Here is a 140,511-nt window from a genome sequence, read left to right as displayed (position 1 = left end):
AGCAGTTACGGGAATCTATGTAATTGTCTTAGTCTTCGCAAGAAAAGTGAACAACCACATTCCCTAAAGTGTGAAATGATTTTCCTAATTTTTAAAAATATCTTTAAAAGTCATAAATTGATCACAAATTAGTTTTGAAAAAGCTTTGCAAAGTCTGGTACCTCCATCATTTGATGGTGTGCTGAAAAGTTTGGTGTGCAGGATTAATGGGGATCAATTGAAAGAAATGAAATATAATCTTCATATCTTAATTAGTGTATTATCACCTGAAACTAATGATTGCGTTTTTTTTTTTAAATCTTAGAATAAGCCCTTCATATCTGCATATGATACTTCCTCCGAGTCGCCATGTTGCCTCCGTTATGTTTCTACAGTAGCCCAGAAGGGACAAACCAAGCACTGGCTCTAGAGAGGACCTGTCACAGGTTTTATTTTAGTTCTTTGTCCACCGTATATTCTCTCACATGTTTGGAAGAGGAGGGTAAGGTGTTCAGTTGGTTGCAGTCTATAAACCCACCATTAAATGCCACTAAATCCTGCACACTGATCCTTTAAAGTCAAGTTCGTCGAGCACATGAATTGGTGGTTGGTGGACGTCAATCACTAACAGAGCTGTTGGCTGATATGAAGCCAAGAGGAAGGGTGCTTTCTCGAGATTCATTACAGTACAGTGCAGAGGAAATGATAAATCTGAACAAATGTACAGTACACAGTACGTTGGTGTGATTAAAAACTCAGAAGTGAAAGATGGAATTCAACATGTTGGCAGAGACACATTATGGTAATACGATCCCCTAGTATAACAGACTGCAATCCATTATTACATTAGTTACTAAACCCAGTAAGGCTCTATTAGGTTAACAATAAAGCTACTTGAGGAGTCAACGTCTGCTCTGTCTGATGAGCAGTTTGATGGAGGGTTAATAATAGTTGTTTCTGTCTGTGTTCAGTGGAGAAAGGGACATAATGTGGGACATGTTAGACTGGAGCAGCAGCTTGAGTTGTGGAACGGCGGTTAACATCCAAATTTGTTGGAGTTGGAGGTTTGTGTGAATTAAGGCTGTTACAATATCAGATTTTCACTACATAATTAGCATGACCAAAAAAAACCTATTGCAGTTATAGATGACACCACTGATGCAGCTTGGCTCTACAGCAAGATCGAAGTAACAACTTACTTTTGCTAACAAGTGAAGTAATGTTATTACTTCTTCTCTGAGTACTGTGCAACTGTAACAGATTTCACCTTTATGAGGGTTTTTATGAGGAGTGTTATAGAGCCGGAGACAACAGGAGTCTTCTGTGGCTCGAAGGAACTTCGCAAAGTGTAAAAAATAGTCTTCATGGTGTTTAATGAAAGTTGCTACCAAACATCATTGTGGGAAATGAAGGATCCATCCACTCCTTTTTGGAGTTTGGTCCATACAAGATATCAAAAACATTTAAACATTCCTTTTTTTAAATCTATCTCTTGAATCCTCAAACTTAACAGAAGTACAAGACTAAGATACTACAGTGCCTCGAATAATGGCAGTGAATGAAAAATAATTCAGATGGGTGCTTTACCAAATCTTCACTGCTCACAAAAGCAGCAGTTTGTTCAAGTACAAAACATTGTGAAATATAAATCTAAACAAACTATAGATGAAGAGAAACAGGAAAAGTAGCTCATCCCTATTTCCTGTATAAGCGTGAAGCTGCACAAACCACAGACATAAAGCCAAAGCTGGCAGATATCTCATAATCATGTTTGCATTACATTCATATACAGAAAACTAACACCTCTAAACGCTGCGTGTGGTGCAGACTGCACACTGTATTTAATGTGTAATACTTCCTGAGCAAATGAGCTACAATATCAAAATGTTTTATAGTTTTTATACTGTTAAATATGAAACATTAGAGCAGAGAATCCTTACTTCCCTTCTGTATTTTCTCCTTTTGTCCCTCTCTTTGTCCTTCATGACAGGAACAGTGTGTGGGCTGACACGCACACACACGCACGCACGCACGCACGCACGCACACACACACACACACACACACACACACGCACGCACGCACGCACGCACGCGCACACAGTAAATGAGTGAGTGAGCGAGAGAGCAAATGTTTAAGAGGACAATGCAAAAGCTCACTACCCAGAGTTAGAAAACCACTCATCTAAATCAGGGAAATTATGATAATGGGGGATCTCATTATTCTCCAACTCTCTCCGAATCAGTCACTGACATCACATCATTATAGACGTATTCATATAAACAGATTGGATGGCATAAATAGGAAGCTGGCACCTTCAAAACTTTCTCATCTGCTTTGTCTAATGTCTCTCCGTGTGTTGATGTGTGAGGCAGGAAGCACAGGTCTCAGGAAGGGGTTGTGGGGGGACGTAGGGGTCACCATTCGGGACAGGGGCGCCATGTGACCAAACGCAGAACTCCCCGATTCTTCGATTGCCCTGTGAGAATTAATTAATCATGAATTAGTCATTAATTTACACATCATTTTAGATTTAAGAACCAAACTCTAATCTTCATAGTGAAACACCAAATAACTAAGACTGCTACAGACTGACACATAAAAAAATACCCATAGCCACTTGTGTAATGACTGAGCTCTGGCAAGAAAAAAAATCCCGGCGACGTCTGACCGTTGCACCAGACAGTTAATCAATCCAAGTGCTTGTCTTTTTTCTGGTTTGGGGAAAAAAATATGGGAGGCCAGCCTAATCAGCAGAGGAAACAGATCTCAGGGGGCGTCGGGCACCAGGAAAATGGATCTGGGTTGTGAAAAACCACCATTACCACGAGCTGCTCTGGATTCAGCCATCTGGAGATGCTTGCTCCAAAAGCCGGTAAAGTTTGCTAAACTGGGGCCCAACTAGGAAACAGGTTTACGCCTCCCTAACAGACAGCCAACACTCCCAGAGGGCAGCCATGTTTGCTCTACACAGTGAGATATGTGAAAGAACTTGTCATTGTTGTACTGACTGTTGAAACACTTTTAGACTTGTTTTTCGGAAAGGAATCATTTTTCGTTGCTTTTCAGTAGCAGTTCCTCAGAAACAATATTCAGTCCCTTCAGCAGATTTTTTTTGTGATTGTTGAAATAAAAAATGCTGGATTTTGCATCGCCTTTCTTCAAAAATAGTGATGCAGTCTGTGGCGTTTTATGTGCCTTTTTTTTTTCTCTCTTTTTTTTTTTTTAAGCAAAATGGCAGGAATTGGTGAAAATTGAAAGCGGAAGAAAGGAAATTATGATTTTTTTTTTTATACACCTAATAAAGACAGTCACATGTAACCACTTTCAGTAATAATAAGAATACCACACATGACAAATAGGTGGAAACATTTTAATTCAAATTTTTTTATTTTATTTTTTTAATTCAAAGATAGATGGGCTTAAACTTAATACAAAATTTTAAATGAAAAAAAAGAGTCTTAAAACTGACATAGCTTTACAAACTGTGGCAGTGATATAAAACATATAGGTCACACCCGCTAAGAAATAGTGTTTTAAATGCTTTTATAATAATTTGTGTGGATGAGTGGATGACCACATGTAAATTTGGTAGCCTAATTCCCACACTAAGATCACATTCCCCATAAACCCTTTCACTTCAAGTTTTGTCCTTTTTCCAGTCAGCCACTATGTGGTTTATTTTGATGGGGAGAGGAAAGGAGGAAGAGCTGACTGTAAATGAGGAGTTATTTGTGTTGGCAGAAAAAAGTTGTATTTAGAAAGGCTCACTTTGTTTCGTAATGCCTTCAGCATAGCTTCTATAAAGTATATTTATTGCAGAAAAACTGCAGTAATTTAAAAAAAATTGTAAGCTCCTGCAAATGTCGTGGAGGTTGGACGAATCTGTATGAATCATTGTTTGAGAAACTCAGTGTTTTAGGAGGAGGGGAAATAATTTTGGCCTCAAATGAACCTTCTTGACATTTTCTTATCAATTTTTTAAGTCTTTGTATTTCCTGTCTGTCTCTCTTCAGGAATGTCATCCATTGTTTTGTTTTTTAATCTCTTTTTGAACATTTCCAATTACTGCAGCCTTTTCCAACTGACCATTGACTTGTATCTCACCAGCCAACTCATGCAAAAAGGAGGTATAGTTAGCTGATGCAAATACCTACAAAGCTTTAAAGCAATGCCACTTAAATACGTAATAGCACAACGAAGAAAAGATCAAATAAAGAACATTAAAAAACAATAATTATTCATTATGTCTAATCATGCTTTGACACTGTATTTCTCTTATTTGCCCATTTACCAATGACAATGAACACTGCAAATTTTTCTAATTTTCAGTATAATTCCCAGATAGACCACATTTTTTTTCTATGACAGAATTCCTTATTTATTTATGCCTGCGGTGTACCCAGATCCTTATTTATGTGACTTGTATCAACATCATTTGTCTGAAATGTCTTTCTTGTCAAGGAAAAACTGTATAGGGCTGATCTCATTGTAAATCTTTGTGAGGAATTGTCTTTGCATTGTTCAGTCAAGAGTCAAAGAAGTAGGATTCACAGCCTTCATGTCTGATATCAGACACCTTCCCCATGTTGAGCAGAGAATGTAAAGCAGGTTGTACTCTTAGAAAAAGGACTACTTAGCTTCTTTTCTTTAAAAAGTCAAATAGAGTAAATATGATTGATATTCTTGTTAAAATAACTAGTCAACATTTAAATTATTGGTTTGCTCAGACAGGTTTACCGTTATTTCTGAGTTCATTTTTCTAATCTGAGAACATCTGTTTGGTGAAGTCAGATGTAACCTGATGTCAATGGAGTGCATTAGATTGCCCTCCAGTGGACATTTGTTACAATTGTTCTATGTCTAAAACTCATTTTAATATTTTTTTTATTTTGGATATAGGAGGCCTGGTGGGAGAAAGAAAGCTCAGTGTGTTACAGTTGATAAAAGAAAATACTTTTCAAAACATAAAATAAAAAAAAGTAAGTTTGAGGACAATTCCATTTTCTGTGTAGGTTGACAGATTTTTCTAGATGATGAGATAAAAACATATATTCTGTTCTATAAAATAAAATTGCAAAAATAAGATTATTTTGTTCTGACTCTTTGAATGTCAAAATAATGATTGAGCAAACACTTTAAAATGGCTTCATACAAACTGAAGCCGAGTTAAGACTCACCCAGAGGAGCCTGCAGGACGGGACCCCGCGACACAGACTGCAGCAGCAGCAACAGAGTTATAGGCTGCCTTGCCAGTGTAGCCGGGGATGGTGCTTCGGCTGGCACAGAAAAATAAGTTTACAAAATATATATATCAGAATCTGTTACAGGAGGCTGACTATCCCACCGTGAGAGGAATTTCAAAGATACCCACTCTTTCAGAATCTGTGACTGAGTGTATTAAAAAAATAGCTTACGGGTAAAATAAATTTCTTGCTGAAGAAAGAAAGCCCCGGAGGAACCGCAGTGAATGCACAGTGTGTGTGTGTGTGTGTGTGTGTGTGTGTGTGTGTGTGTGTGTGTGTGTGTGTGTGTGTGTGTGTGTGTGTGTGTGTGTGTGTGTGTGTGTGTGTGTGTGTGTGTGTGTGTGATAGAGGTGTATGTCACCGTGCTGTTGGTGTGTATGAAGGCACGATGCTCCTCTTCAGGGTCAGAGGGTCAAAGTCTTCATCCCGGTTGTCAATGTTATCCATGTTTTCTGAGCCAATCGTCCCGCTGCAAATACACGAGAAGCCACACACGCAGCGGGTCAAAGGTCAGCTCTCAGAGAACAGGCTTGGGAACTGGTTTCATGAAGTCATGCTGATACACACAGTACTGGTCAAAAGGTTTAGGCGCTGAAGAACGCATTCAAAAATAAGAATAATTTGTCAATTATCTTCGTACAACGCTCAGCAAACAGAACTTTCCACAGTTCCTCTGTGGATTTAAGATGTCTCACTGTCTTCTGTGTCTTCACGATGTCCCACACTGACTCCATGATGTTGAGATTAACGCTCTGTGGGGGCCGTACTACAGTATGTGTTGCTAGACTCTTTCATCCTATCTTTGAAGATGGTTCTTTATGACTCTGGTTGAATGTCTGAGATCATCGTCATGCAGCAAAATAAACATGGGACTGACTAAACATCCAAAGTGCCTGAAACATTTGCACAGAACTACATGCAAGACATCTGTACTCACGTGTACAAAGGGATTTGACCGGATCTCGGACATCCACTGCAGCTGAAAAAAACAACCAAGTTGCTTTAAACTCCAGGACAAGTCGAGTTTTCACTGATTGCTTAAAACTTACAATGATATGGGCTTCTTGGCATCGTTCCTTGATCGAAGCTGTCGTCTGTTCCACTCAACTCCCACAGACTTGGAGAGGACAGTAACAACAGGTCTTTAAGCAGAATTTATCACCTACAACATAAACACAGTCTTTGGTGGATGTGTGACAATGTTAATGTTGGAAAACTATAAACTCAAAAACCTCAATCACTGATGAGAGTGGCATTCAGTGTTTCATCATCTGAAATCTTAACCCCGTTGTTTGAAGACATCAAAGGACAAGTGTTGTAACAGTCTTCCTGTTTGTAACTAATCCCATTAACAGACAAAAAACAACAAAGTGTACCTGTTGGGACATCCAGCTGTGGATTAATACACGTTTTGTGAGTAACAGCATCAGGTTGGTGCATGTGGGATTGACTCATAATAAACTAAAGTGCACATGTTCATTGTACTGAAGGAACATGTCACCCAGTACAAAAGGCTAACTGGTGAATTTCTGACAGGACAAGGGAGGCAAGCGTGACGTTTCCAGGTGGAGAGCTTCTCAAACTGGATCAATACGGTGAAAAAAAACACAGAGAGAGAAAGAGAGAGAGTGTGAGGGATTTGTGCAGTGTCACGGCTGAGTGGGCAGATTAGCCCAGTGTGGTTCTGTGAGGTGCCGGCTGAGTTCTGAAGCTCCACTTGCTGATTTACTGTTTCTGTGGATGCATCTTCAAACATCATTTTAACGTTGAGTCACTGACGACGGTTGCTGACTGACTGAAAAACATAAAAATGACAAGAACAGGAGCTGAAATCCCCAAAATTGAGGCTTCAAAATAATCATAAATTGTAACTAGTGCTGGTCGTGACTGCAAAAGCAGCAACAGTGACAGTCCCAGAGGAGGACCACAGTGGATTCAGGACCACAGCTGATCATCAGCAGTCCATGTGATGGCTAAAGACAACAGGGACAAGATAACCGAGGTTTGGTCAGCAGGATGAGGCCGTCTGGCTCAGCTGGTGTTTTTTAACAGAAATCATCTGAAATCAGAACCAACACTAATTTCCTTCAGTCAGTTGTGGGAACAGGTATAAACCTCCTGGAGCCGACAGCTGGTGAAATGACAACAACTGAGCTCCAGCCTTGGCAGTGTTTAGTCATTGTTTGCCTGCTATGGCTCACCTGCCACAGCTGAGCTCGGCTGTCGTAGCGCCTCGGTGAGGGACGTTCACGAACTGGGTCCGCTGATCTCTCCAGAGTCGTTTCTGGTGCCTTCAAGCGCCGGGGTAACTTCATATCCCAACCAACTTCCTCATAACTCCTGCAAACAAATGGGAAAATTCTGGCCATGAAACCGTGAGCCGAGGGCCTTCAGTGCAATTGATTAACTTGATTCCCGAAGATCATTTGCTCCCATTTGAAATCTTTAAAAGCCTCCTTCATTGTGCAAAGTATATTCTACAGCTTATTAACAGGGGAGCTGAATCTTACACGAGGCTTGAAGCAAAGTTGCACTTCATCAGCATGATTTCATTGAGCAGCAGTTAACACAACAAGAGGTTATATTGGTCCCTGATGACATCACTGGAGCGCAAAATCCAACCTATTCACTCCCAATAACCCTCAACTCAAAAATACGCTGCGTGTGGACTTTATATAACAGATCATGAGGGAGGTGAGCTTTGGTTAGCTTTAATACACTGAAAGGAAACAATTAAAGGTCACTGTGTACTGACCTCTGTGTTGCAGAAGTGTATCTGAAGCGGCGAACTGCTGGTGGGTCGTCTGTCCACAGCCTCAAATGAGAAGCGAAGGCATCCTTAAAAAAGAAAAAAGAAAAAATCATACTATGGAGGTATTATTTAGACAATGGTTTTATCTTTTGCCCACCTTATAAAAAAAAAAAAAGCAGATCAATATGTTTAAATCATTTGTTTTGATTTCCTTCTTACTTTATGTGTACTTTTTCAAGAAGAAGCTTATGCATGTTTACTCCATGAGTATGATTTTTGTAAGCAGCAAATTATTAAAAATCCATGTGCAAATGAAGCATCACTTAAAATCCCACATGGTTAAGTACCCCATTAACTTATAATATAAACAGCCTAATGCCTCTAACACCAGCCCAATGAGCTTTACAAATTACCTCTGGTACTTGCAGATCTGTAATGACTCCATATTTGATACAATCTGCACAAAATTATCTTAGCTCAAATTCATGCAGTGAATGTAAATGCATAGTGAGGTAGACTTATGCCATGCCAGCAGCTTTACAAGGCTGCAGGTTGGCAAACAGCCATGTTTTGAACTCAGTGGCTAACATGCTAAAAAGCCAAATAGCGTGTACGGTATATGTCCCCTTTGTTTACCACTAAATGCATTAACATGTTCGCATTTGCTACTAACAATTGTTGGCATGTTATCACTAAACACAGCACAGCTGAAGCTGATGGGAAGGCCATTTGTTTTGTAGGTATTTGGTTAAATAAAAAGTATCACATAATACTGCCGCGAGATAAAAACACAGGTTATCACAGAATTATTATTACAGTTCATCCTGTAGGGAACAATAATGTTTGAAATAAAATTTTATGGGAATCCATTCAACAGTTAGAGATCTTTTGGCCTGCAACCAACAGACTGAAATTACCATCTTTAAAGCCAATGCTGCTCGTGTGTCTAAAAGCACAAAACATCAGGATGTTGTCGAAATGACTAAAGAGAAACAAATCCAGATATACACTCTTAAGTCAAAACCTGAATGAATCAATCAGACAATTTGATGTTTTTATACATCAGCAAGCAGCAGCATGTTCACCACTCTCCTCCCACACTTCACACTGCTTAAATACAGGCATCAATCAAGCCTGCATCCACTAGACAACACTTAACTGAGTGCTGCAAAGCTTCTCCTTTTCCTCATTAATATATGTCAACGTAAGTATGATTACTTCAAGTAGCAGATTCTCAAACAAAAATAATAAAGCAAGATTATGTTCTCAAAGTGAACACCTGCCCACATAATAGTAGACTAATGAGAGGCTTTAAACACGTGTGCTGAAACCCAAAGGGAGATATGCTTCTATGAATTACTGTTGCATATTTAACATGTGCTCGTGCTATGATAGGGAAGTGATGAATTCGCCAGTGATGTGAGGAAGTGTAACAATAACTACTTTGTCTGGAAACCAAGCCAGCAGTATTGGTTCAACCAAAATATTTGCAGTGTTGATTTATAGACCTAATCTGCTTGAACTGAAGCAGATTAGGTCTATAAATCAATGAGTGTTTATGAACTCACATAGTTAAACAAGAAAAATGAATGAAATATTTAATGTGTGTTCAATTTCTCATTCCCTCAAAACAAGCAAACTGAGGACACCACAGTGCACTTCGGTAGGAAAACGGCTTAGTTGTCACCCACCTGTGGTCCAGCATGTTTATCAGGAAGACTGCCGGACGTCGTCCCTCCAGTTGGTGTCTTCACTGAGTCTGATTGAATCTTAACAGGATTAGTTGACCCTTAGGATGACACAACAACAATTTCATCTCTGAGACACCAGAAAACTGAACTATCCACAGCAGTAACTGCTCTGAAAGTCAAATTAGACTGGGAGGAGGCCCCGGGGCAGAAATCAGCCAAGGGTCCCTGCTGAAACAGTGGTACTGAGAGGAGACCTCTCATCTGACGTCACACTGAGCGTATTGCGTCACTTCCTGTCTACAAACATTGTGTTACTTCTCTCTGCTTTTTCAGCTTCTCTTCCTGAATTATACGTATCTTAACTCTCTCCACACTTCTTCTAATCTCAAGTTGAAACTCACGCTTGCTCTTCTTGAGCAATTCTACTGTTAAAACTTTGACCAACGTTCACTTAACTTGGTGTTTTGGTACTGCTAGCTCAGCAGTTAGCAATGGCGTCCCTCTCTCCCTCCACCTCTTCTTGTTTTTCCTGCTCGGTGTGTGACATGTTTAGTTACGACCCTGCCTCCCTTAATGATAATGCTACCTGTAATAAATGTAGTGTAGTTAGGGCTCTGGAGGCCAGGGTCACCGAATTAGAATCGCGGCTGTGCACCATGCTAAATAACCAGCCCAGGGCTGCAGGCTTAGTCAGCTGGTCCCCTGCAGCACCCGGACAGCCGGGCGGCCGGGTGGCAGTACGAAGGAGGCCTCGTCCCAAGAAGAAGCCCACGGTTCACCACCGACCCCTTCACGTCTCCAAACGATTTTCCCCACTCGGCAAAACACCCACTGAAAAACCAACCCTGGTTATCGGAGACTCTATTTAACGTGAAGTTAGTGAAACCAGCGGCCAGAGTCAGATGTCTTCCCGGGGACAGAGTCAGATGTCTTCCCGGGACCAGAGTCAGATGTCTTCCCGGGACCAGAGTCGGATGTCTTCCCGGGACCAGAGTCGGATGTCTTCCCGGGACCAGAGTCAGATGTCTTCCCGGGGACAGAGTCGGATGTCTTCCCGGGACCAGAGTCGGATGTCTTCCCGTGGACAGAGTCAGATGTCTTCCCGGGGACAGAGTCAGATGTCTTCCCGGGGACAGAGTCAGATGTCTTCCCGGGGACAGAGTCAGATGTCTTCCCGGGGCCAGAGTGGGCGAAATTGAATCAAACCTAAAACTGCTGGCTAAGACTAATCGTAAATACAGTCAGATTGTTATTAACGTCGGCAGTAACGACACCCGGTTACGCCAGTCGGAGGTCACTAAAGTTAATGTGGAATCGGTGTGCAACTTTAAAAAAACAATGTCGGTCTCCGTAGTTTTCTCTGGACCCCTTCCAAACCGGACCAGTGATGATATGTTTAGCCGTACGTCTTCACTTCACTGCTGGTTGTCAAGGTGGTGTCCCGCTAACAATGTGGGCTTCATTGACAATTGGAATAGTTTCTGGGGAAAACCTGGTCTGATCCGGAGAGACGGCATCCATCCTACTTTGGATGGTGCAGCTCTTCTTTCTAGAAATATGGCCATGTCTCTTAACAGCCCTAAAACCTGACATCCAGGGTTGAGGCCAGGACGCAGAGTTGCAGTCTTACATGCTCCTCTGCAGCTTCTTTACAGCTATCATTTACCCAAAACATTCAACATCCTATAGAGGTTGCGTCTGTACCCAGACCACCTATATTTAAAAAACTCAAGAAGAGATGTATCAATAAAAATGTAATAAAAATGTATCCTACCAAATTAATGGATCAAAAAAATCTGACAATTAAAAGCAGACTATTAAATATCAGATCTCTCTGGTCTAAATCTCTGTTAGTAAATGACTTGATAACTGATCATCAGATTGATTTACTCTGTCTCACAGAGACTTGGCTGAAGCAGGAAGAATATGTTAGTATTAATGAAGCAACTCCTCCCAGTCATGTTAATGATCATATTCCTAGAGACTCAGGCCGAGGAGGAGGAGTGGCAGCAATCTTCCACTCAAGTTTATCAATTAATCCGAGACCTAAACTCAGTTATAAATCATTTGAGAGTCTGACTCTTTATCTCTCACACCCAAACTGGAAAGCACAGAAACCGATTCTATTTGTTGTTGTTTATCGCCCACCTGGTCCTTATTCAGAGTTTCTAACTGAATTCTGACTTTTTATCAGATTTAGTGCTGAGTTCAAATAAAGTGATGATAGTGGGAGACTTTAACATTCATGTTGACGTGGACAACGACAGTCTCAGTTCTACTTTTAGCTCATTATTAGATTCAATAGGCTTTTCTTAGAATGTAAATCAACCCACTCACTGCGGTAACCACACCCTCCATCTGGTTCTGTCGTATGGCATGGAAACTGAAAATTTAATTGTATTTCCTCAAAACCCTGTTTTGTCGGACCACTTCTTATTAACATCTGAAGTTACAATAATGGACTACACAGCATGTGGGAATAAATCCCACTACAGTAGATGTCTGTCAGATGATGCCGTGGCCAAGTTTAAGGAAGCAGTTACATGCTTATCCTCTTCGATGCCGTGTGTTAAAGCAGTGAAAGGCATCTACGTTGATCTTAGTCCCACACAAGTGGATCATCTGGTAGAAAACACTGCAGTATCTCTGCTACAACTCTAGATGATGTCGCCCCTCTGAAGAAGAGAGTAATGAACCAGAGGAAGTTGTCTCCGTGGTACAACTCAGAATTATGCTCTGCTAGGCAGGCGACTAGAAAGCTGGAAAGGAAGTGGAGTTCCACTAATTTAGAAGAATTTCACCTGGCCTGGAAGGATAGTTTAATAATATATAAGAAAGCTCTTCGTAAGGCCAGGACTTTATATTATTCATCATTAATAGAGGACAACAAGAACAACCCCAGGTTTCTTTTCAGCACTGTAGCCAGGCTGATAAAGAGTCACAGTTCTGTTGAGCCCTCTATTCCTTCAGCTCTCAGCAGTAATGACTTCATTAACTTCTTTACTAATAAAATTCTTACTATCAGGGAGAGAATCGGGCCGACCCTTCCTGACACCATCACTGATGTGATGTTAAGTACAGCAGCCCTGGAAGCAACTGTAGGACCAGATGTATACTTGGAACATTTCTCTCCTGTTGAGCTCTCTGAGTTAAATAGAATTATTTCTTCATCTGGATCCTCTAGCTGTCTGTTAGATCTCATCCCAACTAAACTTTTTAAGGAAATCTTCCCTTTAACTAATACTTCCATATTAGATCAGATCAATCTATCTATTGTAACTGGCTATGTACGGCTTTTAAAGTGGCTGTAATTAAACCTTTACTTAAAAAGCCGACTCTAGATCCAGCTGTTTTAGGAAACTACAGATCAATTTCCAACCTGATGTTTATTTCTAAAATCTTTGAAAAAGTTGTTGCAAATCAACTTTGTGATCATTTACAAAGGAATGATCTGTTTGAAGATTTTCAGTCAGGCTTTAGAGTTCATCATAGCACGGAAACAGTTCTGGTGAAAGTTACTAACGACCTTTTATTAGCCTCAGATAATGGACTTGTCTCTGTACTTGTTCTTCTGGACCTCAGTGCTGCTTTTGATACGATTGATCATACGATCTTATTACAGAGATTAGAAGACGTTACAAGGATTAAAGGAACTGCATTAGACTGGTTCAAATCCTACTTATCAGATAGATTCCAGTTTGTCCATGTCAACAATGAATCTTCCAGACAAACAAGAGTTACTTATGGAGTTCCACAAGGCTCAGTGTTAGGCCCAATACTTTTTACTTTGTACATGCTTCCATTAGGAGATGTCATCAGGAAGCACTGCATTTACTTCCATTGTTATGCAGATGGCACTCAGCTATATCTTTCTATAAAACCAGATGAAACAGTTAGTAAAACTTGAAGAATGTCTAAAAGACATAAAGGCCTGGATGACCAAAAACTTCCTGCTTCTAAATTCAGACAAAACGGAAGTTATTGTACTTGGTCCTAAACACCTCAGAAACTCTTTCTGTAATCACTTAGTTACTCTAGATGACATTGTCTTGGCCTCCAGCAAAACTGTGAGGAACCTTGGAGTCATATTTGATGAGGATTTGTCCTTTAGCCACCATATAAAGCAAATCTCCAGAACTGCCTTCTTTCATCTACGTAATATTAATAAAATCAGGAAAATCCTTCCTCAGCGTGACGCAGAAAAACTCATTCATGCGTTTGTTACTTCCAGACTAGATTATTGTAATTCCTTGCTGTTAGGATGTCCAAATTACTCATTAAAAACCCTGCAGCTGATCCAAAATGCTGCAGCAAGAGTACTGACAGGATTTAGCGAGAGATCACATTTCTCCAGTTTTAGCTTCTCTTCACTGGCTTCCTGTTAAATCAAGAATAGAATTGAAAATTCTCTTGATGACTTACAAAGCCCTACATGACCAGGCTCCATCATATCTTAGAGATCTTATAGAACCATATAATCCTAGCAGAGCACTTCGCTCTCAGTACGCTGGTCTACTTGTGGTTCCTAGAGTTTACAGAAGTAGAATGGGAGGCAGAGCCTTTAGTTTTCAGGCTCCTCTCCTGTGGAACCAACCAGCTCCCAGTTTGTGTTCGAGGGGCAGAAACCCTCTCTAGCTTTAAGATTAGACTCAAAACGTTCCTTTTTGATAAAGCCTATAGTTAGGGCTGGCTCGGGTAGACCTGAACCAACCCTTAGTTATGCTGTTATAGGCCGAGGCTGCTGGGGGACCTCGTTACATGCTGAGCTTCTTTTCTTTCCTCCTACTCTTTAACTGACTCATACCTCACCATCTTTTTCTCTCCCATAGCTTTTGCTTATTGTCTGTTGTCACCATTCAGTTCCCTCGCTCGCGTAGTTTCTCTTCTTTCTTTTCCAGATGTCCCGTCATGGAGCTGCATGTCTCTGCCCTGCGCTTGTCGTCTCCACCAACAGTTTTTCTCTTCTATCTCTATGCTGTCCTTTTCTCTCTCTGCTCTCCTCTCACCCCAACTGGTCGAGGCAGATGGCCGCCCACCCCTGAGCCTTGTTCTGTCGGAGGTTTCTTCCTGTTAAGAGGGAGTTTTTCTTCTCTCTGTTGGAGCTTTTTCTCCCTTAAAGAGGAGTTTTTTTCCCCCTCCTAGCTTATGTGGGAATTATTGAATTGTTGGTTTCTCTGTATAATGTTGTATAAAGTCTTGCTGTAAGGACTTTAATGTGTTAAGTGCCATGAAATAACCTATGTTGTGATTTGGTGCTATATAAATAAAGTTGAATTGAATTGGAACTTTCCCAGTGTCTGTGAATTGTGTATAAATCCTGTTGCCTTTAAGTACTCAACAGAGCACAAGACCACGAGTATGAATTATTCAGTATTTTGACCAAAGAAGACACCAATTAGCAAGCACTCCTACTTGTGATTACAAGATGCCCCAGGTTTGTTATGTGACAGATTGTTTGTGATAATTTCTTAAAAGAGAAATTAATGCAACATGAAAATGTACAACCAAATTAACTTTTAATAAATACCATCCGTGCAACAGTTGTCCTTCTTAAAGCTAACTAAGACAGCAGGCATAGCGAACAGCAAAGTCCTCAAATAAACATGGCTCCAATTAAATTTCTTGGACATTTTATAAGGATTCAATTGCAATAAAGCCTGAATGGCAAACAGAAATGAAAATGAAATCACTATACCTTATACCGACACCATGGGAAGCTCCAACTGAGTCAAACAGCTAGCAGTGCTATCTAATTACCAGCTAACAGTAATGCCAGCTGATTCTGGGCTCAAAACAAAATACAGCAACTACATCTTACAGTCATCTCACAGTAGCTTCTATTTCATCAAAGAAAATACTCACAAACCAAGAGTGTCCAAGGAACATTTTTAAGACATGTTTGTAGCAACATAAACATTCAAACCAAGTGTCAACCATTAGCCGCAGGTAGGTGGGTTTGGAAACGACCCTTTTAAAGCCTCCAGGATTTTGTCCAGAGCCATCTTGGGGATTTTTTTTGGAGGAGGAAATGACCATATTTGGACGAGCGCAGGCGGGGCGACCACTACACCCGCCCACCAATGCAGAAGCGTGAATACAATGTCAAGGCCGCTGCAGCATTTGCTGTTTTCTGTTTGCTGTTTAGTACGACCTGTCGGCCTTGGACATCGGATGCCTTTGTGAGTGTGCAGAACACTCTTTCAGAACTGGACAACTGGACTTCAGCAAAGTACCACAGACACGTGACAGTGATACCCAGAGTACTGACTGCTTTATAACATGCATCCACGTTTTGGCCCATCCACAACAATCCACTCAGTAGGGCATTTGTGATTTAAGTCCCTCTCAAAGCTGAACCAACTGGACCTTTTAGTAGTGGTACAAACTACGTTTCTCTGATGGGGGACAACATTCACTGGCGGTTCAGTAAAAACACTAGAAGCCTGCAGCTCTTCTAAAGGTAAGCCATGATTCTTTATTTACTGTAAGATAACAGTCTTGGCTGCAAAATGTGAAATTACTTTTCGGTCTGTCTCAGTTTATTTTGGAAGGACTAGAGTTGCCCATGTAGTCTATTTCAAATAGTGTCCCAATGACTCATGTGCAGTGCGTGCATGTGTGTGGTGAAAGTGAAAGAAACACTTGCAGCATGGTTTGGAGTTGGACTGTTGGTTGTGGATACAAACTCATGTTGTCAAGCATTTGCATGATGGATTGAGCTGTTGAGCAGCAGTTTGTGCCTCCTCGCTGTAACCTTATGCCCCACAAATACAGTTGTACTGGTGCCGAGTCTGACAGCATTGACTACTCTACAGTAGATTGACTATCCATCTTCATTGCTCTGACCTAAAGAACAAGAGATTGTAGTGTTTTACCGTTGAGTCTCGCTCTGACGGCTGCATCTGGGATCCTCCTGGAGTTCCAGGCCTTGTCCTCCCTCAAGTCGACACAGATACCGGTGGGGTTTGGGGCTGTTTGAGGTCTGTCTCTGAAACCTGGAGGGACCCACAGAGCAGACGCCACATGATGGAAATCTATGAATTTCTGTCGACCTTTGACCCCCAAGTCCACCTGGGCTCCAGCACTGAGCTGACCACAGCAAGGGTCCAACAGGGGGACGTCATCTCGTAACGGAGCCAGGGCGACATGCCCAGCAGGGGGGTGAAGTCTCGTAGAACCTGCACGTCCAGTTTGTAGTCCATCTCTACCACCATCACGGTGCAGACTGGAGCTCAGCCGCCTGATGACATGCAGCTCTGCGGAGAACGGCTTGTTGGGATCCAAAATTGCAGTCATCGCTGCCTTTGGAGAAGCTCGCAGAACGACTGTGTGTCTATGCAGTGAGCGCTCGTTGCTCAGAAACCGTCTGTGTTTGCTGCTGAGATCAAATTACTGACATGCAGAGAGGTCACATGACCTGCTGGCTGTGTAGGCGCAGCTCCGCGTACCTGAACACAACATTTATTCTGGATTCGTTACAGTCCTGGAGAACAAAGTTCCCGTAAACATACCCTGGTTTCTATTCTGCACACCACACAGTGCTGATTCACCTCAGGGGAGCATTCACAATTAATCATGTTTCCTCTAAGCTGCTATATTTTTTGTCATCCTACAACAATCAATTTATCACACTGGCCAAATAAAAATATTTTATCTGTCGTCAGGGGCGACTGTTGTCCTCGGAAAATTACTCCACACAAATGTGTTTTGGTGATTCTCCTGAGAGAATACTACATTCCTTCTTGTGATGGGTTGGGAGTTATTTTCTATTTTTAATAGCGTTTCCTAAATGTGACCGCTAGATGGCGGAATAGAGCCTGTATTGTCGGATGGAACCATTAGAAACAGGCCTGTGCATGCAGCCCTGTACCTCATAAATTCAAATGACAGACCAAAAATATCACGGCATAAAAATACAAATCTCAGTTGTAATATTATGATGATATATTATGAGTTTAAAAATACTATTATGGTACAACAAGGTGACCATAACCATAAAACTGAGTTGGCCTGAGGTCCCTGCAGGACTAATAGAATAATTTTACTGTGTGTGCGTGCAGACTAAACAAGCTGCTTTCTCAGCCCCCAAGTGCTGTTAGTTGACTGAGGAACTTCAAATGTAAGCTATGTTTTTAAAGTTGACAGTAAACTAAATGAAAATTATGTAAATCACATGGAGGCATAAAGTGTTTTTACAAAGGGTTTAATCTGGTGAATGTGCCAGCTTGAAAGAGCTGTCTTATATTCAGTGGAGCAAAAAAACAACAAAAAAACAGAAATACCAAGTGCCTTCCTGCCTTTTAATTAGTCTGCTGAGGTTGTTTGAAATATATTATGAAAATATAAATATGCCACATAAATACATAGGTGCGCATCCTGCAGCTACATGTGCATGCTTTATATTTAAATAGGGAAAGCAGCCTTGCTGGGTAGCATTTTTCTTGAGAGAGAATTCATGTAAATGTGTCAGTGGCGATGATGGTGATGCTTACTGATAGATGATTTTTACTCAGGCTGTCATTAGCAAATGTAAACACCCAAGAGCTGTTGAAAAGGATGTGTTAAAAATAGCCTAATTAGAGTAATTCTGATAACTGAGTGGTGAATATGCCCGACTCCCACACAATGTTCCTCTACAAAAGGAGAGCACAAATGACACTTGTGAGATCTAATGTGGGCTCCTTCTTTTGAAATCACTCTCCAGACTGAAAAGAAAAGTAGCATGTGTTGCATCAGACTCACATCTCACGAGCTTGTGCTCGGTATTTCCACACATTTCTAATGAATGGGGTTACATAGGTCCACAAGATTTATTGCATTTGGAGTCCATTAATTATTCCCATACCTATAAATCCTCATATATCATATTGTGTTCCCGCAGTTCTCTGTATCCCAATTATTCCAGGTATTTTTTTTCCGTTATTGCGGGATTTTAAATACCAACCTTAGTCTGAGATGACTGTACTTTTCGCAGGGAATCAGATATTTCTGGAGTGAGGAGTCATTACCATCGGAGCAGCCCTTGTTACTGAATCCTGTGTTATTAGTCAGCTTGTCTGCCATTCTCTAGACTCCTCCACAGACTTAGAAATTATTTAAATCTCCCCTCTTTGCCCATGGTGCCAGACCCAGTGCTATAGTGCTGCAGCCACTAATTTGTGTCGGCTGCATTCATCTGAGAGAAACTGTTGCTTTGGATTAAGAGGCGTTGTTGTTGGTGCTGCTGCTGCTTTTGCTGCAGAGGGTCATCAAAGCAAAGTCACAATTGTCGTGTTGGTTGTCTGAAGACAATATGGGCTGATGCTGCTGTGGGCAGGGCATCATTTTTGTTAATCAGACAGCAGGGCTGAGGGTGACCCAGTCTGACACCTCGGGATCAGACAGCCAGGGCTGGGAGGTGATGCGGCTCAGGGAATAGATCATCCCAGAGTGGAGAGGATGCTCCAAAATATTAAGGGACAGCATCTTTCATCGCTGCAAGAACAGAGCTGCAACACAATTAAACAGAAAAATGGGACCAGATGACTGACAGATATTAATGATTGCATATTATTTCTGTGTAAAGCTTTGATGCATTAGGTGCCTGTGGATGCCGGTAGGGCCATTTCTCATGAAAGTCATACCTATAGCCAGCCACCTCTTTGTATGCATGCTATGCAATAGTGTTCATACAATGAGCCTCATCAACATTTGATGCTTAAAGCATCCAGTGCTGGGATTATGTCTGTATGTTTTGTAAACTGATGAAAATGCATGACCATATTTATAGCATTCTATAGCTAAGTCATAGCTCATTGACCATTTTCATCACACTGTAAAGGCAGTGAATTGATTACTGCGCGTTCACCATGCATGCATTGGATTAGAGGGCAAACCGGCTGAAGTGAACTCTGTCTCATGCTCTGTGCGGCAGGCGCCCTCAACCACTTGGAAAAATCCACACAGAGTGCAGAGATGAAGCTCCCACAAGCGGCGGGGGTAGCCATGTCCTCAGAGAGTGGCCTAAGGCTTTATTGTAGCGCTGCTTCCCTGCCTTCGGTTGTTGCAGCTCTCCGCTTGTCACACTCAGTTAGCTCAATGAAGTAATGAATATGCCGCTGTACATTTTTCATGAGGGAGGTGGGAGTGAAAAATCTGCTCCTTATAATGCTTTTAATATGGAAGTTTTCACACACACTCCTCCCCCGCAGAGAACTCTCCGGGCTATCTTGATGCTGCATGAGCATGATGTTTAATGTTAACATTCCCCAGGGGAGAGTCAGCATAGTGCAATGTCACTTTCAGTGATGAATACGTTGACTACAGCAGATATACAAGCAGCTGTAAATCATGAGTAAGTTGGGATAACACGGCCGACCCTGTTTTGAAAGAAGGCTGGGGCTGCACAGGAAATAACTGGTGGGAAAAAAAAAAAACAGAACTATTCAGTCACTGACATAGGTGACTCAGTCACATCATTACAGTAACAAATTAGTTTACCAGGAAGCACACCCATGAGCTTCCTAAAATGGAGGACTATTAAGTGTGAAAGGGAGACATAATGATGCAAAGATGAATGTTTTTGAACAACAAAAGTAATCAACAAAAAAATAATTAGGCAAATGACTCCGGTTAGACATATTTGTAACTATTATAAATGAACTATTTTGAACTGTTTAATATGCATGGAAACAAATATCCAGTAAATAGAAAAACACTCAGATGATTACCAACCAGCTAACGATAAAGGTGTTTGTGCCCCATGTGGGCATCTGTCGTGATTGTGGGGTAGCTCAACTAGATAGAAAATATATAATGAATGTGATAGTAAAAACATATCCACATATTTGTGTTCAAAATGTCGTGATGCTGCTCTTTACTAGGTTTATTGCCGCAAGAACCAATAAGCTTCCAATTACAATAGGCAGCAACCTCAGAACATCATAGCAGAGTACAACCGGATATCACGCCAAAGTGTGGATTACACACTAGACACTTTAGTCCACCAGAGGATCCTGCGTCAGTGTTATGGTTTTGCCGAGGGCCTGACCTCATGATTAGGGTTAGGTAAAGATCATGGGTTGGGGTAAAATAAATGATTTTATGTACTGTAAGTACAGTAAGATGGTCATGCAAGTTACTACTCAAGTTAAATCTATGGCACTTTCTTACGGACTCAAACACCGGTCGTCTCGAAAGTCTAGTTTGTTCCATCAGATTAAGGCCACACACTTCTAGATAAAATGAGAATCTTTTTTTTTTTGCATAGAATTGGGATCACGATTATCCCTCTCCAATTATTTTTCAATATTTTACAATGAGTTTAGTTCACTCATTGACATAAATCAGAAGCAAAAAAACAAACAACTAATGGTGACTGCATTACATTTTGTAATGACCTAAGTTGAAATAACAGGGGATGCACTGCCGCCAGCTACAATCTGTCCTGCTCAAAAATGCATGCACCCCTTAACTCTCAGTATGACTCTTCAACTCCAAGTTTGATAGGAGACAAAAAAATGTAACAGCACAATTTAACATTACGTAAAGAACCTGACAAAGAAGATACTTCATTTTTAAACAGTAGGCCTACTACTTTGCCAAATCCTTACAATGCCTGATAGTGTTCCTTGTCGCTGTTGTGGTCTCTGAGGTGCATGCAGTTCTCAGCAGGCTGGCAGAACTCGGCACGACAGGAATATGAACTTTGGACGACAGAAAGGGAACGCCTTTGTTTTTAGCTAAAGTGCAGCAGCTTCATGAATGTGATACTGAACATAAAAACATTCACTTCCACTGGGTTTATTTTCCTTACTGCCAGTTCCAGTTTCTGCAGCTCTGCGACATGTGGTGTGAGTAAACAAGTAAAATAACTTAAAGCCATGAATGAAAACTTGAACTGACTTGCTAAGTAATTGCTAAGTTGGCTAAAACTGATAAACAGTTTACTTTGCAAGCTAGAGGCAAATTTAAGGCTAGTTCTGCTGTGCAACGCAAAGTAAGAGTGGTCGAAATGCTAAGTTAATAAACAAAAGATAATTGTATGAAAAGGGCATGTTGTCAATATCCACTTCTTGCACTATTACTTAACCTCAGCTTTAAAATGAAATGAACACATGACAGGTAGTGATGATGAAGGTAGTGATGATGATGATGATGAGGTACTTTAGTGCTTCTTTTAGGGACATGGATGTACGTCATACAGAAGGCTGTTTCATACCTATGACAGGGATATTTTTGCTCTTCTTTAAGGTGTTTAAATGTGACGCACAGGTCACCACTCCACCTCTGCTTTTGATCCGTGCCTAGTGACACATCTCTGATTTTCAATTTCAAATAAGACGTTGCATTAGACAAATACACACTGAAGGTAATGGACTTCCTCTGTTGTTCAGAAAGATGGACTTGTCCCTCGAGACTACAGTTTCCATTATTAAACCTACAACACATTACCCACCTAGGCTGTTTCCATTCCCCCTGACCAAGGTGAAATTACCTGCTTTAGAAACTTAAACAGGGTAAAGAAGCCACTGAGTGGTCGCCCACAGTCTGAATCTCCATTTCCACTCTGTCAGGTTGAAATTTTAATGTTCTTTTTTGAAAGGCAGAAAAGCAAAAGACAAATTCTGCAGGGTTGTTTGCATTGAGGTCAGACATCCTTATAGTTTTCATACTGTATATACAACAAAATATCCTAAGGGAACCTACAGCAGCATGTGAGCCAGTGGTAATACATTCACCGGGCACACTGGCAGCATGTATCAAGACCTGGATGATGAATTACCATACAAGGGCCGAGGAAAATAAAAGAACACCTCTGGATGAATGCTGCGTTGCAAATGCAAACACTTAGTATTCCACGGGGCCGAGACAAAAGCTGCTTCCTTTATGGTAACCCAACAATCCACAATACTATCTCCAGTCTGACAGCAACTTATGCAGATGTGCGTGGCTCAGCGGTGCGCTCCTCAATTGAACCCACCCTTCAAAAGTGTTCAGCAAGCAGGTCACATTGACGAAGGCTGCCTGTTGTGGATGAAATGCTGAAACGGTGTCCTCCAAGATGCTCTAAAGGCCTATCACTCAGCTCCCTGGCCTATAACAGCTCGTGATGGATAGGGCCAGATTGAACCCGCAGCCGCCTGTCCACTCCCTGTCATAACGTGAAAGTAGGAGATTTGCTTGTCCCCAGGCTTAGATTGCTTCTTAACTCTAAGACAAAGCCAAGGTTTGTGTTTGTTCCCGCATGATGTCTTTGTAAGACCTGGTAGTAGTTAATTGAAACATATCTGTCACCATGCGAGATGTGTGGCGCAGATGTATGAATGGGAAGGCAATTGAACATGGCGATGGCGATTGTCACCCTCATCTGGAGGCAAGACCAGGCAGAAAGGTGAAATTGAAAATGTGAATATCCAGCTAATGGCAGAGGAGGAGAGCTGGAGATATAATGCTGAATCTATAAAGGACAATTTCAGGCCCTAGACTCTGGAGACTCAGGCGCTCAATCATGAAGTGATTCACTGAGATTGATCAAGGGGCGTTGTAATCACAGGGGAATGTTACATGTGGCTCCAAGGATGACTCGCAGAAGTGTCAAGAGATTTAAAGCTGGATTTAATGGATTTGAGGTGATGTGCTTAGAAATCATTTCAGAAGGTGCAAATAGAATCCTCAAAGCATTTTACCAGCATTTAGCAGCTGTCCAGTGAAATTAATGTTCAGGACAGAGAAATCTGGAGGAATAAATTCGCTATCCGAGAAACAGAAGGCTTGAATTTACTCTGTATTCTCACAGCAGACATTCAAACGTCCTGGCTCTCTGAAAGAAGAATCAGAAATCTACTAATGAACCACGCTGTTGATAACAGTCCCATATTAAGCAGAAAGCCTAAATGCACTTACAGATAATAAGCCTTCTTTTATTTAAAGTGATTCTGGTTAAAAGCTCAGTGCTCCCTCTGAAATTGAAATAAACGCAAATGTGACATTAAATATTCATAACTTTCAGCTATCATCTAGATCCTCCTGTTGCAAGGATAAATGTGCAACAAGAAAACACAGTCCTACGTAATTATTCACTTCTAATGAGTGACGAGTCCATGAGGGTAGATTACTGCATCATTATGGGAAAGTGACTTTCTCTGTGTTACATGAGATAGCATGAGCTGAATGAGCTGCTTTCTGGAGATATCAGTTATCAAAGTTCACAACACCGGCTGGCAGAGATGCAGGCAGGAAACCTGCACTCTGAACAATTGTTTTATGGGCTCCTGGAACATTTTCACCTTGTGGTCAAATCGTGGTCTCAAAGAGCTTTTAATGCATTTGATGAGATTGCAGACAGAAAGGGCCACTGACTTGTGCTCAAGCTCGTGTCACAGAAATCATGAAAGTAAACTGGTGCTTTCAAAACTTTTGATTGAATTTGTCACTGAAGTGGTTTGTTCTAAAGCTTCAATCAAACTGCATCTTTATTCGGAGCTTTAAAGAGGAGCCGGTGCTGGCATGTTGATGAAATCACTGTTTTCCTATTTTGCATTGCATTGTGACGTAATAATTAAATAAAACAACAAAAGGAGGCTTATTATCAGTTAAAAAAAAACCTGAAGGAGGCTTTACAAATTCAACTCGTGCATTAGAGGACTTTATTAAGCAGCTTTTGGAGAAATTGGAAATATTCACAGCATTTCCCACAAGTGAGTGTAGTAAATTCATTACATGTTTTTCTTGAAAGACTTGGCTGACAAAGATATCCAGAAGGGACGACTGGGTTTGAAATGCAAAAGGCTATACTGATAAAACACGTGACTCATGGAAAAATAAAGTCAGTTTGTCTTAGTTATTAGGCTTTTAGTTTTTTTCTGACTATGACTCAACATATGGTGAGTCTCTAAGTCGTGACCTCTAAAATGCATTGGTGTTTGACAAATATAGACCCATTTATACAGCTATACAGGCTGAGATTCAAATTAAAATAAGATAACATTAATTGTAATTTTTTTTTTACAACATAGTATCGATACGAAGAGATGACCACATTTTTTTTTTTTTTTGCTTTTGCTCAATAGTTCGAACATACCAAAGATAGATTATTCAGCACAGTAAGAAATACCCAAATACAAATAGTAAACAAATGACATTTGGTTGTTCCAACATTTCTGAGCGCAGGTTTTTGCTGGCAGGTTCATGCACCCCAGCACGGTCATCGTCATGCTTCAATCCTGCTTCTGAATGATCTCTTGATCACTTAGCACAAAACATACACATATAAATCTACATTTTCAAGGTTACTGTCATCAAAATTCTGCAAAATCAAGGATAGCATGCTAACATCTACTTATTTATCCTTTTATCTGTGTGATTTGTAATGTCATCGACTCAAAATAATGGTAAAGACTTACATACCATAAAACAAAATTAAGGCTTTCATAAAGATTTTGGATCTGAAAGTTGGACACCAGTTAAACAAGACAACTACCTGTTGAACATTATTTTGAATCCCATTTGAGCATATTGTATGAATAATTTTTTAACCTCCCCAATAATAATTAAAGTGGTAAAGTGCTATTTTTTTTGGAGCAATGCTCCTGTTGATTTCGGTCCAGGGCGACTTTCTTGGAGAGGATTTCTGTGTTATTTCCAGTGGAGACAGACCACAATTTATTTATTGAGCGCAGTGTGAAATTTGATTTTAGTGTGCAACTGGCGAAAGTGGAAAATGCATTTGCCAATGTTGGGCAAATACCACCGCAACAACAACAATGGCAACAATAACAAAAACAAAAATTAAAGTCATCAGTCGAGCAAGAGCTCATCAAATGGACTGTTGCTGTAATGTGAGGTTGGAGGTGGGCCCTGTCCGGGCTTTCTCTTCAGGCCTGACCTGCTCAATGTATGAACATAGTGTGTTTGGAGCAACTGTAGCTCAGGTGGTAGAGCGGTGGAGAGCTGCAGGGTTGGGGTTTGGTCCACATGCAGACATGTCCTTGGGAAAGACATTGAACCCGGAGTTTCTCCTCTGGCTGCTCTGGTGTATGAATGGCTCAATAAGAGGGAAACATTTTAATTGTTAAGTACAAAAAAAGTGTCGTACAAAAGCAGTTCATTTACCATTTCTGTCGACTTCAAGATGATAAAAGTCTCCCTCCTGGCTTTGATTAAACCTTGAAAAATCATCAATGGTGATCAAAATTACATATTTTTAAGTTTTCTACAAGGAAAAAAACCAAACAGGATGGTATTTATCTCATCTCATAATATCACCCCGCGCCTCAACTGGCCATGGTGAGTCATCGAAATGTCCACTCTGCCCTCAGTCCAACATGAGAGGAAGAGGGAAGTAGCGCATTCTGACTTCTTGTTATGATGAATGGAACTGTAAAAGCAGTGATGGACAAACCTCTTTGCAAAATAGAAGCAAAACAAGAATTAACAATGGTGTTGTGTTCCACTAATGGAGACAGTTGTTGGTGAGTGAAGGAATGAAGTTTGATTCCAAACTCACATTTCTTCTTTACTGATGGGTGAACAGCTGTTAAATATAACAGTGGCTAAGCAGGTATAGCATATAAACTCAGCTAGTTGTATAACGTCAGTGATGTACTGGTGATCAGGCATATTAGGGCCAAATCATCCATGATGTTTATTTCAGGCCTCTGTGTGCCTGTCAGTCACGGTGCACATGACAGCGTACATCGGGCGGTCCGGTCCCAGAGGATAAGATCAAGTATTTCTGTACGCAGTACACCTCTGTATGATGTCACTGACAGTGTTAACTTGTTTATTTTGCTGTTTTTTTAGTTACCAAGCAGCAACCAACAGTGACCAAAATAACTCGTGGTAAAAATGTATTGACTTCAAATTTTGTGAGACTAATTTAATGGGAGTCTATGGAGCCGGAGGCTTTTTGGACCCAACCTCGAGCACCGCTCGGTGGTATTGCAGCTTTCGGCACTTGGGCATCGGCCTAATTTTTTTGACCCGGAAGCTACATAGACTTTTTATGGTTGTTACATGGCTCACACTTAGAATGCCTTAATGTGCTTTGCGTCATTTAGCCATCCACCAAAGTAAGGCAACTTTATAGCAAACAAACTAGGCGTAGTGACCTTGTTTGGAAAATTAAAAATTAAAAATAGATCCCTAGTGCAGCTCATGACAAAATAAAACGTTCTGAAAGACACTTCAAATGGCTTCAATATATGTTTTTTTTCTGTCTGATCTCTTGTTACTGTGGTCTGGCTAAAAACAAGAAAGACAAGAAAGCAATATTGTAGTCTTAACTGACTGCCACGTTGTTTAGTCTATCTAATTCTGGTTCCATACAATCTCACTTTAGGTTAGCAGATATAAAAAAAAAAATGAAGTGAGATAGTAACTAAATCAGTGCAAGAATATGCAAAATTCGACCAAATTGCCAAACCTCTGAGAGCCAGACTGAAGACAGACTGCCTGGATACTAACTATGCAAGCCTTACAAGATGGGACTTAATTCTTACATATTGGACCTTTGTAAGAATTAGAGGAGACTATAAGGTTTAACTGATAAGATAAAGGAATTAGACGTATGTGTTTAAGGATTAATGGAATTTCACAAAGGTTCAACAATGATAGGAACTTAATTATAAAGATACTAGTACTACACTTAAAACACAAACACTTAAAATGATGTACCAGCAACATGTAGAATATGTTGCAACTCAGTGCTTGTGTCTTTTATCATTTAGGTTACAGCACTGAAAGTCAATATCTTTGAAGGACATTCGATTTTCTGCCTTACTTCTGTGCTTTACTAAGTCCTGTCGTGAAACTGCACACTGCTCCCAACTTCTTTTTGGTGACCAGAGTTTTGGTTTCTCAAAACGTAAGATGCTTTAATTTCAAAGGACAGAGCTGGCTGATTGCAATAAATGAATAATGAATTTCATCACCTCCTGTAATATGAACCTATTTCATCTCAGTGAAGCAGTGTGCATTGTCCAGAACAGGGCAGAAGCCTAATTACATAGTTTTACAGCATTGGGGAGACGAGACTAATCTCTTATGGGCTTCTTCAACAGATGTGTCCAATTAATAGCCTGTCTTTGAAGGAGTTTAGATGCGTTCTTCTCTGGGAATTTTATTACAAAGTAAAAGACGCAGCCTCATTTCTGGTGAGTAGATTTTACATTAAGGCACCGCCTCCTTCTGCACAATCACACATAGAACCGATCTTGAATAAGTGCTGGAATATGAACTGATCTCAATTCAATTGTGAATGTTAATGACCAGGGCAGAGCAGATAGCAGTGACAGATAGGCCCCTGGCTGGTCAGAGTCATTACTTCATAGGCTGATACTCAGCAGGTAAGCTGCTTGGGAAATGAGTATTATCTTTTGAAATGAAAGAATATAGAGAGGACACGGCAGCAATTCCTCTTAATGGAGGATGTGTGTGAGGATTAGTTGGTAGGAAAGAAAAATCCCACAATTATTTACTAATTGTATGCACAAGCGGAGGTCCTGCTTTCCTTGAATCGATGAGTTTAGATTGAGAGGAGCCTTACAGTCATAGGAACAGTGGAGTTAAGGCCAGCGAGGAAACCGTAATAGATCAGAGTCACGGCTCCTCTGTGGCTCTGAGAGAAGCCTGTCACGTAGCATGTACATGCATTTAGGCTTATTTACCCCAGATCCTGCCGGCTGTCTGACAGGCACGTCTCACTGCTGGAGATGCAACATCGTTGTCTGGCAACCTCTTGATCAAAGAGTTTTGCGGCGTGACCTGCACATCGCGAAGGGTGACACAGAGTGGGTTGCGCTGCTAATGCAAAAGAAAACAGGAAAAATCAGAAACACAACATTTGCATCTGTTAGTCGCGGCCCACTGATGAGTGTTCATGACCTGGACTTAAATTATTAATCGTCATTTTGGTCTTCTGGCCGATGGGCCCCGTAGCACAACATTCAGTACCTATCATCCGCAAACTGAAAATGAAGATAAGAAAAGATATGCAGAGAGTCAGATGACCTTTTAGTTTCTAAACTTTAGAAGCAGATTAGAATCAATAATACTGTATTGTCCACTCTGGCCTTTATTAATGGAGTTGAATGTCCAGAGGCAACTATGGAGATTCAGTAGTCTCACTTCCACCATCTCTTGTTTATATTGTGATGCCTGTGGCTCCTGGAAATGAAACCACAGCATCACTAAGTAACATAATATCTTCTTGACAACTTATGAAATATTTACCTGTGGCTTTCACACAAACGGATGTCACCCAAGAATTTTGAAAGCGAGAGATGTTTATATCTAAAGTTTGGATTTGTTTAAGTTTGTCACGTTCAAAGGTTACCTGTGATATCAAAAATGCCAAAAAATTAATTTAATGAATAAATCTAGGTCGATCATTCCATCTAAGGATAGTTTGATGATTCAGGAGAAAAAGTGAACACTGTTATTAAATTGTAAGTCTGTAAATGCAAAACAACATCAATATGAAGACCCACAGCGTTTATAGAGCACAGGTTGGCATTTATTTGAAACATGAACACACGGTACCAAGAGAAATACAAAAAAGCACTTTTAAATCAAAGCACATTTGAACATCCAAAATAAAAGAGAAAAGAAATCAGGAAACAGTCAAGTCCTCTTGAATTTCCATCTGCTTTCCCATCAACATTTTAAACCTTGCACCTGATCAACCTACACAGCAAATCTTTACCCATCAATGGATCGCACATAGTCTAGTCTGCACTTTGGTGGTAGAGGAACGGGTGTGATTCGTCGAATGACACCACATGTCGAGACGTTGAGGTTTTCACCTCCAAAGACAGCTGTGTGTGTTCTATACATTCTGTTGTTTTATTGACCTCTGGTCCAATACATTGCTTATTAAAATACAGACGCTATAAAAAATATTTTTTCACTAGTTCAGCATTAATGACCCCTATATTTGTATATATTCATAAATAATTTAATACATAGATAAATAGATATTCTGTGTGTGGATTATAAACTTTCATAAAAGCATTTTTTCAGTAATACAGGAGAGACTACAGTATAAATGCTGAAATGCTTCGAGGGCTGCTGTCCGACCCTGATGTCCGGTAGACTGGGTGAAAGGCCGAGAGTTGACATGTGGATTGGGGCTGGTGTTGCGTGCCAATGTCCCCCTTCACTGTGCCAGTCTCTAGCTCCGCTGGCACTCGTTCTTGCTGCAGGTGGCCTGACGCTCAATCTGCCACGTGCCCTCCTCGTATGTGCAGTAGCAGATTGTACACTCATCAATCTTCACCTCTCGGCCGGCAGGTATCACCGCTGTGTCCGCGTAGCAATTTGGTCCTGTAGGTGATACGAGAAAAACATAAACTAGTGCAAAACTGAAAACGGGACTTGTAATAGGCTTCAAAATGAAATTTCAAATTGACTTTATGTATATTTAATACCTTTTTTCTGTGTTGTCGGCACCATGTCAAACTATTGAGATAAGACTCTCACTCATAACAATACTATGCTTTGCGCCTGTGATTTAATATGCTGTGGGAAGTGTGCTCTGGTCAAACTAGATGAACAAAAATGTGATGTCGGGTCATTTCATGTTTTATCTGTGCACATAATAGAGAGCAGAATCCTTCTTATGTTGCTGCTGCAGTCACTTTAAAGAACAAAGTCATTGTGTTTCTAAGGTTGCAGTCATCTGTGATTTCTGTTCCCAGACCCACCAAGGCCACCGTTCCACCGTGTTAAGTCATAACAAACTAAGTTCCCTTACTGTGTGACTTGTTCAGTCTAGAATTACCATATCTACGTAAGCTAGTTAGCCTAGAGCAGAGGTCTTCAACAGGGGTCTGCGACCCCTAGGGGGTCCACAGAGGAACTGCAAGGGGTCCGTAAAATGTTTGGTTGATTAGACAGTTTTTATTTAAGGAGCTCTCAAGCTGGGCACCGGTTCATTCACAGCGCGAGACTAGCCTGGACCTGTCCCTCCAAGCCTCCTGCACTCCTCTAGTTTAATATAAAACACAATTTTATACAATATATATAGTAGGGGGTCCCTGCTCCATCTCTCTATCAGTTTGGGGGTCCTTGGCCTGAAAAACGTTGAAGACCCCTGGCCTAAAGACTTACCCCTTAGGCCATATGCTAGTTAGCTGCATCCACCACCATGAGTGCCTTCGTTCGTCCTGTGTATTTTAAGGGTGCCAGATGTGCATGCTTAACAACTGTGGTCATTTGTCCTTGACGATTTAACATAACATAAAGTTCCATTCAGGACAGAGTTGTAGCCTTGGTTGGCTGCTGCTCCTTTTACAGTTTTTTCCAAAAAGCTGATCTATGTTACTAGTGCTATTCTCTACTACTCTTGTTAGGTTAGGTTAAGTAGTTACTTTATTAATCCCCGAGGGGAATTTTTTTTTTTTTTTTCTAAATAATAAAAAAATAAAGTTAATAAAAGCTGAGTACTTCAAATGTATTTTATACAGCCCAGTGTCACACAGAAGTGTGTAATACACCTGTCACTCCATGAGGATACCGTGTCAGTGCCACATTTCGCCTCTCCTTGGTGTGAAAAGTATACGCTTGTATGATCCTTGTATTACACGCATAAACATAATGTGTAATAAAGTCCACATATGGAGGGGGCTGGAAGTGGTTGAATACAGCAAACACCGGACTTTCCCCTGGGAGACCATCGTTCGAGAAAGCAAGCCTAAAGCACCGTACGTTGCACCCTGAGGCGAGACAAAGCATGACACTGACACAGTATAGTTCTGTGAATTATTACACGCTGTATATCGGGTTGTATGGCACAAGGTTCTGGTAATGTTACACACAATGGTCAACACTATAAAGTGCTCAAATTGTATCAGTGCATACATATTCATTGGCTATATGAGCATACACAGGATTAGATATAAGAGAACATGGGCAGAATTACCCAGAAAAGCCTCTATGCAAAACTACTGCATTGTGGAACGCAGGCCAATGGGACAGATGCTAGTTTAAAAGTAGGACAGGACTTCAGTTATTGTTTTACTGCAACTTTTAGATGCCATATCTGTTGCATTGACCAAATTTCCATATGGGGTTCAGCACAGTTAGTTGTCTTATCTTGTTCCTTTAAGATAGTTCCATGGCATCCCAGTGAACTTGAATATAGTCAGTCAAAGAAGAGAATGAACACAAGAGACTGAATGTGCTGCCCTTCATTTCATTTCTCAGTGGAAAATGGGCTCACACATCTGGGCTTCCACTGATTTGTTTCTCAAAATAGTGTTCTGGTTTTGGGACTATAAGTAGCACAGAAAAAATAATGGATACACAGGCATCAACATTTTTTACACGCTTGCTGGTGTCATCGGCCATTTCTGTTGTGAATTACTTTGCAATGAACCAATGCTGATCACATTTAACATTAAGAATTTGAGGTTTCACTCTGGTTCCCCTTGTAAAGGTGGAATTTCTTATTGTTTCTTACACCTGCCTCCCAATCTGCCGTGAATCATCAATTGGCTTTGTATCTGTGTAAAATAGATTTTCCATTGGCCATCAGCATGCTCTACAGACCACTGAGTGACCACTCATTATGCAGAGGAGCATTTTCATGCTGAAAGTCCACGCTGCCATCAGGAAAGAGATGCTTCCTGGGATTACAGTGATTACATTGAATTTTCAAGGACCCAAATCACACAATTATCTCTTCCACTGACCTATTTTGGGATTCAAAACATTTAACACATGCTTATTTCTGATTCAGACTGGTGTGCACATGCAAGGTTTTGAATTTTGTATCGTACTCCTTGGACCAGCTGCACGACAAGTAAAGCATTGCTGAAGGCAACTTCTCTCCTTACGTAATTTCAAGGTTGGAGTGCACAGTGTGTGAATCGTGCATAAAAACATATTAAGCACTGTTTTGCGGTGCTTTAATGTAGTTTTGAAGTGCACCCTAAGGGACTGTTTATTTTACTATTTAGCAGGAAATTGGCTCCTACAAATGGAAATTTTAATGTTAGGTAGTAGTTGTTTAGAACTGAGCCTTGTAAGTGGCGAAGAGATGGGCAAAGAAAAAAGAAAGAAATAAAGCTTATTTTGGTGCGTCTTCTATCTGCTAACATTGTGTGTACAAAGAAATTGAGTTGCCAAGACTACAATACCAAAAGCTTTACACCGTCAGCATTAACGTCTTTGGTCCTGAGTTTTTGTCTGGTGAATGTGCCTCTGTCCTCGGCCAGTGGCTGGAATAAAAGTGCTCATAAATCATCCATTATCTCTCAACCCGCACGGCAAACTATAAACACTGCGGGAATTGCTTCCACAACATCAGGTACAGCATAACAATGGCCATTTTCCTTAGACTAACAAGGTCTTGAGCCACTCTGTTGTATAATTAAGATGCTGATAAATGGGGAGGCTTTCAGCTGCAGCCGCCGCATTTCATTGGACGGCAGCGCCCAGAAGGAGCGTGCTGGCACATCAATCAATGTGAACAGTTTGCCGAGGCCTGTCAAAATGTCAGCCCGAACACATTTATAAGTCTTCAGATGAACACGCACACACCCTATCTGAATAACAACTCATCCTGTGGCCCAGGCTACTGTCGCTATTGATTCATCATCATTAGCAGCATTTAAAACACAGAATCTCAAATAAAAGACACGCACGTCAAAGATATGCTGGATGCGAAAAATGCTCATTATATATTCACAACATGAATCAAAAGCACTTCCTTCTGGAGCTGGGATGAAACCACAGCCTGTCACTCAGTAGCATGACACTCATTTGTGTTAATTAATACATGCATTCGGCGCCACTGTGCTTACTCACTGCTGTCACCCGATTATTCTGCCATTCATATTATACCCAGCTTTTTGTCATTGCCTCATTAATATAATATATCCCCGTCTCTCCATCACTCTGTCTTCCTGCCTCTCTGTGGCAGAAAAATATTTTTATAGGCACGTCAGGCTTCACAAAAGCTTTTCAACGACACCCGAAGAGGCAGAGACAAATGGACTGTGCATGTGCATGAACAGTTGGACTCAAACTGTCACTACAGCATGTTAGAAGTTGGCATGGGTGGCGTGTGAAAGGGATAGCCATTAGCACCTGTGGCTTTTGGCTCTGTAGCAGCACCAGATAATAGACAGGGAAACGAGGACACATCCCTGTCATCACACCCCTTAATTCTGAAATGTTAAAAACCTGCAGAGCCGTATTATGAGGTAATGGGAAGGGAAGAATATCAGAAATCACTCTTCTTAATGCATTTCTTGAGTACACTTGCATTATAAATGCAGAATAAAAATGACCTTGCCTCTTAAAAACAGGAAGTGGGAGAAATTTGCGGGGAGATACTGTGATTTAACAACATTATGAATAATTTCTTTCTGAGATGCTGCGTGAGATAGGTTGCGACTTAAATATAAACCGCCTCCTGTCAAAGCAGTAACATTTTATGGAAGTGCCACCTTATGTGAATGTTTGCTTGCATATGTTGTCTCTAGCGACTGCGCCCACTAATAATCTTTATGGTTGAACTACACAGCTGAGCACAAGTAGCGTGACTGTCATAACCAATGTCCCTCACGGGGACGGAGCCACCAACCCTCGGCAGCCATCACAGCAGTGTCCAGGTGACTGACTTCACTGGAACACCTTCGTTTAAGAGTATATTTAAAGCTCTGACATCAAACCTAAAATAACTTTTTGTGCTTTTTTTTTTAATAAAAAGAAAATTTATTCTTAACTTGCATTAATATTGACTTTTATTCGGACGACAAATAAGAAAATAACACAGAACAAACAGACAAAACACATTCAGTGACCCAGCAGTGCTGTAATTGCTAAGACATAATGTGACTAACTATTATTTTCATTATTGTAACCTTTCTCTATTGTAATCACCATAACTCCAAAGTCTGGTAATGGAAAGGAACATGGCCTTAAGATAAGAAAAGGTGGTGTTGTGAAAGGACTCAACAAAAAGGTGAAAAAAAAACCTTATTGAATTTACCAGGTGATGCACAGTGCCCTACTTTCCCCTTCCAGTTTATGTACAAGATTAAATCAGTGCACACTTCAATTAATGTTCCTAATTACTTCATGACTTACAGGCATTATGCAGCATATAGCAACAGACACCACAAACTGAATTTATTACTAGACTTCATTATGTCTTTTATGCTGAAGAAACTCAATATTTTAAAAGGAAGCAATAATTGTACTGTAATTAACCTTTGGCAAAATGAACCCCCAAAACAGCAACTGTCCAATCACAGCTTAGTACAGTGTACCTATCAAGCTTTAGATTTCTGCCCATGTAAAAACTGTGAACAATGACCATCTTTATGTGTGACCAGTGCAGTGCAAAGTAACCAGAAGAAATGCTAACTGTAATAGTTATATACTGCCTTTCCACCTTGTGAAGCGCTTAGTTTTGAGTCATAGCCTGTCCCATGTATCCCTCTTTGTCTTCATTGAAATATTCTACAACTACATGTTTGATTAAAAATAAATGGGCTATTATTTCTACCCATCACTTATTTCATTTGATTGCTTTATTCTCAAAAGTTACCAAGGAAGAAGGCAGGAAAAGTTGATTTCTTCCTCAAACGACTTTGCTCCCTGTCATTTGCGATAATTGCCTGTGACTTCATAGCAACCTTTTAGCAAGAATCTCTTGTTAAAGACAAGAAAATGGACAAGATGTTGTCTACATTCACTTTTACAGTGTATGGCTCAAATATGAACTGTAAGCTTGTAACAGTAACACAGTCACTGATGACCTCCAATAGTAATCTGAGTTACTTTCAAATGTGAGGGGGATGTCAGTAGCTTTATTATGCGGGGTTGCGAGCTACATTCGGAAGTTATCTGGAGCAGCCACAGCGTGGGAGCCATCGTGGGAAATTAGACTAATATCAGCAGTTCTGTCCTTTTCTCCACTCTGGAAACTGCAATCAGATTTGTGTTAGATAGAGTTATATCAGGTATTCCTCATCCTCACATTCCTTTCTCTTGCAACAACAAAGAAACATCTTGGAACAAATTATATTTTCTGACATTCTGATTTAAAACTACAACACCGGGGCTAACTTTATGCTTTTTTTTTTAGCATTATATCATTCATGTAACCATCGTGCATATTGAAGACACTTCCACATGCTTTTTGTTTTAAATTGAATCAGCCGGAAAGACGATTTCAGTACTTATTCTGGCTCGTTCAATCTGATGAAATCTGCCGGCAACAGTTTTCATTTCACCCGACACAATCTGTGGACATCAGGTAAAAACATGGAGCCGGCTTTTGCCAACTTTGGTGTGACATTGAATATTAAATGAAACATTTCTGGGATTTTTAGGGAAATTCAATTCCTAGTAGCAGTGTGTGTGCACAGTCTGAGCTGCTTGACAGGTGTAGCTACAGTCATTAAGGGGTATGAGGTTTGGCGACAAGCAAGCAATAAAGGAGTTTCATTTGTGCGTTCATTGACTGAGATTAGCTCTGTTTGCTGCACTATTCCTTATCTGCACTGTCAGGGTGAGATGCGGGATGCTTTAAATGGACAAACCACATCCAAATAAACACTTTCCCTTTGACTAAAGTGTTTTTGATGTTTTCCATCAAAAAGAAAAAACCTGCCACATCTTAAAACGCCCTTTATGAATCATGCCTCTTAATTTAAATGAGTTTCTATCCCTCTTGGCAACCAGGCTACCATGTCTCGTGCTGCTCTATTTGAAGTGATTTTGGCTCCGGTTCAGACTGTTTATCACATCCCCCCCAGATTAGTGTTGACCCTAATGTCTGAGTCTTGAAGAGCACCACTTGTTTCCTCATGCGTTGCCAAGGCGATACTCTGCTAGAGCAAAGGACAAGAGGGAGGGAGCCGCGGCCGAGGTGCAGACAAGAGAGAGACTTCTCCTGCATTGATTTTCTCTTTTTTTCCCTAACCATTCTTCAAAAGCAGATGCAGCGAGAAAAAACTTGGCTACAAGCACTTCCATGTCTTTACCCACATGTCAAAAAGAAGGAAAACAACACAACAAATATATCGGCAGCACGAAAGGAAAAAAACAATCCTCCGGTCGTGAATGTGTTTTTTCCTCTTTGACTTGTATTGACTGGGTGTTCTTTGCATGAATCGATATTGTTTAATTAAACTTCATGAGCGAAAGACAGTCGCAAACTTTAGAGGGTATGCGACCATTTAATTGCAATGTGTTCCACTGCTTTAAGATAATGAGAAAAAAATGATGAGAACCTGCCTCCATTCACAGCTGTTCTTTGATATTCATGAACAACTGTCTGGGGTGGATGTTAGCGATACCTCTTACTTTCATCTTCCTCCCCTGGCTCTTCCCCAAGTGTCTCCTTGCATACAGGCTGAATAACACATCTGAGGCAGGGTGCTCTGCCATAAGCATTGATTCTGCATGCCTGAAAAGGCCACGATAATGCCTGTGCATAATTGATGAACTTATCAAACATTGAAATACTTCAATGTGATTTATATCAATAGTGAGGAAAAATGGGAAAGAGGAGTCCGGCTATTTGCTGGGAAATGAGAGTAAAATACAGAAGGGATGACTTGTTGAATGAATCTGAGCTTTTATCTTAATCTTTCCCCTCGTTTGTTACGTTTTATCTCCTTTTTTGTGCTTTTTTTTCTATTTTCCTGTTCACACTCTTTAACTCTATGACACAGTTTCCTCTCCTTTTTGGCAGTATTACACATCTGGATGAGTATTTAATTCTATCCCATTAATGAGCTTAGCTTTGATGTGACACTTCGGATGCGGCGGAGATCCTGGGAGGTCTTAACATCTGCCTCCACTCCAAGCAACAGCTGTAGACAAGGCAAACAACAGAACAAGAGGAGGGAACTCTCCGACGACCTCCAATAACCTTATTTTACATCATCAGTATTTCATCACGGAGCTACTACTTCAGCGCTATCTCATATTGAGCACTGCATGATCAACGGCAGTGAGATGGGACTTGACAATCAATGATCCTCAGCATTTAAATCGTGGTGTCTGCAATACCTGGCAAAGAAGCATCATGAATAAAAGACAAAGTGAAATCTGATGTGTAATTGTTTTGATATTGATAGGAGCTGAAGGAAGCTGAAGGAAGATCAGTGGTGCCATTTCGAATTGTGTCTCATTTACTTCTGTTTACATCCAATTAATATATTCTCCAATTATTTAATAAGGTATCCCCTGTGTAGTTAATTTCTTAACATGTTTATTATGTTTACTTTATGGTGTCAAGCCCTGTGTGAAATGAGCAGCGAATGCAAATGCAATCATGTGGCAATTAAGTCTTCAAAGACACATGGCTTTGATTATTCCCTGACAGAGACCTCCATTTTCTCCAATAGGTGAAAGGTGACTGGCGTCAAACTCTCATAAACATGTCTGGTGATTGCCAAAGGTGTACCTCCAATTTACACGGCGACAACCCCGCCTGCCGTAATCATGAAATCACAGCCAGAAATCCTCCCCGTCCAACACCGATACAAAGATACAAACTGTGCCTCATTAACAGTTTGAGCTCGAATATTCACAGCTATCATGAGAATGTGAAAACACCAGCAGGAGGCACAGAAATGAGTCAGTAGGTCTAAATGATAGGCAAGATTCTAAAAATACGCTTAAATCTCACCTGCTGCAGCTTTAAAACCACTGTAGCCTGACTGCTCCACAAATGAGGCGAAAATGCTGCCAAAGGCTCTTTCTGCATCTTCATAAATACCATAGTGCTCCTGTAGATTACGCTAAAAGAGCGTGAGACGGAGCTGACGGAGGCTGCATGGCGATGTAGGAACATGCTTCTAATTTTAGCTGAGTGTCATACAGGTCTGTGTGTAAAAAGGAAAAAATACAATCAGGTTAAAGGGGGCACTGTAGTCATGTCGTACTTCACTTTGATATATTTTGTGGACCCAGAAAAGACAGAATTGCACAGAATTGCAACAAAGCCTCCCAGATACCCATAATGCAACTCAATGGTGTTTTTTATTGAGTTGCAAAGGGGAAGGAGCTATTTTGAGGGCTCTTTTTTCCACCAAAAAAGAGCCAGTTAATTTTTATATGGGCAATGTTAAGTGACACACCAAAGCACATTACCTGTGTGTATAGCAGGAACACCATGTTAACAAATTAGAGCACCAGGGCTAATGCTTGAAATCATCAGTACAAGTCAAGAGAGAATATCTGCTTATTTGATATAAAATCAAAGCTATAACGTGTGCATTAAAACCTTTGAGGGAGAACTACAACTCCCAAAGTGCATTTCGGGGGCAACCATCTCGTCAACAAGCTTAAAATTCAGCAAAATGATTTGCTCATGGCGGATGAAAGTTAAACATTACGGTGTAGATAAAACTGATAACACAATCTGGAACTTACATTTATTTACTAATTAATTTAGAATTCAGAAATTATGCTCTACAACTGTATTTAGACACATCCTTCATGCCAAACTGACATGATTTGTCAAAAACAAAGATGAAACAATACTATAGCTAAATTACCCAGAAGGCTTTAGTATTTCTCTATGGAGGAATATTAACTATTGTTTTTTCAATACGTATCTTATAAAATAAATTTTGAGAAAAAGAAAATTACATGTTTTACATTATGGTACAAATCTTTAGTTTTCATGCAATTTAGAAGGGGAAAGTGTGACTTTTCTGTTTTCTGTAGCTACTAACAGATGTCCCCTACGCACCTCTCATACAAGCTTCACTAGAAGCTGCAATTTACTTTTGTTCCCTAAACGCTTCACATGATGAGCATCACAGATGCTAGCTAGCCAGTTGCACACAGAGAGGCCTCCAGTTCCTGCTCAGACAGGTGTGCGACCAAGATTAGTTGGAAAAGAGTGAAATAAGATGTATAATAACCTAAGAATTATTCAAGTTGAAACTGAATAATGTCCCTACCTAGGAGATGCTACAGATGGTAAATGCTGTGGCTCACTGCGAGATGAGATTCAGTTCTGCATAAAACTAGCAGAAGTTATGCATTTTAATTAAAACATGTTTGTTTTGATTTAGCCTTGGTATCGAAATATGAAACCAAATGACGAGGCATTTTTCTGTACCCACTTCCAGCTCCAATTGAGGACATAATTAAAAGAACATTTTTGAGATGGACTTGACAGTGGAGGAAAAAATACCTCCAGAACCAGCAGCTACTTCCCCATCGCATACTCTGTTAAAACATACCAGCCTGGTAAAGCCTGCTGATTTCAAACTGTTCCCAGTTTGTAGCGCAGAGTTTCTGTTGACATATGAAATCTCCCAGCTCAAACTGAGATTAGGGTCATCAATTTAGGAAACTACTCCAAAGCCAACAACAAACAAGCTGTTTTTACAGGCTCAGTAGTGCTCACCATGTTAATGAGTAAAGTCAGTGTTGTGGAATCCCAAAGGACTCCAGTAATCCAAGTATTTCTATGACATAAATTGTGGCAGTGCTAGCTGGGGTGAGGCAACTTTGTGTCTCTAACATAGTGAGCCCTGTTTATTGCATGGTAATGTGTGGTAATCTTATGGTAATAAGGACTGATGCCATCTTAAAAAGTGGAACTCCTCATCGGGTGAATGAGCCCATGGATTTAGTGGGATTTTTGAATACAGATGCACGCTCTCTCCTCAGTCTGCCACAAGTCTCTGCACAGACCGCACTGTATCTACATCTGTCTGCTCGACTGATGTGCCTATGAATACCACCCGGCAAACCCACAGGGCATTTCACAGGGGGAAATATGGAGCAGTGCCCAAACTCTGTATAAAGCACTCTGAGCATGATCAATATGTGCATATATAATTTTTTTTTAAAAAAGGGTGAACAGCAAAAAAGAAATGGGAACAAAGGACCAACATGTATTCCCCAAGATTACAGCAGGCAAATATTAATAGAGTGAGTGATGCTGAGAGACTACCAATTTTTTTGGTCTCGTTATCTCTGGAGGTTGTGAGACAGGCTTTTAATTTGAGTGCGACAATCTCTGATTGATTACAAGTCATGAGCATTCATTACAAGCAAAGGCTAATGTACATTATATCATGTTTTATGAGGTTAAAATGAATTATCCTAATGTGATATTCTGGATGTAATTAGAATGAACTAAGAAGAAAGTCATAGAGTAGATAGTCATAATGCTGAATAAGGGGTTTAGTTTATTTAATCCAGTTATATTTTTTTGTATGTCTCTTTTGAGGATAAAGCTTTTTCGCATTTCTTCTTCTATTTCTTTTGTGTTCATCATTTAATGTGTAAAAGTTTCAGCAAACAGCATGAAAATGAAAATATCTTGCCTGCAGTTTTTCTCAGAATTGATATTATCAGTTCTGTCATCTCGTAAGTGGCTCATACAGACAAAGCATTTTTACGCCAAGCGGGGATATTTGTTCTTAGTTTTTTCTCTTTTTCATGCAGATTGTTTGCTCTTGTTTATGGCAGACAGCCTGCGCCACTTTAAGATCCCAAGTCAGAGATACATATCGCAAGTCATCATTCTTTTTGCTGAAGGAAGCAATGTTGCTGACATTGCCATGTTGCATTAGAGTCACAGCAAGAAAACAAGGGGACATAATCTAGGACGTGCTGTCTGGAATCATCCGAAACAACTTCAGATAATCGAGTGTGAGCTGCAGAACTCCTTATTCTCAGACAGGCCAACGCTCTTAAACCAATAGGATCATAATCTCAATGAAGCCCCCAACAGCACAAAATACTTCATAGCAGACAGTAGCGGCGGATAAGGAACATACGCTGCAGCCTTCATTAAACGGACTGAGTCATTATGTGAAATTAAGACACATGAGGAACTGATTTAAACAAGAACCGGCCACAGATCATAACTCATTAACCCTATTTTTTGGCGTGACTTCATTTAAGCAGAACTGATCTGGTGTGGCAAGATACTGCACACACTGCAATGCAGCATGCTGTGCGTCAGCGAAATGAGGGTTGTGCTACCTTGGCCTCAGAGCTCCTGTCGAGGTGCCCTTGAGCAAAAATATCTGACAACTGGCCCGCTCTAGTGGAGCCACGCAGCAGCCCCCAGCTCCACAGGACACAGTCTGTGCTGGGAAAGAGGAGCGTTCACCGCAGCCTGGTTGAAAGATATCGTCTCCACTCACCGCTCTTGCAGATGGGACAGCACTGATCCGGCTCGTACTCCGGGTCCACACACTCCGTCTGCGGGCACGCTGCCACTGAGCACAACACCTCCCCGCTTGGCTCACACCGGCACTTCTCACATTGGGACACCTGAATAGCAGAGAAGAAACAGCAATTAACACCCTGACAAACAGTTCACGCACAGAAACATGTACACACGGACAACAAAGAGTCGTCGCCTTTTAATTACTTTCCTGCTATCTTTGACTCTGGCTCTTTGTTTGTCTCTGTGTCTGTTTTGCTTTATCTTTCTGCGGCTATCTGTCTCTCTAAAACACACACACACACACACACACACACACACACACACACACACACACACACACACACACACACACAGAATACTCCTGCCTGTCTGGCTTGTTTAAGAGCGTGCGGTGCATTCACTGTCACAAAGCTACATCTATGGGGAAGTCCCATATTTATCTACTTCATTGCCAACGAATGCCTCATTTTAGAGAGGGCTGAGTCCAGAATTGAACCTCACTATCCAATCAGGGGTTTTGGAGAAATCGACAGGAATGGAAAACAAAAGAAAGATGCCTCCAATTTTCGACTTGAATCTAGTTAGAAATGACTTGGTTATCCAAGCGTTCCTGTACGCTTCAAAATAGAACATGTGGGACAACAGCCGGGAGTGTGATAGTAATAAAGAGTTAGAGTTACATCCAGCGCCTACGTTCCCAGTCATAGGTTTCATTTAGCAAACACTTGTATAAAGTCGTACACCTTTAGTCTTAACAGGAGAGCAAAGGTTAATTCTCCTGGCGTTGCTGTAGATTGCAGAGGCTCACGCCTACGCATGCCTCTCCACTGTGAAAAATTGAGTGACATAGCACTTAGCACAATGCCCTAGAATGTAGCAATCAAGCATAAAATCCTGCCTGTTGCTAAGTTTCAAAGTGCCCCCCACCCCACCACCACCACCACCACCACCCTACTCTCCCTCCACACGGCACAAAGGCTGACATATGCTGCTCGTGGAAGTCAAGCTTTCTGTAGATTTCCCTCTGCAGAAGCTCAACAAAGAGCTCGAGGCAACACTCTGAGTTACAGGAAGAAATCCCATATTAACCTTAACCACCTGGTGAGATACTCGCCAACATAAGGAGGAGCTTTAGGCGCTTGTAAATGTATCGCCTAATAAGAAAAATAACACCAAGACTGTGGTGCAATCGTCGGTGAAAACTTTCAAAGAAGTGTCAGAAGATAAAACATGAAAGATCTCTCCGTCTTCTCTTCCAAACACCCACATGCAGCTGCAGAGCACCTGCAGAGTTGTAACATTACTATAACTGTAACTCCATCATGTGTATCAACAAACTGAATATGGAAACACTCTGCTGAAGCTGCATTGCTAAATTGAGCCTCCGGTAATTTTCCCGTGTTGTGTGAGGAGAAAAAGACAAGTGCTGACCTTTGCCATTATAAATCTGCCTGCCTGCTCGCTTGCATGCTGCAAGGCAAGGTAACTAGTTTCTGTGTAGTGCCTGTGATAAACTCCACTGAGTGTTCTGTCAGCACTTCTTTCAAGTTTGAGCATGTCAAAAATGAGTGAATACAGTTAATGGGCTCACCTTAAACTCTTCCAGCGAGGCATAGATCTTTCCCCGGAACTCGCAGTAGTTCTTTTTCTCCTTGCACTGCGGGCAGCATTGGCTAGTGTCCACTTTAATGCAGCGAGGGTGAACCTTGGGACATTCTGGCTTGCTGCACAGAGGGCCCTCGTCTGTGCAGAGGCAAGGGCACGTCGAGGGGCCCGGGGTGAACTGTTCGCCGATGGCAAACACAAAGCCGCTCTCATCCATGCAGCCTTTCCCCCTGTAGTCCGGGTACGCGTACTCGTCGATGGCGTCCAGGGAAAGGGTGACGTCACTGGTGGGGCCCTCGTCTATTTGGTTCAGGCTGTCCTGCTCACTCCACAGCTCCTGGGACTTTCCGCCTTTAGATCCTCGTGTCTGAGAGTTGAGGTTTGGCCTGGTGCGGTTCACAGCAGTCCTGTTGGGGCCCAAAGCATTGATTTCCCCCGGCTGCTGCTGCTGCTGGGAGGCGTATCCCAGCAGCTCCTCTGGGGTCTGCTTGTCCTGTTGTTTGTCATCCCTGCTTTGGGTCAACACCCTTTCCAGACGCTGTCGGCTCCCTGGTAAGGTCGCTATAGGATTGCACTGAGTGCTGCTCATCAGGAACCCAAGAACAAAGAGGGCTTCTGCTGTCATGGCAACGGCGTGCAGCATCTCTCCCCACCACCAGTGAGGTGGGAAAACACCTTGGCTCACATAACACACTTCACATCTCAGGTGTGAGCCAGTCCATCTGCAAAGAGAAAATTAAACTGGGGTTATGTGCTCGGTATTTTGTCGCTTTTTTGTCCCAGGAGCGGGGTTTGTCTCATTTAGCCTCTAGAACAGAGCAGGAAATTCAGGTGACTTCAGAGCACTGCTTCATCATGTCAGGCAAACATCTCGCTGAGTGTGAGGCAGGCCTGCAGTATCAGTGAAGTGGATCATCAGGACAGGGAGTATTCACATTTGGGAGATCGATACCGCTTCATACTGTAACACTTCCCTGCATCAATCGGTCCCAGCAGTGATGGGGTAAAAGGAAAATAACCTGCATGTAACAGTCCTAAGCTCCTGCTCCCCCAACAGAGCAAAGAATCGGGATCAATGTCTGCTTTTTTTTTTCTTTTTTTTTTAAATGAATCACAATCAACTGTACAAAAGGAGAAATTGATTTGAAAATAGAAAATAATGCCGGTCTGGAAAGATGAATTTACTGAGAGAAGTAGCCATATCAGTTTCAAAACAAAGACAAATCTGCTCCAGCTTTTGCAAAGAGGTGTATGTGCATTAAAACTTTCTCTGAAAGAAATCAACTAAATATCTCAGTTATTTTGTTTTAATTGGAAGTTAAAGCACGTCTGTATCTACAGTTTTCAGACAGCTGAAGTCAAGTAAAAGCCCAGGATTGACTGCTGGCGTTGCAGAGGTTGCACATTTTTGAAAAGCTGTAGTAAATGTTTTTGTTTTTGCCTCCTGCTTAACTTAATTTACTGCGGCGTCTTGAAATTCAGATGCCTGCTATGATGCTTTGCTGCTCTCGATGGCCTACTTCCATTCATTTCCGCTCGCACCGAATGCTCGGCGTCACCGCTGAGCTCTGTTTAGCGGACTGCAGGCGTGTTGACACTCACGGCTTATTTTGAAAAGAGGTGACATTACTCCGCATCGATTGACTCGACAATTTACTGTAAAGTCATGCCTGCGCTTGTTTAAGAGTTGCTCACCATATTGATTCATTTGTCAACATCCAGTGAACACAGCTAATTTCCAACAGAGTGATTAGGATCCCTGAACGGCAAGTGAAGAGCAGCTAAGCATTAAGTAAACAGCAGGCGAATACGATTAATCATGTGGTAATATTCATAATCGTGGGTCAGCAATCCTCATTAATTCTATTTGACTTTAAGGGTACCAAAGTCTATCCATATGTTCCAAGTTATGCATTTTGATATTCATGGATTCTGTTCCACTCTGAGGGAAAAAGGCTGAAATTGACTGCTGGCACACCAGTGGTATTTGAGTTGTGTTTTAGCTGAATTGCTATGTTTGAGGCAGAATCCTTGGAGCTGCTGTGGAACTGAGAGGAAGCAGAACGAGGTGCATACCGATAACGCCGCTGCAGCTGAGCGAGACTGAGCGAGAGAGAGGGAGATGAGCCCAAGCCTCATTAGTAAAAGGACCTCATTTGGCTTTTCTCAGTCTCACCTCTCCGCCGTAACAGCTGTTACTAGCTGTCACACTAATACTGCTGCTGCTCTCGGCCAGGACGGAGCTCTGGGTGGCCTCCGGGCTGCTTGGCAACCTGGAGCCAACTAGCCACACCATCACAAGGCTGCCAATATGTCTATATTTGTCTCACTGTCAACAAATCTCGTGAAAAACCAACAACTAATTATTTTGAGTCGACTCCAAATGTAACAGGGTTTGTACAGTGTGTGAGTCACTGCTGGTGTCTGTGCGTCTTTGCCTGTTTATGTCAATGTAGGTTGTTTAGCTCTTCACCAGTGTAGCAAATTCATGTTAAAATATCCCCTTAGTGAACATGTTAGTGTGACTTGGTACATGTCACCACATATAACAAGTAGGTGTTGTGCATTTTACAACATAAAAAAAGTGCACCTGCAAAAACAACTAAATTATTTAGCCCTTGTGCTAAGTAAGATAACTTGTTGATCTTTGTTTATGTGTTGGGTCAGAGAGGACCGCAGCCAGTCAGCTGTTGTACTGACCCATATATCTATTCTGTTCCTATCCAGACAAGCACAGACATACACTAAAGCCTCTCTTCCATTAGTCAATCGCCACACAACAAAGTCAAGGTGTTGCCAACCAGCTAACGGCTATACGCTGGTGATGTGACTCACTGTAGAATCAAATGTGTGCTATTTAATGGCTGAAAACAGTCCACAACAAATTCTCTATTTAAGTCCGTTTGCGTAACTTTTGGTTCAAATTTCTGTGCCCTGCTGCCTGGTGGAAATGCATAGCATTCGTAAAATAGAAACCACTGCATTCGTGACCAGTTTTTAAAGATGAACGCCTTTAGAAGAAATCAGTGGCTTCGCTTCTGATGGTTACAAATAGGGTAGCGAAATGGAAAAGTACTTAAAGACAGATGCATGCATTGTTGGTTTTGGTGTTTTCATTGGATTTGTTGACAACAGGAAAATTATAGAGCTGTACCCTTTAAAAGTCCCATATTTCACACTTGTGTTTTATGTTTTATTTTCAGTCTTGATATCCATAAGAAGATATTTTTGTGGTTTTAAGTACAAAAACCATGTCAATATAGTTTTACAACTTTTTCGTTCAGCTTCTCTCTGGAGCTCTACCAAGAACAGGCTGTGTGCCATGCCTAAGGTGGACATATGACATGAACGAGAGTTTGTGACATCACAAACTTACAGAAGTCTAAACGTCACAGTTATTATATACCGGCTGTCTGCATTTCACAGTTTCGTTTTGACACGTTCACAGTTTTTATACAGCACCTAAAGACTCGCTTTCATAATCAAAAAGAAGGAGAAGTCTGAATTGACACACTAAGGGACCTTTAAGATTTACATTTATTACCACCACATCAACATCTTGACAACCCCTGCAAATTAATTTGTCTGCTACATTCCTTACATCCTAATGCCATCTCTATAATACAGATCACATCTTTCCTAAATGTCTGTCTAATTAATTCTCCACCACGCGGCATAATGCGTGCCAAATGTCATGGAATTTGTCAGACTGGAGTGAAACCCACAGACTGCGTGTCCTTTTTACTGTAGAGCCTACTGTGAAACATTTTCCAGATGCTTTTGTGGAGAGGTTTTCTTACCACTTTTTGGGTTCAAGCGATGGCAAACTTTCTTATATTTATCGTATTGCATATAAGCCACTTGGTGAAAGGTCATGGATTTATCTTTGCCCTACAGCTCGCCAAAGAATTCCGTTTCTTTGCTTCACTGCTCTATCTTCAATGCTTGCAAAGACTTTCTGACAGGAAGAAAAAAAACACTATGAAGTGTCATAAAAATACAATACATTGTCTCTGGAATAGTGGAGAAGCTTGTGTAATGTTAAATTTGAGCAAAAGTATTAATTTGAGCACAATGAACACAATGTGTGGCAAACTGCAACCATTTTCTGCGGTCTTTTACGATGTAGTAACTCTGTTTTTATAGTAAAAGTGGAGCTGCAGTCAGTCAGGCGTGACCTGAAAGAACCCATGCACAGTAAAGCCTTATATACTAACCACTGGTTGCAGCCATCAATCAACACTAAACTAGAGTTTATATAAGCCAACATCACTGAGTTCATTCACACTTGACACATTTCAACACCCACTTCAGTGCAAGAAAAAAAAAAAAAAAAATCAGCTCTGTAACAGGAAAAACAACTCTCCAATTAACACTTGTCAGCTCACAATAATTATCTTTGGAAAACAAACATTATAATACTGGAAAATTAGTTGTGTATTTTTGTCTCGAAGAACAGCCACATTTTTATAACCACACGGAGCTAAATGGACTTGTGGTTTTCGACTTCAGCTTGGCAGCTAACTGTATTCTGCATAGCTCCAAATACTCAAGAGGTCTATGCAATTATCAAGTGACACAACGTGATAAAATGGCATTGAAGTCAGGCCAAAAAGGCTCAGTAAAAAACAAATAAGGACAATTCAAAGCATCAGTTAGTTTCTTTTAAATTGAAAAAAAAAATGCAGCAGCATGCGTTTTGTACTGCACTGCATTATAATAACTACAATCATATCCAGACCTCCGCTTGGCTTTGCTGTTGTGCTAAATTGAAATCCAATGGTGTTTCATAAATAGATTTTTGATTAATTAATAATGCTGCTCGCAGAAGCTGGGAGAATTGTAAACCAACTGTACACCCCTGGAGTACAATATGTCTTAAACATACAAATTACTAGAACATCCCTGATCATGTTTTTAAAGTTTCATGATTGAGCTGTACAAGACTTCAAATTAACGTTTCATTTTGTAATTCCTCCACCACTGAGGCTGCCAGCTTGCAGCCAGCCGGCACTCAGACCGGGGATGTGAAGGTTTTCAGTTCGAACCTGAGACCTGGCGAACTGCAGGAGGATCTCTGCTGGAAACTCAACAGCAGAGGAAGCAGATTTCCATGAAATACAACATCACATCACATCAAAACACGTAGAACCAAACAACAACCACTCTGTGAGCAATAATAAAGTAGTGGCAGAGTTACAGATGGGCTTTTATCTGTAAAGTATGTGTGCGATATAGTAACTTATATTTGAGGTCTTTAGGTCTCCAAAAGCTGGAAAAACATAATTCAAACTTTAATAATTATAAGCCTGATCTTGAACTGATGACAAGTTTCAGACTCCTGCTAAAGTAAACAATGTGTTGCTTCTGTTTCAGGTTGCAGAATCTCATAATTGTAAAACATGCATTAATATTAATATGCCTTTTGGCAAAGAAAATGTAATTATATCTGTTTGGATTGCCCACGTAAACATTCAGTTATCATTTAATATGTTCTTATTTGGTTTATCAGCAATGCTTTATGGTCATTTATGTGTTTTGTCACCTTCATTAAAATGTTCACACTAAGTTTATAGCAAAGTGAAGTGTTTTCACCTCAATATATTTCCATAAATTGTTTTTTAATAAGGTCATAAAAATATTTAAAAGGAGCAAAAATAACAATTATTTATATTTTACAACCACACAATGAGGAAGCAAAGACAATTTGGAGAAAACAACCTGTTTTAATATGAAGACTATCCGATTATTGCTAGGCGGGGCTGTCCTGATGTACTGCACTCTCCCTCATTACAACTAAATAAACACTATGTAAACCCTGCATGTATTTTTACCCTGCCATCAAAAGCAGCATTTTTTATTTCCAATGGAGATTCATATTTCTGGGGATAAACGAGGTCAAATTTACAAATGATGAATGCTAGTCCAAAAATCCAATTCCAGTGAATTCAATAGAGGAAAACATATCAGCTTCCAAAGGCAGCCAAACCCTCATCAGAAGATCACCTGTGTTTTACGACACATCAAAAACGGTTCCTCCTCAAACATCACCTGCTCTGGCTTTAGGAAGCTCTGCACACCGTGAACTTCAATTATCATAGATGTTACCTTCAAATTGTGACCATGCAGCTGCAGGAAATTATAATTATCTCAGAATAATAAAAATGAATTTTGTTCTGCTGGTCCACTATTAACATTGCAAATTTAAATGCTGCCAGCCCCCCCGCTATTACTTCTGAGGACAGGTGTTTTTCTCACTTTCCACTGACATTTAAATGCTGCTGTGGCTTCCTGCTTTATGGAGTGAATGAACTGAACACTATAACCTCGGTGTCTGGCAGCAGGACGGCGTTCAATGGTTATCGTCTCTGTAGATATAAATCCCCTTGTCAAAGGCCGAAGTTCTGTTTACATCTCAGGCTGCTGAACACAAGCCGTTTGACCACTGAGGTGCAGCAACAACGATTAATCAGGCAGAGATTCAACCTGGCTCCTAGTTCACGCTCCAATGATGCTCACTATCGCATTGATTTATGACTCATAAATTATTGTCGTTTTCATTACACAGCAGAGTGAATACGGCCAATAAGTCCAGACACAACCTGAGATCTGAGTTCAATTTTAGCTCTACCTTGACTAATGAGACACTACTATTCAAATAAATTGAATTGGCAAGGCTTCAATAACACAAACCTGGCGCTTCATTTGACTAAAGGCTGACCTCCCTCTTGCTTTTTTCTTTGCTGTCACTCAGGAAGGTTTTCTCCATGAGGTTGATAGCTGTTTCACTCACACCACACAATAAGGCTATAAATAGGGCCAAATGTACAGAGGCAGCGCTCTCATCTCCAGGAATTTTCCACACCCAGGCTAAGATCTTTCTGCCTGTTTGTTAATTTCAAATTATTGTTCAGTCTTAATTAATAGGAGTGGCATTTAAAACAATAAACATTGCAATTTGACTGAGAAAATTTTTTTCACAGCAAATGATAAGAGACCAAGACCAAGAGAAAGTGATGCAGCAGCATGTTTTACAGCCTCCTCCTTGTTTGGATTTCTGTATTGCAAGCATGTCTGACAATCAGCCTGCAAAAACATCACATTCACATTGTCTTGGAGAATAAAACTCCTTCAACTGTCCCTCTGTAAAATCAAAGTGGATGTCATTGAGAGGAAAACCATCTGCTCGGGGCCAGAATTAACTCAGACATACACACAGGCCTTCGCCACTGTGTGCACTTCATTTATTGCACATTACACATTCTCCTACTTACACTGTTCCAACGACCCAACATGCCATCGATGCCACATGGGGAACGCAACAATTTTCTTTGAGGTCTACTTCAATTTATGACAAAGCGGATCACGGGAGATGAGACGTGAAATGTTTAGACAGTGGTGGCTAGTGGGCTTGGATCTGACAGGGCTGAGGAAGTATTGAATTAATAATGCCACGTTCTATAACTCATTTTTATACAGATAAACAGTGTGAAAAGATGAAATCCAATTAGAGCAATAAGGGCCACTAAGGCAGGATCCAAGTGTATTAAGCCATCTGCCAGTGAGTAAAGATTGCTGCAGGGCTGTCTAATTGAATTTTATCCTCTGACTTTAAATCTTACGAGTGACCCAAATCAGAAGAAAGTTTGCCTGAACATGCAATGCAAAACCAATGGCCCTTGCAAAACTGTCATATAATCTTAAGATTATGTGCAGCGGAATAAGGTGAGTATTTTCTTCGTGCACAAAGCCTGCCAGGAAAAATCTGAGGCGAAAATGTAAAAAGCAAGAAGAGGAGAAATCAGCATTTTATTTTCAGGATCACTCAAAAAAGAACAAGGAGAGATGATGAGGTGACAGAGATGGGCAAGTCTTCATCTGTAGCGATGACACCCAGAGCGGGAGTGACATTTTAATAAAAATGTGCACAAATTCCCCTTCAGTGACCATAACTGTAATAACAGCATTCATGGAGAAAAAAAAAAAAAAGCAGCTGTAATTTTACAAGAAGACATAGATTCGAGCGACCGTATCATCATTCAACCTCCTACTTTGCTGGACATTGAATTTATTCGATTTCAGCAGCAGCCTGCTCTGCTGTGTTGACTGGATGTTGCATCCTGAAGTGTGTAAGCAGGCAGAGTCTTTGTGCAGCCTCTGATGCTTCTTAGAAAAATCCTCAGTCCTATTTCAATAAAAAAAAATTAAAAATTAAAAACACTAATGCCCATGTAGTCTCCACAGGTGCAACAAGCCTTTTCCAGCATGGTTTCTACAAAGCTCTATTAGTTTTCCCCTATCAAGCTCATTTGCATGGAATTTGGTGATAGATGCAGTTTAATGTTGAGGCAGGCACGGTGGCTTTACTGTAACACTGAGTTAGTGAAATCATTATTGCACGCACACAAACAGCAGTCAGAACAGAAAGCACCGGACAGTCCTTCCCCCACTGAACTAAGTTATTGTGAAACCTGAGCATTGAAGAAATGACATGCATATTTAAAAGGGCCGCATCCCCTCGCAGCAACATTGAAATAATTCACCTGTGATCCTCGGAGTCTGTGCGTATCCGTCAGTGCGCCGGTTGAAGCACAGCCTTCGGACTGTTGGACAGCGGAGCGAAGACAGCAACAAATGATGTGCGGTGAAGAGATGGAAACTGACGCTCGTTAAGCCAGTCAAATGCACAGTTTCCCCGGAGGATGCCCGCAGGTCATCGGCGTGTCGCGCTCAACTTTGAACGCCGCGCTGAGTGAAAGCGCTCCGTCTCCGGCGATGCTCCGTTGTTGTAAAAGAGCCACCGATGTCGCTGCTCCACACTGGCACTTTATCTCTCACGGTGACAAAATAAATAAATAATTTAATGAGCGGGAGAGGGAAGAGGCAGAGGCGCTCCGACGTCATGTGCAGCCGAGCGGCCACTAGATGGAGCAGTGAAATATGACAACAGGCAGTCAATTAGTGAGTCCAATGGATGTTTCACAGGTCGGCTCACAAGGTTCACACTGCAGCGATTAACGACTTTACCTAATTATCTCAAATTAGAGAATCGTTTCCGTGACACTGTTGGGTCACTAATTAATTAGTTAAAAAAACGAGTTAATTTAGTGCTGAATGAAAAAAGCACATTATACTGAGAAAGAATTTAAAATGTAGATATTTTTAGTGTGCATCAGGAATCCTGCTAGAGTCCCCCAACAGCTCCCTTATTCTTCAATCTTTCATAAATATTGAAGTTATTTTTGACTCTCAAAACTGTTTGTTGTTTGCAAAAAAACAAAACATGCACGCACAAATAACTGATTATAGATGCTGCTGTAAATCCATTTATTTAGCCTACTATCACTCCTTTTTGCACAGTTAAATTTAATAAATCTAAATTCAGCTTGTGTTGTAAAATGTAAGCTACGGCCTGGTGGTGAGATAGTCTACTGTACATGTAGCTGTGCACCAGCCAACACTGGATGTAGCCTACAATTTTGATGTACTTTATTAATTTGGTGTTCTGCTTCTTAATACTTCCACTCCAATCTATTTAAGAAGAAATTATCCTCCTTCTTATTTTACATTTATCTGACAGCCGATACTTTCCAGTAAAAGATAAAGGCAGATAAATTCTCAGCTAAAAGCTGACAACAAGTTCACAGCACATTGCTCCTCATGGAGGCTGTAATGTGAAGCAACATCACACAAAGTACAGTTGTGGTTGGTGGAAATGTCATGGCCAATGTTAGTGTGTCTGAACACATACGATGATGAAATAAAGTATGATACCATTTTATACAATAAACCAACCAATACAGACCTTTTTCACAGCAGACATTTAGACTTGTCATGTAGGGACAGCACAGGTGTATGAATGGTGGCTGCTTTCCCAGGAGGTCCTGTTTTTATTCATTTTGGTTCACTGCCATGACGACCTTGGACACTTTAATGGAACTGAGCCATCTTTAACACACCTGTGTATTATTTACAATGACAAGTCAAAATGTCCGCCGTGAAAAAGGTCTATAGAACAATAGACTGAGGTTTATCTTGGTCATGTACAACAGGTAATGTCTCACCAGTTTCCCTGCATAGTGGGAACTTTTATATTTGCACTTGAGGTAAATTCAGCATTACTTTGTGAGATAATTTGACTTTTGTTGAAGTGAACTAGCCGATATTGTATTTTATACAGTGTTTTTGCTATTATTAGGTCATCTACCACTGTTATAATGTAAATTTGACCTCAGTGTCCTCAGTCTCCAGCCGTGCATGAACAACCTACAACCTACTAACTGTTTGTAACTTCACTGATTTCAAAGAAACAAGCATAAAGATACTATGAGAATATTATAGAAATGAAGTACACGGAAAAACACACTGTAAGGTCTCCTGAGCTCCAAAACCTTTAGGCCTATATCACTAATTGAACTTCCTTTTACGAAGATCAAAGTAATATCCATAAAACCCATTGGGCGTCAATGATCGCTGCCACAGAAATAGATCCAAGAAATGTTATAGAAGCATCACAGTAGATTAAACTCTTCTGTATCATATATCATTACTTTAAGCGATGTAAATATTAAGCTATGTGAAAAACAACCGTGGCCTATAGAAATATTGTGAAAAACTGCTAAAGGAGTACAGACACAGGCAAACATATAATTAGACACAGACATGCAGGTCTGCAAGAGTATTGCAGTGATTTTTCTGAGCGACAGTCCTGCCTACCAATTTGCAACAAACTCTCAAGTCCTTATTCACCTAAAAGAAAAATTATTTATTTACTTATTTGCCTCTAAAATAGCTTTTTCCAAAGTGCATGATGGCAGCAACCTCCAAAAAAGGGTGCTCCTTTGTCCTGCCTGTGTCAGGTTGAAAAAGGAACTCATTAATATAGCATTAAAAGCTGGCTGTGAATTCATAACTGCCCTGGGCACACATCAGCATACACACAGCACTGTTTTCTATAGCTACACCTTCCCCGAGGTTGAAATGCCATCCTTCACTGTCATTACATTTCTGTCCCCATTAACTATTGATTATCTCCACTTCAGCATTTTGAGCCTTGCTGTGGAAATGGCCCGTATGATCAGGCAGAACAGAAGTGCCCACCTCTTGGTTTTTACACAGAAAAAAGTCTCCCACAAAAAGTGGTGAAGTCAGACTCACAGAGGGGCCGGGCTAAAGAAGGACAGGGTGGCGGTGACACGGTGAAACAAGGAGCGACTGCACTGTATCTCACCTGCCCATTAGCAGTATGCTTGAGCGGATAACTCGAGGTTAAGTTGTTCTTTTTTGGGGCCCTGTGAGGATTTTACACAGCATGTGTTGAATATTTACTGTGAGGTTCGGCCAAGCTTTCTGTTTTTCCAACAGAGTGAAGGTAGAAAAGTTTGTTTGGGCAGGAGCTTTGTGCCCCCTGCCATCAACAAACTGCATCCATAATACGGTGGACTAGCTGTGTGCAGAGCTGCCTTTGTACACCTGCCAAAATCTCTATATATGCTGCATGCACCTAATGGCAACTGCTGCTGCTCTCTATTGATTTCGATATTTCAGCATCACTGCTGTTTAATGTTTTACATGTGGAGGTTGTGGAGACACAGTTCCGCTTTGGAGAAAAACATCAGGGTAATGGATGAAAGTCTGCGTGCTCATCTCACTCTGCTGGATGTCTGCTCTTTGGTTGTAAACAAATCATACAAAAATGTTGTTGTTTCTGAAATTTACATCTCCTTAAAGGAAAAAAAAATACATCAACCTCACGTGCAAAAACTCATGTGACCTCATACACATGTGGTTATGCTCATGGAAAACGTGATTTTGTCACATTTTCATTGTGTAGTGCTTGAAGCGCATTTAGATTCATATGTGGAAACTTTTCCACACATTTGCCCCATGTTATTTTATGTTGCAACATGTGGTAAACATGTGTCATGCATGTGGATAACATGGGAAACTCATGTTTTTTCTGTAACGGTCGTTTAAATATGAAAATTTGACAAAAATCACATCATATCTCCAAATACCTTGTTCCCTGCATCAAACTTCATTTTTCAATATTTTGCTCATACACAAAAGCATGATTGTATTTTCTTTGAGAGATAGTATATTTAACAAAACATCTTCAACAGTCAGAGATATTAACAATAATTCAGCTAAATAGAAATGCGTGGTATATGAAATTACATCTTAAAGCCAAGAGTAAACAAGAGGTAAATCCTCAGAATCAGTGTTTATATTCATAGGAGAGAGATCAGTAAATAATATGAAAGACTTTCTCCATCAACAAAATTAGAACAAAACAACCACTCTGCATTCATAAAAAGTCCCATTTATTTCAAAGTCATTTCATCAACAAATATTACAAATCTGCATTGTTTGGAGGGGGTGAGGGTGGAGGAGTGGGATTAGACCCACACCAGGAAAAACATGAATAAAACATTCATTAAAATTATTGATCAGCGCCCATTTCAGATGCTGGGAGGTGAAGTAGTCCACTTGTTTAGGCTGGAGAATAAACAAGAAAATAAGACAGTGTACAGAACCAAAGTAAATGAGTTAGTTAGGCCGGTCCCGCTCTACAGGATTACTGTGTAGAGTGAAATCCACAAGAATCCAATGTGGCTTTAAGATAATCCCATCAGAACTGCAACAGTGCAACGCTACTACAGAACACCCAAGCCTGTTAGCACTGATGAGAGCCTATAGTGAAAGACAGGGAGGGAAATATGACAGAAGAGTAGAGCAATCCTTGTTAAAAAAAAATACTTAACACACAGACTTCTATTGTACAAGACAAACATTTTAACAGCCTGCTGCCAACAGAGCACCATGTCGTTTAATACTAGTTTGCATTTTCTAACAAAAAAAACTAGTTACACAGATAGAAAACTAAGTCAATATTTGCATCATGGAAAACACATTTCCTGGAATAGGTCTTCATATAAAGCTCTGGAACATGAATCCATTTGAAAAATAGATTTTTCTTGGATACTAATACAAGCCTGAGTTACCCACATTAATTTATTATGCCTGTCCATAAGATAATACTGAATTAATATGCTCCTCTGCTGTCTCTTTTAATTATTGAGGACATGTTTTGATGCTACCGTCCTTCCAGTATGTGTCTAATATCCTCCTGATTTATGGATGACAAATGTTACTCTGGCAAAACTCACACACTGGTGCAAGATTTCTTTTAAGCCTTTGTGCTTTATTTAAAAGTATTTGTCATCATTTAAAAATGCCTTCATAAGCTACACAGACTTAAAGAGCAGGCATCAGTAAGGAGCAAACTTCTGCCGCTCCGATTTTTTGACACCAGAAGTTGACATTTTCGCGGCGTAAGGGGATAAACCCTGTGCTAGGCTGGAGGCGGCCGAGTGGACGGCCAGGATGGGGAGAGTTTTCATGCCAAGCAGGCTGGAAACGGGGACGGCGTATGGGTTTTGCATGGCTGATAAGGTGGAGGGAGAGTGGACGTTAATGGTGGTGGGGGTTTGGGTGGTGGCTGCCAGGACGGCCATAGAGGTAGCAGCAGTGGAGGCAGTGGGAACAGACTGAGAGAAGCTCATGTTCAGGTCAACGGGGGTCGCAGAGGAAGCGGCCTGCATGGTGTATTTAGCCATCTCTAAGCTGCAGGTCGTGACGTTCGGAGGGGGAGATGAGATGGTGAAAGGTTAAGGGGAGACAGTGAAGAGTAAAAAGGGGGGGAGGATGGGTGAGACAAAGGAGAAGGGAGGTGAGAGAGAGGAGAAAACATAAGAATCAGAGAAGGAATGTGTTAAAAAGCAGAGACAATAAGGATTTTAATGCAGTCAAGAGAACGGAGCAGTAAGTTGGAACAAATCCAGCCTCACCCTGAACACCTCATACAATAGCATGTTGTTTGGCTGTCTCAGATCAGGCTGCGGTGTGAAGCCCCGCTGTACCTGGTTGCCCCATGTAATGTCTTACCTGGCGTTGATTAGGTACTGGGCCACGCTGATGCTGGCCGGTGAGCCTGTGATCGTGACTTGGCGCATGGCTGAGCCATCAGTGGCGCTGGCAATTTTGATGTGAGCTCCAGAGACCTGGCGAATCTCATTGATCTTGCTGCCTTGTCTTCCAATTATGCAGCCAATAAACTAGAAATGGGGAGATTGGAAGCATGTAAATGACAAATCATGCCCGTGTTCCCATGCTTTTCAGGAATTCAATGTCAAAACCACACTCCTGGACATAATACTGTAACAACTGAAAAAACATGCATGGTGCATTATGGCTGTCAAATAAAATGGAAACTGAAGATGCTCTCATTATCATCACTAGAGCATTGGCTTTAATGTTAAGCATGTTGTATGGGAACATTTATTTTCTTGCTTAAAGTTAGCTGAGGTTGATTTTAATTTTACATTTATATGGTAAACATTATGGAAACAGGAAAAACAACATGTCCAGCTCTACCAGCAACTCTAAAACTCACTGATCAACATGTTATATCCTGCTGGTTTATTCCATGCACAGTGTAAACTGACTGTGGTTTTAGGAAGGATTAGGTGCTTGACTATTTCTTGGCCGGACACAGTGACTTCCTGGAGTCTCTGATGGTTGCCTGGTAACAGCAAAACTCCAGGAAGACACTGCTCCTGCCCAAAAAAAAAAAAAAAAAAAAAAAGTCTGATACACAACTCCCCCAATAAATGCTTTTACACCTTGGTTTTTTTTTGTTGTTTTTTTTACAATTAAACATAAAAGATCTAAAAAGTGGCAGACCTTGGCTAGGTGCGAGGCTAGCTAAGCTAACCAGATGCTTTGTTTACTGTGCAGACATGAAATCTGCTCAACCGGATGCCAAAAGAAAGACATAAACTATTCCCCTTATATTAAAAACAAATATTAAGTTGTGCAAAGTGTAATTCTCTGGAAATATATAAATCTGTTTTTCTAGTGCACATCTCTGACATGATTCAGTAGGCTATAGATGAAATTAGTAAAGTCTAAAGCAGCATAGCTAATAGACTGCTATAAAGCCTTTAAAACAGTTTTCTACTGGTGGTCCGATGATTTATTTTTCCTATTATGTAATATTTAATAACTCCGGTAACACAGGCATTACAATAATTTGTGAATCCGTGCAATACTATGCCAGCAAAAAAAAAAAAAAAAAGAGGACAAATTGATTTCTGCAGCTAAGAAGGTGAAACATTTGTGTCCAAAAAAATTCCTCATTATAGCTGTCCTCCGAGTAAGTTATAATGAAGGCGGCAGTGTCAGTACAGGTTTTAGTGCTGGAGGAACACAAACAATGTGGCACTTACATCATTAGGTATTGCCAGCTCTTGTGAACTTGTGGGGGCACATGCGTCCAATCCTGCAAAGTAGGACAAGGAGCGGTAACAACAGTATGGCGCTAATGGCTTCCACTTTCATGGAATGACAAGTTGGCCTACTTTTTCACTGTTCACTGTATCACTGTTACACTTCTAAATTAAGCACATGAAAATGGAATAAAGGAGAAAATATTCCTAGATAGACAAATATACTGTATTTGACATATTCAGTACACATACTATGCACATAATTTATGTTTCTACCATTAGAAAAGCTACTTATAAACTGAGAAGGGCATCTTTCACATGTATTACTATCACAGCAACCCTGCCTGGATAATCAAGATGTAGGAATGTGTTGTGTTCAGTTAGTTGTGGCAGAATATATGAGTACGTGGGGTGGTTGAGGTCAGGGATGGTCTGGCCAAGACGATGTTAGATTTGGAAAAAGAAATGTTGCAAAGGTGGAGGATGGGGTCGAGAGATTAGGATTTGTTTTTTGGAGAGGGAACTTGGGCAAATGGAGCTGAAAATTTTGGGGGGAGGGAGATATGAGAAATAGTGAGAAATGGTTAAATATTTACTAAACTGTAAATATTTCTATCATTTTTCACATTTCCCTCTCAGAGAAAGCTGCTGTTTTTTTTCCCTTTACTACTTCATTCTGCCTGCTTCAGTCTGTCACATCTTTTGGATTATGAATATTTCAGTGACAAACGTACAACATTTTCGATAATAAAAAAAAAAAAAATAAGATGGGTGGCTTCACCATAAAACTTCACTGTTCTTTTGTTTTTCATTTTACTTTCTGGTACAAATAGATGCAAATACCAATGCAAGACAAACAGGTCATTTTTGTTACATGCACATCCCTGTAGAGCCACCTTTTACTAAAAAAAAAAACCTGAGAGAGAGGCTGTAAACTCTCAGCAAATATAGACATCCTTGATCCTCGCTGAAGTGACAGCAGTGTTTTGATGGTGTGATTCGTAGAGGAGTGAAGACGGAGGGATAGATGGACTTCCCCGGGGAGCCGTGGGTACGTACCAGGGAAGGTAGGGTTGCTCTGCCCAAGGGAAGGGAGGGGGATATGCTGCATAGCCAACTGGTGAAGCTTGGTCAACTGCAGGGTAGGAAGGAAGTTAGAGCTAACCAATCAAACTGGATTATTTCAGAGGAGCTGACAACTACAATACAGAGCCAATCTGAAGTTCACAAACATCACAGATGGTGTCAGTGTGAAGACATTCATTTCCCTTCAGAAAGCATGCTGACTTGTCATAGCAGTCATCTGAAAACACAGTCACATCTCTGGCTACGACGCTACAACTGATCATGAACTCTTTAAGCTCTTCATTTTCACTTCAATCGATGCATGCTGCTACTTTGGGTTAGTGTTAGTGATGTCAACAGATCAGGGTTACTGAAGTCTCATCTTTGCAGAGTAGGGTACATAGAGGGCGTATTGGTGGCTTGGGAGGACTGGACAGGAGTAGGTCATTAGGACGGGACATCAGTCACTCTAATGGACATACTTACATCTTGGTGTGCAAAAGCATACTGCCCCGGAATCGCAAAGGCCTGGGAGGAAAAGGAGAAGAGATGTGGTTGTATAAGAGGGCGGCCAGACATGTTGTAACATGTCATTTGAAATATGGCTATGTCACAGAGTACGAGGAGTAAACTCAGTGCACAGAAAATCCATTCCAGTCCTCTTTTCCATAACTCTAATGTGTATAGATTTGATGGAATTTCATTGAAATGTCATCTGCTGTTTTTTCACCCTCTTTGACCACTGGCTGGAAATCCAATAACATAAACAGATGTCTGATAGGTCAGAGCAGGCTGTGCCAGATTCAGGACAGCGGATAGCCAGCTCATAAGAAACATAAGCTTTAGTCACGACACCGTTCATGTTTCAAACTGCAGGGGGATTATGAATGTAAATGCTAGATATTCATATCTGTCAGATTTCTGTTTGGCCCAAGACTTCATATATTCACCTCATCTTTCTGCTTTCAGCTTGACAAAGAGTTTGTTGCTGTGTAATTATACACGTGTCCCTCTAGTGGTGAAAATATGCTTAATGATCAGTGTGACTCAGAATAAAGACCTTTTTTGGTTGTTAAGTTTTTTAAATCTGCAAAAACACAGCTAAATAACTCCCATAATGACACGTACCTGTGCAGGGTGCTGTGGTGCTAATACTGCATGGGCTCCAGCAGGTATGACCTTGGGACGGTATGGAATAGTTGCTCCTTTCGGTGGAGACTACAGACACACATCAAGCAAAAAATAAAAAAGGGAGAAAGATTTATATACTGCAAGACCTGAGAAAAAAACCTCTTACTGGCTCTGATGCATTTTATATCCCTTTTTTTTTTATAGCACGTGCTGAATCTTTTTATACCTCATTCATCGGCTGAGAAAGCTACTTGTGATATAACTGTGAGCAGAGCTGAAAATAGGGAATTGGTTTAGAGTTTTTTTTATCACAATAAAAGAGGTCAAGATGCTCAATCCAAATCCAAACTCACACCTGTGCTTGAGGCAGTTAATATGTTAACAGCATGTGCTGCAGCTGACAGGGTGTGAAAACTGGTTAGCAAGTACAACATAAACAGAGTTGAACAAATTACTTGTTGTGGTAGCATGAAGGCTAACTTGACCAAACCAATCAAAACACTAATAATGGAACCTATTCCGGCTGACTTTGGGCGAATGCGGGGAACACCCTGGACAGGTCGCCAGTCCATCACAGACAGAAGCAGACACGCACACTCGCATTCACACTCACGGGCAATTTAATTTCGCCAATTAACCTGACATGTAAGTCTTCGGATGGTGGGAGGAAGCCGGAGTATCCGGAGGGAACCCACACAGGTACAGGGAGAACATGCAAACTACACACAGAAAGGCTCAGGCACCAGCCAGAGTTTGAATCAAGTCCCAGCCGAAGCTCAAATCTTGAACCTTCTTGCTTTGAGGCGACAGTGCTAACTACCGCACTACCCAAAAATTCAACTGTATGAAAAAATGATCCAACAATATCCACTCGTACATGTGTTAAATTATATATGTTATGGTTCATCAGATGAAAAATGTTAGGAACTACCAATATAAACCATTAGCGCGAACAACCACTCATGGAAATATCACATGATTTTCACCTGTACAAAAACTCATGTGATCGCATGTGATTGTGCACAAGTGAAACGTGTGAAACATTTTCACGGTGTAATGTGTGAGGCACATGTCTATTCCCACGTGAAAACTTTTCCACATATTTTCCCTGTGTTATCATATGTTGCAACATGTAGTGAACATGTGTCATACTTTTGATCACATATGTCCCATGTGGAAAACATGGGAAACAGTTTTTTCTGTAAGGGACGACTCCAACCTCCTCACAGAGCTTTAGCCTTGAACATATCCAGAATGTGTGACTGAAAACTTTCCACCAACATCCTAAATAAATGTGACACACTTGATGTCTAAATAGAGCTGTTGAACTTAAAGATCAACTGTCTGACAGTGCTTACCTCCAGCATTACAGAGCAGATGTGTCTTACACACTGAGTGATGGCCTGTGGAGTGCCGGAGATTGTGACAGCCCTCTCGGTAGAGTCCGGCAACATGTCTCCTGCCACCTGAACCTGAGCGCCTGTGGTCTTCACATCGCCAGACAAACAAAAGAAACAGAGGCTATTTATTGCTGAAAAGAGCACGGCATCACCCAAATTGAAATGCTGTTTCGAGGACCCACAAATTACCCTGAACACATTTTGACATGCAGGGAGCAGCTGCAAACCAAATAGCAATGTGTGCTTCAATATTTGAAGAGGCGCGCACAAATATCACCCATTCAGAACAAGTATTCAGTCTCTGCAGATCTTTACAGGCATTATCAGTGGGACTTTCATGAGCAGCCCAAAAAAATAAAACACATATTTTAGGGCAGAGAAAAACAAGAAAACTTTGACTTGAGTGTTTGAATCTCAACATGTAAAAGCACCAGGGAGGCGGGTTTCTGTCCCTGTTTGGGTGCAGAAAAACAACTTCCTGCTTGAAAATAAAAAAAAGAAGATGACTCCTACCTCTCTGATCTCTTTGATCTTTGAGCCTCCTTTGCCAATCAGTGAGCCACACTGGCTCCCTGGGAAAACCAGGCGAAGTGTCACAGGTGGCTTGCTTGTCACGTTGCTGTTTGTCATAGCTGCGGTAGTATCCTGAGGGAAAATTCTAAAATGTGTTGTTGTTTTTTTTCCAGTGTCGGCTATATAAAACATCAACTTTATTTGACAAGTCTTTTTTGGTTTTGTTTTTGTTTTGCAGGACTGAAGAAAAGGTGCATTTAGATAAGAAAAATTCTTAAATTTTGTGGGTAAAACAGTAAAGGTTTGTTGTGAAAAAAGTTGCAGTGGTGTTTGTTGCACTTTTCTTTTTTTTTTTCACCTCCTCAAACTTCTGTGCGATCATGGAGAACGCTCTGAAGATGCCCTCCGTGGGTCCCGTGATGGTGACTATCCTCTCAGGAGACGAACCCTCTGATATGTTGATACGCGCTCCACTCTAGAAACACAAGTCCGCAGTTATTCCTGCTTTGATTGGTTGGAACTGATCACATGACATTATACACATTTTTATATTACAGATGTTAAAGCAGATGCTCACCTCCTCCCTCATTTTCTTCACTGTTTCTCCTTTCTGAAATCATGAAGATAAATAGTCAAGTTGATAAGAGAATATAAAAATTAGAATGAAACCATTAACTGATAGATTGTAAAATATACCTACCTTCCCAATTATGCTGCCAACTTCCTGTAAATGAAAAGATAACAGCACTTAAGCACACAGATTTTCAAATTAAGAGCAGTATATAATCATTTTAATCACAATTATATGTTATTACCAGACCAAAATACACCAAATTGCTTGAACTATTAACACATCTGTCCATCACCTTTCCGTGCATCAGCAGTCTCAGCGTCAGTGTAACATTCAGACTCCCGTCTGAAGCCATTTCTTCCTTGTCAGACATTCTCTGTGTTTTCCGAGCTTTAGAGTAAAAACTCTGCAAAAAGAAAGACATTGTCTGTGTGTAAGTACAGAGCACTAGTACTTCAGGTGGTTCAGGAAATGAAGTGTAAAACTGAGGAGGTAATCAGACACATTCAACTAAATATTACTACTGCGATGTTTATTGATTTACAATGTTGGGACTTCATCTGGTATCACAGAGTTTTATTTTGAGGTCAGACTGTGTTGTATTAATCTGTGCTATGCTTCATTTTGATGAATTTCCAATTACCCATACAGAAAAACACATGAATTATACATGTGCAAAAACTCATGTGATCACATATGATTGTGCACATGTGAAACATTTAAGTGAAACATGCAGTTTTGGAACATTTTCATGTCATGTTTGAAGCCCATGTAGATTCCCATGTGGCAACTTTTCCACATATTTTCCCCATGTTATCAGATGTGCAACGTCTGGTAAACATTTGTCATACATGTGATCACATGTGGAAAACATGGAAAACTTGTGTTTTTTTTCTGTAAGGGTAGTTAAAGACATTTGGGTTATCATCACTACTCGTGCTACAGTCACCTCTCTGTTCTTCTTCTATTTATTACAGTCACATTTCTGTCACAAATGTGAAATGCATCACTTCCTGCGCTCTTCAAGGTTTACATAGGAAAAAGCCGCCAGATAAAGAAAATGTAAAAGCTCTCGTGAGGTGAGTGTAAGCTGCATCACCACTGTTAAATCCATCTGCGGTAGAGATGAGATAGATCTCTGTTTGAAAATGATCATGGATGATGACCTTAACTTTGGTCCAAAGTTGGAATAGTCCATTTTATGCTGCTTAATGCTGCCAAATATAATTTTTTAGAAATGTATCTCTGAAGAGCTGCGGACCATTGTTGTTTGTCTTCTGATCAAGTAGTTGTGTGTCAGGGGAGATAAGCCTATCACGGCGCAATCTTCACACGGAACTGTCTTTTAGTTCCAGCTAAATACAAGTTGTGTGACTCTCCCGGATAAGATAAGATACAAAGAAAGCCACTTGTGCTGCGGAGGCCTGAGGATCAAGTGATGTGTGTGTGACGCGTCTCTTAATATTGCACTGACACCACACAATGTCGACTCTGTTGTGGCCGCGTATCCAATTCCTTGTATTTGCAGAACAAATAAGGAATGTCTCGATGCAGTGTAGGACGGGCAGCTTATTGCACCATAACAGACAGAGAGAAGACTTTAAGTCTATAAAGCACCAAGGTCACCGTGTTTATTAGATCACAATGGCTCTGAGAAGAGAATTTTCCATTTTCTTTTAACACTGATGAAGATGGAGCATTTCTACAAACGGTAAAATCCAGATGTAATTTAACAAGAGGCTGCTTGGATTTTGGCCTGACTGAAAACGCAGCCACATGTGTGAGTTCACCTAAACCTTGAACGCAACTGGTAGATTTAGTCAAGGTGATGTCAGAAGGGGAGGCAAAATGGTGGCATGAGGTGTTTCCAGTTAATCCAGAGTTTAATTCAATTCCTCTCTGGGGTTTTAACAGTATGCCCAATGACATTTTAAAGCAACAGTTTGACATTTTAGGGGGATTCGCTTATTTGCTTTCTGGAGGAGACGTTGGCTGTGAAGACTGATACCAGACTCACAGCAGGCTGTTACCTTAGTTTAGCACGAAGGCTCGACTAAGGAGGAAACGGCTTTTGCTATTGCTGTGTTTAATCCTCACAAAACTTCAGTCTAAAAACAACACCTTGTGGTTTTGCAAGAGTTTACGTGCCAGGCTATTTCTCAGCTCTGACCAGTTGCCCGTCCACCAGCGGGCACTGCCAAGGATTTTGTGGCCTTTGGACGGAGCCATGCTCGCTGCATCCCCTCTACCCTGTCTTTGATAGCCAGGCTAAGCTATCAGGTTGTCGCTTCATGCGTATAGATATTTAGGTAGGCTATGTCCGTAAATATAGTCAGATAACTCTGCAACAAAGACCACATTTCCCAAAAATAAGACATGACCTTTGACCCCAGCTTAGATACTCACACAAACCCATAAATACAGAGCTCTCTGCCGCCATTCCACACCTAGAAAAACAGAGCAGCAATGAATGTGTGTTTGACTCAGGCATGCTACACACAATTCAGTCAGTAGTTATCGTTTCAAATGTGTAAATATCAGTGACGAGCAAATAAAACGGAGTTTTTCAGGATGTTATTGTTCAAGCACATTCCAGTGTTGATAATACCAGACTGAGCTAAAGGACTTAATACAAACAATATCAGTATCTCTCTGCTAACAACAGACACAAGCTATTCCCCTCTGTGTATATCATTATAAAGTTACAGTGAATACATCAAATAAACAGCAACATCACTGTCTAATCCTATAGGCCGGGATTTGTTTGGTTTAATGCTAAGACCCTTTTGACCTATTTCTGTCACCTCTAGCATGTCAGCGCCCACTCAAGACTTCCGAACAAAACGCTGGTGCACAACAGCACCCACAGAGTACACATGATAAAAACAGATAATCTACAGGAACTCGGTTCCCCGAACACTGACAGGCAGACGTGTGCTTCAGACAATAAAAAAAAACAAAAAAAAACAGGGCATTAATCCTTGAGGGAAATGGAGAACAATGTCTAAGTGGATTACTTGAGGGGTTTCATTTGAAAATGTATTCAAATGCTGAGGCTAAAACAAAGAACGTCTGTACACTTTGAAAATGAAAATGATTGTATAAGATTATTACATAGAATTGTATTCCAGTTTAGGAACAATGCTCTAAAACAGACTATAATTTATACATTTTGAAAGAACATGTCCCAAATTATTTATCTTTATCGCTATGAAAGATAACAACCCAACAGTATTCACTTCTTAAATATCTAAAGTAATGTCTATTCATAGCGATTTGTGAGCCAGCACATGTCAAACTGTAACCACGAGGCCTTAATGTGTTAATTAATTCTAGCTGGAAACTATCTCTGAAGAGAGGAGAGCGACAAAATGCATTACAACCGAGCAGAGTACAGAAAAACAACCAGCCCAAATTATCTCGACCTGATGGGAGTCAGGAGAAGTGCATTAAAACAAAGCCTCGCAGTATTTAGCTTTCATTAAAAGTACAGAACCAACAACTTCAACTTTCTTTCTCACTACACCCTGAAATCACTGCAGTATACGACAATTTGATCAACATAAACAGAGCAGTGATCAGTCAGAGCTGAAGTGAGAGGCCTCTAATTCAACAAGGATGATAAAGTACTGACCTTATACACAAATACTTGCTCCTCTCCTTTATTTGTGCTATCTTCAAAATGAACGGCCTTGTAGTTTGTAGTCCGTATTCAATGTTTGCCCCCTTTGTTGTCAGTTATCCACAGAGTGGACAGATGGCTCCCTGTGCCCTCAGACCGGCTGGAGCGGAGGCTGGCTTTGCTATTAGTCCCTCAGCTTAGCCCAAGATAAGCCCCTACGCAGGGCAAGTGAACCCGCATCTCTTGCCTAATTCTCCCTGTCACAGCCACCAAAGAGGCGTTCCTTCGCACACAGATCCACAAGCTGAAGAGGCCTGAGGGCAGGGCAAAGAGGCTCTTCGGCTGGACACTGTCCAGCTCAGATAGAGCGAGCTACAGTTGCAGCACCACAACCCAAAAAACCCGGGAAGGTCGAGCCTTTTGCAGCCATCACAAACACAAAGAGACAGTGAAGAGAAGCTCTGTTAACCGATGTTGCTCTGTGACTAACAACTCTGCATGACTGCGGTGTTCTTCATTCGATTTTCAGAGTACTTCCTGCCTGCACAGGGACGGATTTTCTCTAAAAATAAATCTCCCGGTATGAAATCGGTGCTTTGTACGAGGAACTCGACTAATTGAGGGCCGGGAAGGACAATGTGCCGTTTGAGGTATTTAGTGGTGTTAAGCACAATGTCTTCGTGGGGTGCTTCTCCCCCCTCACGGCCTCTGCCCTCCCCCACACCAAGCCCTTCTGCCCTTGTAATGAGGCCACGGTGGATACAATACAGCCCTTCTGCACAGAAAAATGTATTCAGCAGAGCTCCAAAATTGTGAAGGAAATGAATCAGTGAAGCATAAGTGGCATATTTAATTACTATTCAGTGCATTGCACGGAGACAATGACGGCTGCTGTGAGTCTCATGGCCGTCTATCAGACATCTAAGCAGGACATATTGCAATCACTTCTCAACGAGGATTTGAATAACTTCCAACTTGTATTTCTTTGATTGAAAAGATACAATGTGCTCATGGGAACAGAAAGATGAAGATAATCCATCAGAGTGTGGGTAGTTTTAGTCCCCACTATTTTTAAGAGACTCTTTCAGAGCTCACACTACAGGCTAGAGGTTAAAGAAGTGAAGGTCAATAAAAGTTCAGAGCAGTGTGAGAGTTTGTTTCCAAGCTGCAAAAAGAATAAGAACCACAACCATGCTGTGAAAGCTGCCTGGGGCATGTAGTCAAGTAGGAGACAGTTATTTCTATCCTTTTCAGAGACCGTGAGATGATCTGGCATTTTACGCCAATCACTTGAGACTAATTTCCTCTCCTTCATGTACCTTGTGTGTCAATGAGATTAAAGAGTCAGGGATTATATGCAATTGGTTTACTGTGAAGTGATTACTGAGACTTGTTGGCATAATCAGTTACAGTTACTGAGAGCAGAGTACATTTCACATGTCTTCAGTAAGAACCTGAAAAAATGAGGAAGCTGGTTTTATGTTGTGGTCATTTGATCTAAATTTAACAATTGCCTGATGAATAAGTGAAAACACTCCATCATTCTGTCATCAGTGGTTTTCAGGTCTGCTAGTCAAACATAAAGTAATGATTACACAGCAGGATTATTGTGAACTAATCAATATTTCTAATAGCATTTTGAGTGCCATGTCACATGTGATTAATGTCCTTCTTCATGCACCTTGTTTGTCAGAGGACAGAGACAGACTGAACGTTACCTGACCTGATTACTCAGACTTGTTGAAGTAATCAGTTACAGTTACTGAGAGCAGAGTATTTTCAAACATCTTGGAGGGAATCTTAAATGAATAAAGCATAAATACACAGGCGTGTTCATGTGGTTCTTTCATTATTTGTGCTTAGCAGAAGTTAAAGTTTTTATGTTTGTTCACCTGCCACTCAAAAATCAGATACATTAGATCTCTACATATGAACAGGACATCTATAGTTTATGTGTTACTATATGGGTCCCATTAATATCGATATGTACATGTATAGCTCATATTTAAAACTATCGTAAAAATGGCTGTTTTCTTTCCCATCCAGAATATTTGTATAACAACTACTGTCTTTATCAGGATAATAGTGAATATGTAAACTATTACATCATTTGATTCAATCAAATTACATTACATTAAATTTCATTTCTGAATACAAAATCACCATGTAGCATGTTCCCAATGCACTTTACAAGCACAATAAATAAAAAACAACCACATTAAAATATCTATGTTAAAAAAATTTCCTTGTCTGCTTCCTGAATCCTATTTTAAATTAATTAAATAGATTATATCAAATTGATGTTGTGAGAAATGTGACATTGCTTACCTTTTGGTTTAAATCCTGCAGCATCTTATATTTCAGAAAAAATATCAGCAGAAAAAATGAAAATATCAACGATAATAAAAAATATAAATAGATAGATAAGACTTTATTAATCCCAGTGGGAAAATGTTGTCGTCACAGCAGCATAGAAACACAGTTAGGAAAAAAAAAAAAGTGCAAACAATAAGAAAAAAATTACAAATACGTATATAATAAAATAAGATAGATAAAAATATTTTGTTTAGAAAAAGTAAGACCAATGAATAAATACACACACATATGCTAGGCTACACGTAGCCTCGTAAAAATTGTGTGAAAATAAAACATAGGCTATATTTAGCAACACATTGGCTATAAAGACATCGGCTTAATATGTAAAATATATAGTCCTCTTCATAACATTTTAAAAATACATTTCTTTCTCATGCTGAAATGTTCGTTTCACCTCGTTAGCTGATGGAGCTGCAAGTAAAATGAAAAAAAAAAACCCTCTACAAACAGAATTATTTTTTTTGTATGTGGGGGGGCAGTCAAAATGTTGAGTGCCACATGACTGCAAAACAGTCACGACCAGTGACTTTGCACCACTGTCCAACATGTTATGTCGTTACATGTGTCCCGCTGAGACGAAAAGTCCACGACTTTAACCTCTGTCAACATGTGTGTGTGCACACGTGACAGTAACCATGAGGACTATAAAGCGAAGACGATCCCTCAGCTGCTGATCACCGGACTTCGACCCCGAGAACGTAAATAAGTACAGGACCGTGTTGATCAAGCAGCAGCAGCAGCAGCAGCTCTGTGGTGTGCGCTCTGTAACTCTCCTCAGCGAAACAGACCGATGGATTTTCACCAACTTTGCACTTTTGAAACTTTCCAGCTGGTGTGCAGTCACTACGGTTATGGGGGAAACTTCCGAGACGTGATCGAGCAGGAGTTTGCGCGAATTAAAGGTAACGGTTGTGTTGAGTGCTGAGCTGCAGCGACGGGACGGTGACTGTCTTACATGGCTGCTCTTCTCGTAAACAGGAGTAACATATCTGGATCATGCAGCAGCGACCCTGTACCCCGAGTCGCTGGTCAGGGACTACTGCCGGGACATTTTGGGGAATCTCTACGGTAAAACAAGTCATAAAAAACTTTATCAAGGCCTATTTTTCATTCAGCCATAAAGTTCAAGGCTTTTAAGTCTTTGTTTTTCCCAATAGGAAACCCTCACAGCCATAACCCCAGCAGCAGTCTGACACATGACACAGTGGAGAGGGTCAGATACAGGTAAAGCCTGTGCATGCCCTCATAAGCCTTCATAATGGGCCAATGGCTCCTCTGGATGGCACTTTGCTCGATTAAATGAGTAAAAACAGAACATTTTCTTACAGGGTATTGCAGCATTTTAACACCACCCCTGAGGAGTACTCTGTGATTTTCACTTCTGGATGTACTGCCGCTCTCAAATTAGTGTCTGAGAGCTTTCCCTGGAGGCCGCAGACTGAAAAGGAGGCGGGGAGTCACTTCTGCTTCTTCACTGACAACCATACCTCTGTGGTTGGCATGAGAGGACTGACTTCAGGCCGGGGGGTGGTCGCCCTGCCTGTCTCCCCGCAGGAGCTGGAGTACAGGGCAACGGACGAGGCTCAGGGTGAAGATGTTATTTGCCAGACGCCGCACCTCTTCTGCTACCCAGCGCAGAGCAACTTCTCTGGGAGGAAGTATCCCCTCAGCCATGTGAAAGGCATCCAGGCGAGAAGCCTTTACCCAGCATGTGACCACCAGGGCCGCTGGTTCGTGCTGCTGGATGCAGCCTCTTATGTCAGCTGCTCCCCTCTCAACCTGCAGGACTGCCCTGCTGATTTCATTCCGATCTCTTTCTACAAGATGTTTGGCTTCCCTACAGGTCTCGGGGCCCTTCTTGTCCGTAATAACGCCGCAGGCATACTAAAAAAGACTTATTTTGGCGGAGGCACAGCGGCAGCTTACCTTTCGGGAGAAGATTATTATGTGCAGGCGGCAAACATTTCTGACAGGTAATGCACGGCACTAGCCTGACAAAGGCTAGATATTCTCTCTCACAGCGGCATATTCACACATGCAATGTTTCCTCGCTCCCTGATAAAGATTTGAAGACGGCACTGTCTCCTTCTTGGACATCATTGGCTTAAATCACGGGTTTGAGGCTCTTTACAGGATCACAGGTGCTGTGACATACCATGTTGATTCACAGGACATTAAATTCCACATTTAATAGCATCATTATGCATATGCAGGTTATTCACTATGATGATCTACTTCAGGTGAACACCAACACCATTCCCATCTTCATCTCTTTTTTTGCCTGCAGGGAGCATGCACAACATCCAAGAGCACACGTTCGGCTTGGCACGCTACACTTACATGCTGCTGTCAAGTCTTTGCCATGGCAACGGGAGACCAGTGGCTCAGATATACGCTGAAGGCCAGTTTGAGACTCCAATCACACAGGGTGCCATCCTGAATTTCAACCTCATGGATTCTAATGGACAAGTTATTGGTTATTCACAGGTGCATACATAAATAGGATTTATTTCAACTTCATAACACTTTAATTAGTTAATTAGTATATGCTTAGGATGTTCTGCTAAATATTGTAGTTAATCCTGTGTTGCCCGACAGGTAGACAGAATGGCCAGTCTGTACAATATTCATGTGCGCACAGGTTGCTTCTGCAACACCGGGGCCTGTCAGTCCTTCCTCGGGATCACGAGCCAGCAGATGAAGAGAAACCTGCAGGTGAGGGATGAAGGCGTAGCAAAATTGTCCAAATCTGTTCTGTGTAGGTAGAATCAAACCTTGTTGTTTTGTTCTCGTCGAGGCCGGCCACGTCTGTGGAGACACCATCGACCTCGTGGACGGCCAGCCGACCGGATCTGTTCGAGTGTCCTTTGGCTACATGTCGACGTTTGAAGACTGTCAAAAGTTCCTGAACTTTGTTGCCGAGTGCTTCGTAGAGAAGCCGGTCACAGTGGACCGAGTGAGACTGCAGAAGCTAAAAACAGCCACAGCAGCATCAGAGGGCTCCAAAGAATATCCTTCAATGGAAATTACTAATGGAGAAATACATAAAGAAGAGGAGACAAAGCTCACAGAAGCATTGTTGAAGGGATTTGGTCACAGAGAGTCAAACAGCAAGAGGGAGGATTACACTCTGACTAACATCTACATATACCCCATCAAATCATGTGGAGCGTTCGAGGTTTGGGCACAACCCGACATTATCATTCCGTCTCTTGTTGTCTGTCGCCTCTCTTTTCCTCTCACTCCACCTGCTTCGATGTGACTCGGCGCTGCTCTTCATGCAGGTCCACGACTGGCCGGTGGGACCGTTGGGTTTACTGTATGACAGAGGCTGGATGGTGGTGAATGGAAACGGCGTATGCCTGAGTCAGAAGAGAGAGCCACACTTATGCCTCATTCGCCCACAAGTCCACCTTCCCTCAAACAAATTGCTCCTGCAGGCATCAGGTCAGGCAGTCCGTTCACGGCTCAGTGAAAATAAAGGCACTGCTTAACAAAAGAAATTTCAATCGTGCTGACTTTCTGCTATAAATCTTACAAAAGATTTGTACTTTTGTTGTTGTTTTTTTCTCTCCGTTGCCCTGCAGGGATGGATACCATTTCAGTTCCCCTGGAAAATAATGCTCAACTGCACACAAGCTATCCGGTGTGTCACAGCAAAGTTTGTGGTGACAGGTGAGCTGGAAATGTTCAGACATCTGAAAGCAGCAGCTGCAGGAAACACTGTGACACATATCACTTGTTCCATGTGTTTCTCTCGTATCAATGCATTGTTTTTTATGCTACCTTTCTTCACTGGATCGCATTTTAAGGCCCTCCTCCCTCCGCTGTGTATGAATTTCCTGCTGCTTATCATTTTTTTATGGGAACAATAAACAATGAGCAAGAGATGATATTAATCTCATCTGACAGTTCCCCACATGACGAGTCACAGGTTAAAAAAAAAAGCTTTTCATCTTTTGATTTTTGGATTAGATGTCGCACCAAATAGTAAGCAGCATCAAAACTCTGCAGATTTCCCCCGAGGCCTCCTGAATGTAATCCTCCTCCTCCCCCCAGGGTGGAGACTGTTGACTGCGGGGACGAGGCTGCATCATGGCTCTCAGACTTCCTTGGACAGCCGTGCCGCCTGATAAGACAAAGGCCTGATTTCACCCGAGAGACGAGGAAGAGGCCCGGCGGAGGTACCTTTCACCTGTTTTGTTTTGCTTTTCTTTGTTTGCTCTGTATTTGTCCATCATACTGTACATGACCAATACTATGTGGTCACTGTGACTTCGCATTCCCTTCTGCTTGTCATTGGAAATTTAGAAATGTCATCTTTTCTGTTTTTGCAGAGCAACAGATTGTTACCTAAAAGAAAATGTGACAATATAATGATGTATATCAGTGATTCTCAACCAGGGGTATGTCTGCCTCGTGTGATTGGAGTACATGTAGAGGCATCATTGACACCTGATTCCGGTTGTAGTTAAGAGTGCATAAAAACTATTAATAAGCGAGGAGAGAAGTTGGAAAGGTTTGCTAGACATCGTGGCTAACTGGTTGAAATCAGTAGCTACAAGTTGGCCTGTCACAATTATTACATAATTGTCGAATCTGGATTATTTGAGCACACCGCGATCATTTTGCATAATCAATCAAATTGTTTCCATTCACCTGTATAAAAGCAGATGGATTAAACTAACAGAAATGTCATATGTCCATTACTATTGCCACCGGTTGACGTTTGACTGGTGCTCATTGATGACATCATCTTGTAGTTCCCTTTTTCTCTGCTAAGATTTAATGGCACATGAGTGGAGAATTAGGGCCACCAACCGTTTATAGCTTCTACCATTCAATCGACTGCATTTGGATGAATATCTATTGACATTAGAATCATGGATGTAGTTTCAAAGCCGTTGCCACATTTTGGTTTTAAGCCAAATGAAAACGTCCAGTAAATAAATTGGAGCCTCCTCTGATTTGTCTGACTTGCAGCAAAAAGGTGGCGGTCAAAGGTGCTTTTTATATGTTCATTGCCAATGAGTGGCTGTTCTTCTCCATTTGGGAACATCCCACTTCTGAGTTTAGAGGGTTCACAATCGGGCAACATGGCAGCCTCTGGGAAATGTGCTCTTTTTTCTGCTGTCAGAAAAGTTACAAACAACCTCATCATCATCCATATAAACCAACACATGGGCAGGATGGAGCTCAGGAGGTCAATGATAATGTGTACACTACATTTCTACATGTTTTGATGTACTACCATTTTTAACATTAAACACAGCTCGTCCACAAGGCAGGCTACGCTAACAAAATTGGAATATTTCACCTTATTTTCTGAGCAGGTAAATTTTTTTCCTTTCACTACAAATGCTGCCATGTCCAGTGATAATCAGGTGTATTTTCCCACTCAGAGATGGGAACTTTCCCACTTTCCAGCTGCTCATGAACGCACATTGAAGAAGAGCTACAGTACTACTGAATAGAGAGTGAGCGATACAGAGTTTTAGCCTTGAAACTAGGAACTACAAATGAGGAAATCTCAGACTGCTGTGCAGATTTTGACCTTTCTTTTTTAAATCTGTCTTTTGCAAGTCTCCACAATATCCTGGCTTTTAGTCCATCTTATGGCTTAAAAACTATACATTTCTTACATCCTTCACTTCCCGTAATGCAACATATACATCTTTTCATGTAATCCTCCCTGACTGGTAAACGCCCACATCTTTCATCCTTTGTAATCCAGGATTTCTTTTGAATATTTGTCTCCCAACCCAGCGTGAGATACCCCTCATGACATCATCAGGTTATTCTCTGAGGTTTTAGGCTGCTCCCTGGAGAGCCACTACCAACATTATGCAGCTGTTTTCACAGGCTGAGTTTTCCTCCTCATGACAAATGAACTAACCCTCAGGAGTAAAACCTTTCATATCTATAATTGTGTTAGGCATGTACTGTCAATGATAGTTTCAATTAATAAGCAAGATGGCTTTATGACATTATTGAATTCACAGGAGTTCTCCCCTCAGTATGATGAATTATCTTCGGGCCTTTCATTCACCAGTGTCTATATAACTATTTGATCTGTTAACAGTTTCTCATCACAGGGTCTATTAAGCAGCTGCTCTGTCAGCAGTTCTCAGATGCAGTTTACCCAGTTGACTCTGATTTGTAGAGTGTTTTATTCTTGAAGCATATCAAGGATACAGCGATAGAAGATTTTACCTTTGTTAACCACTACTAAACTCGCATATGTCCAACTGTGAGAGCACATGTTGATCAGTTTTTATTTTAAACCTGCAGAGGGGAACTTATTTCTCCCCCTTCTGCCAATGAGAGTAGTTACAGAAACACTGTTGACACATGCCTCCGTTGTAGGCTGCTGCATCGCTACTGTTGTAGCTGAAAAATGATGGATACATAGTTTTTAAGCCCTTACAGAAAAAGTGCAAAAACTCATGTGATCACATTTGACCACATGACACATGTAGTTGTGCACATGTGAAACGTGTATTTTGCCCATACAAAACATGTGGTTTTGGAACATTTTCATGGTGTAATGTGTGAAGACTATATAGATTGTCATGTGAAAATGTTTCTCTATGTTTTCCCATATGTTTCCCATGTGACCATATGTTGCGACATGTGGCAAACCTGTGTCATACATGTGATCACGTGGAAAAAATAGGAAACTCATGCCTTTTTCTGTAAGGGGCATCACAATCCCTGCAAATTAACTCATTTCACTACCACATTCTACCCAAGTACTATATACTGTATTATTTGATCCCCATTCAACTTCCATGGCTAAAGCAGAAGCTTGTTCAGAAGAAGTCTCTAGTACAATGCATCCGGAAAGTATTCACAGCGCTTCACTTTTTCCACATTTTGTTATGTTACAGCCTTATTCCAAAATGGATTACATTCATTTTTTTCCCTCAAAATTCTACACACACCCATAACGATTACGTAAAAAAGTTTTGGGGAATTTTTTGCAAATCTATTAAAAATAAAAAATGAAAAAATCACATGTACGTAAGTATTCACAGCCTTTGCCATGACACTCAAAACTGAGCTCAAGTGCATCCTGTTTCCACTGATCATCCTTGAGATGTCTCTACAACTTGATTGGAGTCCACCTGGTAAATTCAGTTGATTGAACATGATTTGGAAAGACACACACCGTCTATATAAGGTCCCACAGTTGACAGTGCATGTCAGAGCACAAACCAAGACATGAAGTCCAAAGAATTGTCTGTAGACCTCCGAGACAGGATTGTATCGAGGCACAGATCTGGGGAAGGGTACAGAAAACTTTCTGCAGCATTGAAGGTCCCAATGAGCACAGTGGCCTCCATCATCCGTAAATGGAAGAAGTTTGGAACCACCTTCCTAGAGTTGGCCGCCCGGCCAAACTGAGCGATCGGGGGAGAAGGGCCTTAGTCAGGGAGGTGATCAAGAACCCGATGGTCACTCTGACAGAGCTCTAACGTTGCTCTGTGAAGAGAGGAGAACCTTCCAGAAGGACAACCATCTCTGCAGCACTCCACCAAGCAGCCTGTATGGTAGAGTGGCCAGACGGAAGCCACTCCTCAGTTAAAGGCTCATGACAGCCCACCTGGAGTTTACCAAAAGGCGCCTGAAGGACTCTCAGACCATGAGAAACTAAATTCTCTGGTCTGATGAAACAAAGATTGAACTCTTTGGAGTGAATGCCAAGCGTCATGTTTGGAGGAAACCAGGCACCGCTCATCACCTGGCCAATACCATCTCTACGGTGAAGCATGGTGGTGGCAGCATCATGCTGTGGGGATGTTTTTCAGCAGCAGGAACTGGGAGACTAGTCAGGATGGAGGGAAAGATGAATGCAGCAATGAAAACCTGCTCCAGAGCGCTCTGGACCTCAGACTGGGGCGAAGGTTCATCTTCCAACAGGACAACGACCCGAAGCACACAGCCAAGATAACAAAGGAATGGCTTCAGGACAACTCTGTGAATGTCCTTGAGAGGCCCAGCCAGAGCCCAGACTTGAACAAGATTGAACATCTCTGGAGAGATCTGAAAATGGCTGTGCACCGACGCTCCCCATCCAACCTGATGGAGCTTGAGAGGTCCTGCAAAGAAGAATGGGAGAAACTGCCCAAAAATTGGTGCCAAGCTTATAGCATCATACTCAAAAACAATGAACAATGAACAGCTGTAATTGCTGCCAAAGGTGCTTCAACAAAGTATTGAGCAAAGACTGTGAATACTTATGTACGTGTTATATTTTCGTTCTTTATGTTTAATAGATTTGTAAAAATTTTAAACAAACTTTTTTCACTTTGTCATTATGGGATATTGTGTGTAGAATTTTTAGGAAAAAAATGAATTTAATCCATTTTGTAATAAAATGTGGAAAAAAGTGAAGCACTGTGAATAAATTTCCCCTTGGGGATTAATAAAGTACCTACCTACTTACCTACCTACCTACTTACTTACTTACTTACTTACCTACCTACTTACTTACTTACTTACTTACTTTCCGGATGCACTGTATGAATGCTCAGCCCATAGACAATGCCCAGTTACCATTCATCCAGGCTGCACGGGAATGTCTCACCAGACACCAGATTTAAAAACTCTATATTGTAAAATACAGAGAGATTTATCTGGTAGTGATGGCCCTAATCAGCATTGTGTAAGCTCATTTATCAAAGGCTTGAATTAACCATGTTAAGGGTTTAGGTCACATTGTTTACCCTCTGTATCACAGTACAACCTCAATCTTCAGACTTTTTGAGTGCACCGTCTGCTCAAACTATAAATGAAACTGTTTTCCCGAAATCAAACAAACGACTGGGTTAACATGAAGTCTTTCCCTTCTAGCTGCCACCTCCACGTCCCTCTCCCTGGTGAATGAAGCTCAGTATCTCATGATCAACCGTGCCAGTGTGGGGCTCATTCATCAACTAATGAGCTGCAGGTTTGAACACATGACATGTCATTCAAAATAGGCATTGCTCCAGTGAAATGATCAGGATGCGTCGTTGCCCGTTCATTTACATCACAGTGGATCATTTATGCAGCGCGGCAAAATAACATGCAATTTCCACATTGCTTCTTCCAGGCAGGACGATTCGGAGGGTGATCAGCTCCTCGACACACAGAATGTCATTAGCCGCTTCCGAGCCAATTTAGTCATCGCTGGAGCAGAACCATTTGAGGAAGATAATTGGTCACACTTGATTATTGGCAGCACTCGATTCATGGTGAGCTGACACTTTGAGATAAATGGTGAAATCTTCAAATGCATTAAAAGTGGATTTTCTTTCAAAGTGAGTGTGCTCCCTGTGTGATTACCACTCAGTTGTCAGGTCAGTGTGGAAGGTGCCATATGGTTGGAATAGACCAGGACACTGGGACAAAAACAAAGGAGCCGCTAATGTCCCTGTCTGCCTACCGCAAGGGGAAGGTCAGTAAAAAACAACTACTAGATGCGTTGTGTGTGTGTGAGCAGTCAAAAGAATAACAATTAATTTGCTCATTATTTTGCGGATTTGTAGGTGACTTTTGGTGTGTACCTGAGCCATCAGCTGCCAGAGGGCTCGGCTGCAGGCAGCGTTCTCTCAGCTGGTTCCCTATTACAGCCTGAGCCACACACTTCTTGAAGTGGTTAATTCATGTCCTGACATCATCAGTTTCATCACTGCACATCCCAAAGATCACCTGTAGTGTGTAACAGGTAGTTTTTAAAGTGTCCTTTTCATAACGGAATTCAGATTTTGTCCGATTTTTTTCCCCCACATTTGTTGTGTCCTTAAAATATGTGCAATAAAGTCAATATGAAATATTAACTGCAAGACAAAAAAGAAAATGTGAATGTTTTATTGCTATTTGATCCAAAACACGCCTGTCTCAATGCAATAATCCCTGCCCATGTTAACCTCCCAGGCAGTTCTTCCCCGGTCGATTCACAGAGGTTTGTGCAGCTATTTATTCCAAACACCCTACTACTGTTACTGCTGCCAGAAACTAAAATGTATATCTCTCCTTGTAATGGAAAAACCCTACCAGACACTCAGTGTATGCTCCCAACATGGCATTAACGCAGACAACAGATTTCAGGACAGAAAGAATAATAATGTGATGTGAAGAGGATACATGCTCATCTGATCTGTCAAGGTTCAGCAGTGTCGGCCCTTACTGCTCACCTATGGTGTAATTATAGAGTGGTATGAGGTGGTTGCTATCTTTTGTGCTGCTTGCTGCATTTATGTGTGCCTACATGCCAAATGGTGCCTTGACATTACATATAAAATATGTAAAAATGTGTGTTTATATATTTTCATATATATATATATGAAAATAGAAATGAGTGCACAGGTTGAATAAAGTTGGAAAAAAATTGACACAGTAAAGGAAGCACCTATATAAAGTGTTTTAGTTAAGTGTTGAGTTACTATGAGCCTGCAGAACAGCTTCAGCGCTCCTTAGCATAGATTCTCCAAGTTGCTTTACCACACAAATACCACTCTACTGAAACATTTTTCCCTCATATAGTATCTTTATAGGCCAAAGGACATGATTCACATCACTTTCATACTCATCAAACCTTTCAGTGACTCCTTTACTCTGATTTCCGCTTTAGTGAGTAACCCATCTTTACCTTTTACTTGCGTATGGATTCTTGTCTGGCAAAGACTGTCGCTAAGCAATTTCTAATTGTTTTTGATTTGCAGTTTTCATACCTTCTCTTGTTAGGTTAGGTTAGGTTAGGTAGTTACTTTATTAATCCCCGAGGGGAAATTTTTTTGTTTGATATGTATGCAGTTTATTAAATTTGTATTGTGTGGTTTAAATGGATTAATTTAATAATTAGAAAATACATGACACTGATTTGGAAAATAGAAAAGATAAAAAGTAAATAAACAGTGCTAAGGCATGTAAACATATTAAATTAATTGTATAATGTTATTTGTGATTAAATGTCTATTCTAATTGAATTGTAAAAATGGGGGTTTTCAGTGTCATATCAGGACAATATATGTCACATTTTTGTAGGGCGGGGGGGGGGGGGGGGGGGGGGGGGGTTGTCTTATAACCCAGGGCCCCGATGAGGAAAGGGACTTTGAAAAACCTGGAATGGAAAGTGACATGTCAAATTAAATGTGATGAGATTTCAAACTGCAGATTTAAGTAGGATACATGGCACAGGTTATTATTACTTGTTTAAATGTCGAATGAACCGTTTATTAGTGACTAAAACTATTTTCAAAAGATGCATGAGCGACATGGATCAAGGGAGGAAAGGGGCCCACAGAGACTGCTTATGTATTCGACCCAGAATTTCTGTCTCTACCCCTGCTTTTTTGGAATAATTACAGGAAATATTGGTAGTACCGTGTGTGTGTAGCGTTTAAGGTGACTTCAGGTTTTACATGTATTGGACAATGTAATAATCTACCCTAAGGAAGCGGTGCTACCTTAACAAAACCCCGCTACCTCCCCCTTCCTGCACTGAAACTGAACTTTGATCAAACTCAATCAAAGTCTCAGACGAACTACTGAACTGGGACACATATTTGAGTTCATATTAGGATATATCATCGTTAAGTATTGCTGACCTTAAATGATGAAGAGAAGAGTCGGGAGACAGAATGATTCATCCTCCGGCATCAGTGAAGTCAGGAGGACTAACAGAGCCAAGAAGAAGGAGGCTACCCTGTAAGTTGCAGTGTTCACAGTTTGGCGACTTTCAGACAAACTTTAACTTTAACTTTCCAGAGAAGAGATTTGCAAGCGGCTGCACTGCGACACAGAAACACCTCTTTGCCTATCACTGTGTGAGAGGACACATAAAGATATCCTGTACCTTCTAACTTTTTTAGAGAAACCATCTAACATGTAAATATGCTGAATTCACAGCCCAGCCATCATTTTCAAATTATGTGTACAGTGATTTTGTCTGACGACGTTGCGGGTTATAAAATGTGAATTGTAGCAGAGCAGAGCAGCCGCTTGCAAGTGACCGCTGGTTTACATGTAATCTTAACGGGCCGCGTTTCAGTCACTATTTCGCACCCGTCCCCGTCCCGTACACAGTCTGACCGCTGAAACAGAAACGTAAGTAAATGAGAACAGCTTTATTGTGAATTCGGCTGTATTATACTACACTAAATGTGTGCACAGGGATAAGGAAAGTAGCAAGTATATGTAAAAGGATAACACTGTCTGACACAAGGCAGCTTGCACGCAGTTGGCGACGTAAGAACGCAACATATATGCTAATTAGCTCGTGACGTGTGCAACTTTACCAACAGGCCTTAACTACTTTCTATTGAAAGTACTTGGCAAAAATGTTGAGAAGCTGGTGTACTTTATGAGTTGAGCATTAACCTGCTGTGAGTTTTATATAAATACGGATGAGCTTCAATTACTAACCCAGTCAGTGCAGGTCAAAGTGCCGTAACAGACTGGTAAAGCTGCAGCGCCAATCAGCAGACAATGGGTGAATAACTGTTAGAAAAAATACTGAGGCTAGATTCAAAATCAAACACATCGGACATTTATTCTTGCAAGAAGGAGCCAATACATGGACACTCAAAGAAGGATGTCCAGCATTGCTCAACGTCACTCCTCCGTAGGGCAGCTTTTATACAGTGTGACAAACAGTTGACAGTCACCCCCATTCACTTTGTATCTGCTTTTGTAGTTAATACTGAGTTTAGTTGTAGGTCACAATATAAGGACGCAGGGAAGTCGTAAATTAGACGTCGTAAATGAGACACCAGGAACATTCTTGAGCCACAGGCAAAGAAAATAAGTACATCTTATTTTCTTTCCATCAATAACCTAAACTGCTCACAAAATAAAACCCATTTTACCAACACAAAAACACTCTTGACATTTGCCAGGCACCTACAGGACACCTGAAATGTAACCACCACTCATGTGACATCCCCCTGCACCAGCCACAGCACTAAACATGATAAAACTGTACATTACCACGATACTCAATCTACTAAAACACATAAAGTTAATGGAACAATGTAAATTAAACAGCAATCAGCATATTGCCTGTGAGCTCAACACATGTTAATCTCAATAATTCAATATTTACATAGAAATTCAATACCCCAGGGTGTATTAACATTCAAATAATTCCCAATAAACACCAAGACTTTGTTTGTCTTACCAAGGGTGTGTGTGCAAATGGGGAGAAATGAACTGACACGCATGAGCTCCATGAGCCTCCTAAATGTTGAGGTGCTCTCATCATGATTACGAGAGTACTAGGTCAGTCTCTGAATCAGGAACTTAGATTATTTTTTTTTTTGGAGATGGTTGATCATTGCTTTATTAGTGAGCTTGTAACAAAGTTTAACAATCATGACATTTACTGGGTGACATAGATAGCTGTCCCTGTTGTAAAAGGACAGTAACGGGGCAAATGCATGCAGCAAAGATGTAGTATGCTAGAATATCCCTGACTTGGCTGTAAACATCTGACACTCTGTTGTGCAAAAGGTCGACCAATTATTGAATTGATATCTAAAATATGTATAATATTGAGGAAATGTGTGACTAACCAGCAGAAGCACAGGCTCCCAAATGGTCTGTAAGTGTATAGTGCTTTATCACCTTTTGGTCTCAAAGCACTTTTAAATGGCTTTCCCATTCATCCATACTAATGAGACAGATCACCATGCAAGGTGCCACCATCAGTAGTACATTCACATGGTACACCATTGGGAGAAACTTAGGGTTTAGTGTCTTGCTCAAGGACACTTAGGCATGTGGACAGGAGGAGCTGGGGATTGAACCACCAACCCTCTGATTAGTGTGCAACCCACTCTACTGTCTGAGCCACAGCCTCTCCACCAATGTAATGCAATTCCTCCAAACTTGAACATTTAACTTTAGGCACTGTAAATGTGCTGAAAACTCTCATAACAGACATTCATTATTATTGTCATATTAGTGAATGTAAAACATTATAGTTTGATTAATTCATTTTTTTGTGCGTTCTTTCAAAATCTGTGATGAGGTTTCAGACATTTTGAATGTTTTAGAAAAAGATTTGGAGGTGAATAGTAAAGTAAAGGAGTGAACTCTGGACAGTGTGATGGCGTATGGAAGAAATGGCCTCGGATATGTTTCCCTGGAGCAGCGTGGAGAGATCAGTCTTGGACTAAAAGGGCTCTTCTGGCTGATTAGAGTGTTAATGGAGGGGGTGGGATGTATTGTCTGTCTGTAATAGTCTGAACAGCATGCTCTTTTCTGCTGTTGCCTCCAGGGAGTTAAGACAGACTCCAATGACAGCCTGCCTTCTTGATTAGATCGTTCAGTTCTTCTCTTCCATATTAATGTTTCTATATTAATGCTGCAACCATAGACTGGCAGGACATGAGGGGAGCAGCTCGATAAATGCCAACGGGCTTCAGTTTACATTCCCATGTGCCGCACCGAGTTCACAGTCTCTTTGATGCTTCTTTGAGGGGGATTTTTGGAGATTTGTTTCTCAGGTATTTTTTCCCTAAATGGAGCTGCAGGTGGGTCTTTTTGCAGCACTGAACAAAGCAACCCACACACCCTCCCCTGCCTTCTCTTGATGCACCCCAAAGTTTTGCTGAGTCATCCAAAACTTCTGCAGAGATGCAGCTGGAGTTCAATGTACAGTGGATGGAGAGGAGAGGTGGGAGTGAAACCTCTTCACTGTTGCTGTACTGTTAATTTAGTGTTGTGTTCCGATTGGAGAGAGCAGGATTGGTGGGTTAAAATAATGCTTTCTCATTAAGAGTGAAATAGGGAGGGTTTTTCTTTCGAAGGTGTTTGCATCGCTTATAGACTCAAAATGGAGGCCTAACTTCGGTTTACCACCAAATCCAACATGCTTATGATTAAGAAAAGATAATGTTTTGGATTCAATGTGACACGGTCACGGTTTGGTAAGACTCCTCAGTTAGAAAGAGATCAGAGTTTGGGTTACTCATTGATTTCTGCTTTTTCACGGATTTTAGCACCAGTCTCCCAGGTCAGAGTCCTTGGTCTATTCCATCCAACTGTCCCCAACCTCATCCTTATCAGGACTTTACTTTGTCACATGACCTTCTTCGAACAGCCTCGTCGCAGTAAGACGTAAGCAACATTGTGTGTATGTCTTAGACACCAGTGGGCACCTTGTCTGTATTTCTCTGACAGCAACTGCTGTGACAGAACGACATTATTTGACGCTCCCGGGAAGGAGAATGGGCTGGCTAACGCAAATTCATATGGGATCAGATCAGTCCCATCATGATTGAATGTACACAGAGGGATTCATTCAAGCAATCTCCACAATATTTGCCAGATTTTTCTGACAAAAAGGTCCTTAGCAGAAGCTTCACTGGACTTTACAGAACAAATATCGCCTTCCAAACAAAACTCACATCTTCAACAACACTAATTCTCAAATATTGTCAGCAAGGCTCTTCAACCTCTGTCTCATAATGAAAACCAACTACATGCTGGCTGACGGGACAAACCGGAAGAACTAGAAGTGACGGGGTTTATGGGAAATGTGGTCTTATGATGGGGATATTAAATGAGTTTCATACACACTTCCATTTGTAAAATGTTGCACTTTGTTTTTGTTAACAGCTTTATGTGTTGAATAAATGAATGAATAAAAAGCATTTAAAGCCTTTATTCTTACAGTAGATGTAACCTTTGTAATCTTTATTACAATAACATATTGTTTTTACTTTTATGATTTTTTTTTTTTTTTTTGTAACTTTGAGCCCATAGTTCTCTGAGTTCAAAACATTAAAAAGATTAGAACTAAAGTATTTAGCATATGATGTGCAGTATGTTTATGCTCATTTGAAATGATTACATATGACTCTTCACTAGGCAACTTTTTTTCTGAATCTTGACGTGCAATTTTTGCTAGTTAGCAAAATTTTGCTGCAAAATATATGAGGTAAAACTCCACTAAGTAGCTACATTGAAATTTTTGAGAAACGCCACCACAAAATCCAGCGTGTTTGATCACAGAAATCACAAAAAAACTAAATCCTGGAGGGACTGCATGGTGATGCAAAGAGCTAATCTGCCTACTGTAGTCTGTTACTGTTCGGTTTATGAATATTATAATACAACAAAATGTTTGAGCTACTTGGAGATGTTTTCAGATGTTTATTGTCACCACAGATATATAAAGTAACAATGTTGGGGTCACATTGTTTTTATCTCCCCCTCTGCTTGTTCTCAGGTCCCAGCAGTGGCTCAAACGAGGCTTATTGGCCCTCGTTGCTATCTTCATTTTGGTGCCTCTCTCGCTGACAGTGCTCCCTGAATTAATCCAACACCTTGTTTACACTCACAGAAGTAAGTGAACACATCTTTCTCTTGGAAGTACTGTAAATATTAAAGTTGATCCACAAAATAAAAGGCCCGCCTTTCTTCTTTTCCTGTTTGCAGTCAGGCTGCCTTTCTTTGTTGACCTCAGCCGACCTGCTGATTTCTCCCTTAATCACACCATCAACATGTACTTGCCATCAGAGGAGGGGATTTCCCTCGGCGTCTGGTGAGTACAAGCCAAGTTACACTTGAAGAGTTCGAACAAATCTTTTCTTAGCATAAAAAGGCTAACACAAAGACAATGTAAGTTTGTTTCTTAATGATCCAATTATGAGTCGTGTCTCTTAAGTCTTGCATTGTTTTGAACTCTCCGAGGCTCACGGTTCCTGACAGTCAGTGGAAAGAGGCGCAGGGGAAGGATCTGGCGTGGTACGAGAACACATTAAGAGATGGAAATCCAGTTTTCATATATCTTCATGGGAACACAAAAACAAGGTATGATAAATAATGCATGGGATCCTGAAGGTGCAGACAGTAAAAGTTCCACACTGCGAGACATATTTGTTCTTTTTTCTTTCTTTTTTGGGGGAAAAACCACCAATTTGTTGTCACTTGTGTTTGTCAATCATTGCAACAGGGCGGCCACTCATCGGGTAGGAGTGACAAAAGTGAGTGATCGCCAACACGAGTAAATTCATCTTGTGCAGGTCTCATGAAAGTCTTGGTAGCTATTCGGATGACAAATAAGCATTATATGTCAACAGGTATTGAGTGCACTTGGTTACCATGTGCTGGTGCCTGACTACAGAGGTTGGTGCAAATGAAGATTTATGACTCAACATTCAAACATATTTTCCATCTCTATTCTTCTTTGGTTGCATATTGATCGTAATGCACAACCCTCCCACATTGATTTCATGTCATTTGCAGCCAGATGATGACTGTAGACTAACGTGCTTGATGAGTTGTTTGCTGTAAGGCAGTCAAAAGACAACAGTTCAACTTCAGGTCAGCTCTAGTGGAGGTTTTGCTCTGAGTGACTGCCACCTTGTGGCGGTGAAGAGCAGCTCTGGCATCCGTCAGCGAGCAGTAACTGATGTGAGAAACTGTGGCAGGTTTTGGAGACTCCAGCGGGGAGCCGACTGAAGCCGGTCTGACCACTGATACCCTCTACTTGTACAACTGGGTCAGAGCGCGTAGTGAAAAGAGCCTGGTTGTCATCTGGGGACACTCTCTCGGCACCGCGTGAGTAAAGACAGACTCCCATTTGGCAGCATTTCACTCAAATGGAGACACTTTTCAAGAAGTAAAAATGACTCCAATTATTGTCGCAGTAGCTGTTATGAATGCATTTAACATGAACTTTAAATTATGAGGCAACTCCTCGCAATATTTAAACCTTTACGGTAATGTTCTATGCATTTAGCACAAAAGCAACCTGTAGTTTAGTTACACAGTCGTGTCACTGTGATGGTTCGTGAATAGAGTATCTTAAGGAGAGGGACCTTATGTTAAACTGAACCTTCACAGTTTGGATGGGCAGCAGTAACAGCTACACACAGACAATCATAAAAACAGTGTGTTACAGACATAACATGATACAACCTCATCGAACTCTTATTTGCCAAACAATGAATATGTTATATAACATATTTACTCACATTTTACTGCATATTACTTACTATTGTTTTTCAGTTTGTTTTTAATGACTTAATTGTTTCAAGTCTATATGATTACTTTTAACTGTTTAATCTTGTGCCACAGTTTGGTCAAATTACATTTGGTATAAATGTGTTAAATAAATAAACTGACTGATGTCGAGCAATGAGAAAGGATATTTAATGAAAACAAAAATAATTTTAAATGCTGGCAGGAGAAGTAGTGGAAACTGTAACTCTAAGCAGTCGACTTAATAATGTCCCCAAGAGATATTTGAGTTGTTGTAATTAGCCAGTCTTCATTTTTCTGATTTATCCATTGTATTTTTTTTTAATATGACTGTTGTAAAAAAAAAAACCTGACATGGTACATTAATGACAGAAATAATGGAGACTATCCCGCAGCTACAATAAACATAAGGTACCAAACTGAATATGTTGCTCTATATTTCAGAGTGGCCACTAACTCCGCGGTCAAATTAGCTGAACAAGGTAAGTTTCTCTACCAGTGAAATCCTGCAAATAGAAATAAGAAGACAGGATTCCAACATTTCAATCTGATGACCGTTTCCTCGTCTTTTCAGGCTTGAGTTTTGATGGTGTGCTCCTGGAGGGTGCGTTCAACACTGCTAGACAGACATTTTCCGATCATCCTTTTGCTTGGGTATCTGACCTTCCACTTTTGATCTTTGGTGTATTTATTTCATTGCTTCTGCTTGTAAATGATATACTATAATTTGTTTTGTGTCTTTATCTTTTAAGTTTTACTGGAAATTCCCAGTCATTGGCTACTTATTCCCGGAGCCATGGGCGCAAAATAAGATTGTTTTTCCCTCTGAAGAAAAGTAAGTCAGTGATGCACAACAGTTAAATATGAACTGGTGCACAGTGTCAAACACTGATTAGCTAATGGTATTGTTGTTACTACTAAAATACAATGACTTAATTTATTTTTTGTTCCACAGTTTGAAAAAAATGAGGAACCCGATACTTTTCCTTCATTCAGAGGACGATCACCTCGCCCCCCTTCATGGGGTTCAGGAGGTATCACTGGCACAGACAGCTACTTTTAATTTAGGCAGCGATTTCTTTATAATTCATAAAGCATCTCCTCTTGGAGCATTTTTTTTTTTTTTTTTTTTTTTTTTAATGAATGAACTTTCTCGTCTTTTCTCTCCCAGCTGTACGAGGTCGCAGTGAAAGCCCAGAATGCAGAGCGAGTCAAGCTGGTGTCGTTTGACGGGTCTCTGGGATATCTGCACAACGGTTTATATAGAGACGCACGTCTGCCTGACATCCTAAAGTAAGGCAATATTTCACTGACGATGCTTAATGAAATTATGCTCTATACTGGTTTGGCAGATCTTTGTCTGTAAAGTGATCCGACTGCATCATGTCGCCCTCACAGGAAGTTTGTGCTGTCGTTGTGAAGTTGGAACGACTACTGAAGCAGAAAAATCTTCTGACAGAAGATGCTGATTTCATTTGATCACACACTACAGTCACGTGCTGCACAAGTGCATAAATATGTGATTTACTTTGAAAATCTTATTTTTTGGAAGCAAAAATGTTTTTTTTGAATGTTTTGAATAATTGTAATTTAAAGAATAATTTAGAGCTATATTTTTTTTATTAATTGTAATTATTAGAAATGTTAAACTGCTGATTCTTATCATTATTAATAGTACCTGGAAATGTAACTAAGATCACTACAGTGGGTACCCTCTACTGTTGTGTATGGATAATGCTCTTCATACTGGATAATCACTGTAAAAACAAGGCTTCAGATGTTTAGGTGACATTTCATGATGATTCAAGGAGAGCTGTTCTCTGTGTGGTAATTCTGTCACTTCAGCCAAAGAATATATGAAGCATTCAGACATAATTATATATAAAAAAGATCAGTTCACATGTCGCTGCAGTTTAAATACAATAAATTTTACGACACTGTCAACCAGCAGCTCACTACATGGCTGTCTTTTTGTTACAAGACAACATACATTTACATCTTGTCTTATTTGAAAAAAAGAAAAACTCTGGAGACAATATACACCTTTGAAAATGTATGTAACATCTCTTTGTTTCTAGTAATTCATGCACATGTAGCATCATCTATAGTTGTCTTGAAAAATCTATTTAATCACAAAGATTCTTTATTGAGCCCAGAATTGAAAGAAAATCCATGAGAAGGAACATCACTGCAATCAGGGACACATTATAAGCATTTACAATTTTGAAGTTTGATCAAATTGTATTTGTGTAAAAGTTATGCAGCTACAGGCCTTGTTTCCTGGGGGACCTTCCATGGTGCACTGAGCTCCTCTCGTTTCTTCTCCTCACTCTCAATGCATTTATATACCACCACTGCTTCTTATTATCTTTATACCTTCCCTCTCCTGCAGTCTTGTGACTTTTCTGCAGTTATCTCCGGCTCTGGATCAGCATGTTTCTGATCTGGGGTTACTGGACCCACCAGTCTGACCAGTGTTTATTGTTTGTTGTCTCTCTGCTGTTCTTTTCCCTCTCCACTCACCCTTCAGCCCCAACTGGTCGAGGCAGAGGGTTGCCTACCACTGAGTTTGGGTCTGTTTTGTTAAATTGGAGTTTTTCTGTCCAGCAATCACTATGTGGGAATTGTTGAATTGGGTTTCTTGTTATAATGTTTTAAAGTTCTGTTGTAGGACATTTAAATTCCTTGAGATTACTTGTGTCATGATTTGGGTTTGATTTAAAACATGTCTTTTTTAAGTAAAAATCTTCTCACCTGAGCTGACTTCTCTCACTGTCAGGATCACTTGTGTGCGTACTTCATATGTTGATTTACCGTGAAGCTAACCCCCCTATGTAAATTATATGTATCACTTGTTTCACAGCCAGGAAAAGTCCATAAGGTATATATAAAATAAAAAAAAAGTATCTTTCAGATGTTATTTTGGGCTAATACACAAATACATTTACATGTAGTGTTCTGATGTCAGATGCTCATTTTTAATCATCAGCATTTTTAATTCACACAATTTTGTAATGCATTTTATCAGCTGCTGCAGCTGAAAGTTTCTCGGAGAGACAATGTCCCATTTTTAACGTAGGCTATTGGGAATTGTAACTGAAAGTGAAGTGTAACAAACTAGTAAAAGCATACAAACTTAAGTCTTTATAGATTGCTGGCAATGAGAGCTAACCTCCTACATCCCTATCTATTGATTGGATTTGAAGTCTCAACCTGCGGTCCAAGTTACCCGCATTATGCTCAGGGGAACATGAAAACAGTCCCAACAGACAGGGGGACAGTTTGAGGTTGTTTAACAACTTTGGGTCCATTAATGGCCTCATCGGCCGGTGAACAGCTCCGCTCGTTGAGCGCGGGGATCGCGTTTCGTGCACCGACTCTCGTCAAAGGTGAAGCTCCGGTCTTGGCAGTCGGATGACGTGGCTGAAGGTTGCGGACGGTGCGCCGGCGCAGTTTCTCTAGTCACCGTTTACGCCACCGCGTTCCGCACCGACTGGAGGCCGCGAGCCACGTGACTCAGCTCAGCCAATCCGAGGCGCCCGCGATGAGCGCCCGTGAAGCGCTTTTACGCCATATGCGTACGAGAGAGCATCCCTAAAAATCTCCTCTGTCATACAACCAGGAAGAAGGTGGGATAGCCCTGCGAAGCTAACGTCCCAATCTTTCTGCACACTTTCGCCGAAAAACGATGGGCTCCTCCAGGTGGAAGGTGGCGGCGGCGACGTTTCTCGCTATCGCGGGCTGTTTATTACGGGCGGACGCAGACGAACACGAGCACACGGTAAGCGGCGGTTTGGAGAGGCCGATAGAGGAGAGGGAGCCTCGGAAATAATGGACGTGTGTGACCCGCTAACTGTAGCTGCAGCCCCACCACCACCACCACCCCCTCCAACAAAAACCACACAGAAACACCGACGTGACGGGGTTCGTGACTTCACCCGCCGGGGCGTCGTGCCGACGAGCCTTCAGTCAGCCCGCTCACTTGTCAACACTTCTCGGCCTGAAAGTCTTCCAGGCTAACGCTCGCCCTGCTAAAGCTCGTTAGCACGTCTTCTTCCACACCGGCGGAAACTGCTCTCGAGTTTTAGCGGCCAGCCGGCGTCAGCGTGGACTTCAGCGGAGCCAAACGCGCGTCGGGATCACGGGGAGCTTCAAGCGTTGAAGGCAGATTTCACAAAACACGGTTTAAAGGAGACAATTAATGCGGAAGCGCCGGGTTTTTTTTTTTTTTTTTTTTTGGAGGGGGGGGGACATCATGTCGGGGCCGCGCGGCGTGTCTTGTGTCCTCTCCGTCAGACCGAGACGCCCCGATAACAGCTGCTGACACGGTCGTAAGGAGCAGGACGTCGTCGTCGTCTTCACGGTGTCGTGAGAGTAGTCTTTAGTTGTGTGGACGGACCGAAGCACTGATTGTAATCAAACATGGCTAACATCACTTTTTACAGCGTTGCATCTCGGTGCGTTTTGCAGTGGAGGAATGCAGAAGTACATTTACTCGAGTACTTGTACTTTACTCGAGTATTTCCACTTGATGTTACTTCATAAATTGACTGGCAAAATCTTGTGCTATTGAGTCCACTACATTTGTCCGACAGCTTTTTTTTCATCCTTCTCCAGTCCAGTGAAAAACAATATTCTCCAAAGTTTTGGGGGGATTTTTGAATTTGAATGTTTGTGAAAACTCCCCCCCACTACTTAAATTTCAAAACCTTGTATTTGCTGGAAAATGTCAAAAAGCTGAGAACTGAACTGTTTGTCTGCGAGTGTTTTACTCTTTTAGAGAAACGCTGTTCTCACAGTGATGCTACAAACATATGATGATCCCATAAAATACCATGCATCACCACAGATGAAACTAAACGACACTATAAAGTAGTTACACTTAACTATAACAGTAAAATGCATATTAATCCAAACCATCATATTTGACTCACCAGAGGATTTACTGCATTACTGCATACTTTTACTTTTGATACTTTAAATACATTTTGCTGATAATACTTGCATACCTTTACTTAAGTAATGAATACATGACTTTTACTTGTAGTGGAGTGTTTTCACTGTGTTATTAGTACGTTTAACTTAAGTAAAGGACCAGGATACTTCTGCCACTGTTCATTGGTTTGCATTAATTTGAATATGTCATTGTTGCTGTCACCGTGTTGTGACTGTAAAAGTTATCCATAACTCACACACAACTTTTCCAGTAGGATTTCTAAATTCCTCAATATAAAACCAGTAAGACTTGCAGAGCTGGTGTAGCATTTCTGGACTTCACACTAAGAGTCCTTGTGGTGTGTTTCCCCCCCATACAGTACACAGATAAGGAGGAAGTAGTTTTATGGATGAACACCGTGGGGCCTTACCACAACCGACAGGAGACGTACAAGTATTTCTCTTTGCCCTTCTGCGCGGGCTCCAAGAAGACCATCAGTCATTACCATGAAACACTGGGAGAGGCTCTGCAGGGAGTGGAGCTGGAATTCAGCGGCCTGGACATAAAGTTTAAAGGTATTCTGCTGTTACACCGACTCTCACCTGTTCACCTCGTATGAAGTGATAAGAGCATTAACATACCGATTTGCCTCTGAATATCTGGGTTTATTCCTTTGTCCTACATCTAATAAAAATGTGGTATTCCTGATCTCTGTAGATGAAGTCATGCAGACAACATACTGTGAAATTGACCTCGACAAAGCCAAGCGGGATGCCTTTGTCTATGCCATAAAGAATCACTACTGGTACCAAATGTACATCGACGACCTGCCCATCTGGGGTAAGTGATCCCACCTGTAGTATTTACTAGTTCTGTCTACCTCTTTCTTCTGTTTCGTTATGAGGTATTTATTTACTTGTTGGCTAAATCACTGATCGCAAATGTTTGCAGTGACAATGGTATCGTGTGAATTGATCTGTTCATTTTGGTGCTGGAGAAATGAAACCAGTTCTTATTCATGGCCGGGCCTGTCCATTCATTCTTGCCTAGTAGGGTAAGGGGGGGTACACTGTATCATGTGTCAAATAGCTCACTGAGGCACTCGGCTCGGTACCTGTGGAGAATTGTGCAGCATGTTTTTGTTCGGAATCCGTTGAATAGTTTAGTGGGTTGGTTGATTAGCTGATGGCTTCTGTGTGTTTCTCATATTTACCTTGACTGTGACGTGCTTCATAAGAAGGTTATTAATGACTCACTGTCATTACTGAATCTTCTCCAGGCTGCCACTCTGATAAGCTGTCGCTGTGATCACACAGAGGTGGTGACGGTTTGTTCAGCAGTGCCGCTCCCACCGCAACTTAAATATAACTGTGTTGGCTGAAGTTGTAGGTGGGGCACTGATATTTACTCTGACTATTCTCTGCCTTGTGTGTTACATATTTATGATTTGATCGCAATAAATAAATATAGACTTTAACCTGATGTCCGGTTTGCCAGTGTGGTGACTGAACTCCTTATGTCTGATACGGTGAGATGTTTGGTTTGCTCACGGACAGCCTGGAGCTCCGTTAGAGCGGACCTGTTTTTAATCACTGTCTGACCTCACACACCATTTACTACAGCGGGTTGATTTAGATTCAGCTCACCTGCCGGAGGTTAGTGTGCTGGAAAAACTGCCTGCGTGGATTCATTTGTGATTCAGAGTAATGTGCATTTTTCAGAGATGTATTTTCTGTAATCAGACGCAGATGCACACTCACTAAAGCAGAAAGCATAATGTAGTGCTTCAGTAAAACAATGTTATTGCTTTTTTCATAGCTTTAAAGTTTCAGTATGTGTCACCACGGGGGGAATAACATTAGGTCTCTGTATTAAACATGGAATTAAACTGAGCTGCTTTGAGTCAGGGATGAATTTTAACTGCAGCTGAAGTTTAAAACCTGAATATAACACGTGTACAGTTGAGGTTAACAAAGTTAACGTGCAATGTGCCAAGTCACCTTTATGTGGCATTTACACACCCTGATTATAGATGCTATATACTGTAACAAAGGACTCACTGTTTGCATCTGTCTATTTAACCACCTCGGTAAACACCAGATCTCTACTTAGTACGTGTCTTTTTTTCTCAGGTATTGTTGGTGAGGCGGATGAAAATGGAGAAGATCATTACCTGTGGACGTATAAGAAACTGGAGATCGGCTTTAACGGCAACAGAATTGTTGATGTGAATCTGACCAGCGAAGGCAAAGTCCGACTGGTGCCAAACACAAGAATCGCAATGTCTTATTCTGTGAGGACTGAATGCTCCACTCAGTGCACTTTTTTTATATGTGTAATGAATACTCATCATATGTCTGTAGTGTGTGTCTTGTAATCTGATGGGACTCAAGTCATGTAAACATGTTTATGTGTTGTTTCTTTCCCGTTACAGGTGAAATGGAAGAAGTCGGATGTAAAGTTTGAAGACAGATTCGACAAGTACCTCGACCCGTCCTTCTTCCAGCACAGGGTGAGTCCAATGACAAATGATCTCAGTGCTTCTTTGTGACAGCCAAGAACGCCGCCGACTTGTTGTAACAGCGCACCTGTTCAAGACCTTTAAGTAGGAGCCGGTTGAGCCTTGTTCCATGTTGGATATGATGCAAATGACCAACCAGGTTACTCGTCCTGCCCCTTTATCAGGAATCCAGCTGGGCTCTTTCTTACAGGAAGTCTTGCTGATTTAGGAGTGAATTCAAAGATTCACCAGATTCAGCAGTCAGTGAATGAAAATGATTTTCCTTCCTGCCTGGACATGTTCAATGAAGACGAGCTCTCTGGCTGCAGGGATTTGAACTAAACACTGTTTGTAGGACTTAAAACATCTTGAGCGAGTTTAAACTGAAAACATTCCCACACTAATACACAATTCATTTCGTTTCACTCTAGTGTTAATATTTTATACATTGTTTTTGACGGAGGATGTTCTATGACGTTATTACTACAAAAATTTCACTAACTCTTGTTTTCAGATTCACTGGTTCTCGATCTTCAACTCCTTCATGATGGTGATTTTCTTGGTGGGTCTGGTGTCCATGATTCTGATGAGAACACTCAGGAAGGATTATGCCAGGTACAGCAAAGAGGAGGAGATGGATGACATGGTGAGTTTTTCCTCCACATTTGTAAATAAAAACAGGTTTAAGATCAGTTGTCGAGTTTTAGAGAATTGTGGGTTTTGTCTTATTTTCTATTCGGCCTCTGCGTACCAACAGGACAGAGACCTGGGAGACGAGTACGGGTGGAAGCAGGTCCACGGAGACGTGTTTAGGCCGTCAAGCCACCCGCTGATCTTCTCTTCTCTCATCGGCTCCGGCTGCCAGATCTTCTCCGTCTCCTTCATCGTCATCATCGTCGCTATGGTCGAGGATCTGTACACGGAGTGAGTAACTGGCTTCAGGACATATTGTTGTATTGACTTTGTTCAGACGCTTATCAAATGTTTGATCTGCTCTCCATCAATGTATGGCTGAAGAAAGTTGTTCACATTAATTATCTCAAAATTAAAAAGTATTGTTTGTGTACAAATTGCTAAAAGGGCAGAAAGTAACGTTATGATTTTGTGAAGAAAACAAGTGCTGTTTTTAATCAAGCTGCCTATAATTGAGTTTAAAGCACAGAATCAGATGTGAGAGTAGGCTAAACACCACAACTACCACTTTGAAGGGGAGTAAAACCCAAACACTGTGAGAGCAGTGTTCTTTACCGGTTCCACTCATCTCATGTTTTGTTCTCTGCAGGAGAGGCTCCATGCTGAGCACAGCTATTTTTGTGTACGCTGCAACCTCTCCCGTCAACGGCTACTTTGGGGGAAGTTTGTATGCAAAACAAGGAGGTAAGAAATAGAGTCCATGCATCATATTCTTCTGCACAGTTATTCCCTTCTTAAAAGCTGTTGGGTGTCTTATGTTTTCCCGTTTGGTTCTGTGTGACTGATCCAGGCAGGAGATGGATTAAACAGATGTTCATCGGGGCCTTTATGATCCCAGCGATGGTGTGCGGGACGGCCTTCTTCATCAACTTCATCGCTATCTACTACCACGCCTCCAGAGCCATCCCCTTCGGCACCATGGTGGGTTTTTACACTGCAACATCTCCCTCAATAACCACAGTGTTATAAAGAACATCCTCCAAGTCAGCAGCTTACAGCTGATCTGTGTCGCTCTCAGATCTGAATGAGTTGCTGCAGTTTAATCGGTCATAGACGACTGAAAAGAAAATATTATTGAAACTGTTCAAATGAAAATGATCATTTTCCTCATCTAAAGAACATAAAAACTAGAGCATGACTACCGGATTTTTGCCGCTGATATATTGGGGAGTAAAAAAAAAAATGAATCAGATATCAATATTTATTGACCAATATTTTCTCTCTTTCTCCCTCAAATGTGGTTATTAAACATTTCCCACAGGTACTACAGATATTTAATGGAGGCAGGGTATTTTACAGTATATTGTCCACACTGACACCAGTGCACTAAAACAGTAAATTAATAATTATAAATAAATATTATGGTCTGCAAAAAAAAAACTTTCCATATCGGCCAACATATACACCGATATCAATATATATCTGTAAAAGGTCAATATCAGCCGATAAAATATATCGATCGGGTTTTATTAAAAACAGGCTGAACCACATTAAACACATTACAACAAAACACTTCATGACTGGCCTCCCTAACGATGCAGATTTACAATTCATCTGTTGAGTTCAATTTTTCATTTGGTGCCAAATGTTTCCAAACTAGTCATTTTAAAAACATAAATGTTGTTCATATTTGCACCTCTGTGTGCTAATTACACACAGCTTTTAATTGTCTCCACTTAATTCTCAAGAGTTGATCAATTATAAGTGTTAAGTGATTATCCTCAAGTCAAACCATGAAAAAGACATTTTCCTGCTGCATCAGCCAAACGTGTTTCATCAACAGACCAAGAAGAAACATAGAGGTTGTTTTTGTTTTGTTTTTTCTGGTCAAATCTGAAGGTCATCTGATAATAACCACCAGAGTGTGTGTATTTGTTTTCAGTGAGCACTGCAGTTGTACCTCAGGATGAACTCCAGCATGTCTTAAACTATCCCAACACTTTATTAAAGGTCATCCAGCTTAGACAATTAAAATAAGTAATGAGCGACCTGAAAACGAGCTGTAAATACAAACCTCCCAACTGAAACTAATCACCGCGTCTTCTCCGCAGGTTGCTGTCTGCTGTATCTGCTTCTTTGTCATTCTGCCACTAAACCTTGTGGGAACGATTTTGGGGAGGAATCTGTCCGGCCAGCCGAACTTTCCCTGCCGGGTGAACGCGGTGCCGCGGCCGATCCCCGAGAAGAAATGGTACGAGCAGCGGCCACATTAACGCTCTACTTTCTCAACTCGACTCTACTCGCTTGTTTTTGGTTTTCCATCGAGCAAACGTTGTGGATAGTCCCTGGTGTTATTCTTGGTATTGCCTCCGTTGAGGTTCTAAGCAAAGTGAGCTGACCACTGATTGGTCAGAGAGAGTCGTGCATGTGCCCAAACCTGCCGTTATTAACTAGCCAAGCTACTATAGTTACAGCAATTCTTCTTTTATTCACTGGACTTCTTGGTAAATAGGATCCTGCAAAACCACTCGGTTGGGCTGGTGTCTCGTGACATGTTGAAGATGATGTCACAGCAGTTTCATGCGGTGTAGCTGCCACATGGACGAGTCCAGTCAGTACTGGCTGCTGAAGAGGAGCTTCAGTCTCTGAGGGCAGCAAAGTCTTAGGAAGTCCGTTTGGTGACACCGAGGCAGCGTTTGAGAGCACTAGAAGACACTGTCGAAATGTAAATCAACACAAACTCACAGGAGAACTGGAGCACTTTTTGAATCTAATACTTGACAGAGGTTTCATTCATTATGTTGTAAACCAGGGGTCTCAAACTCGCGGCCCGCGGGCCAATTGCGGCCCGCGAGACGATATTTTGTGGCCCCCACCTTAATATGAAAGTTTAATGTTAGTGCGGCCCGCGAGTTTTATATGAATGGCACTTTACAGTGTTGTGTGCGGAGCTGAACGAACCTACCAATCACGGTGGGGTATATGGCTCTCGGGGGCGGGACATCGACCGGGCTTGATGCCAGCAGAGAAACATTTCTCAATGAGTGAAAGTTACAGCAGCGTTGCCATGGAGAGTTTTCTTCCGTGCCTGGCTGGCTGCCTCGTTTCTATTCGGCAAACGCGGACATCCGTCCCAGCGCGCTGCGTTCACAACACTTCCAAAAAAAAAGTTTTTTAAGTTGCTGCCCAGCGGGACATTGTACGTATATATGTCTCTCTCTGACAAAATAAATCAAAGTGATGCGTACGCGGCGAGATAAAAGAAAGGAAATAATGTAGCCTAATGTGGTCTGCAGTCACATACCGACACCTGTCCGTCGGCAATAACAGTCCCCGATAACCCGGACCAATTATAGGGTCGCACCGTTATTTGGGGGTCATTATTTTTTTATTTGCATTGCCTCACACGATGAACACTACATATATTTCTATATGATGTCATAAACACGGCTAAACACGACAGTGACACCAAGTGGAATTAAAATATATTCCACAGCCCCAAACATGTCTTTTTCAAAGCCTGCAGTGAAGAGAAAGGTTGGTGATGAGCACAGACAATCCCAGGGAAAGTGGGAGGTGCAATATTTCTTTGTTGAGCACAGGGGCACCCCGACGTGTCTTATTTGCACAGAGAAAGTTGCGGTGCACGAGGGATACAATTTGAAACGTCATTACACAACTAGACATGCTGAGGAGTATGTAAAATACCAGGGAGATGAGAGAGCCAACCGGGTTGCAAATCTTAAAACATGTCTACTGAGGCAACAAGATTTCTTCAAGAAAGCAACCAAAGAGAATAATGCAGCAGTCGAAGCTCGCTACGTGGTTAGTGAGATGATTGCTAAGGCGGGAAAGCCATTCACAGAAGGTGAATTTGTCAAAAAGTGCATATTACAGGCTGCAAGTATAGTCTGTCTGGAAAAGAAAGGTCAGTTTAGCAACATCAGCCTTTCTGCCAACACCGTAGTAGAGCGCATTTCTGACCTGTCAAGTAACATTTATGATCAACTGTGTGAGAAAGCCAAATATTTCAGTGTATACTCAGTCGCTCTTGATGAGACCACAGACATCAGAGACACTGCCCAGCTCGCAATGTATGTCTGTGGTATTGATGACAATTTTGAAGTGATAGAGGAGTTGCTCACAGTAATTCCAATGCATGGCCAGACCACCGCTCAGGAGATATTTCACCAGCTGTGTGATGCCATTGAGAATGCCGGTTTGCCATGGAAGAGGTTTGTTGGAATAACAAGCGATGGAGCGCCATCAATGACAGGGAGGAAAAAAGGACTGGTGGCACTTGTTCAAAAAAAACTGGAAGAGGAGGGTGTAGAGGAGGCCATTGCTCTGCACTGCATTATCCATCAGCAGGCCCTTTGCAGCAATTGCCTGAAGTTTGACAATGTGATGTCTGTCGTTGTGAAATGCATCAACCAAATCAGATCCAGGGGCTTAAAGCACCGAAGGTTCTGTGCTTTTTTAGAGGAAATAGAGTCCAAATATGGGGATGTGTTCTACTTCACCGAGGTACGTTGGCTCAGCAGGGGAAACGCCTTGAAGAGATTTTTTGAGTTGAGAGCAGAAGTGAAAGCCTTCATGGAGAAGGATGGGATGGCTGTTCCTGTGCTAAGTGATCCCAAATGGCTCATGGACTTAGCTTTTCTTGTTGATATCACACATGAGCTTAATGTACTGAACAAGAATTTGCAAGGCCAGGGTCAACTCGTCAGTGCTGCCTATGACAACGTGAGAGCATTCTCCACAAAACTTGTGTTATGGAAAGCCCAGCTCTCTCAGACAAACCTTTGCCATTTCCCAGCATGCAAGGCACTCGTGGATGCAGGCACACCATTCAGTGGTGAGAAGTATGTTGATGCCATTTTGAAGCTACAGGAGGACTTTGATTACAGATTTGCAGACTTCAAGACGCACAGAGCCACATTTCAAATTTTTGCGGACCCCTTCTCCTTTGATGTGCAAGATGCCCCTCCTGTGCTTCAAATGGAGCTCATTGACCTGCAGTGCAACTCTGACCTCAAAGCCAAGTTCAGAGAGGTGAGTGGAAAAGCAGACAAGCTTGGGCAATTTTTGAGAGAATTGACCCCCAGCTTCCCTGAGCTTTCCCGAATGTTCAAGCGGACCATGTGCCTTTTTGGGAGCACATACTTGTGCGAAAAGCTCTTCTCCACCTTGAACTTCAATAAGTCCAAGTACAGGTCCAGACTTACTGATGATCATCTTCAAGCCATACTGAGGGTCTCAACTGCTTCCTCCCTCAAGACAAATGGGGCTCAGCTATGCGAGAGGAAGCGCTGCCAGGTCTCTAGCAGCAAAGAGTAGGCAAGAGAAGCCATGTTCAGAAGAACAGTTCATGTTCTTCAATGTTCCATTCATGTTCAGGACAATTCATGTTCAGAAGAACCCATTGAGGTTAAAGAACTGTTAATAAAGACGTTTAAATCTGAATACAGCAGATATAGAAGACTGAAGAAACCACACATAGTTGCTGACTAGAGAAATCTAATTATTATTATTTTATTTATTACTGATTTATTTACTTATTAATTCTTAATTTGTTTATTTATTTTTTCATCTTATTTTGTGTTAAAAAAATAAAAATAAAGACATTTGAGAAGATTGGAATTTTTTTTAACAAAGCTTTTCTTGTGGAATACCCGATGCGGCCCAGACTCTGCCTCCAGCGGCCCCCAAGTAAATTAAGTTTGAGACCCCTGTTGTAAACTGTCAATAAAATAACACGTGATTTATCCAAACTGCTGATTTATCCAAACTGAAGCTTTTTAGCTCAGCTGATCGGTGTGAAAGCTGAATTTACAAGTGTGTTCAAGTGCTCGACGTCAGGATTGGTGAATAAAATAGTTGAGCTGTCTGCACAAACTCTTTTAGGTTGAGAAATGGCAAAGTAATAGAGTGTGGATGTATTAACATTTCCAACCTTGTCCGAGTCCTGTGGCCTGCTGCCAAATGGAAGAAGTAGAAGTGACTTAAGGCCACTGTCTGACTCTGCTTCAATTTCTAATCTGCCCTCCTTCTCCTCCTCTGAGCACAATAAGTCATGTAAGCCTCCCCTGCGGGGGAGTCTGACATGAGCACTCATGGACATACAGTCATATGTTGAATGTTGTGTCTCAGGTTCATGGAGCCGGCCGTCATCGTCTGCCTCGGAGGAATCCTTCCATTTGGCTCCATTTTCATAGAAATGTAAGTGTGTGCTGTGACGCCGATTTGGTTTGTGTTCTGTAAGATGATCAGATGATCGTACTGACGTGTTCTCCGTCCCCGTTTGTCAGGTACTTCATCTTCACGTCCTTTTGGGCCTACAAAATCTACTACGTGTACGGCTTCATGATGCTGGTCCTGGTCATCCTGTGCATCGTGACCGTGTGCGTCACCATCGTGTGTACGTACTTCCTGCTCAACGCTGAGGACTACAGATGGTGAGCGCACCTTTCCCACAACCATCTCTAAAAATATCAGCCACGATGTTAATGCATTGTCATCCTACCAACCTTTTAGATATCCGAATGAGTGTAGAGGATTCTGGGAGAAATACTGACCTCGTCTCTCTTTTCTAGGCAATGGACAAGCTTCCTCTCTGCTGCATCCACTGCTGTTTATGTTTACATGTACTCCTTTTACTACTATTTCTTCAAAACTAAGTAAGTTCATCCCTTAATTACGACATGACATGTCCTTTTATAGGCAAAAACAAAAATCACAATGAAAGAACAAGACTTCCGAAAACTGAACTGCAGCTCTTACATGTGATTTGATCCTGTTGTTTTGCAGGATGTACGGGCTGTTCCAGACATCCTTCTACTTTGGCTACATGGCTGTGTTCAGCACCGCTCTAGGAATCATGTGCGGTGAGTCCTCCTTTAATCTGGTTGATCAAATACTGAACGACTGTCCTGAACTAAAAATACCTCCTGACAAACTTTCAGAGAATTCAGCTCTCATAAACACCAGATTTAGTCACTAAAATATATATTGTAGTAAAGATTTAACTGGAAAGATGCAGAAACCTTTTAATATTTCTATGTTGTTCTCAAACGCTTGAAGCAGGAACATTTTTACAATCTTCTCCTCTCCCTCTGTGTTTTCTGAGGTTTTCTTGTTCTCCTACCAACACAAATCTGTTCTAAATCACTGATTTTCACCTGAACAATGACTGTTTTGAGGCCGTTTTACTGAGATTTAATCATGTGTATAATTGATGGCACCAAAATGCTGTAAAGCTCCCTGGTTAGTTCAGTTTATGGGAAACTTTCATGCAGAGAAATGTCACCTGAGAGTAACAAGGATTATTTTTCAGCAAAGAGCTACAGGTCTGGGTGTCAAAATTCAGGAGACAAAAAGTGGGTGTTATCTCGCGTTCCCTTTCAGAGTCAGGTGCCCACGTATCCCGGTGGATTGCTTTTATAACGGCAGATTTACAAAGTCATAGGAAAGAACTCGTCTCTGCAAAGGAAACGGATCGATGCACTGAACAAGAATCTTGATCATTCTCTCTATTCTTAATCTGTTGCATGTTTGTGCACTGCTGAAGGTCCCCTCAGAATATAGTACATTGTGCACCCGCTGCCTTTTGTGTATATAACAATGTGCACCCTTAAAATAACAGTAAATTACTGCACCACTCACTGAAGACCAGGTTTTTATTGGTCAGTTGCACAAATGCATTCAGCTGCTTTAGGATAGCAACGCAGCAACCCCTGACCACACCTCATTTTAAGACCAACACACCCACGAGTGTGTGATCAGTTCCTCAAAACAAAAGGATTGAAATACTGCAGTGATCACAGACACACAGACACAGAGACACAGAGACAGAGACAGAGAGACACGGAGACACAGAGCCTGACCCATTTCATTACATTGTCTGTCTGTATCTAAAAATGCACACAAAGGCAGCTGTAATTAAATTCCACACAACTGGATTCACATATTTACAGAATGTGGGTGGGAAAAGGTAAAGGAGTCCTGTGGTGGGAGGTTTGGGGGTGGAGGGGTGAAGAGGGTGGATAAACGGGAGGGGGTGAGGTTAAAGGTAAGAGGGGGGTGGGGTTAAAAAGAAGAGGGGGTGGGGTTGAAGGTAAGGGGTGGGGTTGAAGAGAAGAGGGGGTGGGGTTAAATAGAAGAGGGGGTGGGGTTGAAGGTAAGGGGGTAGAGTTAAAGAGAAGAGGGGGTGGGGTTGAAGGTAAGGGGTGGGGTTGAAGAGAAGAGGGGGTAGGGTTAAATAGAAGAGGGTGGGGTTGAAGGTAAGGGGGTAGAGTTAAAGAGAAGAGGGGTTTAGAAGTGAGTTTCTCAGGAAGCAGGCTTGTTCTGCTTGTTCTTTTTTCTTCCCCTCTTCTTCTTTGTTTTCTCTTTTCTCTCAGTCGTTTCTTTCTCCACCTTCTCGTCTTTTCTTTCTTTCCCCTCATTTTCCAGCTGCTCTTCCTTTTCGTTTCTTTGCTTGTCATTCTCCGCTTCCTCCATCTTCTCCTTGTCCTCCTGCTCCTTCTGATCTTTCTTGTCCAACTGATCTTTCATGTTGAATGTGAGCTGCTGGAAAGAGAAAGACAGTAAATATTATATTGTACTGAACTGTGAAAAGGTCTGAAACAAGCTGTTAAGATCCAACATGCTGTTGTTGTGAAGTAAAGTGATCAGCTGAGGCAGCGTACCTGAAGCTGGTTGTTCCTGGAGTTGAGGAGTTGGATCTCTTCCTCTTCCTCGTTGGCCTTCTTCCTCCACTCCTCCTGTTTTTGAAACAGTTGATCACAGAGTGGCTCCTTCTCCTTCTCCTTCACTGTCCTCCCCCCTCCTCTTCATCTCCTTCCATTAGAGGCTTGTCCTCCTTCAGAGACTTGTTGTCCTCCTTCAGAGACTTGAGTCGAGGGTGTCTTTCAGCCCCTGTACTGTTGAATTTGGAGGAAGCTGCTCAGTGTGCTGCCTCTTTGTTGCAGCTGGGCGGTACTGAACCGATGTGTGCCGACCCAAATACCTGGAACATAACATATCAATACGTGTGATTGATCGTTAAGATGGAGACGGGAAAAAAAAAGACCTGTACTCGTATTTATTGATAAAACTACCGTTTTATAAGGACAGGAATCATCGGCGCACTCGTCAACTCTAATTTTGACATATTTGATCAAAACCAGAACATTTAATACGCTATTCTTAAAAGCGCTGACACAGTAAGATTTTATTTATTGTTATTCTCAAACAAAGCTTTTGATTGCTAATTTTCAATTATCATGAAGTTATAGTAAAACCACTGTGGGAAAATATCCACCTGGTATTTTTGGATGATATATTAAAGCGCTGCGTCCCGGGTGTTTGACTGCTCAATGTGTCCACTCACTCCTTTATTAGATCATCTCACTCCTTTATTAGATCGTCTCACCCTTTTATTAGATCCACTCACTCCTTTATTAGATCATCTCACTCCTTTATTAGATTTATTAGATCATCTCACTCCTTTATTAGATCATCTCACTCCTTTATTGGATTTATTAGATCATCTCACTCCTTTATTAGATCTGCTCACTCCTTTATTAGATTTATTAGATCATCTCACTCCTTTATTAGATCATCTCACCCTTTTATTAGATCACTCACTCCTTTATTAGATCATCTCACTCCTTTATTAGATTTATTAGATCATATCACTCCTTTATTAGATCATCTCACTCCTTTATTAGATTTATTAGATCATCTCACTCCTTTATTAGATCTGCTCACTCCTTTATTAGATCATCTCACTCCTTTATTAGATCATCTCACTCCTTTATTAGATCCGCTCACCTGTCCTCATTCTGTCCTGTGATGATGCACCTGCAGAGTTCCAGCACACTGTGATGCATTGAGCTGTTGATCTAAATGGAAACTCACCATCTGGTTTGCTCTCCAGGTGCCGTTGGCTACATGGGAACAAGTGCCTTTGTGAGGAAGATCTACACAAATGTGAAAATTGACTAAGCAGCGAAGCAGCAACACAGGGATGTTCATGGATCGGTGTATCCTGAAAGACGGCGGGCACAAGTCATCCTTTATTACTTTTCTTTCTTGCAAAGAGATCGTGTGAATCTCGATTTGTACAATGTAGTTTTTCCATTTTTTTTCTGAACGAATTTCAAGGCCGCACGTCAACGCGAAGAAACCTGCGGAAGAGAAATCCAAACACCGAGTTCTGTTTTTATCAGTTGCTTTCACACCAACGTTGGGGCGAATGTTTAAGGCTGACACGGCTTCTCTTTCCAACCCAGTCCCACCTGAAACTAGAGAACATAAAACCTTTATGGATGGAATAGTGTAGCTCTCTTCAGTGAAGAGGCCTAAGTGTATTGAGAGCCTTTGTTCTGTTGCGTCAGAATATCGGAGAGTTGGCTTTGTGTCCGTGTTCTGACTCGATTTCTATTTTGTATTCTCGAAGTCACTCGAAACATCGTAACTGCACCAGTCCGGTAGTTTGTTCCCGTTTCCTTCCACTGCAAAAACCAGGTGATAGAAAAACCTGTCGATAATCATTCCCCCATCTCCACGACTCTCGATCCCCCCCGTCGCTCCAGTAGCAGTCCATCCAGTCAACATGAGATTTTAGTTCTGCTGTAGTTTACTGTACAAACGAGAGCAGAGCGACTGAGCAGCAGCAGAGGTACAGTAAGAACCGATTTTTAAATGGATGTTTGATGTGATCCCATTTCCCTGTTTAGTCTTATGTTTTCTTAATGTTTGGGTTTGAATGAAGTCTACTTGTAAAGATAATATATGGATGGGGGGGGGGGAGGAGTGTATATAACCTTAATAATGTACCTTTAGATGTAGATCCCAGATGTATTTTCGTTGTACAGATTTACTACAGGGTGTTTTTTTTAAAATGAATCCTTCAGTTCAAAACAAAACCAGATCTATTTTGTTTTGTTTTGTTTTTCTTCCTCCTTGTTTGGTGCTTGGGGTGGGGCTGGTGGCGCTGTTACATCTTGCCTGAAATTGCATGAAGTTTTCACCAAACCATCAAATTTCACTTCAGTCAGCGCTGTCCGGTTTGTTTGTTTGTTTGTTTGTTTGTTTCTTCTGATTGTGAGCATCTCCTCAGCTTCAAAATGTAGAAGGTACATTTTGATGCCCTGTAGATCTGCTTCTGGACACCTCCTTTTTGGATTTCATGTATTATTTAAAGCTTTAAAAGGCTCTACATCTTCTGGTAAGCCGTCTCCCTCACGTTCTTTCTGTTGCCTAACCTGAAACATCATTTGTGAATGTCAGAGGGAATGAGGCAGTTGCTTTGTTTCTGCAAACATACTGTACAAAGTGACATTTATGTACACTTAAAAAAAAATCTAGATGTTTTCATAACCACACACAGAGCTGCGGAGTGTGTCAAATGCTTTTTTTCCCATTTTGTGTAAATACAGTATGTACCCTCCTTGTATGACAAGTGGCAATGCCTTTTTTTCTAATATCCAGTTCTCCCCCACTGAAGTTGATTTTGGCACCTCATGTTGTGTACCGATGTCGGATGAGACATTTTCAACCTGCATATTAACTTGCTGTAAAAAGAGAAAATAAACATGTTTATGTACAGGGGTTATTAAGTGTGGGTTTGACTTTGATGGTAAATGTTTTGGAGATAGTAGAGCAGCCGGAAGTTGTGCAGAAACACTGACAGGATATGAAAGTAGTTCAGTTCAGTGTGGAAAAGAAGAACCGCAGGTAAACTGGTGGTCAAACAGTCGACACCACAATGTGGCACATAAATAAGGCAGCGCTGTCATTTATCAAGAATATATTTATTATTAATCAGCTGTGGATGACTAGATACATCTAATAACCTGTGAAGTGAGGGAACCGATTTATTTTAGATGCTGTGAACAGTTTACTTTGTTGTTGTGAACTCTTCAGTTGACTTTTTCAAAGTATTCCTTGGATCCTGCAGGCGTCGGCTTGATCTGCAAAGTACAAGAAGAACGTCATCACACCTCAGTTGGAGCCGTCTCGCACCAAACTCGTGTATCTACTGCATATTTTAAAGCAACGCTTCCTCTCGATTGTTGTTCCCGAACACGCGCATATGAACACGCGCGCACGCCGTGAATAATGAATGAGACGGTGGTAAACGCGCTGTCGGTCCACAGCAGCTGACAGACGCGGGTCTGCTTCAGTCCTGAATGGACTGAATGTGGCCGTATCCACGGTGACTCACCGTCGGGGACTTGGGGGTCCAGCTGGCCGGACACACCTCTCCGTGAGTCTCCACGAACTGGAAGGCCTTCACCAGACGGAGGGTCTCCTGTACACAGCGGCCCACCGGCAGGTCGTTCACGCTCATGTGTCTCACCACGCCGTTGGGATCGATGATGAAGAGGCCTCTGAGGGACCACATCACATCACATCATATATCACATCACATCACATCATATATCACATCACATCACATCATATATCACATCACATCACATCATATATCACATCACATCACATCAGCCTGCTTTCTAAACAACACTTCAAGCTCTAGTTTTCTACCGAACAGAAACGCAACACATTAAACACAAATAAGCAAAAACAGAATTGTAAATATCAACGCAACATGAAATCAGTGTTCACCAACATAATGAATACAAAAATAAAGGGCTGAATTAAATGTAGCATTAAATGGGTCAATGTGTTCTAAAACCCACCGTTTCCTATCGACTACAATAGATGAATGTACAACACGCATGTGATCCTCTGACATTTCAACCACTAGTTTCCTCCGACGTGAAAAAAAAAAACTACAAATGCAGAGCTGCGAGTACGAACATTAACATTTTACCAAAGCATCGTCTGTGAACGCTGCACGGAACAGACGGCAGACGCATTTTTTCTTCACGTCGGGCGCATCGCAACAGGAGGCACGGACCGAGTGGGCAAAATAAAAGTCAACAAAAGCCACGTCCTGCAGAAACAGTGCCGCGCTGAAGTCGGCGCTTTGAAGAGCAGCAGCAGATAAACAGAAGATAACCGATTTCTCTCGGGTTGTTACGACCGCTGCATTCGTCTCTGCTGGTTCGTCTTCTCTGTTTCTTCGCTGTGTTTCACCTGAAGTTGTTGTAATGTTGCGTCACTCTTCATGACAACAACATGCCCGTAGGTTGTGTTGGAAATGATACCCTGACGTGTTAAATTACAGAAGAGCAACGTTTCCGGATCCGTCTGCCACGGCGGACCCACCTCAGAGCGATGCCCGGAGCCTCCAGCAGGACCCCGTAGTCTCTGGAGATCTGCTTGGTGAGGTCCGACAGAAGGGGGATGTGGATTTGGCCCAAACCTCCAGTCTGATGAAACACCAGGAAAATAAAACCACACATAAGCGCCGCAGCCGGTGCGCAGCTCACGACAACTGCATCGCAAAGTGCCGCGAACACAACAGACAAACGAGACCTGACGACGTCCGTACCTTTCGCGGCGTGTTGGTCCAGGCCAGGTGGGTGAAGTGAGAGTCCACAGACACTCCCACCACCTCACAGTTCACGTCGTGGAACTCGCTGGCCTTGTCGCTGAAGGAGATGATCTCCGTCGGGCACACGAATGTGCTGCAGAGGAACGGAGGCGGGGGGGAAATGAAAAGGCGGCGGGAGTTAAATCACTAAAGAAGCGCGGTGCAGACGATCGGCGAGGAGGAATTTCTTTTCTGTTCGTTCAACACTTCCATTCATTTCTACTGATGTTCCGCGGAGGCGGCTGAACATCACTTAACGTTCACACGCTCACGGCCGCTCGTGAACACTCACAAGTCCAGAGGGTAGAAGAAGAGGACGAGGTATTTGCCCTTGAAGTCGGCCAGATTCATCTCCTTGAACTCCCCGTTGTGGACGGCCGTGCCCTTAAAGGCGGGAGCGGGCTGAGTGACGGCGGCCGACCGCCGGCAGGAGCCTGAAACACACACGTTACGCTATTTATTCATTCATCAGGATACACCTTTTTCTTTTTCAGATTCGTGCTGTGTAAAACGGGAACGTGTCGCAATCCCAAACGAACCAGGAAAGAAACAGTGAAGAGGACATTTACAGAAGAGTTATTAACCTGCGCGAGACTGTAAACTCTCGTCTTTGTTTAGAACCAAATCTACATGTTCAGTATTTTAGTTCATAAATCTTTACCGACCGCAGCTTGGACTCATTTATCTAAAACACAGAATGATAAAAAAAAACTTAAAATCGTTGCGTTCTGGGGGGGAAGGCAACGATTTCATTTTATTGTGTCTTCTGCCAATTATTTTCTTGATCTATTAATGAATGGTTTGTCCTTTAATAGTAATAATAATAATAATAATAATAATAATGGGTAGAAAACAGAGAATAATATCCATCCATCAGCTGCTCCTGACTGATGTGGTTCTGTACGTACTGGTGGAGAAACAGGATCTGTGCAGCGCAGCAGCACTGAGGACCCTCGCTGCCCCGGAGGCTTCATGTCGGCAGGCCGCTGATACTTTCAGCCCCGCTGCTGCAACCTGGGCCTGAAAACAGAGACGTCCACTCAGCATCGACAAATACGCTGGGAAACACACTTTGCTCCTCTTTATTAGCAGCTTGAGAGACTCGTTTTGTTCGCTGTAACCACGTTTTGGTTCTTTAGCTGGCAGCTGAATCTAAAGCCCTTTAAAAGCTCTCGCGTTTTAATTCAAGGTTCAAAGCCGTGAAAGAATTCATCCCGCACGAGAGGAAAAATGTCCTTCATCGTTTTCTTTCATCGCTACCGTGTTAGATTCTAGTGAACATAATGATGCCGAAATACAAGAATCTCCATCGCTCGGTGGTGGAGGTTGTTTTTATGAGCAGCTTCATGAGGCAGCGCACAGAAACCAGCAGCTTTGATGCAGATTCTCCAGTTTGAACACGACCGAGTGCTAATCCTCATCCAGGATTACCTGCTATTCCTTCAGCCGTCACACTGAGGCTCACATGGAGGAATCACGTTGTACATAGTGAATAAAAAGAAATTCAAAAAGTATATCATTTAATCTTTTTTTTTTTTAGTGTTTTAGCACAATTTGTTGTCATAGCTCCAAATAATAAAGGCTACGTGAAATATATTTAAAATACAGTCAGATATCCACAACACTTCAATAATACAGGAACTACTTTCGGCTTTTAGATGCAACTTTTCACGAGTTATGAATATCATAATAGTTGGTCCCTATATACTGATACTGTGTGTGTGTGTTTAGGAGTTAATTGGGTAAATATGTCCCCTGAGTTTTTATGATCAACATGCACCACCTTCACGTAAGAAAAGTAATATATCTTCATTAAAATCGTGTTAATGCTTCGTTCAGATATCAAAGTTCACCTGCAAAAGTGACGTCTGGTACTTAATGCTGATGAGGACTTTACTGCCACCTACTGGCCAAGACAAGCTTGTTTGTTTGTAAAACAAATGATATTTTGTAAAACTAAGTTTGTCTGGACAGATTCGCTCAATCTGTCAAAAAAAAAAAAAAGAATCTAAGTGTCAAAAAAGTGCTAAAATCAAGAGTGCACAACATGCTTTCTGATGCGGATTTAATGTTGTGGAAAACAGAAACTGAAGAAAATATGATCAATTACAAGTATTTTCAGCTAAATAGTGAACTTACTTTCTGTAATAAAAAAGTATTAATCCCGGTCAAGATCCTCAATTGTTTACATTTTTTTTAAATTGATTTAAAAACGCCCATTATAATGAAAGTCTGTTCTCCTCAGAGCTGCTCCGTCAGCAGAACAACCCACATCTCTCTCGGCCTGCAAACTACAAACACAGTAGGGAGCTGCATGTGGATATTTCCATACACTGAAGATATTAAACTGAACTTCTGTTGTTGTTGTTGTTGTTTACTTCCACCTTTAAAGATGAAAGATGCTGCACTCATTGTTGACGGACATTTCAGAGCAGCGCGTCATCACCGACACGGTCTGCGTCACATCAACCCGACAAACAGAGATACTCATTTTTCTGGGTTGGTTTTTTTCTACGTTTCAAAACAAACCAAAACATCTATAAATGAACTTGAAACACATTCGTGTCACGCAGCGGCCGCGGACCAGAGGTTGAACACCGGTCCTCCGATTCAAATGTGCGACACACACACACACACACACACACACACACGACAGCGGCTGTGTTCAGAGGGGGGATATTAAACGATACCTGCTACCGACCCGCTTCAACACGGACTAACGAGCATGAAACTGAGGCCGAACAACGCGACGCGGTGTCGGTGTCGGTCTCACTTACAGAGGTCCTGAGAAGACGTCCTACGGTGGCTGCCATTTTGGATTATGTCACGATGAGGGCGGTCTGAGCGGGTAATTACGTCATGTACGCACGTGCTCGACGCAAACGCACTCCTATGAAAAACTAAAACAAAACGTAAAAATAAAGCGTTCACCTGCATGATATTTCTCTGACTATTCAAATAAAAGAGCTAAAAACAGCGGTGGAAAACTGACAGCGACAAATTGTGCTCTAAAGAGACACCACGTGCTGCGTTCAGGTGCTCCTAACTGATGTTAGGAAAAATAGATCCGAGTAATAATTTAAGCTTCACGTGAAAATAATGAATAGGACTAAAACAAATATTAGCGTAGGTTCTACTGATTGGAAATATATGGAAAATATATGGTAAGTATTTTTTTGGTCAAAAGTACAAGTTTTAGGAGTCTGGTTGTCTGTAAAAAAAACAAAAAAAAAACAACACAACAAAAAGCTGCACGTGGAAGGTTGTGTTGTTTTTGTCCATCACATTTAGCATTTAGCAGGAAAAGCTGCATTTGTTCTCTCAGCTCAACAAACTAAACACAACTTGGGTAACATAGAAACATTAAAAAAAAAAACACAACCTCTGATATTTCCGACGGTCCTGAATGTAGCGTAAACCCGCTTACTCTGATCACGTGATTGAAGGCGGACATAGTTTCTAAATGACCTCAAAAGCATGAGAACCGCATGCTTGTACTGCAGTCTTATTGCAAGTTGCTTAATGGATGAAAAGTAAATGTCCTGGTTGTTCTCATGGATCCTAATCTGTTCCAGTGGAAGACACAGGGACAGGTAACCGCACAGCAGTGGTTCAACATGCAGAGCATCACACTCACAACACTGGGATATACTGTGACAGGTGAACTGTTCCTCCTCTACAGTCTTTCCTGGGTCGACTGCAGACCTGGGTTCACCTCCTCGATCCGACCCTGCTGCTCTCCTCTGATGTAAGTAGCCTCTTGGCTGATCCGACTGTGACCTGAGCTGATGTTTACAGTCTCTCTGCTCTCCTCAGGCTGAAATACAGAAAGCCCACGCGTCTATTGCAAGTGGAGAGAAACTAGATAAAAAGGTCAGATGATGTTTGAGGAGTTTTGAGTGCGGAGTGGTCCATCAGTCAGCCATATGAATTATGTGACATCTTTGCTGTGTTTCCTCCTGCAGGATGAACCCGCACGGATCCTTGCGCTTGTAAGTCCTGCCTGAAACAACCCGAGATTTGTTTCTAAATAATTCCCTTTTTTTTTTTCCTGCTTTCAGGGCGTAATAAGGCCCAGCTGTAATACAGAGTATCTTTAAATATATTCAGATGTTTATGTTTCAGTTTGAAAGATTTTAATGTGCCACTTTTTTTTTTTTTCAAACGTCCTGATGTTTAAAACGCTCTGTGTTTACAGTCGTCTGTCCACGCCGACACCGGTGCTCCTCTTCCACTGGTTTTCCGTCCTCCAGGTAACATCTGTGACATTTAGGCTTCAACAGATGTTTAATCGTTTCCATCCAGGACCGTGATTCTCAGCTGTTCCAGACTCAGGACACACATTTTCCCACATTTTTGAGCCATTCAAGTTCATTTCAAAATAGTGCTGTAATACTTTGTAAACTGTTAAAAACACGATAACGATAAAGAAGTGCCACAAAAGTTCAGCCGGGGCAAAAAAACAAAAACAAAAAAACAATGAAATAAAAATGCAGACTTCTCTTGAATTACAGGGAGATTTGCTTTTCACACCATTTTAAATCGGTGATGCCGATCACGATTCAAGAATCTAAACTGTAGGATATTATGGGAGAAAGGCAGAATTCCTTTGAATGGACATTTCTTATTCTAACTGTGTTTACAGATGCTCAGCTGAGAGATAACTACTTATTTTGGAGAGTATTTTGGACAATGCTGACAGCAAACTGCTGCTGCAACACTGCATGACAGGAAACGCATGTCCTTCAAAATAAAAGCGATGCATCAGAAAACTGTTATAATGTAAAATAAACTTCTTTCCCACCTAACTTTTTGTTTTCACGCGCATATCCGTGAAGACCTCACGATGGCAACCGCTACTCACTTTTGGGTCACAAACCACCTGTTGAAAACCATTGAATTAGGATGTAATGCATTCACATTGTTTAATAGTTAAACATATTAAAACTGTTCTTAAAGAAATGCTTTTGTGGTCAGGCAGTTGTGTTATTTACTGGCATTCAATCAACAAGTGCTGCATTTAGTAATTTCTTATAGACATCTCGCATTATAATTTTCATAAATGTAGCAAAGTGTATATAATGCACAACATGTAATATAGTATCACAGACCCAGTTTGACATGAGACGCTGATGCCTTCCCGTCTGTTTCTTTCCCTCCAGCCTTGTTGCCGATATCCAGTCCTTTGGTACGTGTCTCCATAACTTAACCATGATTCTTCTCTTCCTTGTTCCCGGTAGTGATTGTTAAAGCAACATTTTCTTTCTTTCAGTTTGTTGCCAGCCTTTTGCCACACAGTAGTGTGAAACCTGCTCTGTTCTGGCAGGTAATGAAACACGTTCATCACATAAATTAAAAACACGTGGCTGTAATGTTATGACTGATAAATGTTTAAATGGATCTTTTCAGTTTTTGCTGCAGAGTTACAGCGCCGGGTTCAACTATGCAAACAGAAACTCCTCAACAGAGCCGGTAACATGTCTTTTAAACTTTTAAAGTATATTCAATTATGAGACGATGACGTCATCAGACTAAATTGCTCCCATTGGCTTGAATCCTTGTTGTTTCTGCTTCAGTGTGTCGCTCTTTATGTCTCCCCACCAGGACAAGAAGACGTCTCCAAGGCAGCTCCTGTTGGTCGCTGGGACGGTCTCCTACGCGACGTGCGGCGGGGTGTGTACGAGGGTGAAACTTTTTATCTTTAAAAGAGCTGCTGTTGATTAAACTATCTTTTGTTCACAGGCTCTTCCTCAGATCTTCATCAGCCGGCTCGGTGTAAGAAGCCCACCGGTCCAGACTTTCTTCAGGTCAATATTACCAATCCCTCTCTCAGGTAACTCCTTTATTCTGAGACCGTGTAAAAAAGCCACATGGGCTGATGTAGCTTTTTCCTAACATGCGGTGTAACTCTCTGCAGCTGCTCTGGCCTTCTTCAGCGTGTTCACCGTCAGAAGTGAGGAGACAGAACGAGGCATCCAGGTGTTCGACGACGATGGGAATCTCGTGGGCATCTCTAAAGCAGCAGGAGAAAAGGTCCGAAAGAAGTCAACAGACAAACATGAGTCATCTCATCTAAAACCTGCAGTATGACTTATCTTTTTTTTTTTTTTCTTCTTTAAAAAAAAAAAAAAAAATCAGGCCGTGATGGAAACTGCTTTGTCCAGAGCGGCTCTGTTTGGTGCCACCGCTGCTCTTCCTAATCTGCTGGTGTTGCTCTTGAAGAGGTCAGCCGCTCTTAAACTCAGTTCTCTTTAAGACCACGTGGACAAACTCCCAGCTGACAGACTGTCCTTCACAGAACAAGATTCTTCCAGAGGAACTCCCTGCTCGTCGCTCCTTCCCGCCACATAAGCGCTGCGTTGGCCCTGGGCCTGATGATTCCCGTCTCCTTCAGTCTCTTCCCACAACTAGGAACGGTGAGATCCTCCCGCTCTGCTCGTCACGTCCTCCGTGTGCGTTGACTCGTCGACTCCGGCTGACGCTGACCTTGTTTCTACAGGTGAAGAGGGAAGAGCTGGAGGAGGAGCTGCAGGCGGGAGCAGCCGGCCGACAGCTGTTCTACCACCGAGGACTCTGACGGACACAAGAAACCCAAACACACGGCGGCCGTCGCCGGAGAGCACGAGAGGAAACGTCAGCTTTAACATCCTGCAAGCACAAACTGTACAATGCATGACTCGGCATTCGTGTGGAACATGTCGATACACCACAACAAGCAAGAAGCCACTTTTTCATAGTAAATTTATTGAGCTGGAATATTAGATGTATTTATAGATATAGCAAATATTACATAATTTTATTACAAGTTCATGAAAATACATTTAGTTTTAAAGTTACACGAGCATCTCCACGTATTACACCGATTTAAAATACTGAGGCACAAAACCATCTGTTTGGCAACGTGGTTTAAAAATGAATTCAACAGTAAAACAACTGTGCTGATTACACGTCAATTAAACAACAGAACCTGAACAGTGACACACGCAATGCAATACAAATCAACGAGGACGTGGCAGCATCAGCTGCAGAATGTGAAACTCTGTTTGAACAAACACTCGTGTCTTTAGTAAAATACAAAATGTGACTTTGTTAAAAAGAAAAAAAAAAACATGTGCAATGTCTGTTGGTGTTTTGGTCTGATAACCATGAACAACGAGGTTTCCATCAACTGACTCCATCTTAATTATAATATGTGCTCGTCACTGCTGCTCAGATACATCTGGTCTGACTTTCAGCAAACATCAACGTGTGTGATGTTGGGAAGTGCAGCTTTGCACCGCAGACTGGAAACTAACATCTCAAAAAGATCATTCATCTCCAGAGAAAAACTGCAGCTCCTCTCTTGTCCATAACTACTTGTGTTAAAAGGCATTATTTTATAGTTTTTGTATTGTCAATAAATCCCATGAAAAGACGGCGAACAACACAGCACGAGTCCTTCTCTAAGTCTTCAGCGGTCAACACCATCGGTCCACTGGTCCTTCCTGAAAACGGACTCGGATAGATTGTTTCAGTTTGGAAAAAAAGACTCAGGAACTTCCTGCAGCTGCTGGGAAATAAAGATGAAACCAAACCCGACCCAGACAGCAGGCAGTCCAGCATTTGTTGGGGACTAGTTTCAGCCGCGGATTAATACACGTACTGTGTAGGAAGGAACACTTGTTCCTTAATGGGTTTTAAAAGCTTTAAGGAGCTCAAGGCCAAAAATAAATAAGCTTTCAGGCTTCAGATGCATTTAGTTTGAGTCTTTTCATGGAATTTGTTGACTATATGTAAAAAAAAAAAAAAAAAATATTGGCAAACCTGTCCTTTAATTCTTCTATCCTGGTGTTCGTACACAAGTCTCCTCACGTATTACTTATTAGCACAGCAGTGAACAATAAAATCAGAATCTAGTGACACTTTTCTGTCCTCACATGAAGATTTCTGTGAGCAAAGTGCCTTTCAGAAACCAGAAATGATCCCACCACGTCTGTGATGTCATCCCGCAGTCGAGCCAACAGCTTTATATCCGTAAGAGTTGTTCTGCAGCTGCTAAATGAAAGAGGAAGTTCTCCGTCGCGGGAGGGAAGTGACGCTGCTTTAAAGCTTCCAGCGTGATTTTCGAGTCCTCGCAGTCGTCAGCCAGGGCGGCCAGGTTGGCGAGGATCTCCTTCGTCTTGACAGAGACGTCCTGTGAACGAACACGAGGTCATCCTGTTAGCTTCCACCTGAGGATGAGGAGGTTTCCTGTGTTGTGAGCGCGCTCTCACCTTAATCACCTGACTGTCCGTCCTCTCGGCGTCCTCCGCCGACTGCACTATCAGCTGGCCAATGTCCTTGTGTAACTTCCCCATGGCCATGGCTTCTGTGGTGACACACGCAGCGTCAGTCTGAGGGGAGTCTTACAAACATGCTGCTTTCTCTTTGAACAGACTGTACCTTTGGCACCCTGGGAGACGGTGATGACGCTGTCGGGGAGGTTCACAAACACATCGAACAAGTCTGATCTGTTGCTCACTTCCGGGTCTACAAATCCTGCGACGTATCCTGAGGAGAAAACCAACACATTGCTGCATAAATAGTTCACATTCCCACCATTTGAAGGCAGCGATTGCAGCACAGATGGTCGCTGCTCTCCAACCGTGAAGAGGACACGAAGGTTTCCCGTTAGTCAGATAAACAAAGCGGCAGGCGGCCTCACCGGGACATCTCTTCAAATCCTCCAGTTCGGCGTCGGTCAGGTGGACGTACGGGTGCAGGATGGACCAGTCTTTCCGGTGCCACGTCAGAGCCGGCAGGACTCTGGGGGGGGGGGGGGGGAACGGGGGAAAGAGTTAAAAAAGGGGAAAACGTATTCACTACAGAGTGATGATGAGAGTCTGAAGTTCACCTGGTAAACTCCAGCAGCGCTTCAATCCGAGGGTGATGGACCACAATCCTCTTCTTCAGCATCAGGGCGGTGTACAGGATGATCGTCTCCAGACCGAACTGAGACACCACATCTGAGACGGAGCAGTGAGGTGGATGAGCCACTTTCACCTCTGAACTGAGCTCCTCTTGCATTTTTTTGTGAACCACTTTCAGTTTCAGTTGTGTTTCATCTTCCAGCATTAGACTGTAAAAAGTCACATTTCTGCTTTTGGGAACTCATGATGGTCGTTTTTCACGATTTGCTGAAACCTTAACGACCAAATGATCGATACATTAATAAAAAAAATAAAAAAAATCCTCTGTAAATCAACCCATATTTGACTATAAGTGTTGGTTGCAGCTCTGCCTACAGATACATACAGCAAATCCCTGTAAAGCGCTGCTTAATTTAATTTAATTTAAGGCTGCAACTCCTGACTATTTTTACCATAAAGGATTTATATTTTCTTGTTTAATCAATGACTAAAATGTAAAGAAACTGGAAAAACATACATTTAAATATGGCAATATAATTTAGAGCCCCCTTCCCCCCTATCTGTCCTCATCATCAAATGTTAATCAAAGATTTTCATCCGAAAATCAGACAAAGTTAAGCGACGCTCCTCGACACCAACGTGAAGTCTCACCTTTGACCGAACCGGCCAGGTACGCTTTCCGAACATCGTAGTCTTTTATGAGAAAGGAGCCGTTCTCGTCGCTGTGACAGATCCCCTTGGTGAGGACGGTGATGTACGCCTCCATCATCTTCACCGGGCTGCCGTGTTTGACGTACATCCTGGATCACAGATGTAACAGTGTGAGGGCTGCACAAAGCACAACGTTTGTACCATTGAACGTTTAGAGGAACAAACGGCGCCACCTGCAGAGGATTCTACTGAGGGCGGCGTACTTCTCAGGGTTGAAGTCTTTCGCTGTGACAACTATTGAAAAGTGAGTGACCTGGAAGGGAAGAAACAGACAAAAATCAAGTATTTTAAATAAAATGCTTGTTTACAGAGCTGAAACAAATAAGCTGATCAACAGAATATAAACGGACAACTCTGATGTTGTTCTCTTGAAGTCATTTATCAAATAAAAGAGCAAAAAAAATGTTTGTTCCAGCTTCTTAAAAGTGATTTTTTTTTTTTTTTCCTTTTTACCTCATTTTAATTCCTGTAAATTTAAAATATCTGGGTTTTGTGTTGTTGACTGGACATAAGAAGCTACCTGAAGGTCCCATGTTGCTGTCTGTGGAGCTGTGAAGGGCTTTTTTTTTTTTATCTCCACTATCTTCCATTCAAACTAACAAAATGATTGATGAACTGTAAAAACAATCCACAGGGATCCTCATCATTTGGTTGCAGCCCTAAATCCACTAGCTGAAGGTGAAGTGAGTGTTGTCTGTGTGACAACTCCAGCACCTTGTTCAGCGCCGTCGGCTCCTGCACCTCCACCGTGGTGACGTAGTACCAGGTCCGACGGAGCTGACCGAACACGAAGGTGTGGAAGTCCCGGCCGTCCCGCGTCAGGCAGCACTTCCTGAGCAGGACCCGTCTCAGCTCGGAGCCCACGGACGGGTAGCACCACACCCACAGCGTGTCTCCGTTCACGTCTTTCTCTGGCAGAGCAGACACAAGCACCGCGAGCGGTGAATATTAACACGAACACATGCACGAGCACTGAGCCACACGGAGGGGGACATGGAGCTCCGCGGAGGGGACATGGAGCTCCGCGGAGGGGACATGGAGCTCCGCTGAGGGGACATGGAGCCCCGCTGAGGGGACATGGAGCTCCGCCGAGGGGACATGGAGCTCCACGGAGGGGGACATGGAGCTCCGCTGAGGGGACATGGAGCCCCGCTGAGGGGACATGGAGCTCCACGGAGGGGACATGGAGCTCCACGGAGGGGACATGGAGCCCCGCTGAGGGGACATGGAGCTCCACGGAGGGGACATGGAGCTCCGCTGAGGGAGAGGTTGCGGGTCACGCTGCCGTCACGTGATCACGTCCCGCACGATCGGCGAGTCTGAGGCGCCGATTTAACCGGAAAACCAACCGGGAAGCAGGACATGGTCTTCGGTCTTACCGATTATTCCGACGCTTAACATCAGCTGTGTCTCAGTCGTTGCCATATTCCATCCCTGCAAGAGGTCATAAGCACGAGTTAGCCGGACAGAAAGCAACAGCCGTTCTCCTTTGTGGACTTTAATGAAACCGGAAGTACCTTGAGGGCTCCTGAGAGGTCGGGACACCAGGCCGAGGCGCTGGGTTTCTTTAATAAGACGGAAAATGTGTTTTCAGCGGCCCGGGAGAAGTTTCTTCCTGTCAACAGACTTCCCTCCTCTCTCTCTGCGAAGTCTCGTCCCTCTTCCGGGACAGCAGGACTGACGCGCTGCTCACAGCCAATCACAGCGGCCGTTGACTTGGCTGTCATGGTGCGTTAAAGGTCACTGAGCTGCAACGATTAAATTGACAGGAAATGTAAAGTTTTTGTTGTTGTTGATGATGATGATGATGATGATGGTGGTCCAGAAACTGTTGTGCATTTATTCTTTATAGAACCTATGTGCCCTCATATCTAAAGAAAAAAATAAGATGTACCTTGACTTGGAAGAATGTTTTAATTGGTCCCCTGAATGAAGAGAAAAACATTCATGTGTACGTGAATATAATTTATATAATGACCCAATAAAATATCTACACGTATATTTACAGGTAAGAAGCAGTGCTTTCAACAAATAGCCTACATTCACTCAACTCAATACTCTCTAAAGGAAAATGTAATTAAAATCGCAACAGCTTCCACTGTTAAATATTTTAATTTAAATATTTATCCCTTACTTACGTCACGAATTATTGTTCAGTTTCTGTTCGTTTCTTTTGTATGCTGTATTCGTTAGGCCTTTTCGATGGGTACTTGAATGCACCATCCGAGGAGCTCATACGGGAACTTTACACACCCAGGGTTGCCAGGTTGGTGGAGAAACCCCCCGTTTGTGAAGCCTGGGGTTCTGGTTTAGTGACGCTGCTGTATGAATGTTTACTCGAACTTCAGCGGACTGAATGATAATGTTGATGATTTCATATCATTGGTTATTCACGTGTTTAACCATGTGTAGAAAAATACAATATTAACTCATGTAACTTAGTGAATTCCACTTTTTTATATGTTTAGAAAATAGCGTTCACAAATGCTGTATTATACAATGTTAAGCTTTTATATACATACTATATTTAGATTTGTATTAATAATAAATAAATAAAAACACTACACTTAAGCCCTAAATGTGGATAAATGAACGTAGATAACAATAACACTGTTGTCTGTGTTTCTTGGTTGTTTGTATACACTATATATAGATATATACTGTACTGTATATACTGTGTATTTAATATTTTTTTAACTGCTATTTTATTGCTTTTTATTATTCTATTATTATTTTATTGCTTCCTGTATGCTGCTGTAGTGGGGAAAAAAAAAAAAAAAAAAAAAAATCCCCCCTCGGGGATTAATAAAGTAAATACCGAACCTACTTAACTAGATTTGGGTTCGTCCGTCTCCACCCTTCCGCTCTGCTGTAGGGGGATAAACACGTGGCGCACATGGCAACCCTCGCCAGGCCGCTCACGAGGCTCTTCCTTTCTCCGCCAGCACCGTCGCAGCGGGTTGAGCGCGTGGCTCGGATGGACTGGTGAGCTCGAGCAGAAACTTTCTCAAGTCAAGTCAGCTGTGAGCTTCACCCGACCGCCTCCAACATGCCGGCCTACTTCCAGCGGCCCGAAAACGCTCTGAAACGAGCGAACGGTGAGTAGAAACACGAGTTCACGTTCACCGGGCGACGGGAGACACGTTTACCTCCGGAGGAGGTGGAGGAGGAGGAGGAAGAGGAGGAGGAGGCCTCGTTTAGCTCGCCGGGCTAGCCGCTAGCAGGAGCCAGAATGGCGGGGAAAGACGCGTCGTCCTCGTTGAGTGACGTGTTGCCTTGAAGTCGGTTGTAACGCCATGTTTGTCCCCGACCGGTGAACGAGACACTTTAGAGACGTAGGTGACGGTTAAATGGCCGTTGGGGACACGTTGACGCGCGTGGCGTCCTCGTCGGGGTACGAACCGCGGCCCGCTAGCTGCTGTTCACCGGCTAACGTCCCCGGAGCACCGGTGTTGGCCGGGAAGGTCCAACGAAACCGGGCGCGTGTTGTCGGACATCTCTGTGATTACCGTTGATTTCTTTTTAATAATTATTATTATTGTTGTTGTTGTTGTGATGGGTTCATACAGAGTTTCTCGAGGTTGGCAAGAAGCAGCCAGCCTTGGATGTTTTGTACGATGTCATCAAGAGCAAGAAACACCGAACATGGCAGAAGATCCACGAGCCCATCATGCTCAAGTACCTGGAGCTCTGCGTGGACCTGCGCAAGAGCCACCTGGCCAAGGAGGGTCTGTACCAATACAAGAACATCTGCCAGCAGGTGAGTCCGGAGACATCTGGGACGTTTGCGCACATCCGGGTCTTGTTTACCCCGCAGGGTCCACGTGTAAATCTGTCTTTTGCTTTCAGGTGAATATCAAATCCCTGGAGGATGTGGTCAGGGCTTACCTGAAGCTGGCGGAGGAAAAGACCGAGACCGCCAAGGGGGAGTCCCAGCAGATGGTCCTGGACATCGAGGACCTGGACAACATCCAGACCCCAGAGAGGTGAGGCCGCTCTCGTCTGTCCTACAGAAATGAAGCGACGTGACTTCATCCGTGTTGTTATTCACCACGCTGGATGTTTTTGATGATTGTTGCGGTTCGCGGTTCATTTAATGTGAATCTTGTTGTGATGTCAGCGTGCTCCTGAGTGCTGTGAGTGGAGAGGACACTCAGGATCGTACCGACCGCCTGCTGCTCACTCCCTGGGTGAAGTTCCTGTGGGAGTCCTACCGCCAGTGCCTGGACCTGCTGAGGAACAACTCCAAGGTGGAGCGCCTGTACCATGACATCGCCCAGCAAGGTCGGGACTCGCATCAAAGACCTGATCAAATACTTTTTGTTATCTGTTATAAAAGACATGTACTTCTCCTGGCTGCATGAAAGTTAACACGAACAAACGGTTTGATATTTTATTTGTGGATATCTGTTATACATATATTACTTAATGATAATTACCATACAGCATATTCCATTGGACACATTTTTCTTTTCTGGAAATTGGGTTTAAATGAGATTGAGTCTTTGTGCACCAGAGGCCTCGATTGTTCGGTAATTACATCAGATCCTCTTTTGGAATGGAGAGAGCATCAGTGTAACTCAGTGGAGCATTATGGGATGTTTGTCGCCCTCATGTTGCCAGCCCATGAAGCGTTTCCTTGGCGAGTCTTTCAGGTTTAGTCAGCACAAAGTGTTTAATTGGCCAAAGTGGATAACACTGTTTTACATTTCTTTTGACTGGGAAACACGTTTTGCAGTAAACAACAGGGTCTAAGTGATATCTTAAATTCTCCAAGTAATATTTGGTCTTATTTTCTGCAGCATTCAAGTTCTGTCTTCAGTACACCCGCAAAGCAGAATTTCGTAAACTGTGTGACAACCTGCGAATGCATCTGGGTCAGATCCAGCGCCACCACAACCAGAGCACCGCCATCAATCTGAACAACCCTGAGAGCCAGTCCATGCACCTGGAGACACGGCTGGTGCAGCTGGACAGCGCCATCAGCATGGAGCTGTGGCAGGTTTGTCTACCCAACTCTCTCTAAATCTCTACAACGGCCATAGCAACACACTATACTGTTTAGTATAGATATAGTCCTGTAATGTCCCAGTTTATCATCAAGGTAAAGATCATACAGTTACTGATGCCGTTTTTGTTTTTCCTCCCAGGAAGCGTTCAAGGCTGTTGAGGACATCCACGGACTGTTTGGTCTTTCCAAGAAGCCTCCGAAACCCCAGCTGATGGCAAACTACTACAACAAGGTGTCCACTGTGTTCTGGAAATCTGGAAATGCTCTCTTCCATTCCTGCACCCTCCACCGGCTCTACCACTTGTCCAGGGAGATGCGTAAGAATCTGACCCAGGACGAGATGCAGCGGTAAGATACCTCACTTCATTCTTTGTAGGAAAGTGCAGTGAGGTTTTAGCCCGGTAGTAACCAAGTAGTTACTAACTCGTCCTTTTGATCTGCAGGATGTCCACCAGAGTCCTCCTGGCCACACTGTCTATTCCCATCACCCCTGAGCGCACTGACATCGCTCGGCTGCTCGACATGGACGGCATCATTGTGGAGAAACACCGAAGGCTGGCCACCCTCCTGGGCTTGCAGTCCCCACCAACCCGCCAGAGTCTCATCAACGACATGGTACATTATGTGCACAACAAAGCAGCCGTGTTTTATGTTTCAACAGTTCTCCTGAATCCTTTTTAGTAATAAGTACCAGAAAGTGTTGTATTTATACATTTTTGCCCTTTTAAGAAAAATCCACCTCTTGATGCTGAAACATGTTTTTACAAATGTGTATTTTAATGTTTTGGGTTTCAGGTGAGATTTAACTTGCTGCAGTATGTCGTACCTGATGTGAAAGAACTTTACAACTGGCTTGAGGTGGACTTTCATCCTCTGAAGCTGAGCGCGAGAGTGGCCAAGGTAAACAAACCATCCAGCACCACCTGGCAAAAAAAAGTTTGATCTTACGGAACAAGTGTCATCCGATCGTTGTTTTTTTTCTTTCAATTGCAGTTAACAGTATATTTATATAATGAAGTACATTAGTTAATTCTCATCCTGACTTATGATGACACACTTGCTCTCCTCCCAGGTGTTGAACTGGGTGAGAGATCAGGCGGAGAAGGAGGCTGATCTTCAGCAGTATGTCCCACACCTGCAGAGCAACACCATCCTCAGGCTCCTGCAACAGGTAATTCTGGTCGTCTTGTTTATCTTTTCCAAAATCACTTGTACCCTGTGTTGGTTGTAATTGCTCTCATTACTCTGCGTCCTCTATATTAGGTTGCACAGATCTATCAAAGCATCGAGTTCAGCCGTCTGGCCTCCCTGGTTCCATTTGTGGACGCCTTCCAGCTGGAGCGCTCCATTGTGGATGCTGCGCGGCACTGTGATCTACAGGTACGATCAAAATCAGTCCAGGGTTTTGAGTTTAGAAACTCAAAACGCTATCGATTGTCCAACAAAACTGTTATTCCAGTAACGCTGATGGAAATGTTGCCTATCCAACGTTTGACTTTGTCTTGTAGGTCCGAATAGACCACAGCTCGAGAACTCTGAGCTTTGGCTCTGACCTCAACTACTCGACCAAAGAGGACTCTCCTGTTGGACCTTTCCTGCAGAACATGCCATCAGCGCAGATAAGAAACCAGCTGACTGCCATGTCTGCTTCTTTGGCTAAAGCCATCCAGGTCATCAAGCCTCCCTCCATCCTGGTGGGTAGAGACACAGAGCCACCTGATCAATAATATACACGAGTGTGTCTTCATGTGGTATTCAAATTTGATTGACGGTTAGTCTCTTTTGGTACAGTACCCTTCTTTATTCTTCACCTCTGATGTTTTTGTCCTCTCGCAGACCGAGCGTGAGGAGCAGAACCAGCTGGCCATCGCCGCCTATCTGAAGAACGCCCGCAAGGATCACCAGCGCATCCTGGCTCGCAGACAGACCATTGAAGAGCGTAAGGAGCGCCTGGAGAGCCTGAACATTCAGCGCGAGAAGGAGGAGCTCGAGCAGCGGGAAGCAGAAATGCAGAAGGTCCGCAAGGCGGAGGAGGAGCGTCTGCGGCAGGAGGCCAAAGAGAGGGAAAAGGAGCGCATCATGCAGGAGCACGAGCAGATCAAGAAGAAGACGGTCCGCGAGCGTTTGGAGCAGATCAAGAAGACTGAACTTGGAGCCAAGGCCTTCAAGGATATTGACATCGAGGTAAAATGTAGCAACAAATCAACTTGATTGGGTTCAACTCGATATTGAGCACAGTTTGTAAGGTGAGAATAACAAATGTGTTTGGTTCAGGACTTGGAGGAACTGGATCCAGACTTCATCATGGCTAAACAGGTGGAGCAGCTGGAGAAAGAGAAGAGGGAGCTTCAGGAGCGTCTGAAGAACCAAGAGAAGAAGGTGATGGATCTACAGATCGGCTAAATTGGCAATAAATAGATGTGGACTGGTCACTCATTTTTAATTCTCTCCAGATTGACTACTTTGAGAGGGCAAAACGCCTCGAGGAGATTCCTCTCATCAAACAAGCTTATGAGGAGCAGCGCATCAAGGACATGGAACTATGGGAGCTCCAGGAAGAGGACAGGGTATGTGGAAAGACAGATCAAGGACATCATACACAGAGCTGAGTTTCTAGAAAGTAAGAATGTGCTCTTTTGTTCTTGTAGATCAGTAACATGAAAGTTGAACGGGAGAAGGCTCTGGAGCACAAGCAGCGCATGTCCAGGATGGTGGAGGACAAAGACAACTTCCTGTCCAAAATAACCGCCGCCCGTAGCTTCATTTATGAGGTGAGACCTTTTCAGTCCGTCCATCATCTTCAGCTGCCTGCTGGTGTGACTGCAGCAGTGGGTTCAATTTCACTTTTCTTTCTTCAAGGAAAAACTGAAAACATTCCAGGACCGCTTGGTAGAGGAGAGGAAGACGCGTCTGGAAGAGAGGAAGAAGCAGCGCAAAGAGGACAGGCATAACAATTTCTACCGCCAGAAGGAGGAGGATGCACAGCGTATCCACGAGGAGCAGCTCAAGAAAGGTAATTCATTTATTGACACTAAAGACCAGTAGAACATGTGATCCAACCAGTACTAACCAGGAAGTCATGACACGAGTCAGTAAAGTGGTTATTTTGAGGGACATCGGCATCTCGGTGTCAAAGGAAAGTTTAGGAACCATTTGAATTGTTGGCACTATTTTCTGATTGCCACATCTTTTCTGCTTCTGTCACAGAGCGTGAAGAGCGCGAGCGCCTGGAACAGGAGCAGCGAGAGGAGGAGGAGAGGGAGTACCAGGAGCGCCTGCGCAAGCTGGAGGAGCAGGAGAGGAAGCAGCGTGCTCGTCAGCAGGAGATCGAGGAGCGAGAACAGCGTCGTGAGGAGGAGAAGAGGGGCCCGCCGGAGGAGAAGGCCAAGGTACCGATGAGCGTTACGATGGTCAGAGACGACGTGTTGAGTCTAACAGTCAGTTTAAAAAAAAACAATTGTTGGTCGACATTTGATGGAAGAGAGCCCAAATATATTGTTACAAAAGTTCAATGATCGCAGAGTCGTGGATGTTTGTTCAAATTGTTTTGACGTTACAGTGTGTTGATGTGTTGAGACATGCGGTCCACAGTCCTCCGAGTCAGCCTGAGGTGATGTCACAATGTCTCATGATCAATATGTTTTGCTACAGCAGGACTGGGGGGAGAAAGAGGAGGGAGGAGGAGGAGGAGGGTGGAGGAAGCGCACCGAGGGAGGCGAGTCAGAGTGGCGTCGTCCCGCGCCTGACAGGTGTGTGTTGGTAACTTTGAACTTAATCCTGCTTTTTTTTCTTCCCGTCATTAAACTTTGATTGTCTTCTCCAGCAGTGCCTCTGCACCGTCCAGGGATTGGAGACAGGAGGGAAAAGAGGAGGACCAAGAGGACAGAGAGGCGTCTGTCAGGCGAGGAGAAGGTCCTCGCAGGGGCGGAGATGACCGAGGACCTCGTCGGGGCTTTGATGACGAACGAGGTCTGCGTCGTGGCGGTGATGAGGACCGTCCTCTGCGCAGAGGGCTGGATGAAGACCGTGGTCCCCGCAGAGGGTTTGACGATGACCGCGGTCCGAGGAGAGGCGGAGACGACGACCTCGGCCCGAGACGTGGCTTTGACGAAGACCGCGGTCCGAGACGCGCCTTTGATGACGACAGGGGTCCTCGCAGAGGCATGGATGACTCCAGGGCTCCGAGGCGTGGAGCTGATGATGACTGGGGCCCCAGAAGAGGAGGAGATGATGAGAGAGGTGGAAGGAGAGGCATGGACGATGGGCCCCGTCGTGGGGATGACGGCAAACCCTGGAAGCCTCTGGGCAGACCCGGTAAGTCTGAAGCCTTTCAGCTGCTCGTAAGTGACAGATGTCTGACGGAGTATCTGCAAAGTGATTTATTCAACAGACAGGCAGCAGCTCGGTGCGGAGACGTAACGTCCACCAGGATGATGACATCGTGCTTGTGTTGTAGGTGGCTGGCGTGAGCGGGAGAAGGCCCGAGAGGATAGCTGGGGACCTCCTCGTGGTGGCGACCGAGATGAAGAAGACGAGGAGGGCGAAGGAGAGGAACGATCAGGCGAACGCTTCGGAGACCGTCGTCCACAGAGGTGGGTCTAACAGACCAACAAACAGCAGGAGGCCTGATTTAATACTTCTAACAATGCAGCCGTTATAGAGTTGCTACAGTTGCATTAAATGATGTCCGTGTCTACACAGAGAGGAGAATAACTGGAGGAGAGGCGGCACAGAGGAAGGAAGCGGCTGGAGGGATTCTCGCAAAGAAGAAGCTGACCGTGTTGAACGGCGTGATAGAGACCGCCGAGATGATCGTGAACAGAGACCCCCACCCAGAGAGAATGAAGAAGGTAAGCAGAGCACGGTTCAGATACATCAGTCTGCCTTAATAAAGATGTGACAAAGCTGTTAAAGTACTTCATTCTTAAAGCCACAATATTTGAACTACATTCAAGCTTCAGATTTGTCTGATTTACTGTCAGATCAGTAACAGTATGATTAAAACATCCAAACAGCCTCTGGATTTGTATGTGGAGGAGATGTTTTCAACCAGCAGAGGTCACTGTTCACCTGTTTAACCACTGACACCAAAAGGTGTCTTAAAGAGATAGCTACCAGTTCAGACAAATGTACAAATGCAGGAAGTATAGTTCAATCTGAAAAATCCACCCACTCTTGGTTGGACTCGTCGTAATGAGCTTCTTGGTTTCCCAGGCGGTGGCGGCGGCGGCGGCGGCTCCTGGCGTCGTGGAGGTGAAGAGAAGCGGGAGGAGCAGGACAGGGAGCGTCCCGGAGAGAGGGAGAAGGAGCGGGAAGCTGACGGAGAGAAGGCCTGGCGCTCCGATAAAGAAAACCCTCGTCGCACCAAGAACGAGACGGATGATGATGGCTGGACCACTGTTCGCCGCTGAGCAGCTTCTCCCGCCCGCTTTACGAAAACAATAATATTCAATAACCCATCAGCCAGCTGACCACAGCGTTAAATTAAAGGCTGCAAGCTTCTGATACTCATGTGTTATTCCTTTGTATTTGAATATTTGTAGAATAGTTTCCTCCAGATTTCTTTTATTTGATCTTTATTTAGACTCCTTTTTAAACCAGAAGTCCCTCACATCCTAAAAACACCATTAACCCATCAACTGATCTGGACATGACTACCCCCAGTGGTTAGGAGTGTTTGTACCCGACACCATGAAGTGACTCAAATGAAAACCATTGTACCAACGGGCAATGCAAACTCTGTGTATCACCAACTGCCTCTTTTAAGCAATTACACTTTGCATACCAGTTATATTACGGCACGGATCTACAGCTCCTGTAACAGCAGTGACTCTGAATCTGTCGTTCTACTCTTCATCTAATCTGAGAAGCTTCTTAACCTGTTCAACAAATATCTGAATTTACATTTTGACGTGCATGCTCCGAGTGTTCAAATGGTCTCGCCTGATAATCCAGTGTGTGCTTCTATCTTGCTGCAATCCAACTAGGTTGCATGTGTACAGATAAAGCCTTTATTAATAAAGATGTGTTCTCACCGGTTACAAGATCACCTTGTCTCAAATGGGAAATCATTAAAAGTTTTAAAGGCCACATTAAGATGGAAGAATGTCTTATTCTACTAACATCTACCTGGAAACATCATCTATAAGAGCATTTTAGAGGAATTTGGAGAAAAGCCGGTGTATTGATACATCCTATTCTTAAACTCGTGCCCTGTTAAATTAAAAAAGTTCAATGACTTGGTCAGAAATTCGTACAACATCTGTGACCCCTTCCGCTTTAAAATTTCAGAATAAATCTACCGATAGTTTTTATCTCTAAAGTTAAACTTCTAGACACAATATGTCTTCTACATCACTGAAAGACCACTCGATGTCTGAGCAACTCAGGTTTCCACATCACACCCGTGTAATGTTGCCCACGGAAACGGGATCTGCTTCCAAACTAGTTGAGATGAATCTGAAATCGTCTCTAATGTCAAACATTAGTCTGCACAGTGAAGCTAAAACACCCCATACAGGAGTCTTCATCCAAAACACATTTTAATGAGACAGCTCTCTAAATCAGCTGGCCTAACTTACAGGACATCAGTGAACGTAACATCTGTGGTTGAGTGCAGAGACCTCTGGACCCTGGTTATCTTTTTGCAGCCACTAGAGGTCGCTAAAGTACCGCGGAGAGGTCAGACACGCGCCCCATGGGAAAGTGTGATGGTTCATGTCCACGATCAGCAGTTAACTGGATGAATAAAAGTCAGGAACATATAAACATGCAGCCAGTGATCAGATTGGATGGAAATACAGAGACAGAGACAGAAACACGCTGCTGGAGTTTGTAAAATAAAAATAAACTGCAACCATGTTCAACTTTTTTTTTTATCCCATTACACATGGATTTTGAAATTGGTTGTCCCTCATGGGCCCGCTTTGTAGCAACGATGTACTATAATGATAATAAAAATAATAATAATAATAATAATAATAATATTGGGCCTCACAGTTGAAACATAGACTGATACTTATTAGGTCACATTTCAAAATAAAAGGCTCAGCGAGTGTGTGTGTCCGCGCGCGCGGGTCTGTGCACATATACCGGAGCTCTGACAGCTTTGAGAGGCCTTCTTAGTGTTTTTCTAGTATTTTTAATTTTTTTTTTTTTCACACAGAGACCTCCCTTCATAATAATAATAACAATTGTAATCATTATTCTGAGCATTTAGGACCAGGCTAGATGAATTTAATTATAAATTTCCCTAAAACACGAGATTATAATCTCTTTATATAAACAATTCCATCAAACGACCAAAATTAAAATTAAAAATAATTACAAAAATAAATGTATAGTCATTTATTACAATCATTTTCCAACAAAGGCTGCATCAATTAATTTCTCAGCAGCCTTCATGACGACGATTAAAAAAAACCCTGCGCGCGCTGTGAGTGTGTTTTCTGTCTCGGTGCAGGCCCCCGGTGCGCGGCCACGCACGGCTGCAGCCCTCGGTCTCCGCTCCACGGCGCAGAGGGCTGCCAGCCGCTCCTCACACAGGTAGGACAACACACCTGAGCATCTCTCACTACCTCTGACACTCTGTGATTGAATGTTGAAGACTCTCGGCCCGCCGCAGCCCGCACACTTCAACAAATAAAAAATAAATTAAAAAAAAAAATGCTCTAAATGTGAAAGCCTGTTTGTGTCTCCGCTCCTCCAGCACAAATAAAAACGGACTGTCTTCAATTTGGAACTTATCCTAATAGGATCTCGAGAAAATTGAGAACAAGCAGGAACAGAAACAGGGACTATTTTTCAACGAATATCCAGCTAGAAAACCAAAACAGAAATAAATGAAGTCCGACTGATAGCGCAATTAAACTGCCGCTCAATAATATCCGCGCGCACAGCCTGCAAAATAGACTTTAATAGAGCTGAGTTGATGTTTGCACAACATTGTTGTGCATAATTAAAATAATCACTTGCTAGTAGTAACACTCCACACACCCCCACTCTAAAAAAAAAAAAAAAAAAAAAGAAATCCGTTTGAACCTGTCGTAGGCCTTAAATGCAAATAAGCAGGCTACCTTGAGCTTTTCTACTGGTCCAGATGAACGTGTTAAATATCCTGGAGATATGTGTGCGCGAGTTTTGTGGATGTGAGTGTGTGTGCGCGCCCGTGCGTGCGTGCGTGCGTGCGGGGGGCTCCTCTCTGGACGAATCCGTTCTGTGTTGCGCGTTCGAGTCCGCCTCTCCGCGCCCCTGCTTCCCATTGACGCACTTTTTAAGCGTCTTCCCCTTCTCCACCTTAAGGCGAGCAGCAGCGGCAGCGACCAATCACCATGCCATTACAGCCTTCAGAGGAAGCTGTTTATGGGGCTGCAGCGCTAATTAGGCTCATGAACTAACAAATCTGCCCGCACGAACCCGGCGAGGAAAACGATCACATCCATGGATTAGTCTGGGAGTAGCCGAACACTTTTTATTTTGGCTTTCTCGACGCTGCCGCCTTTTCCCAACTTATTTACTGCACAGAAACTTTCCCCCTTTCTTGGGTGTGGAGTATTTTTTAAGCAAGAGCGCCTACGACAACTTTAACTTAAACTGGGGAATCTGGACTATCAGACCATGTTTCAACCTACACCCAAGAGGTGTTTTACTATAGAGTCTTTAGTGGCGAAGGATAATCCTATACCGGCGTCCCGCTCCGAGGAGCCCATCAGGCCAGCGGCTCTCAGCTATGCAAACTCCGGCCAGATGAACCCATTTCTGAACGGCTTTCACTCTGGCGGCAGGGGCGTCTACTCAAACCCGGACTTGGTGTTTGCCGAGGCGGTCTCTCATCCGCAAAACTCCGCCGTCCCGGTGCATTCGGTGGCACCGCCGCACGCTTTGGCCGCTCACCCGCTTTCATCCTCACACAGTCCGCACCCGCTTTTTGCCAGCCAGCAAAGGGACCCTTCAACTTTCTACCCCTGGTTATTACACAGATATAGGTACTTGGGTCACAGATTTCAAGGTAAGTTATCCAAATGTTTCGTTTGGCTCAGTTTTAGGCACGAAAGCGCCGAGCGGCTGTGGTGTGGCTCCCCCTTTTTTTTTTTTTTTTTTTTTTTTTTTTTTTTTTTTTGTCTCCATCAGTACAGAGAGCAGGATGTAGGTGGAATTAAAAATCTGTAGCAGAACAGTTTTAAAGCCCATCACCTCCAAGGGCAAAACAGACACTTATTTAAAAGATCATTTTGCTCGATAAAGACTTTGTAGTAAAAGTCTTCAATTTAGAAGAAAGAGGAATAATCCCGAGTGAAGAAATAATTGTTGTTTGGCTTCTGAAGCCGCCTGCAGCTCGGAGTATCTGTTCAGGGGTTCAAAAAAAAAAGACCAGTAGAAATTGTGACATGTTTGTACACAGTAAGTCTGCAGGTTATATATAGCATGTGATCTATACTCTGCCTAAAAACGAAACGAATGCACCTCGCTGTTCTGCGGTTTATTCCAGACTCATGTCACATTTAACTGCAAACATACATTTTGGTTTGTTTTTTTTTAACGGGAAAAATAAATATTTTCGATGGTTATTTGATAAAGCTGTTGCTAATTTTCTAAGGATGACATGAGGCAAAATTAGAGTCAATTGTATTTGTATTAAATAAATTAACTTTTGCCTGCCAGACGTGTTATTTATTACTTTATAGTTTTCGGTTGCTTACGTTTTTGTATATACACTTCTATTTATTGGCTTTTTTTTCTGACAAGTGAAAACAACATTCTCATATTTGATTGCAATTTATTCCTAATTAATTTCTAAGATGGTTTTTGCCTGATGTTTATTTAGATTTTCTTCACAAGGGCTGTTTTTGAGCTAATTTAATTAAGCCCAGGATTATAGCCACCTCTGCTTTGTTTGGTTTCCTTCTGTGCTTCATGTGGAGGAGCTGACAAATATTAGATGAAGAAACTCTACAATCAGCACTAATTTAAAACACACACGTTTCTGATAAATTATCTTTTATTGTCTAATGTCCAGCCTCTCCGCACACACTGTTCCAATATATTTCCAGCCCTGTCCTCAGGAGACTATTGTTCCATAGCTGTGCTCAGGCCTGTTGTTTTGTTATGGAAATGTTAATATCTGATTTAAAAAATAATAATAATAATTTTGTTTTAAAGTCACTAAATACCCTCGTTTTCTGCTCGTTTCCAGGTAATGAAACGAGTCCAGAGAGCTTCCTTTTGCACAACGCGCTTGCCAGAAAGCCCAAAAGAATCCGGACAGCTTTTTCACCTTCGCAACTCCTGCGGCTCGAACACGCGTTTGAGAAAAACCATTACGTGGTGGGAGCAGAAAGAAAACAGCTCGCCCATAGCCTTAGCCTCACAGAAACTCAGGTAAGAAACACGGTATTTTACTCAGCTTCAAACTTTACGTCTTGTCTGTCGATGTCACCTGGACGCGGCAACAACGCGCTTATTGTGGTTTTTATTTGAATGCTGCCCCTCGGTGTATTGTGGCATGTTTTGGCCATTAGCACATCCATGTTTGCACCTTATGGTCGTTTAAATTGTCATTTTAAAGAATACCTTTGTGACGTCATGGCGGATGTAGTGGACCATATGTGATATTTGTGTTTTCTCTAACGCGGCGCGGCGCGTCATGGAGCATTTTAAAATCAGGCCGCTGGAAAACGACTGCATGTTGGTGCATGTTGCTAAAGCAGAGCGGTGTCATTTGTAAAACAATAATTTTAAATACTCAGCCGCCAAATTGTTTCTACAAACGGGGGTCCATAAATGCATGTTGTCAATCGAAGACGGGGGCTTTCTGCTGGATCAGATCCACCGGCATTGTATAGGCCTAACCTCATTTTAGGAGGGGTTGAATTACTTTGTTTTGGGGGGGAGATTGTTGCCTTTCAAAATGGAGGGCAAATTAACCAGTTAACCATTTTATGGGATAGACGATACAAAGAGCGAGGCGGGTTCACTGAATTCCCCCTGCCATATTTAAGATGCTGTTTGAGCCCATCAGTCGCTGTCTTTTGTCCGCTGTGTCTCCTTTGGACGGCGGGGCCTTTGGAGGAGCTGAAGGGAGAAATGAACCATCACCTATTTCAATTAGCCCACTGAAGGCTTATTAAATGCACCTCAGTTGGCGTTTAAGAGCCAAAAGGGCTGCGGAGTGACAAAGCAGGAACATAGAATTTATCGATTAAGAGGTTGTTAATTGCCCACGGCACCCATTATTGACCAATCGATTTAGAGGAGTGGGTGAAAATATAAATACTCCTGAGAGATAGAAGTGTCTCTATTTTTTTTTTTACATTTACTTGCTGACAGAAATCCTCATATTGTGGAAAAAAATGTTCTGACCTACTTTAGATGAGGCGTTAAAGTTTCTGCAGACATCAGATGTTTGTGAGCTTCATTGAAAAAATATTATAGTTTAGTTATTGCAGCTTCTTGTATTTATGTTATTGGCATTTTTATTTTTAGGGTTGAATGTGTGATGTACTGGATGATTATTGGTAGCTTTGTGTTATTAAAAACCCAGGTGACTGAACTTTTAAAGGCTGAAGTCGCTCTTTTTGCTTTAAATTATTATTATTAATTGTAATAATTATTCTAACGTCAAGATTTGGTTGTTTTAAGGCCAGTAATTAATGCTGCCCTGAAATTATAAATGATCTTGAGGTTTATTCTGCTGGTTATTTTCTGGAGCGCAGGTCACACTTTACCTTTTTATATCCTGCTTGTGTTTCGCCCTGCTATCCCTTTATTATGCGTGGTTTTACGCACGGACCAATCGCGGTTTATCTCGTGATACTGATACCTTTTCTTTTCTTTTCTTTTCTTTTCTGTCTTTTCCCCCCTCCCCTCCCTCCTCCTCTGCAGGTAAAAGTGTGGTTTCAGAACCGGAGGACGAAGTTCAAGCGACAGAAGTTGGAGGAGGAGGGCTCGGAGTCTCAGCAGAAGAAAAAAGGATCGCATCACATAAACCGGTGGAGAATGGCGACTAAACAGTCGAGCCCAGAGGAAATTGATGTCACTTCGGACGATTAAAAAAAAAAAAAAAAAAAAAAAAAAAAAAAAAATGACACTATAAGCGTCTGAATGAAGGAGGACGTGGATAAAGGAAGCCGTGTAGAGACAGTGAGACGGTACAAAGCCAATGTCACATTTCAGATCTCCGGAGATCGGCAGCTGAGGGTGAGAGAAACCCGACTGGCACTGCTGTCACCATGTGGGTCAGTCAATACAAATGACCCGGGAAAATGTGACTGACAGTGTCTCAGTCCACCTACCTGAACCTTTCCACGCACCAACCACCACCACTACACCCCCCCCCCCCCTCCCATCTGCCACCACCTAATTATATTTTTCTCCAATTCATTTTGGACGTTTGCACTTCAGAAGTTTTTTATTTTATTTTATTTTTTTTTTTAAAGAAAAAAAAAAAAACGTTTCCACTCAAGATACCAAAACACCAAACTGCTTTTGTAAACTTGAACTGCATGGTAGAGTTTTTCCCTGGTAGTTGTTTTAATTTGACAAATTTTCTCAAACCAACGGGGGAAAAAAAGAATCGATTTTGTTTTTAACTCTATTTTCAAACTGAGAGATGTCGTGCTTATTCCTTTTTACAAAGTGTGCAGTCTTTAATTCATGATTCTCGTGTAAAAGTGATTGTGAAAACATATGAAGTAGCGGTGCTGCGTTATAGTGTTTTTTTTTTTTTAGGAAAATTCAACAAAAAGTAAATTTCGATGAACAAAAAAAAAAAAAAAAATCTTTCTAAAAAGTGAATCAGACCACAGATACAGTACTGAAAGGGAAGGTATCAGGACATTCCTTTAACCTAAAGCTTTACCAATGTGTCGCTGTGGCCCCCACGCAGCCTCCTGTCAGGACTTGGCCCTCCAGTGAAAGTTGCTCCGAAGGACTTTAAACGCAAGAATCGACAGAGAAAAAAAAAAAAAAAAACTTCAAGCACTGAGCGTATTCCATGTACAGAAATGATAAAAGTTAATGTTTCTGTTAAACCCTCTTTTACGGAATGTAAATACTTTTTGTGTTTGTGTTAAGTTTGCTACAATTTTAACACAAAGTATACTTCCAAGAAGTATGTAATTGTCAATATTTTGTCAATAAAGTTTTATCAATATGTTGCGCGCAGTAAAAGTAAAGGCTTTTGATTAGAGCAGGCTCGAATTAAGCTTTAAGGAAGATGCTCTTTCTTCTTATTTTGCTGAATAATTTGGATATAAAGCGCAAAGTGAGGTCTGCTGATGTGGCGTCAGGACACCAGAGTTTAGGCCAATTTAAAAACAGGAAGAACGAGACAGAGAAAATGCTGCAGCATGTAATTTGTCATCCTCAGCTCTGCGTTTGTTTCTCGGGTTGACATGCACTGCACTGGCTTTATTTTCCAGGGGCTGCGAGCGTCTGCTCCGCTCCGGCTACAAAGAGTCTCTACAAGCTTTTGTGAAAGTGCAAATCAGTTTGGGCAATTATCATGCGAGTAATATGAGGGGGGAAAGGGGATGCATTGCCCAGTGGTCCACTTTAATCTCTTAATCCACGGATCCAAAGGGGCTTGGTTGGACATAATTTAGTACAATCTGACTACCCCTCACGACGCGATAAGGGAAGGTTGCAATGTGCCGCAAAATGGGATCTTTGTTTAAAATCTTGTCTTATAGGCTCCATCGTGCTGCAAGCTGCTGCTTCTGGACTGAACGGGGACATTACAGGACTTCTGTAGGAGCCTGTGGGCTCATCTGAAATTTACAGCAGCAAATTATTCACACACAAACAAACCAACAACAACATAATGAGGGCAGCAGCTCAGGTTTTAAAAATCGGACTAAATTAAACTGGATTATATTTTTTTGTTTTCTTGTGAATGCGCAACAAACTCTAACTCCAGCGTTTGTGGTGCGACGTGCACGCGTTTGTTTAATTGTTTCATAAAGTAAAAAGAGGTGTTTTTGTGGTTTGGGTAGGGGGGCATGTCATATAGGGAATTCTTAATCGGTCCATAGATTATAACAGCAATAAAAATCTATAGAGAATACCATTAGCTTTGAAAAAAAAAAAAAAAACCCTAAAAGCTTTATTACAAACCCAGCTTTGAAATAGGGGGGATTAGAGGACTGAAAGGGTCCCACAATAGTTAGAAGAAAAGGTTTCATGCTAATGAGGTTAATGCCCTTTGTATCTCCGGACTCCACAACTTCATTACTCCTATCTCGGGCAACACCGAGCGGCTCAGAGCTTCACAATCCACTCGAGCTTTTCCCTACCCTGCCTATAAAGAAGGATTTGATAGCGGTCCTGTTCAAACTAGATAATTATATCTTTTCAAGTTGGAATTAAGATAAAGAAAGTGCAGTGGAGGCGGTGAGCCTTGATCCGCCGCAAACAAATTTGGCGCACCCCCCCCCCCCCCCCCCCCCCTTGCTACCCCCTTATACCCTCCACCACCCCCTCATGTATGCGCCTGCATGGACACACAGGAGACAGGACAGGCTTCTCATTAGAGCCTGGCACAATTTGATTAATTTAAACACGCTTGATTTAATATCTCTCTTTTAAAAAAATTAGCGGCAGCTCTGTTTGTGGAAAGAAATCGATTTTTTATTTTTTTTATTTTTGGGCGGAAATTAGAATTTTATACTTTTATGCAGCAATATTTAAAAGCCCAATTTACCAAACCAAAAGCTCGGTCTTTATATTCTTAAATCGCTCAAATGAATTATAAGTGTCGCTTTATTTTGGCATCTAAAATTTAAAAATAATAATAAAAGCAACACGCAGCAGGGAAATACATTTGCGCCTTTCTGTAAAGCAGTCTTGGTAAATAATGCACTGTGCCTGAATGTTGCGCAGCTCGCCTGATATTTAGATGCATTTCTTTTTATACATCTTAAAAATTCAACGCGCTCCTCATGTCAGATCCCGGGGCTTATTAGAACACGGTCAAGCGCAATATGAGACTAAGGTCACATGAATATAATTGGTTTGGACAGCATTCAAACAGTGTGTGTCCGTTATGATGTGAAGTGGGCCCTCACGTATCAGCTCCTTCTTCCACACGCTCGTGCTGTGCGTCAAGGGCCAGCTGTGGGGACCTTTGGTGACCCGCTTATCTAAACTCCAGCGGCCCAACTGCCCATAAATCATCCCAGCTCCTGAGCAGTTTGATTATTCCTTAAATATTTCACGGCCGGGCCACGTTTGGACATTTTGGACCTACGAGTCCTCCTTGCATTAAACATTTAGGTTGAAATGATTATCCGTCATTGAAAAGAGTAGTCGGTCCTATCAAGTGACCCCACTGACCCAAAACCTCTAATCTGCAATTAGTAGGTATAATTACGCCCGCTGACACCACTAATGTGAATAGTGGCTGAGGGAGGGAGTACAGGCGGAAGGCGGGCTTCGTATTAGTGCGCAGTCAATAATTGATCGAGCTGAAATCTCTTAAATTGGGAGAAGGGGCTTTTGAAAGGATGGCTTTGGATAGTTTGTCAACATGTCGACAGTCTGTGGAGGGAGTTATTTCACTGCGGAGCACTTCGTCGGGGTAGAAAGAAATGGCTGAGGTGGCACCTGCAGACCGACCCCGTCACACAGCGACGTCACCACTAACTTGATCTGTCCTGTTTCACAAATTACCTCTGAAATTGATCCTTGAAACGAGAGAATGAACCCTACACAATTCCCTTGGCCTTGACATAAGGTGCAGCGATAAATATACAAGACTAATGAGCAATTACCATACAATCACTCTTCAAATAGCTTACATAATAATAAATTAAACATCTCAGCCTCGGATTCAGTTTCTGTCTTTATTATTAATAACGAAGGAGGGGCGTTTGCGGCCATGATGTGCTCTCATGATTATGTTTTCTAAACGCAGCAATTCCCAAATATGCCATCGGGTTCAGTCAGCACTTATTGACTCGGACTGAGTCCGCTGCCTCTACTGCGCAGCCGCGAGAATAATCTAAATACCATGTTCTTCATCCTGTTATGGACTCGGAGTTGTTTCCAATTTAGATTTTGAAGGATATGATGCGTTTAAGGGTGCGATTACACACGCAGTGGTCCTGAAGGCAGCACGTTGGCCTGCTGCGTTCACTGACACAAAGCGCTTAAGCCTGAATGAAATCAGATTCTAGTCAACATATTGTCTAAAATAAGCTAAAATATTTTTTTATGTAACAGAGAAAAATAGAAGCAGTAATGTGTAAAGTGTCCTGTTTTAAAAAATTCCCATCAGACTTGAAGCATTCAGAGCAGGGTTACAGCTTGTAGACACACACACACTTAAAGCCTGGCACCAACATGTGATTGTTAATAGTTGAATGCAGCCAAGAGCCACATTACAAGCTGCTCTGACAGACCCCTGCAGGGCTCTGGTTCACTGACATCACATGACCGAGACGTGTCACAGACCTACTAGAGACAAATGGCCATTTCACTATGAAATATTCATTGATTCAGAAACACTAAACTTTTTCCACCTGCAGAGACAGCTTTTTCTCCTTCTGTCAGCCTTCTGGGTTTTTTTTTTGGCCTTCATCCCATAAGACACCTCCAGCATCTGCCTGAACTCGGCCTGTAACCTCGCTGCACAGACGCAGCTCAGTTTGGGAAGCCTCAGAAAGTTTAAGGCCTTTATTAGCTGTTTTTTCCTCTTCTTATTTTCATTGGCTGCAACAGTAAACATCCATTTTCAACTCAGTAATATTCTCCTGACCGGCAGCAATCCCACAGATTCCTTATTTTTCTTTAATACAGGGGCAATTTGGGCTGTAATTTGACGCAGTATCATTTGCATATAAGTGTTTCCCACATCCGCCAGCTCTGAGGAGAGCCTTCGCCGACCCCCTGTCCTCTGAAGTTCCAACCTCCAAACATTTTATAGGTTGTATCTGCAACCAGCATTCCCCTCAGCTCACTAATGTGTAGCATATGGCGGA

The 140,511-nt window shown here is 42.0% G+C and overlaps 11 protein-coding genes across 17 annotated transcripts; 6 read left to right on the top strand and 5 right to left on the bottom strand.

The window, feature by feature from the left end:
- Window positions 1–2,305: 2,305 nt before the first annotated feature.
- Window positions 2,306–8,137, bottom strand: LOC138195067 (protein SPMIP7). The gene is made up of 7 exons (XM_069144128.1): window positions 7,979–8,137; window positions 7,411–7,563; window positions 6,273–6,365; window positions 6,161–6,202; window positions 5,585–5,692; window positions 5,158–5,256; window positions 2,306–2,456 (listed from the first exon to the last, which is right to left on the bottom strand). The coding sequence occupies exons 1-7, from the start codon at window positions 8,086–8,088 to the stop codon at window positions 2,306–2,308; spliced, it is 756 nt and encodes a 251-aa protein (XP_069000229.1). The 5' UTR covers window positions 8,089–8,137.
- A 20,998-nt stretch (window positions 8,138–29,135) lies between these two features.
- Window positions 29,136–52,250, bottom strand: vwc2 (von Willebrand factor C domain containing 2). Its single transcript, XM_069145202.1, has 4 exons — window positions 51,967–52,250; window positions 43,410–44,145; window positions 41,793–41,922; window positions 29,136–29,970 (listed from the first exon to the last, which is right to left on the bottom strand). The coding sequence occupies exons 2-4, from the start codon at window positions 44,064–44,066 to the stop codon at window positions 29,819–29,821; spliced, it is 939 nt and encodes a 312-aa protein (XP_069001303.1). The 5' UTR covers window positions 44,067–44,145; window positions 51,967–52,250; the 3' UTR covers window positions 29,136–29,818.
- A 3,473-nt stretch (window positions 52,251–55,723) lies between these two features.
- On the bottom strand, window positions 55,724–67,363 carry LOC138195610 (poly(rC)-binding protein 3). Of its 4 annotated transcripts, none has more exons than XM_069145198.1 (14): window positions 67,028–67,363; window positions 65,800–65,840; window positions 63,689–63,799; window positions 63,523–63,546; window positions 63,400–63,432; window positions 63,181–63,297; window positions 62,823–62,954; window positions 62,268–62,396; window positions 60,907–60,996; window positions 60,265–60,306; window positions 59,773–59,848; window positions 58,714–58,766; window positions 57,371–57,540; window positions 55,724–57,049 (listed from the first exon to the last, which is right to left on the bottom strand). In XM_069145198.1, the coding sequence occupies exons 3-14, from the start codon at window positions 63,764–63,766 to the stop codon at window positions 56,695–56,697; spliced, it is 1,299 nt and encodes a 432-aa protein (XP_069001299.1). In that variant the 5' UTR covers window positions 63,767–63,799; window positions 65,800–65,840; window positions 67,028–67,363; the 3' UTR covers window positions 55,724–56,694. The 4 variants fall into 4 exon arrangements, with proteins under 4 accessions (XP_069001299.1, XP_069001302.1, XP_069001301.1 ...); XM_069145201.1 differs by having other exon boundaries at window positions 55,724–55,921; window positions 67,028–67,358; XM_069145200.1 differs by having other exon boundaries at window positions 55,724–56,116; window positions 67,028–67,357.
- Window positions 67,364–70,108: 2,745 nt separating this feature from the next.
- Window positions 70,109–79,702, top strand: mocos (molybdenum cofactor sulfurase). Its single transcript, XM_069144087.1, has 15 exons — window positions 70,109–70,293; window positions 70,370–70,459; window positions 70,549–70,615; window positions 70,720–71,364; window positions 71,456–71,532; window positions 71,679–71,878; window positions 71,990–72,106; window positions 72,189–72,569; window positions 72,676–72,838; window positions 72,979–73,066; window positions 73,451–73,575; window positions 78,248–78,344; window positions 78,489–78,630; window positions 78,729–78,833; window positions 78,925–79,702. Exons 1-15 carry the CDS (start codon window positions 70,182–70,184, stop codon window positions 79,027–79,029), a joined length of 2,514 nt encoding a protein of 837 aa, XP_069000188.1. The 5' UTR covers window positions 70,109–70,181; the 3' UTR covers window positions 79,030–79,702.
- A 1,198-nt stretch (window positions 79,703–80,900) lies between these two features.
- LOC138195608 (lysophosphatidylserine lipase ABHD12-like) lies at window positions 80,901–90,128 on the top strand. Its single transcript, XM_069145195.1, has 13 exons — window positions 80,901–81,085; window positions 85,614–85,729; window positions 85,823–85,928; window positions 86,078–86,197; window positions 86,340–86,370; window positions 86,467–86,512; window positions 86,818–86,947; window positions 87,815–87,852; window positions 87,945–88,024; window positions 88,123–88,205; window positions 88,326–88,404; window positions 88,542–88,663; window positions 88,769–90,128. The coding sequence occupies exons 1-13, from the start codon at window positions 80,991–80,993 to the stop codon at window positions 88,788–88,790; spliced, it is 1,068 nt and encodes a 355-aa protein (XP_069001296.1). The 5' UTR covers window positions 80,901–80,990; the 3' UTR covers window positions 88,791–90,128.
- Window positions 90,129–90,941: 813 nt separating this feature from the next.
- Window positions 90,942–107,034, top strand: tm9sf3 (transmembrane 9 superfamily member 3). The gene is made up of 15 exons (XM_069145194.1): window positions 90,942–91,151; window positions 92,686–92,881; window positions 93,024–93,146; window positions 94,439–94,599; window positions 94,741–94,818; window positions 95,321–95,452; window positions 95,564–95,730; window positions 96,089–96,183; window positions 96,290–96,420; window positions 97,551–97,690; window positions 101,593–101,661; window positions 101,751–101,897; window positions 102,036–102,119; window positions 102,250–102,326; window positions 105,359–107,034. The coding sequence occupies exons 1-15, from the start codon at window positions 91,059–91,061 to the stop codon at window positions 105,424–105,426; spliced, it is 1,761 nt and encodes a 586-aa protein (XP_069001295.1). The 5' UTR covers window positions 90,942–91,058; the 3' UTR covers window positions 105,427–107,034.
- A 182-nt stretch (window positions 107,035–107,216) lies between these two features.
- prdx3 (peroxiredoxin 3) lies at window positions 107,217–111,799 on the bottom strand. Its single transcript, XM_069145197.1, has 7 exons — window positions 111,703–111,799; window positions 109,834–109,945; window positions 109,218–109,359; window positions 108,884–109,019; window positions 108,658–108,761; window positions 107,651–107,816; window positions 107,217–107,396 (listed from the first exon to the last, which is right to left on the bottom strand). The coding sequence occupies exons 1-7, from the start codon at window positions 111,736–111,738 to the stop codon at window positions 107,346–107,348; spliced, it is 747 nt and encodes a 248-aa protein (XP_069001298.1). The 5' UTR covers window positions 111,739–111,799; the 3' UTR covers window positions 107,217–107,345.
- A 582-nt stretch (window positions 111,800–112,381) lies between these two features.
- On the top strand, window positions 112,382–115,665 carry sfxn4 (sideroflexin 4). The gene is made up of 14 exons (XM_069145193.1): window positions 112,382–112,518; window positions 112,608–112,673; window positions 112,742–112,798; window positions 112,891–112,917; window positions 113,124–113,178; window positions 114,088–114,113; window positions 114,198–114,251; window positions 114,335–114,397; window positions 114,530–114,598; window positions 114,668–114,758; window positions 114,843–114,958; window positions 115,064–115,149; window positions 115,224–115,341; window positions 115,425–115,665. Exons 1-14 carry the CDS (start codon window positions 112,480–112,482, stop codon window positions 115,500–115,502), a joined length of 945 nt encoding a protein of 314 aa, XP_069001294.1. The 5' UTR covers window positions 112,382–112,479; the 3' UTR covers window positions 115,503–115,665.
- Window positions 115,666–116,907: 1,242 nt separating this feature from the next.
- dennd10 (DENN domain containing 10) lies at window positions 116,908–121,445 on the bottom strand. Of its 2 annotated transcripts, none has more exons than XM_069145192.1 (11): window positions 121,352–121,445; window positions 120,042–120,272; window positions 119,904–119,958; window positions 119,239–119,435; window positions 118,698–118,777; window positions 118,465–118,613; window positions 117,798–117,909; window positions 117,609–117,709; window positions 117,347–117,454; window positions 117,178–117,272; window positions 116,908–117,098 (listed from the first exon to the last, which is right to left on the bottom strand). In XM_069145192.1, exons 2-11 carry the CDS (start codon window positions 120,249–120,251, stop codon window positions 116,931–116,933), a joined length of 1,275 nt encoding a protein of 424 aa, XP_069001293.1. In that variant the 5' UTR covers window positions 120,252–120,272; window positions 121,352–121,445; the 3' UTR covers window positions 116,908–116,930. The 2 variants fall into 2 exon arrangements, with proteins under 2 accessions (XP_069001293.1, XP_069001292.1); XM_069145191.1 differs by lacking the exon at window positions 121,352–121,445 and adding an exon at window positions 120,419–120,471.
- A 34-nt stretch (window positions 121,446–121,479) lies between these two features.
- On the top strand, window positions 121,480–129,625 carry eif3s10 (eukaryotic translation initiation factor 3, subunit 10 (theta)). 3 transcript variants are annotated; one of them, XM_069145190.1, is made up of 22 exons: window positions 121,480–121,622; window positions 122,094–122,284; window positions 122,374–122,510; window positions 122,645–122,808; window positions 123,327–123,526; window positions 123,675–123,883; window positions 123,979–124,150; window positions 124,331–124,435; window positions 124,608–124,706; window positions 124,799–124,915; window positions 125,044–125,229; window positions 125,372–125,719; window positions 125,810–125,914; window positions 125,989–126,102; window positions 126,184–126,306; window positions 126,395–126,548; window positions 126,743–126,924; window positions 127,190–127,284; window positions 127,359–127,849; window positions 127,992–128,127; window positions 128,237–128,385; window positions 128,750–129,625. In XM_069145190.1, exons 1-22 carry the CDS (start codon window positions 121,574–121,576, stop codon window positions 128,944–128,946), a joined length of 3,723 nt encoding a protein of 1,240 aa, XP_069001291.1. In that variant the 5' UTR covers window positions 121,480–121,573; the 3' UTR covers window positions 128,947–129,625. The 3 variants fall into 3 exon arrangements, with proteins under 3 accessions (XP_069001291.1, XP_069001290.1, XP_069001289.1); XM_069145189.1 differs by having other exon boundaries at window positions 127,187–127,284; window positions 127,362–127,849; XM_069145188.1 differs by having other exon boundaries at window positions 127,187–127,284.
- Window positions 129,626–131,849: 2,224 nt separating this feature from the next.
- emx2 (empty spiracles homeobox 2) lies at window positions 131,850–136,683 on the top strand. Its single transcript, XM_069145187.1, has 3 exons — window positions 131,850–132,542; window positions 133,728–133,912; window positions 135,416–136,683. The coding sequence occupies exons 1-3, from the start codon at window positions 132,152–132,154 to the stop codon at window positions 135,581–135,583; spliced, it is 744 nt and encodes a 247-aa protein (XP_069001288.1). The 5' UTR covers window positions 131,850–132,151; the 3' UTR covers window positions 135,584–136,683.
- The last annotated feature ends 3,828 nt before the right edge of the window (window positions 136,684–140,511 follow it).

This window comes from Embiotoca jacksoni, unplaced genomic scaffold (assembly GCF_022577435.1).
Source record: "Embiotoca jacksoni isolate LCO1_2020_lvr unplaced genomic scaffold, fEmbJac1.0.p SCAF_12, whole genome shotgun sequence".
In the NCBI taxonomy this organism is placed as follows: Eukaryota; Metazoa; Chordata; class Actinopteri; family Embiotocidae; genus Embiotoca; species Embiotoca jacksoni.
The sequence above is the reverse complement of the archived record's forward strand: the minus strand, read 5'-3'. Positions and strand labels throughout refer to the sequence as shown.

Bases quoted from the DNA above. Each gene is read 5' to 3' on its own strand.
- tm9sf3 (XM_069145194.1), top strand. From the start codon at position 91,059: ATGGGCTCCTCCAGGTGGAAGGTGGCGGCGGCGACGTTTCTCGCTATC. The intron at 95,453-95,563 runs GTGAGTTTTTCC...GCGTACCAACAG, and splicing joins AGGAGGAGATGGATGACATG to GACAGAGACCTGGGAGACGA. The intron at 101,898-102,035 runs GTGAGCGCACCT...TCTCTTTTCTAG, and splicing joins AACGCTGAGGACTACAGATG to GCAATGGACAAGCTTCCTCT.
- LOC138195067 (XM_069144128.1), bottom strand. From the start codon at position 8,088: ATGATTTTTTCTTTTTTCTTTTTTAAGGATGCCTTCGCTTCTCATTTG. The intron at 7,564-7,978 runs GTCAGTACACAG...ATTTGTTTGCAG, and splicing joins TACACTTCTGCAACACAGAG to GAGTTATGAGGAAGTTGGTT. The intron at 2,457-5,157 runs GTGAGTCTTAAC...TAATTCTCACAG, and splicing joins CGTCCTGCAGGCTCCTCTGG to GGCAATCGAAGAATCGGGGA.
- prdx3 (XM_069145197.1), bottom strand. From the start codon at position 111,738: ATGGCAGCCACCGTAGGACGTCTTCTCAGGACCTCT. The intron at 109,946-111,702 runs GTAAGTGAGACC...CTCTGTTTTCAG, and splicing joins GACGTCTTCTCAGGACCTCT to GCCCAGGTTGCAGCAGCGGG. The intron at 109,360-109,833 runs GTACGTACAGAA...TGTGTGTTTCAG, and splicing joins CAGATCCTGTTTCTCCACCA to GCTCCTGCCGGCGGTCGGCC.
- LOC138195610 (XM_069145198.1), bottom strand. From the start codon at position 63,766: ATGTCTGACAAGGAAGAAATGGCTTCAGACGGGAGTCTGAATGTTACA. The intron at 63,433-63,522 runs GTAGGTATATTT...TCATGATTTCAG, and splicing joins TTGGCAGCATAATTGGGAAG to AAAGGAGAAACAGTGAAGAA. The intron at 60,997-62,267 runs GTAAGCACTGTC...GTGTGTCTGTAG, and splicing joins TCTGCTCTGTAATGCTGGAG to TCTCCACCGAAAGGAGCAAC.
- LOC138195608 (XM_069145195.1), top strand. From the start codon at position 80,991: ATGATGAAGAGAAGAGTCGGGAGACAGAATGATTCATCCTCCGGCATC. The intron at 87,853-87,944 runs GTAAGTTTCTCT...TCGTCTTTTCAG, and splicing joins GGTCAAATTAGCTGAACAAG to GCTTGAGTTTTGATGGTGTG. The intron at 88,206-88,325 runs GTAAGTCAGTGA...TTTGTTCCACAG, and splicing joins GTTTTTCCCTCTGAAGAAAA to TTTGAAAAAAATGAGGAACC.
- sfxn4 (XM_069145193.1), top strand. From the start codon at position 112,480: ATGGATCCTAATCTGTTCCAGTGGAAGACACAGGGACAG. The intron at 113,179-114,087 runs GTAACATCTGTG...CTTTCCCTCCAG, and splicing joins ACTGGTTTTCCGTCCTCCAG to CCTTGTTGCCGATATCCAGT. The intron at 115,342-115,424 runs GTGAGATCCTCC...TTGTTTCTACAG, and splicing joins TCTTCCCACAACTAGGAACG to GTGAAGAGGGAAGAGCTGGA.
- eif3s10 (XM_069145188.1), top strand. From the start codon at position 121,574: ATGCCGGCCTACTTCCAGCGGCCCGAAAACGCTCTGAAACGAGCGAAC. The intron at 125,720-125,809 runs GTAAAATGTAGC...TGTTTGGTTCAG, and splicing joins TCAAGGATATTGACATCGAG to GACTTGGAGGAACTGGATCC. The intron at 127,285-127,358 runs GTGTGTGTTGGT...TGTCTTCTCCAG, and splicing joins CGTCGTCCCGCGCCTGACAG to CAGTGCCTCTGCACCGTCCA.
- mocos (XM_069144087.1), top strand. From the start codon at position 70,182: ATGGATTTTCACCAACTTTGCACTTTTGAAACTTTCCAGCTGGTGTGC. The intron at 73,576-78,247 runs GTACCTTTCACC...TTTCCCTTCTAG, and splicing joins GAGGAAGAGGCCCGGCGGAG to CTGCCACCTCCACGTCCCTC. The intron at 78,345-78,488 runs GTTTGAACACAT...TGCTTCTTCCAG, and splicing joins CATCAACTAATGAGCTGCAG to GCAGGACGATTCGGAGGGTG.
- dennd10 (XM_069145192.1), bottom strand. From the start codon at position 120,251: ATGACAGCCAAGTCAACGGCCGCTGTGATTGGCTGTGAGCAGCGCGTC. The intron at 117,910-118,464 runs GTGAGACTTCAC...GCTCCGTCTCAG, and splicing joins CCTGGCCGGTTCGGTCAAAG to ATGTGGTGTCTCAGTTCGGT. The intron at 117,455-117,608 runs GTGAGGCCGCCT...TTTTCTCCTCAG, and splicing joins GGATTTGAAGAGATGTCCCG to GATACGTCGCAGGATTTGTA.
- vwc2 (XM_069145202.1), bottom strand. From the start codon at position 44,066: ATGCTGCACGCCGTTGCCATGACAGCAGAAGCCCTCTTTGTTCTTGGG. The intron at 41,923-43,409 runs GTGAGCCCATTA...TCTGCTATTCAG, and splicing joins CCTCGCTGGAAGAGTTTAAG to GTGTCCCAATGTGAGAAGTG. The intron at 29,971-41,792 runs GTGAGTGGAGAC...TATCACCTACAG, and splicing joins CTGTCCCATCTGCAAGAGCG to GACCAAATTGCTACGCGGAC.
- emx2 (XM_069145187.1), top strand. From the start codon at position 132,152: ATGTTTCAACCTACACCCAAGAGGTGTTTTACTATAGAGTCTTTAGTG. The intron at 132,543-133,727 runs GTAAGTTATCCA...GCTCGTTTCCAG, and splicing joins CTTGGGTCACAGATTTCAAG to GTAATGAAACGAGTCCAGAG. The intron at 133,913-135,415 runs GTAAGAAACACG...CCTCCTCTGCAG, and splicing joins TTAGCCTCACAGAAACTCAG to GTAAAAGTGTGGTTTCAGAA.